Source organism: Leucopleurus acutus (assembly GCF_964270905.1).
Source record: "Leucopleurus acutus genome assembly, chromosome: 6".
Classification (NCBI taxonomy): Eukaryota; Metazoa; Chordata; class Mammalia; order Artiodactyla; family Delphinidae; genus Leucopleurus; species Leucopleurus acutus.
In genome coordinates this window covers 60,086,948-60,231,126 of record NC_139149.1, presented here as the reverse complement: position 1 = coordinate 60,231,126, position 144,179 = coordinate 60,086,948, and the positions used below count along the sequence as shown (strand labels likewise).

The following is a 144,179-nucleotide window of genomic DNA, read 5'->3' as shown; positions in this document are numbered from 1 at the left end:
AATATATAGTCTATACTCAAATTCTCTAACTGGTTCAGGAATGTCCTTTTATAGCTATTTTTGTTTTTTGATCCAGGATCTAACTGAGTTATCTTTTCTCTTTGCTCTTCTGTAACCTAAAACAGTTTGACTTTTTTTTTTCTTTTTCATGATACTGACATTTTGAAGTACAGAAAATTTTCTTGTAGAGTGTCCCACATTCTGGGTCTCTCTGTTTTTCCCTTGTATTTTTTCACCAAGAGTAGTACATAGTGTCATTGTGTATCTCCTGCTGTATTGTATCAGGAGGTATAGAATGTCAGTTTGTCCCATTATTGGTGATATTTATTATGTTTGATTACTTGGAGTGATGGGCAGCCTCTAAGATGGTTCCCAATAGTTCCTACTTCTTGGTATTCACATCCTGTGTGTCCCCCTCACCTTGACTGTGATCTGGATTTAGTGGCTCACTTCTAAAGACGAGACTATGGCAGGAGATATAGAATGTCCCTTCTGAAATTAGGTTATAGAAAGACCGTGGTTTTCATTTGGGGAGCTCTCTGTTTGCATCACTTGCCCTGGGGGAAGTTAGCTGCTGTGTGTGTGTGTGTGTGTGTGTGTGTGTGTGTGTGTGTGTGTGTGTTTTGAGGTGGCCATATGGAGAGACCCACAGGAGTGATCTTGGAAGTGAATCTTCAGAGGGCTGCCACCTGAGTGATATAATCGACTATCATAATTTCTTTCTGATAGCCAAACTGTCCCAAATTAGTAGAAGTTCCTTCAAGCTGAGGTCTGTATCCTTTTGACAGGTTTCCATCAGTCTTTGAGCACTTTCTTACTTTCTGGCTCACTTTTTATTTTCCCTGCCCCAGACCTGGAATCAGCCATCTCGCCAAGGTTTCTTTTAGTGGAGAATGGCATTCAGAAACCGGGCTCTGGTCCCTAGGTTTGCTCATTGTTACTAGGATATCATTGCTTATAGACCTTTTAGTGGACAGAGGTAGGAAATGCATTTTTTCTAAAATAAATGTCCTCCAATTCAAATCCAACTCTGTAGGGTTCTTCCTCACCTTCCCATTCCAAATTTGTGTCTCTCTTCCTCCACAGTGAGAACCCTGATTCAACAGCAGTATATTTAATCATTTGCTCTGTCCTACAACATACTCAAAATAGTTTCAGAATTACTATCCCAATACCATTTCCAACAAGAAGACTTTTAAGAAAAATTCAAGACTTTGCTGTTCTATTTGTTCTTAGAATGTATCCCACTAAAGGTATACAGAGGACAGTATTCACAAATCATTGAAATTGACTCTGTGTATGTGTGGGGCTCCATACTGATCTGATAGGCAGTTAGGTTTCTTTGTTTCTATTTGCATTTAGTTTCAGGATTTGCTTCTTCATATCTTCAAATCTTTTTTTGTTTGTTTGTTTTGTTTTATTTATTTATTTTTGGCTGCGTTGGGTCTTTGTTGCTGCACACGGGCTTTCTCTAGTTGCGGTGAGCAGGGGCTACTCTTCGTTGCGGTGCGCGGGCTTCCGTTGCAGTGGCTTCTCTTGTTGCAGAGCATGGGCTCTAGGCGCCCGGGTTTCAGGAGTTGTGGCTCGCGGGCTCTGGAACGCAGGCTCAGTAGTTGTGGTGCACGGACTTAGTTGCTCCACAGCATGTGGGATCTTCCTGCAGCAGGGCTCGGACCCGTGTCCCCTGCACTGGCAGGCGGATTCCTAACTGCTGCGCCACCAGGGAAGCCCTTCAAATCTTTTAAAATTTTATATTTTTTATAAAAGTTTATAAAACTTTTACATGGTTCAAAAGTCAAAACTCTCTATAAGTATACTCAGAAGTCTTGCTTCCATTTTTATTCCTTCCACTCCATTCCTATCCATCCACTGTAAGCAACCATTTTTATTAGTTTCTGATTTATTCTTCCTGTGTTTCTTTTTCTTATACAAAAAGTAACCTACTAAATCCACCCTCTAGCACCTTGATGTTTTTACTTAATATATCTTAGAAGTCACCACATGTTAATTCATCGAAATATTTCTCTTTTTCAGCTTTATATTACTCCACTGTGTGAATTCATCATAGTTTATTCAGTTAGTATCTACCTAAAAGATAAGCATTTAAGTTGTTTCTAATATTTTGTTATTATAAATAATGTCTCAGTGAATTTATAAATATATTGTTTTATATTTGGGGAAGTGTACTTTCAGGGTGAATTTCTGGAATTAGGATCGCTGGGTCAAAGGGTGAACGCATATGTAGTCTTCTAGATATTCCAGATTACCTCCATAGGAGCTGTACCATTTTGCAGTCCCACCAACCGTTATGAGAATCCCCTTTTTCTTACAGCCTCGACAACAGAGTGTATTACCAAACTTTTGAATTTTTGACAATTTGATAAAGGCTAGTATCTTATTATAGTTCAGATATGCATCTGTATCATTATGAGTGAAACTGAACATCTTTTCATATTTTGAGGTCCATTTACATATTTTTTATGTGTGTAAACTGTCTATCCACATTTTTGCCCAATTTTCTATCAAGTCTTAGCCTTTTTTTCCCAATATTTAAATGTTATTTATATTCCTAATATTACAGACTAGCCTGTATCTATGATAAATGTTACAGAGCTTTTCTCTCAGTTTGCTTTTTTTTGTTTTTGCCATGCAGCAGGGTTTTAAAAAATGTTGAATTTATTAATATTTTCTTTTTTTGTATCTGGATATTTTACTTTTCATTAGAAAGCGTTTATTTGGGAGTTCGGCTGGGCTTGGACTGGGTTTCCGTGCATGTCGGTATTGTGTCTCCCTTTTGTGAGTCACCATGGTGAGACCTCTTTCCCCTTTTGCTGAGAAGATGGGGTCTGTGAGCCTAGACAGTCTGATTAGTTTTTCATCTGTTTCTCTCTCAGGAGTTCCACATCCCTCCTTTACCCGAGGAGCCTGGGTTGGGGATAGTCGCTTAGCTCTCATTGGGAGGGATGGATGCTACGTGGGAGAGAAAGCTGCCTCACATTTTCTCTCTCAACTGGAGGTACCCATAGCTGCCCTTGGATTGCATGGGGTCTGAGTCAGAGAAAGACTTTTCCCACACCGAGGGTATAAATAAGTCCACCGTATTTTCTTCTAATACTTGTGTGGTTTCATCTTTTACATTTAGATTTCTGGTTCATTTGGCGTTTATCCTGGTGGTTGGTAAGAGGTATGGGTCCAATTTTCTAATCGACAAGGTGCCCCTGGAGAGCTGCGGGAGAGGGTGGCGGTGGCGGTGTGGGGAATAAGCGGCCATCCTTATGGTCTTGGCCACTAGATGGCGCTCCGCTAGACTCTTTTCTGCGGGACTGTAGGAGGGAAGGATGTAAGTCTTCAGAAGAAACAAGAAATGACTGGTTAGGTTTCATTGGCCAAGAGGAAGCCTCTAGTGGGAAGTTCCCCTCCATCCACACAACCTTGACTTCTATAGGCAGCTCCGTGCTTTTTTCCTCTTGTTAGAAAGTATCATTTCCTCCAAGTCTCTGTTTCCCAGCAGGAAGGCTATGTGGGCCAAGAGTGTGTGTGCATAAAGATTACCTCCTCGGTATCTTCAGGCCCTGGGGTGAGGCAGTGGGCAGAGAGGTCACGATGGCCCCTGCCCTGACCTGTACTTCTCTGGTAGCCTGGGCCTGGGAGTGACAAGACCTTGGTTCCTGCCCAAAGCCACTGCCAACTGGCCTTATTATCACAAGCATGCCACTTAGCCTCCTATTCCTCAGTGTCCTCATCTGTAAAATGGGACAACAACGCCTTCCCTACCTGTGTGCCAAGGATGTCAGTGGGATAAAATGATATAAGTGGAAATGGGTGTGCAAAGTAAAAAACACTGTACAAATGCATTTTTACTATCATCATGGTTATATCTTATCATATATGGATTTATCCCTCTGGAAGATATTATGGTCAAAAGAATTTGTAGTGATAGGCTACTTTGCTATATAAGGTGATTTTTCCACATATCCTCTCATGGAAGTGACACAGCCTTAATGAGAAAATGGACAAGGTCAGCTTAAAAAGAACCGCCGAAGTAGAAACCCTAGAAGAGGTCCACGATGAGCTTTCCTAAGGGTCCCTAAACCCCCTGAAATTGTGTACAGAATTGCATACCTGTGTATTTTTCACAGCTTGTATCAGATTGATAAAGGAATTCTTAGTCGAAAAATGGTTAAGGACCACCTGAAAAAAAGGAGCCACGCTGGCCCTAGGGCCCTCTCCCCATTTGGCTCTGAAAGGACTGAACTGGTTCTAGCTCCTTCCTCAGCCCCAGATTGGATCTTATAGCTACTGGTCTCACTTCCAAGTGGAGCTGGTCTGGAGAGAAGGAGAAAAGAGATGTAGGAAGGGTCTACAAGAGGTCTGAAGTGTCTAGAAAGCAAGGATGAAACCCTAAGGCAGTGTGGGTCCAGGGACAGCTCAGCAAATAGGTCAGAAAACAATTTTGTCTTGCAAAACTTGTCGTGCCACAACGGTCTTCCCTCTGTTCCTGAAATGAGCCAAGGTCATGCCCATCTTGGGGCCTTCTGCAGAGGCATTTTTGATTACCTAGAATGTTCTTTTTGCCCTGGGTCTTCTCCTGACTGGCTGCTTCATATCATCCAGGTCTCAGCTGGAATATCAATTCCTCAGAAAAGTCCTACCCAGTCACACAATTCCCCCAGCCCAAATTATCTTCCAAGAGCAACCATCACCATGTGGGGTCATCTTTTTTATTTGCTTACTTGTTTGTTGTCTGCACTGCCAGCCCCCCACCCAGCAGAGGGAAAATGTGATATGGGCAGAAACATATTATTCCCAGAGTCTGCAACAGTATCTGACATAGGGAAGCGCTCAACACACACTTGATAGGTGAGTGGATAAGTGGATGCGCGCTGTATTAAAGAACCGTGTTCTCATTAGCAAGGGCTGCATCAGCATCTTCCTCTTTCTTCCTCTTCCTCTTTCCTTGGTGCCAATGTCAAAGTCATCAGGTCCTGCCTGTGTGCTCTACTTCTGAGAAATGCCTCACAGCTGTCTGTCTGTCCTCTCCTACTCCCCAATCCCCCGTAGCCACTGCTTGCTTACCCTGTCTCTCTCTCCCTGCGGCCAGACTTTCCTGAAACACAGGTGTCCCTGTCCCAGCTCTGCATCCTCCTTCCTTGCTACTATTCACCCCCCAACTCCTGCGATAGCCAACCTCCTCGTGTATCCTCCATTTTGGGGGCTGTACTGAAGTGTCTTTCCCACAGTAACTCCAGGCCCTGCTTTTCTAGCCAACAGATCTTGCCTTTCTCATTAGTGGAGCCCAAGCATGGTGGTGTAGGCAGCACCTTGGTAATCCCTGGAGAAGACATAAGTGTCTGCCTCTGAGGTGTACAGGGCTTCTGAAGGTAGCAGGATGGGTGGGTGGGTGAGAAGGGGCGGGAGCTGGGGCAATAGCCAGAGAGAGATTTCTGAGGATGTCTCAGAAGCAGACAGAGAAGGGCCCCCCACAGGGCAGGCCTGGGGCCCCTAGACAGCTCTTGGGGAGCCTGTGGGCAGAGATGCTGGAGCTGGCCTTCCACAAATCAGTGAAGCCCTTGGAAGGCCTGGAATGGAGCTGCACCCAGGTGACGAGATGGCCTTGTCCCTGCCTGTTTTGCAGCTGTGGAGAGCCATCCAAGGGTGGGCAGGCGGTTGTGTAACACTTAAGAGGGGAGAAAGCAAACCCAGTGAGACAGGAGATCTTGGCTTTGGTGACGGAACAAACACTGACCGCAGTTGATGTGGTGGCCCTTCTCTCCATCTACAGCTATTGCTTGCCCCTCAGAAGAGCCCACACCGGAACTGAGGTGGGAAAACTTTACATAAGGTAGCACCGTTTAGAGACCTTTCTTATGAAAGACACTCTATTTCCTGTGAGTTACTGCCATGAAGAATATTTATTTTTAATATCAAGTATCTAAATCCATCTACCCTCTAGAGATCATTTCATCTTGTACTGTGTGCTATCTCAGCAGAAAAAATGCTTTCCCCAAATGTGTCAGTTCTATTTTTAAAAAGGTTCAGTGACCTATTTCTGTTATTCTCACAGACACCGAAAGAACAGTAGAGTCTATTTAGGCTCAGCTCTGTCACCGAAAAGTTACCCCTGCCAGGTGTTGCCTACAGAGACACCATCTTGCTTTGCAGTAAAGAAGCATAAATAAATAAGAGGAGTATTGTCAGAGTGAGATCATGGGAGCGTAAACACACACACATACACACACTTCTCCATTTTTGAACAATGTGATGATGACTACAGTCCAACCTCAGCCAAACTCACATTAGGAGATTGCTTAAGAGTCAACCATTTACTGGACAAAGAGCTTGAAAAGACAATTTACAAAAGAGGAACTACAGTTCATCAGCTAACACACGGAAAAATGGTTAACTCCTCTAGTCATCAAGGAAATGAAAATACTTAATAATGCCACTTTCCAACACTAACCTACGGTGTGAGAAGTCAGCATAGCAGTTACCCTTGGCTGGGGTAGAGGAGGGTGAACGGGGCACAGCAGGGGCTTCTGGGCTTCTGGTAATGTTCAGTTTCGTGATCGGGGTGCTGGTTACTTAGGGGGTGTTCACTTTGTGAACATTCACTCATGATTTGTATACTTCTCTGAATGTATGATAAACCACATTATAAAGTTTACATAAGAAATAAGCTCACTTTCTACCTATTAAGTTAGCAGAAGAAAAAAAATTAGCGATAATAGCCATGCCGTTGAAGCCATCAGGTAGCTGGAATTTTTATGTATTGCTAGAGGCAGTGTACATTAATACAGTCCTCTCTGGGGAACAATTCAGCAATATGGATTTGAACTCTTAGAAATATTCATATTTGTTAACTCAATAATTCCACTTCTGAGATCTATCTTAAGAAACAATCCTAAGTGTCAAAAAAGGTTTAAATTGCAATGTCACTGAAAATAACAAAAAAACATGTATAATAGCAAAACATTGAAAGCAATTTAAATGTTTGACTATAGGGCAATGGTTAAGAAAACTTTGATAAATCCCGTGATGACATTTTATGTACCCTTACTGTAAACTGAAGTGAGTAATGACAGAAGGAAACACAGTACAGTAAGTAGGAAAACCAGGATATGAAATAGTAGGCACAGTTACAACTACATTAAAAAAAAAAAAAAAAAAGGAACGACTCTTTGCAGAGAAAATCACCAGAAGATAAAAAAGTGAGCAATGCTTGTGTTTGGCTAACAGGTGCAGGTGGGATAAAATTTCTTTAATGTACTTTCCCATGTTATCCAAATTTTATTTAATGAGGCTGTATTACTTTGGTAAAGGAGGGAATGTTTTAAAAGTGAGCCTTGTGCCTTCCACTCAGTTTCAGAAGGTGCTGCCCTCTGTTTCCCCCGGGTCCCCTACACCCCTGCCAGTCTGTGTTTAGGTGCCTAATGTCACCATTCTGGGTGGAATGGAACCAGCACTGAAAACTGTCACCTCTGGGGAGAGCATAAAGTCAACTGTCCTTTCTGTCCTGGCTGTTGAGTTCTTGTCTCTGAGGACCCATGTATTCCCTAAGTTTATCACCAGGGCTACAAATGTGCCAAGGTCTTACTAAAACCCTTGAAATCTGGAGGAGCGGGGGTGGGGAAAGCATGGACTCAAAAAGATAAGAAGAAAAGTGCAAAATTAAAATTTACAGATTTTTATTGCAGTGGCTACTCTCCCTGAGAGTAGGGACCTCTTTGTAAAGATCTTTCTTAACCTCGTGAATGCTCCAGAGCGTTGAGGATTGAATGTAAATTATGTCAGCTCCTTTCATCGTTACCTTTGATTTCATAAAAATGTCATTAAATTTGAGATCAATTGTAGGTTAAATTTCTCTCCTATCCAAGAGTTTCGGACTATTCATGACCTTTGAGAGAAATTCACAGGTAATAAATGTTAAACTCTTTTTTTGGTAGCTATATAATTTTTAAAAGCAAAATGGTAAGAGATCTCTCAGCAACAGCAATATACTTGTTTCCTGTGGGATAGACATGTATTTAAATGCCTGTTCTAGGACTTCCCTGGCGGTTCAGTGGTTAGGACTCTGCACTTCCACTGCAGGGGGCGTGGGTTTGATCCCTGGTTGGGGAACTAAGATCCTGCATGCCATGGGGCACGACCAAAAATAATAAGAATAATAAATGCCTGTTCCGAAGTAGGACAGAGTCTCCTCAGGCGAGAGTGACGAGGGCCTGGAGGTCTCCTTATTTCTTCCCTCAGGTAATAAGCAATCGATTAAGAGGCCTTCCACCACACCCTTGCCCTGCTCCTAGATGAAAATTTATTCAAGTCTGTTCCTGCTGAGCACGCCCTCTTAAGAGACGTCAGCCCAGACCCCGGAGACTAGATAGGCCCCCTCCTGCCCTCTCTCCTAAGTCCTGTGCTTCCTTCTGTCAAACCTCTTTCTTCTTTGAATTGTAATTATGCCCCTGACCTGGGAGATCCCTGAGAGTGGGGACCACTTTGTAAAGATCTTTCTTAGCCTTGTGAATACTCCAGAGAGTTGAGGATTAAATGAATGAATGACAGGATGGGAGAGAGAGAGTGGAAAAGACAGACGGGGATTGGAGAAGGTGGGGGGTTGGTGGTGTGGAGTTGGAGGCGAGGGCAGTCTGAAACAGGTTTGGATTGAGTGGACTGCGAGACAGGTGCTTGGTCCACAGGAATACTCCAGTCTGGAGGGCAGGCGAGGGGCTGGGATAGAGAAATCAGGTGGTGGCCACCAACATATATGGGGAGGGAGGGAATTGAAGCCACTGCTATGGTTGTGAAGAGGCCACGTAGGAAGTTTGGGCAGAGAGAGCCTGGGAAACCTCAGCACTCATGGGGTGGGCAGGAACGTGATAAAGAGAGCAGGGGCTGTGAAGTCTGAGTGGTTCCAGCAGAAAGAGGAAGAAAGCTGTAACAGGAGGCATGAAGCCCAGGCGGGAGGCCGGTTACAGGGCTGAGCACTCGTGTGGGTCGACTGTGTGCCAGGCCCCAGCCCTGTGTTTTGTGTGGATTATCTCAAGTGAGCTGCAGGACAATGTTAGGATAAACCCCTTTTTATAGATGTGTGAACTGAGGCACAGATAGGCTGAGTTGCCCAAAGACATAGAGGAAGGAAGTGAAGACTCGGGGACTCCGCTCCAGACTCCATCACAACGCCGGATTACCTCCAAGTGCAAGTGGGGCTGGAAGAGTGTCCCTAGGAGAAGGTATTAGAAAGGCTCAGAGCAGTGTCTGTGATGAGGGCCCCGGCCAAACTGCAGGGGAACTAGTGAGTCAGCGAGGGATCAAGGAGACAGCAAGTGACTGTATAATGAAGGGTGGCTTGCAATTTCACGAATGTATTTGTTATCAAGAAGCGATTGCCAGTTAATACGTTTCTAATTTTAATGTCTTTTAAAACTTATCTTAGCTGGTTTTGGGTGGTGTGTAGGGTTTGAGAGCTGCTTCTGCTGCCAAAAACATGGAGACTTTGTCCTGAGTCCCATGCTTAGTACTCCGATGTCCCAACTTGAGCTAAAGAAGCCGCCCTGGGTTCCTGGCCACGGCGGCCTGCGCGCTGGTATTTTACGTCTCATCACCAGAGGATTAATTGATGACATCACTGTGGAACCTCCCAGTGTTGGCTCCGTGACTGATGAACATGGGCCTCGGAGGCCTGCCGGTTTCTTGGCCTACAGAGCAAATGGACGATATACTATGAAGGACCGCAGACAGCTTCCTGTTTACAATGGGAGGTTTAGGTTTCACAATCCTGGGCCGATCCAATGCAGCAAACGTTCCAAAACTCAATAGATTTCTTGTTCTATTCGTTGGATTTGTGTCCTATTGAGTTTTTCATGGCTAGAGTATTCATGAGAATGAAACTGCCGGGCTATCTGAATGTTAGCCTGCCTTTTGAGAAGAAATCAGTGGATAATGGATTTGCTCCTGTTAATGAAGTTTTAAAGGCTGTATCAATCCTCTAACATGAAATGTGGGAAAGAATGAAAAGCAGCAGAAAAAGAAGCATCTGTGAAAAGATAGGAAACATTAAAGCTTGGACTAGAATGCTTTCTGCGTATGGAAGAGATAAGCTTATCACAGTATTTTTGTCCTGCTGACCTATGGTGACATACTGACGATGTTAACTGGCATGTTCTTAGTTTTTCGTTTCTTAAAGAAAATATGCTCCATTTCTACAACTATGCTACTAAATACAATGATCTTTCTTACAACGCCCTTAACGTTTTTTGGAGATGCCATTTCTGATTTTCAGAAATTAAGGTAAAATCAGGAAGCAAGATCCCATATGCTGAGAACCCTGGATGGCTGATCAACTTTACCTATGGTGCTTTGCCTTTAAACAGTGGGTGGTAGTACGTGACTTCAGACGTGTATCTAAGACTCTTTCCTCAACAGTAAGAAAGGAGCAGAAATAAATAATTTTTTTCGAATTAAAAAAAAAATTACCTCTGAACATATCAATGAAAACTGAAGCACCTCTCCATTGCTTTGCTGTCTCCTTCCTTAATGCAGAATTGGTCACAAAAACACTGCGGGCCTTTCTGTTCAATATTTGACATTATGGATTTTCCTACATTTCCTTTGTCTACAGACACTCTTCCAGAGCCATATGGCCTGCAGAACCACCTAGAAAGTGAAGAGGAAGCAGGGGCCCTCCATCCCTCCTGGAGACTGGGTGGCCCTGCCTGAGGGCCTTCGTGCTAGATGTGCCCATTGCCTAGAACCCTCCCTTGTGGTATCTCCCTAGCTAACTTCTCTCCTCCCTCGAGTCTTCCACCATCACAGTAAGACCTACTGTGACCATCCTGTAATACTGCAGCTGGCCCCCTGCCCCCAAACTGCAGGGGCTCCTATCTCCCTTTCCCTGCTCTATTTTGTTCTTTTTTTCCATAGCAACTGTCACTAGCAACTGTCCATAGCAACTGTCATAGCCACTAAGCAAGTAATACTACTTATGCATTATCTTTAGTGTTTGCTGCACATTTCCCCCCTGACTACTATATGGCAAGCTCCTTGAAGGCAGGCATCTTTATTTTGTCCTCTGACTTATTCCAGGTGCCTAGAGCACTTGTGGGCATCTAGCAGGCCCTCCGTTCATATTTTTGGAATAAAAACAAGGGAGTTCTCCCAGGTGGCTGTGACTCCTTCATAAAACAGGAAGGGCTTTTGCCAAGCCTTGGAAGATGGGCAGGCTTTCCATAGGAGAAACAGGGGAGACAACCAGGTAGGGGAGCAACATGAGCAAAAATGCTGGAAGAGAGGAGGAAGGAAATCATTTGGGAAGCAGTGAGTAGACCGATTTGGTGGTACCCAGGGTGTGTGACATCAAATACCAGGATAAGAGGTGTGGATTTTCTTTCATAGACAATGGGAGGGAAGCGAAGGACTATGGAACAGGTTCTGAGCAGGGAAGGTACTTGATGCCCGTAATATTTTAGGAAGATGAATCTGGAGGTGGAGTGCCTTTGGGTGGGAGTGGCCCCTTCCGGGAGATTTTCCTAGATCCCCACCCCCTGTGTCCCCCACCTCATGAGACCTCTCCATCAGTCTGAGGATTTTCTGTGCCCCCATTTTCTTTGTGTTCTCACTGCTCCTTACTAAGCAGAATCAGAATCTGAAGGTGTGTTGCACAATCTTAGATTTGGAGAGAGGCAGCTTTAGCTCTGCCTACTCTCCTTTTTCTAGGTGAAACTGGGGGAGCCATTACCCATGGCCTCTGGTTAGAAATGGCATGCAGCACTTGGAATCCTTCCTCCTGCTTCTCCATCTTCAAATTCATGCCATGGTCCCCAAGAGGGATGAGTGAAGGCTTTGAGATTTCCCTAAGCAACACTGAAATTCCAAAGGAGGAAAGGCACAGAAGACCTTTGCCCGGTACCTCAAGAACGTGGACAAATTTAGAGCTGGAGCCTTGTGTTACAATTGCAAGTCAAACTCCAAGAGGGGTAACCAGCTTATTAGCGCAGGCACCTGGAAACTGACTTTTCTGCCATCTCTCCAAGCACACACACACATGCATGCATGCACACACATGTGTGCACGCTCTCACATACACACATCTACTGGGCCATAGAAAGATCAAGGCCAACTGCAAAGCACCCATTCCCCAAGACTCCTAATTTATATTGGGAACTAGCTGTAAAGCTCCTCCTGGCCCCCAGCCTTCCCTTGCAATGATAAAGAGCATGTCACATCACACTAAATGTGACACTTAATCAAAACCCATCTTCTTTAACAAATCCTTAACCTCCAGCACAGGAGAGTCACCAAGGCCAAGGGACGAAACAGGGAGCCGACTCAGGTGGCACACGCTTTGATCAAGATGATACAGATTTCCTTTTATTTCACTTTCATCAGAGTTGTAAAATTCCAGATCTGTCCCCTTTTTGATTTGACAACAGCACATTTCAGTAGAGGTTGACACCAAAAAAAGACCAGGACTTGTTCTCTCTTCAACTGGGAGTAGGCGATAATTTCTCTGAATCCTCTTCAGTAATGATCGCCAGAGCTTCTGATCTTCCCATAAGCAAGTTTTGCAGGGAATGTGGTTAAACTGAAGCGCAAACCTGGCTGGCATCTGGTTCCTTTCTTAAGTGGTATCTAAATACCCTTAATCTATCGGCCCTGGAAAAGACCTCCCCTTCTCTGCTTCCTTCCCTCGGTCTTTTTTTCTGAGACTTAAATCCTCGAGTGAATTCTTTCGCCAGATTTCTGGGGCAGGAAATTTACTTCCCTGGCACTCAGTACGTTAGAAACTTCTGGGGTTCCAGCAACCGTTCATTTCTATAGCATGGCCCATGGCTTTTCTCATGACCTATGTGGGATTTTGTTTTTAAATTATTTAATCACTAGCTAGTTCCCAATAGAACATATTTCCATCTGTTCAATAGACAGTTATTGAATCCTAATTATGGATGATGTAGGTGTTATGAATCAGAAAGATTTACTTCTGCTTCCGAGAAACTTTCCATCTTGAATTATGATGACATAATAGTAATAGTAATGGTAGCATGTGACAGGTGGCTACAAGAATTCCAAAGCACAGATCGTTCATGCATCCAGTAAGTATTAAGCATCTACCATGTGGCAGACCCTGTTCTAGATACTGGAATACTGCTCTGTACAAAATGGATAACATTCCTGCCTGCAAGATGCTTATATTCTAGTTGGGGCTGGGCTGAAAATGGGGCAACATTTTCAACTTTTGTATATTTGGCTTTGAATGGCTTACAACTTTATCCATTGACCTTCCCCAATCACCTTTTGTAGACTGAATTTGGACTTTCATGTACCCACCAACAAGTGAAATGTCTGAGCTATTGCGTGATGTCACACCAGCCCCATTTGTGTAGTGTCAGTACCCTTATTATTCACTAAAAATGAGCAGAAATTTGAAAAACGAAAGTGTATAAGTTCTTGTGAACTTATTATAATTGAGACAAAGATGGAAACCACTAGAAAGGAAAAAAGGAAAATGAGAGAACCTATTTAAAATGTTGTAGGAATATCACATATTGAGTCTCACAAAGTAGAATGTATTTTTTGTTTCTGTGAGAGTAGTCTTCCTTATAACATGCGTTAGAAACAGCTTGGGCAGGTTCTCGGCAACAGCACTCTCTAGGCACCACCTCTACACGGGCAGGCCTTTTTCTACTCAGGAGGGCTGGGTCTGGGCCGGGGACCCAGAAAGGACCAGGCATGGCCTGGCACCAGGAAAACGCACTTACCTTTTACTCAGGACTTAAAGGAAAATAGAATATCCAGCATATTTCAGAGCAGGAGGAAAAAGATGGTTTTCTAGAAAGGACTGCATTTCAGCCAGAAAGAGGAGATCAGAAACTAGCAAAGAATCATCTCCTTCCCAAGACCAGGTTAAGGCTAAAGATTGTAGACTAACCTGGAATGGGAAGGTAGAAGCTGGGAAGGTGGCAAGGGCCAGAGCTAGGAAGAGAGTAAGTGTCACACCTGCTTTGACTCCTCTAAGTAGAGGCCTCACCCGCTTTGCCCCTGGAGGAGAGGAGACAGGCAGAAGATTATTCCTGAATACAAGTCTGTGAGGGAGTCAGCGCAGGACGACAGTCAGCACACTGATGGGATGGTGTGGAATGTTGGGAGTGAGGGCAGCAAGAGCCATCTGAAGCTGGAACAACCAGAACTTTACTTTGTGGTTCCAGTGGCTTATGATCTGTGTCCTACTTTCCCTCCTGCAGGCCCCAAACTGCTCATGTAGCAATGCAGCACACACGGAAGGAAACCACAGCCCTAAAAGCCAGCAGGAGCTGGAGCAAAGGAGGCTGCATTTGTCCTGGGAGACAAGCTCCCTCCACTTCTGACCTGGCAGACGAGCTGGGAGGTATGCTACAACCCCTGGTCAAAGCTTATAAGGGTCATCTTCCACTGGCCCCTCTCTGTCATCTCCCCATTATACCTGAGACCTGACTCCTGGTTTGACCATCGGATTAAGAAACTTAGTGCAGAATTCAGCCACCATCAAGGTTGGTAAATAGGTGTTTGGTTCTGTGAGTTGTTGCGATAAAATAGTCTCTATTTTAAACTTTTTATTATAAGAAAATTTTCAACATACATAAAAGTAAAAAGAATCTCAAGTTGTACACCTTAAACTTACACAATGTAATATTTCAATTACATCTCAATTCTAAAAATTAATTTAAAAAATACAATTTAAAAAAACTCCTCTTCCACCATATGATAGACTACTATGCAGCCATTAAAAACTTAAAAATCATTTTACTAAAAAAAAAAAAAAAAAAGACTCCCATATACCCATCATCTAAATTTAAACATTAACACCTGCTATATGCTATAGACTGAATGTTTGTGTCCCATCCCAAGTCATGTGTTGAAACCTAATCCCCACTGTGATGATATTAGGAGGTGGGGCCTTTGGGAGGTTATTAGGTCATGAGGGGTGGAGCCCTCATGAATGGGATTAGTGCCCTTATAAAAGAGAACCCAGAGAACTCCCTCACCTCTTCCACAATGTGAGGTTAAGTGAGAGGACAGTCATTTATAAACCAGGAAGGGGGCTCTCATCAGACATCAAATCTGCCAGCACCTTGATCTTAGACTTTCAGCCTCCAGAACTATGAGATATAAATGCTTATAATCCATTTATATCTTATAAATGCTTACAATCCAATTTCAGCCTCCAGAACTATGAGGTAAAAACATTTATATGAGATATAAATGTTTATAATCCACCCAGTCTATGGTATTTGCTACAGCAGTCAAAATGGACTAAAATGCCAATTTGCTTCATCAGTTTTTTCTTTCCTTAAGTATTTTAAAATAAATCCCAGACATTGTATTTCACCCCTGAATATGCAGTATATGCTTTTGAAGAGACGAGGACATTTTCTTATAGAATAACCATAGCACCATTATCACACATATCAAAATTAACAATAAATTCTTAAATATTTTCTAATACCCAGTCCAGATTCAAGACCAGGCACATTCAAGGTGGTATGGCTGTAGACATACCCAATCCAAATGCAAATCTTCCTGATTATCCCCAATGTCTTCTTGTAATTGGTTTGTTTGAATCGGGATCCAAACCAGGTGCACAGTTGCATTTGGTTGTTATTTCTCTTCTGTTGCTTTAATTTAGAGGATCATTCTGCAGCACTAACCAGTGGGTTGTTCTTACCACCCACCCCTCTGTCCTAGGCTTCTGTGACTCTTTCCAAGTGTACTCTGAGGCCCCTCTGGAGCAGTTCAGTTGACCAGACCAGAGTGACCACAATTTGAAGGTATCAGCCCTGTCATGGAACCAGAATCGCAGATTTTCAAAATTCCAGGTATGAGACCATGAGATTTGGGGAAATGTATGATGCAGTTTCTGTCCCTGGCTCCAGACAAGATACAGCTTCCACCTAGAGGAGGAAGAGGAAGAAGCTGGAGGAGGGAGAGAGAAGAGGGACCCCAGGATAGAAGCAGAACTGAGGGGGGAGCGCTCCACACACTGAGGGTCCAGGCAGAGGGGCTCCCTCTGCAGCTTGTGCTGAGTGGCTAGGCAGCCACCCTCCTCGGGGTCCTCTGGTGAGCACTGCCCCTGACTCTCCTCTTGTGTGTTCAGTGGAAGGGACGCCCATAGCTGCCGGGAGAACTTTGCAGTCAAAGGCCCACAACACAGGGAAGCTCCTTCATGGGGTTCGGGGCCCTGGCTACCTATAGGGTTAGCGGTGCTTGGAAGGAAGCCCCTCACCCACCCCAAAACTGGCCAGCACCGAGTTGAGGTCATCCATGCAGCTGGGCCGGGTCACACAGGCCCTCTCTTACATCTTCGTACAGCTGCCTTGTCACTGGCATACTCTCGTGCTCCCTCTGAGAGTTCAGCCTTATGCTAGGCTGATTTCCCCTAGATGTGAAACTTTGATCCAAAGAATAGCATTTCTTACATGAGAGCAGGAAGTGCCTGGAGCCTGAGCTTTGTCCTCTAGTGCGGTATTGCAGCGTTAAGTGTGCCTCTGGACCTCTTGGACCAGAGCTAGACATGCTGGTGAACAGAGTGGAGAGGTGTGAGCCAACCCCCAGATGACAGCTGTGCCCCGGGCCTAGGCCATTCCAGAGCACTGGGCTGCCTCTCTGCTCGTGTCTGCGTGGAAATGTTCCTGCCGAGCGCATTTGGGGGACATTCATATCTTCTTCGATGACCCACTTAGCGCTCTTTGGGCTCTTGTCTTCCCTTTATTGGCTTTGGTGACCACGGCGCTGGGAGCACTCTGCTCTCAGACAGGCTCCCTGGGGGACCCCAGACATTCTGACTGTAACCAGGACAGTGGGAACTTTGGGGGGATGCTGCTCTGCCGGCCCCCACATGTAGCACAGAGATCCTGGCAGCTGGAATCTGGTCTGCATCTGATCCATTTTATCTGCGAAGTATTCAGAAAATTTCTCCCCCAAAGAACATGCTGACTCTCTGAAGGAGGGAGTGCAGGGTGGGTCGCTTGTTTGAAGACATTCTCGGTTTTGATGAGGCTTGTGCAGAGACCCAAGATAAGCCTCAGAACGTGAGCCAAGCGGGTGGGGAAAAGGCTCTCTAGTGACACTCAGCATCTTCCCCTGCCTTCCATTTTACATGTTTACCAATTGTGAAAGCAAATCCAGCTGTTGGGAGGGATTGCTTCCAGATGACATTATGGGAAAGGAAAACACACTTTATAAAAAAGCTGCAGAATAAAAAGCAGAACATGTACGCTCTGTGGGCCAGGATTTCATATGGACTATTTCCTGATATTGTGCAATAAGCCAGCTCCTGGGTAATAATCAGAACGGTGCAAATGTTCCCTGTACGAGAGTAGGGAGACCAGAATTGGGATCAAACGTGGCAGAACTTGGGGAAAATCACTTGACCTCGCTGGGCCACCATATTTGTCTCCTTTTGGAGAACTGCTTCCCACCTTCACCGGGGATCTTGTGAAAGCCTCGGAAAATATTTTCTGTATGCTGAATAATGTAAGAGAAACCATGGGAAAGCAAGGACATTTTGCTTCTGAATCCGGGATGGGTTTCTCAGCCCCCAGCACAGAAATTTGCTGTGTTGGCTTTCTCAAAGATTTTAGAAGCTCTCTAATGAGCTGGAATTAAAGTGTCCCTTTACTAATTTGGTTTTACAGGTCACTGGATAAAACCTACTTAGAGTGGTTTGGAAGAGGATTAGGACATTTGCATCTCTTCCAAGTTGACTTTCCAGGCAGGGTCAGTCAGCAGCTGGAGACTCCCTTGGCTAGGGGCCAGAGCTCTTTTGTAAGCTGCAAGTTTGCAAGGGCTTGTTGAGCACACTATAACTCTATTATCCAAGGAACAGAAAGTTTGCAAGGAAATAAAAATGTAAATATATAAAAGCAAGACCTACGTTCCCAAGTTTGCCAGCCTAGAGAGAACGCCGGAAAGCCCAGCGCTGCAGTTACCCAGGGCAAAGGAATCAGCCAAGGCCCTTGAGTTACTCTTGTTCAACCCCTGTTGGGGCAGAGTGGACCTCAGTAGTCAGACAATTGCCTTGAGCTCAGGAAGTCTCCTTAGACCAGCACTGTAGCCACTAGCCATGTGTGGCTGTTAGAATTAAATAAAATTTAAAATTGTTTTTCAGTCGCACCAGCCGCATTTCAAGGGCTCCGTAGCCACATGCAGCTTAGTAATTACAGTAAGGATAAAATGAACACTCACTCATTTACTCAACAAATATTTTCTTCACAGCAGTGAAGGAAGCATACAAAAATCTCTGCCCTCGTGGAGTTTCTGTTCTAAAGGGCAGGATAAACAATAGACAATAAACATATCAGTTGTGGTCTCAGCAGGAAACAGATGATGCATTCAATTGAGTAACTGAGAAGAGTTTAATAACGGGAGGATTTACCAAGATGTGGGCTGACTTCAAGGAAACCAGCAAGGAATGGTGCCGGACCCCGGAATTACCCACTGTGGGGAAGCACACCCACACCTAGGCTGGACGGGCCCCCAGTGAGAGCTGTGGGGAGGAGCTGTAACCTGGCCCAGAGAGGCCACAGGCGGGGAGTCCCCTGGGGCACAGAGCAGGGCGGAAAAGGGTGGAGAGGGAATCTGAAGGGGCAAACGGAGTATCTAGTAAAGGCAACAGGTGCAAGAGGAAGAGGAGCAGGTAAGAGGGATGAATTATGGGTCAGGGCAGCCACGTAAAACAGGTCCCCTGAAGCACAGGGTGTCCTTCATTTGCTCTCCCGCCAGCCCTCCTTTCCCTGTTTGCTCATGACTAATTGTGTCCCCTCCTCCACGTCCATCTATCATCTCTGTGGTTCTTCTGCCACTTGTCCCATCCTCTCTGTGGCACCGTCACAAGTCCTTGGAGCCAAAGCAGGGCAGCTCTGCTGAACCTTCGGTGAATCTTCATGCTCTGTTTACCTTAGGAGCACAGGCAGGGCAATTTTTAAGTTTTCATTTTAAATAGGCTCTATTTTTTGAGAATAGTTTTAATTTTCCAGAAAAATTGAGAAAATAGCACAGAGAGTTCCCATATTATCCTCACCGCCCCCCCCAACAACTACCCTTATTATTACTCTCTTCTGTTAGCATGGCACATTTGTTACAATTAATGAACCAATAATGATATATTATTAATTAAAGTCCATACTGTATTCTGATTTTCTTAGTTTTTGCCATCAACCCAAGCTGTCTCCATGCCCACTCTGTACTCCCTAATCTGGCTACCTGTTTCCACACATCTTCCTCCAAGCTTTCAAAAGCTAATAGAGAAAATCCTGAAACTGGGTGAGTTGTTCCAGTCTGAGGAGAGAACATCTAGAAGCACTAACAGTCACAAAGCAACCTACAGGTGCAAGGGATTATCGACAGCCTCGACCCAGTCCTCAACCTCTGGGCACTCCCCTCCCTGAAGCCATCACATAGGGGTCCCTTCAGCCCTTCATCCAACTTCCCCTACTGTTAATACCTTACATATCATGATATACTTATCAAAACTGAGAAAGTAGCATTGACAGGGGACTATTAACTAGACTTTGTTCAGATTTCACCAGTTTTCCTGCTAATATCTGACTTTTTCTATTCTAGAATCAAATCCAGGATACCACGTAGGATTTACTTGTCCTGTCTCAATTTTCTCCAATCTGTGACAGCTTCTCAGACTTCCCTTGTCTTTCACGACCTTGACACTTTTGAAGAGCACTGGTCAGGAGTTTTGTAGAATGTCTTTCAATTTGGGCTTGGGTTTGATGTTTTCTCATGACTAGACTGGGGTTATGAATATTTGGGAAGAAGACCCCAAAGGCAAAGTGCCTTTCTCATGACATCATATCGGGGGGCTCATGATATGAGCATGACATATTACAGATGATATGAACCTTGGTCACTTAGTTAAGGTGGTATCTGCCAGCTTTTGCCACTATAAAGTTACTAATTTTCTTTTCCATAACCTTGTTACCAGTATGTCACTAAATCCAGCCCACACTCAAGGGGAAAGAAATTAAGCTCCTTCTCTGGAGGAAGGAGTAGCAAACCTTTGTGGGTATATGTTAAACACACCACAGTAATTAATTAATATCTTCGGGTGCATGCGTTGAGGCTATACAAAGATCCTGTTTCTCCTTAAAGTTTCACCCACTACTTTTCACATTCCTCAGTGGATCCTGCCGACAGCAATTACTGCTATGGGGCTTGAAAGGTGATTTCTGATTTCCCTCATTCCTTTCACATTTATAATTTGGAATCCTTCTGTGAGGACAGTTTGTCTCTTCTACTCATTTATTAATGAATTCAATCATTTATTTATACCACTATGGACTCATGGATCTTTATATTTTCTTTGAGTTATAATCTAATAATATTATTATTAATTTTGCTGCTCAAATTGTTCCACTTTTGGACACTAGGAGCTCTTTCAGATTTGCTCTTGTGTCCTTTTGGCACGCCCTCATCCTTTTTTGTGTTTTGCTTTGTTTTAAGCAGTACTTTACTGTCTGTGCCCCACAGTCTCTTTGTATTTTCAGCCCCAGCTACTCCAGCTATAGAATCTGCCATTTTTCCAGAGGGTGTTCCAGGGCATTTTAAATTTCCCTGCTGATATGCTAGTGGCTTTATTTAGGGCCTGCTGCTTTGCCAGGATCAGAACCCTTTCCTTACAGGCAACTCTCACAATGGTAAAGAGTCTGACGGAATCATTGTCCCTACCCTGGCACGTAGTAGTTGGGCACACAACTATGTAATCCTCAGTGTTCTCTTCCACAAAATGGGGAATAATCGCACTTCCTTATGGGGTTTGTGTGAGAATTAAATGAGAGAATGCATGTGAAGCTGTTCACTTGCCTGTCATAAGTATTCAATAAATATTTTTTTATGATAATGAAGATGCTGCTGCTTCTGGTAGGGGCAATCGGTTTTAAGGGCATGGACTCATGGCAGATGCCCAGCTATGTAACCTTAATAAAACTCTCTGCACCTCAGTTTCTCATCTGTAAAATGGGGATAACAATAACCATCTCATAGAGTCTTTGTTGGATTAAATAATATACACAAAGCACTCAGAACTGGGCCTATAGTAAGTACTTGTTAACTGTTAGCTTTTTTTTTTTTTTTTTGCTGTATGCGGCCCTCTCACTGTTGTGGCCTCTCCCATTGCGGAGCACAGGCTCCGGACGCGCAGGCTCAGCGGCCATGGCTCACGGGCCCAGCCGCTCCGCGGCATGTGGGATCTTCCCAGACCGGGGCACAAACCCGTGTCCCCTGCATCAGCAGGTGGACTCTCAACCACTGCGCCACCAGGGAAGCCCTAACTGTTAGCTATTATTGTTTTTGTAATTATTATTATTATTGAGTAAATCTCTGGTTCCTTTGGTGTTATCTTACCCATAATTGGTAGGCCAAGAATTATGGTAGAAAAATTAAACTATGTACAAACTATGAAATGTAAAGGTAATAGGTGGTTAACATCATGCAGTTATAATCCTTAGAAGGAGTATAGCTGAATTTGAATTCATAACTATTTCAATCACAGTCATGTGCTGCTGACATTTTCTCCTCTGAGGTGTTCACAAATGGCTGAGACGGAATTACTCGATTCACACTCATCTCGCGATGATGCATTTGGCTCAAATGGCGTGCAGCTTTGGGGAAACTCTTTGTGACTCCATCAGAGTTGAACATTAAAAAATGATAACTACGATCAGCCAATGCTGAGGGACCCATCTTGTGGAAAAAAGAAATGGAACCAACACAGTTAGTGACACAATAATTAGGACACACGGGAGACCGCTGACAATTTGGAGATATTTTCTTGGAGAAAATATCGAATTACTGAATGACTTGTTTTGGGGAGGGGGAAGGTCTTTATTGATAAATAGGTTACAGTGAAATAGAGTGATAGTTTTTAGGAGACATTAGTAGATAATTAATTTGGCAATTTATTACTGCAGAGTGACAGTCGTGGCCCTCTCCTCTGAGCACGTGAAGTCAAATACCCAAAGGTACCTTCTGCTCTGTCTGTGGGATACAGTGTTATGAAAACACCTGCCCTCCTGCTGAAAACCCCTGCCCTCCTGCTGAAAACCCCAGTGAGTTTTCTCGTCAAGAACTGTTAGGCTTTTCTCACTATTAGTGTTACAGTGCAGCTGAAGCTCCGCTCAGGGAAGAGTGTGGAGGTGTGATGCTGTGAGGGAAGGCCCACTGGCTCAGGCTGGACACACAGGATTCCCTCCCCTTTCTCTCACCCGTCTCGGTCCCCCACTCCCATGCCCAGCCTCCCTCATACCCTCGGGGCACTCCTTGATGCCCGGTGAGTTATTCACTGGATGCCTGTTCCCTCAACTACAGCCATTTGTGAACAACCCTCATGATTCTGCTTTATCCACAAACCATATGGATTATGATTTATTTACTATTTTTCTTTTAGTAAAACGTAATGCCCAAGCTAGCCTCATCCTGACCAACAACATCTATGGAGCCACCAGTCTCTCATGACAATGAGGTCAGTGACCTCAGCCAATGGCTAGGTGGGGTCTCCCCTCTCAATGAGGAAAAATCCACCGTGGCCTGGCTGGGAACAGGAGCGGAATGCACAAGGGCCTAGAGGAGAAACCGGGCTCTCTTCCTGGAGGCAGTTTTCTCTAAATAAGAAGACACTGGCAGCAAGCCCTTCTAACACGAACGGGCACATGTCTGTTCACCATTGACAAACATTAGGGTTCCTGAGGTCCAAGAGGGTGAAAGGCGAGGTGACCGAGAAGAGTGAGGGTGAAGGTTGTTGAATGCGTCAGGGGTCTGCAGGGTGGAGGCAGGCACGTCGGGCCTATAAAGCCATCTCAGGGGCACTATGGTAGGAGCTCACTATATGAGGTGGTGGCCCCTAGAGTCTGTTCCCGTGATTCTGCACTGCACGACTCTCTGCTTTGGTTATTGCCCACTGTCAGGAAGATGGGGGTCTTTCTGGGTAAAGGCTTAAGGCTGACAAAGATGCCAAGCTGCAAACACTTGGATCCCATCAACATTAGCACAACTATTAGTAATAATTTTTTTTTTTTTTCTGGAGCATAACATACCAAAGGCTCTGAGGAATTCTGTAGTAAAACAACAAAGAAACAACGGGGTTTATTTGGCTTAACTGAATGTTTCCTAATCCTCAACTATATTTTCACTATCTTGACACCCAATCTTTGATTCATAACATTCCCTCTTCTCAGATGGTAAGCTTTTAAAAAATGATGGTGAAATACAAGTATCCCAGTTAAAGACAATTTTGCAAGAATTTTGTGACAGTCCCACAGGTCCCTGGAGTCTCCTCCAGGGTATTGCTAAAACAGTGTTGGGAAATATGGCTTTCACTGTGGTCTTGCTGGAAGTTGGGGTTAAGCTATCCTGTTTTCTTTTCTCCTTAGATTGGGCCATAAATCTCAGAAGATATAATAGCTTACATTTGTATGGAATTTTATAGTTTACATTATCACATACATTACCTCAGTTTCTCCTCACAACAACCTTGAGGGTAGGGATTATTATTCCATTTTATAGATGAAGAAATGGTCTCAAAGAGCTTCAGTAACTCATTCGAGGCCTAAAACTAGCCTGAGGCAATGCCAGGGCTTAAGTCAATCTTTTTACTTCAGATCTGGCGAACTTCCTGTATTTCTAATTTTTTTTTTTTTCCCTTGAGCACACCACTTTGTTTTTTGGTCACATCAGACTGTTGGCTCTAAATTCCTAGGATTTGGGGTTGTAATCCCCTCCCCCAATCTGAAATACTGTTTTCTAGTGAAGCCTTGAGGATCACCAGGGGAAGGCACTGACGATGGTTCTAGCACCTTGAGGGCCTGGAGGGCACCTGCAGGGACGTCAAGGGGCTCAAACCCCCTTGAAGAGGCCCAGGACACAGGTGAGCTGGGCCTGACCTGGGCCTTTTGCTCCTTCACCTAAAATCTTTCCCACTCTCCACCATGCCTCAGGGCCGAGAGCGTCCAAACATTTTCTCTAAGGAGCTGCAATGTTGCCTCTTACTTCCCTGACCCTAAGGGAGGAGCCATTTGCGTGAAAACTTGATTTACCCAGAGAGCCTCCTCGAAACACCTTTGCTCGCCTTTAACCCGTTTGGCGGGTGTCACTGGCTCAGTGTTTGCCGATTCCGGGTCCAGAAGCGCCGAAACACAGGCGGCCAGCGCGGCCAGGGCCTCAAGTGTCACGGCTTCTAGCTCCCTGGGGAGGGAAGGGGTCTTCAGCTCCGCCGGGTGCCCTGTTCCCTGCAGGGCGCGGGGGAGGGAAGAAGGAAGGAGGGAAGAGAAGGAGGGGGAGGGGACATGGCAAAGAGAGAGGGAGGGGAGGGTAAGAAGGGAGAGGGAGGGAGTAAGAGTGGGAAGAGAGTGGACGCTGGGAAAGAGGGAGAGCCGGAAGGGGAGGGAGAGGTGGAGGCGGAGCGGAGGTGGGGGGAGGGAACGCGAGCCACGGGGGGGCGGGGCTCGGGGCGGGGGTTCCTGGCCACGCCCTCCCGCTTGGGCCCCCGGAATTCTGGTCGGGCCCGCGGGAGTCGTACGAGGTGGCTGGTGATCGCTTGCGTACGTCGAGGGGAGCGCCAACTCCTGTTTCCCGGACGTCCCCGGGCGGCCTGGGGGACAGCTGGGGCGTCGCGGCCCGGGGAAGGGAGCGGAAGTCAGCGTCGAAGCCGCGGAAGGAGGGGCGGCTGGCGGAGGCCCCGCAGGCCTTGAGGCCGGTTCAGCTGCACTAATGACCGAACGCGGTGTGAGGCTGGAGTGTGGCCGCGCGGTGCTTTCTGTAGAAGGCATTGGCCAAGAGCGCACCTAGCTTCAGGTGCTCGTCTGAATGGCGGGAGCCTGATGGCCCGGGGTTCAGTGTGACTCCTCCGATTCCCCAACCAACCTCTCCAAGGGGCTCCCATATCTGAGAGTGAGGTCTGCATTTCTGTGGTCCTCATATGGGAAACTGTCAGAAGAAGTGAGGGGGAAACTTCCAGGTTAAGGTGTGTGAATGCGAGCATGTACCGAGGTATGTGAGCCGGAATGTGCATCCATGAAGAACAATGTTTTTGTTTCAGGAACCCCTCTCCCCAAACTTATACCGAGTGGTGGGGTGAAAGCGAGGCAGTGTGTCCGAAATCAAAAAGCCAGGAGGTCCCCTGGGAAGCCGTCTTCCAGTAGGACCGAAGTGCTGAGCATCTTTGAAGAATGGTCCAGACACCTTGTCTTCCTTCCTGTCCTGCCCATGGTGATCTCCTAGGAAGCCTATCATTGAATAGTCATGTTTATTGCATTTGTTTTCCTTTCTTGCCTATTACTCTCTCTTCCCGACCCCAGGTAACAAGCTCATACTTTACGTTTCTGCTAACACTTAATTGGATGTCTCCCCTTATTCTTTGACTCTCCTGGGCTTTTGGACACCTCATAGAAGGCAGTGCTGAGTCCAGCTCTGGAGAAAGACTTTGATTGAATCTCAGCTCCACCACTAACTAGCTCTATGCTTTGAGGCAAATTACTTAATCTCCCTACACTGCAGTTTCCACCACTGTGAAATGGAGATAATAATAATACTCACCTTACAAGATTGACTGGAGGATTCAATGAAATGATTCATGTAGAGTTTATCTAGTCTTATCTGTCAGAGCCATGAGCCCCCTTTCTCCTAAGCTACCCTGGGTATCCCCTCTTATGCACCCCATTATTTTGCCACCTAATCCATTAAGCAGGGGGTTGCTTGACATGTTTTCTTTGTGTACATATAGGTGGATTGTTTCCTCAACCTGCTTTTTAAGTTCTTTCAACATACTGTCATTTCTATGTATACTCTGACACCAATTTGATACATTTCACATAGCTTGTGTTCAATACATGTGGATTGAATAATTAATAAAGTTTATCTAGAGAGAGATTTTTCTAGAAAATTTGAAGTTATGAAAAAGGAAAGCTCTTCATGGGGCAGGGTAAATAGAAAAAACTTAATAGATGGTTATCTTGTTCATTATCTTGTTCATAAAAGGTATCATTATAGTAATTTCAATTATATAAAGAAAACTGTAAAAAAGACTTAGAAAACACCTTAAACCTTAAACTTCTTATTTTTACTTAAAGTGTATACATTCATTCCCTAGTCTTTAGGTGTTGGGCTCACTGTGGGTCCTCTGATTAAACTTACTCATAGTTTTGTCTTGCGTTAGTTCCACTTTTTTTGTTTTTGTTTTTTGTTTTTTTTTTTTTTTGCGGTACGCGGGCCTCTCACTGTTGTGGCCTCTCCCGTTGCGGAGCACAGGCTCCAGATGCGCAGGCTCAGCGGCCATGGCTCACGGGCCCAGCCGCTCCGTGGCATGTGGGATCTTCCCGGACCGGAGCATGAACCCGTGTCCCCTACATCGGCAGGCGGACTCTCAACCACTGCGCCACCAGGGAAGCCCCCACTTTTTTTTTTTTTAATAAATAAATAAATTTATTTATTTATTTTTGGGTGCATTGGGTCCTTGCTGCTGTGCGTGGGCTTTCTCTAGTTGCGGTGAGCGGGGGCTAATCTTCATTGCGGTGTGCAGGCTTTTCGTTGCAGTGGCTTCTCTTGTTGTGGAACATGGCCTCTAGGCTCACGAGCTTCAGTAGTTGTGGCTCACAGGCTCTGGAGCACAGGCTGAGTAGTTGTGCCTCATGGACTCTAGAGCGCAGGCTCAGTAGTTGTGGCCCACGGGCTTAGTTGCTCTGCAGCATGTGGGATCTTCCCTGGCCAGGGCTTGAACCCATGTCCCCTGAATTGGCAGGCAGATTCTTAACCACTGTGCCACCAGGGAAGCCCTAGTCCCACTGTTGAGTCATTATGTTTATGATTTCCAGCCTCTGTTTTTCTATAGTGGAGAGAGAACATAAAGACACTTGTAAAACAATTATAAGTGGGAAGTTTTTTAGGCTTTACAATTTTTTTCTTCATCTTTTACCGTTTTCTAGCTCACAACTAATTTGACATCAATTTTTATTATTTATTTTTTAGTGACCTGCCTTTATAGAGTCTTTTCAGAAATCATTCAACTTCATTTTTATATCATTTTTCATGTCCACTTTGAGTTTTTTTCTTTTGCACTCATTTCATTATTTTATGTAATAGACATCAACACATTTTAGAATAAATAACTGATTCTAAGGATGCAATTCAACTGTTCTGTAATGTTTCATTTAAAAAATGTTAGTCATGACCCAGTGCATTTATTTCAACCCAGTAAATTGATATGAAGACCTACAGTTTGAAAAATACTGTTTTAAAGAGTAGTCACCTAGCGTTCAGTGCACCTGGCATCAGTGGGGGTTAGAGAGGGATAGAGAGTGAAGGTTAATCCAGTTAGTTAGTTAAGCATTGTTTCATTAAGAGGGCTTCTACTATATTAAAATTTTGTTGGATTAAATTTCTGGGTCAACCACCAGGGTTTGGAAATCTCCTTGCACTCAAGTTTTGGATGTGTGGCTTGAGTTTTAAAGAAACCTGGCTTGGATCTAAAACTCTCAAGCTTAGAGTTAGTGCTAATGGCCCACAGAGTTCATGTTATATAGTTAACCAACCATAACTGAGCCATTTTAAGGCCATTTTTATTATATCCTTTTCTACGGATAGAACAAGGAAGTTAATTGATAAAATGTCTAAGCTAATATAAGAAAACAGTTTTCCTAGTTTGTGACAATATCTGGGCTTCTGAGAACCTCCATTTAAGTCCTGTATTCTTTCCAGGGACACAGCACTTGAAAGATATTTGGTGGTACCAGAAAAGGACATGGCAAGCAAGAATATTTAAGTTGAAGTCAAGACCTTCCTTCTTGGTGGAGCTTCCCAGATAAAAAAGGTATTGGGGGCTATCCTGCCAGAGAGCATAGTAAAGACAGATGGGTATTTTCCTGGGTTGATAAATGTATTTACCCTGATCTGCAGGACTAGCTCTCAGAAGTTTACCCCTTTTCAAAATGCCTGTTGTTCACGGAAGATGTGGCCAGGGAAGGATGGACCATCTTTGGCAAAATATCTGGGAATACCTGCCTGCAACTCAGGTACCTCTAACCCCTTTTAAATGAGGGCACACAGTGTGATGTTCTTCATTTTTGAGGATGTTAGGCCTGGAACCTTAGGTTTGGTGTGGAGATTGCTTGGAAATAGGGCTTGTAAGGGATATGCACTAGGCATATCTCCTGGCTTCACGAGCTGTTTTTCTAAATCCTGAGATGGAGCTCCCTCTTGTAGATATAGAGAGAACACGATAATATCAGAGAGAGAAGCCAACCAGTTCTGCAAACAGGCCTAATGAGAGGTAATCACAGTTGTGTAGTCCCCAAAACTCACATTGTCAATGCAACTAGAATGATGAGGTTCTCAGGGACTGATTCATGCTAGCCAGACTCACTGAAGTCTTTTGAACAGAATGCCAGTTCACAATGGGGAAATTCATCTCCAGTGATCAGGAGACTCCTGTTTGTTCTCCAGGACCCTCACTGCTAAATCCTGTGTACCTGGGGAACCAGAAAGTTGTTTGGTGATCTCAGAATCATATGAGAGAAGTGGATGGTTTTATGGGTTGAATTGTGTCCCCTCCAAATCCATATGTTGAAGTTCTAGCTCCTTGTACCTTGGAATGTGATCTTATTTGGAAATAGAGTCATTCATTGCAGATGTAATTGATTAAGATTAAGAGTAGGGTGGCCCATAATCCACTATAACTGGCATTCTTATAAATGGGGATGGCAGAAAACTTAAGTTGTTATCAACGTAAAATATACTGTTATAGATGTAAGTTGTTATATGTAAGCCACATGGTAACCACAAAGCAAAAACCTATAGTAAATACGCAAAAGAGAAAGAGAACGGAATATAGGCATACCACTAAAGCAAGTCATCAAACGACAAAGGAAGAGAGCAAGAGAAGAGGGGAACAGATAGGGACTACAAAAACAGCCAGAAAACAATTAACAAAATGGCAATAAGCACATACCTATCAGTAATTACTTTAAATATCTATATAACTGGACTATATTCTCCAATCAAAAGACGTAGAGTGGCTGAATGGATTAAAAAAAAAAAGACTGAGGGCTTCCCTGGTGGTGCAGTGGTTGAGAGTCTGCCTGCCAATGCAGGGAACACGGGTTTGTGCCCCGGTCCGGAAGGATCCCACGTGCCGCGGAGTGGCTGGGCCTGTGAGCCATGGCTGCTGAGCCTGCGCTTCCGGAGCCTGTGCTCCGCAACAGGAGAGGCCACAACAGTGAGAGGCCTGCGTACCGCAAAAAAAAAAAAAAAAAAAAAAAAAATACTGACCTATATGCTGTCTACAGAAGACTCACTTTAGATGTAAGGACACACAGACTGAAAGTGAAGAGATGGAATAGTCTGTGCAAATGGAAACCAAAAGAAAGCTGGAGTCGCTATACTTATATCAGACAAAATAGACTTTAAAACAAAGACTAAAAGAAAAAGAAGGGCATTACCTAATGATAAAAGAGTAAATCCAGCAAGAATTTATAACACTTGTAAATATTTATGCACCAGCATAGGAGAACCTAAATATATATAGCAAATATTAACAAATCTAAAAGGAGAAATAGATAGCAATACAATAATAGTAGGGGACTTTAATAACCCACTTAAATCAATGGATACATCATCCAGACAAAAAATCAATAAGGCAACATTGGTCTTAAATGACATGTTAGACCAAATGGACTTAACAGATATTTACAGAACATTCCATCCAAAAGCAACAGAATATATTCTTCTCATGTGCATATACATTCTTCTGTATCTATTTTTCAAGATAGAAAATATGTTAGGTCACAGAATAAGTCAATAAATTTAAGAGGATTGAAATCATATCAAGCATCTTTTCTGACCAAAATGGTATAAAACTAGAAATTGATTTTATGAAGAAAACTGGATAATTCACAAATATGTGGAGATTAAGCAACATGCTACTGAACAACAAATGGATCAAAGAAGAAATCTAAAGAATAATTTTAAAATCCCTGAGACAGATGAAAATTAGGAATGTAACATATCAAAATTTATAGGATGCAGCAAAAATAGTTCTAAGAGGGAAGTTCATAGCAATAAATACCTACCTCAAGAAACAATAAAAGTCTCAAATAAACAACCTAATTTTACACCTCAAGGAAATAGAATAAGAAGAACAAATGAAGCCCAAATCTAGTAGTAGGAAGAAAGTAAGATTAGAGTGAAAATAAATAAGAGACTAAAAAAAAAAGGAAAAAATAAAGTAGAAAAGATCCATGAAACTAAGACCTGGTTCTTTGAAAAGATAAACAATGTTGCCAAACATTTAGCTAGACTCACCAAGAAAAAAAGAGAGAGGACTCAAATAAATAAAATCATAAATGAAAGAAGAGATGTTAAACTGGTGCCACAGAAATGCAAAGGATCATAAGAGACTACTATGAACAATTATACACTAACAAATTGGACAGCCTAGAAGAAATGGGTAAATTCCTAGAAACATACAACCTACTAAGACTGAACCTTGATGAAATAAAAAGTCTGAACAGACCAATTACTGGTAAGGAGTAATCAAAATTCTCCCAACCAACAAAAGTCCAAGACTGGATAGCTTCATTGGTGAATTCTACCAAGCATTCAAAGAATTAATACCAATCCTTCTCAAATTCTTTCAAAAATAGAAGAGGAGGAACTCTTCCAAGCTCATCTTCAGAGGCCAGCATTACCCTGATACCAAAACCAGGGTTAAGGATGCCACAAGAAAGGAAAATTACCGGCCAATATACTTGATGAACATAGATGCAAAAATCCTCAACAAAATATTAGCAAACTGAATTCAATAATACATTAAAAGGATCATACGCCATGATAAAGGGGGATTTATTCCAGGGATCCACAAATCAGTCAATGTGATACACCACATTAACACAATGAAGGATAGAAATCATATGATCATCCCGCTGAAGGAAAGCATTTGACAAAGTTCAACATCCGTTTATGATAAAAACTCGCAACATAGTGGGTATAGAGGGAATGTACCTCAACATAGTAAAGGCCATATATGACAGGCCCACAGCTCACATCATACTTCATGGTGAAAAGCTGAAAGCTTCTCCTCTAAGATCAGGAACAAGACAAGTGTGTCCACTCTTGCCACTTTTTAGTCAACATAGTACTGGAAGTCCTAGCCAGAGCAATTAGGCAAACAAAACAAAACAAAACCCAAATTGGAAAGGAAGAAATAAAAATGTCACTATTTGCAGATGACATGATATTACATCTTCCTTCTTCTGTTTATACGTTCTTTTTTCTGATAGGTCAATGCCATGTATCATATCTCAATTTTCTTTGCCATACTCCAGGTATGTCTTACAGTACACCTGGGTTGCTCCTGCCAAGCATTTACACGTACTACCCAGACTATTCTGTTTTAGTTAATGAAAGAATCAGCTGCAGGCTGCTGATTAAAAGAGACACATGAACACACCAAAAAAAAAAAGCAGATTTGTGACCCCTGCCTCTCAAAATTTTGATTTGTAAGTTTATGGTGGGACCCAAGGATAATCATGTTAAATAAGCATCATAGGTGCTGTTAACCTCACTGATTATCTGTTGATTTGTGCTAGATTCTTTCTTAGAGCATAATCTAAATTCCAGGTTCTGGAGACACCCAGCTTGGTCCAACCTTGGTAGGTTGTACTCTTAGCTTTAAGGACTTAGGCATTCCCCAGCTAAGAGTTCAGAAGAAGAGTGGGTATCCAAGCCAGTCCAATTTGTTCATTCATTCATTCAACAAATTTTTGAGCATCTGCTATGAACTAAATACTGTTCTAGGGTCTGGAGATACATCAATAATACAAATAGATACAAATCCCTTACATTCTAGCTGGGAGTCAACAGTCAACAAATCAATAAATACACTAGGTGAGCAGTGCTATAGACAAATACAAGCAGTGTAGAAGGACTGTGAATGCAGAGGGTCTGCGGGCATTACAGTTTTCAAAGGCGTGTCCTGGGTAGGCCTCACTGACAACATGACTTAGGTGGGCCATGTGGTTCTCCAGAAGGAGACTGTCCCAAGCAGAGGGGACAGCCAGTACAAAGTCCCCGGCCAGAAGCTGAGCACACCTGGCCTGTTAACAGAAACAGGAGGCCAGTGTGCCTGGAGTGGAGTACGAAAGGGAGGGAGGTGGCAGAGGCTGAGGTCAGAGGTTACAGGGGAGTCAGATCATGTCCTTACAGGGCATTGCAAGGCCATCGGCTTTTACTCCAGTGAGACGGGAATCAATTGGAAGATTCTGAGCAGTGACATGATCTGACTTATATTTTTAAAGTATCGTTCAGGCTGCGGTAGGAGGGACAGGAGCAGAAGCAGGGAGGACCAGTTAGGAGATGACTCCAGAAATGCAGATGAAATGTTGATGATTGGCAATAGGGTAGTAGCAGCAGAGATGGTGAGAGGTGTTAGATGTTGGGCAAAATTTGAAGGTAGAACCATTTTCTGACAGATCGGATGTGAACGTTGGAGAAGACAGATGTCAAGGAGGACTCTAATCAGGGTGAACCTTACAATTCTTGCTTGGAATGCTGAACAGAAGCATGTCCAAATGAGGAAGCGCATGGCAGGCATCCTATGCCCATGAGGAGAGTCAAACTGTGGGTGGCAGGGCAGAGCGGCAGAAAGAAATGGTCCTGAGGGCAGTGCTGATCCTGAAGCCTGGTCCACCTCTGCACTTCCAGTTACAAGAGCCAATGAGTCCTTTGTTACTTGCCTCCGAAATAGGCTTATTGCTACTCCCACCCAGACTCTAAGGTGTCTCTGAGATGTGCTATTTGCCTAAAGACACTTATCACAGTTCCACCAGAGCTAGTCTTCAGACCTCAGGGATGACTCCCAAAATATTCCTTCTCATGCCTCCCTATCTCATTGGTCTCTTGGCAAATTGTAAGCCCCTTAGTGTACTGTGTCAGGAGCAGGGCCAGACAGACCCGGCACGGCAGAAAGTGTGAAATTATTAGCACAAGATCCCTGTTGTTGGTAGTAGTGGTGGTGCTAGTATCACCTGTATTTTACAAAATTGAGAGCAGAGATTTAGGGATTTACCGTGGATCAGAAAGTCTTCTATTTCAAATCTAAGATGGGTTTGTCTGATTAACCAATTACAATCCATCTATCACATAGAAGAGAGTAGAGCTTTTCAGGAGGAGATCATCTGGCTGGTTGCTTCACTGACTGGCAGTATACTGGTACAGATACCACAGATGTGTTCCTCAGCCTTACACATCAAATAACTACCGGGCCCCTTCACTCAGGGTGATTAGGCTGGAAAGGATTCATTCATATAGCCCGACTTATAAGAAACAGATGTATAGACCAGCTTGTCAGATTATTTAAAATAGGAAATATTTCTCAAACTTGAGAACTTGTAGACTCTTGAATATATCCCACTTTGAGAAACATTGTATTCGTACTTACATCATGAGACTTTATGTGATCACTTGATCAAAACAGTCAGAAATGCAAATCTAGTCTGAACATTGGCATTATTCTATGCAAAGGTGGCAATCCAGGTGATGCTTGTGTTAAAATTTTTATATTATCTTTAAAATGAAAACACAAAATTTAAAAATTATTCTAAAGAATTCCTGGACCTCTAAGAATATGATTGAAGACTCCAATGTGAAAAATAATGCAATAGAAGAAAGGCTTTGTTTGAAAACGGGAGCTAGTTATGTATACAGGATGCTCTAAAGCAAGTCCACTCAGGAAACCAGATTGCAGATCAGAAGGCAGATTGGTGGGTGTAGAATAAGAACAGAGGGAGTTGGCTGTTCTCGGGGAACACAGTCCTCAGACAAGGGTAGCTGGTTATCCTAACCTGCATTTGCTCTACAAATATTTTTGTTTAAGACTCTACCAGTCATGGAGAACAGAGCTCCATCTTTCTTGCCTTATGATAGAGAAGGCAAGAACAAATTATTGTTCACTAACTTTCCTTTTCCTAGACTTCATCATGAACCCATGAACCCTCCCTGCCAATGCATCATTTCTAGGTAAATAGGAATTGTGCTCTTCTCCTGACAAGGAAGGGACTTGGACCAGATTAGGAAACTCCAGAGACCACACTCTTTCCAATTAGCACGTAGCTAGTTTTTGTCATTCAACTAAAATTATGAGGGTCGCTTATATTCTATAGGAGACGGTAAAAACAACTTTTAACTCTCTTCCAATGTTGTCTACAGCAGACTCTGAGAAATCCATCATTCTTCTCAAATGACTTCTCCCCGTGTTGTCTGCCTACTCCTATTTTAAATCTGCCTTTGACCAACCCTCCCCTTTCCCACCTCCAGCCTCAGCTGAGTCAGTGCTAGGAAGTAGGGAGCACCCACCGCCCATTGCCACGTACTCTCTCCTGGCTCCCACACTGGATTGGACTGGAGCCAGGTTCAGCGCTGGGCTGCCTCCAAGCAGGCTGAGAGAATGCATCCTGTTCCTGGGCAGCGATTCCAGGGGCAACATTGAATCCTCGGAGCCAGGCAAGGGCATGTAATCCCTTAGGCCACTTGGCAAATGCCTATTTGTTCTCTAGTATTGTCAGAACGGGGAGGGGGTGTGGAGGGAGCGCCTGGCCAGTTTGGAAATGAGAGGGCCCTTAGGGAGCACGCGCTGAACCCCAGGGAGCCTTGATCCGAGCATGTGGTCCTTGCTGAGCCCCCTTACCTGGTCTGCCACACCACTCGGAGCAGATGCCTACACAGGCACCACCAGTGCCCTCCAGCGCCTTTCAGTCCAGCCACTGCTGACTTTCTCTACCCTACCATTTCTCAGGAATGTGTGCCGTTCATCTTCTTCCCGCAGTCTGGAATGTTCATCCCTTTTAGCTCCTCCTCGCTAAATCCTCCGCACCATTCATTCATTCATTCATTCATTCATTTCTTTTCCCTTCCAGTTTTATTGAGGTGTACTTGCCATACAGTGTAAGGTTAAGGTGTACAGCATAATGATTTGACTTACAGACATCATGAAATGATCGCCACAATAAGTTTAGTGAACATCCATCATGTCATATAGATACAAAATAAAGCAAAAAGGTTTTTCCTTGTGATGAGAACTCAGGATTTACTCTCTTGCCAGCTTTCATATATGTTAATTATATTTATCATGTTGTACGTTCTATCCCTACTACTTATAACTGGAAGTTTGTACCTTTTGACCACCTTCATCCAGTTCTCCCTCACTCTACCCCCTGCCTCTGGTAACCACAGATCTGATCTCTTTTTCTATGAGTTTGTTTGTTTGTTTTTGAAGTATACTGACCTACAGTGTTAGTTCCTGGTGCACAACATAGTGATTTAATATTTCTATATATTACGAAAATGATCATCACTCCTCCCCACCCTTTAAAAGCCACAGCTGTAATGAGCCCTCTAGAAGGCCTTCTATGATCTACAACCAGAAAGGATCTCTTCTTTGTTTGTCAACAGCCATACCCATTTTCCTGGACCTATCCTAAAACAGACAAAGTTCTGGTTTGTATTGTAGCTACTGAGATACGTTTCTTATCTATTCTACCAGGAAATAAGGTAGGACATGGGGGCATGTGTGACTGCCTTTGCTTTTCTCATAAGGTTCCTCACATTGTAGTTACTTAATATTTGTTGAATGAATAATAAATCGGAAGCATTGTGCACATGGTGCACAAATTACAGAAGACGGGATCCTTTACAAGTTTCCCTTCAGAAGCTGGCCCTAAGCAGGGCTTTCCTGGAGTCTCCTCTAATCTCCCCCCACACCTGCAGCTACAGGGGCCTATTGCAGGGGGAGGGTAGCCTCCAGGTCCTTGATCCAGCAGTAAGCCAGCATCCCTTCTGACTGGTCAGTGCCTAGGCCATACCAGTTGTAAAATATTTTGAATATCACCGCTGCATCTAAGACAGGCAGCACTCAACCAAATGACATAGAAGAGAGAGTGTATTCAAGTGCATGTTATAGCAGTAAGACATTCCCGTTGTGTGTGAGGCACAGGCTAGGTGTGTTGAGGGAGGCACTAGAGGGTAGGGGAGTTGGGTGTTGCTAGAAGCTGGAAAGCAGGGAATAATTGTACTTTTCGTTAATTACTTGTGTAACCTTGGGCAATAGAGCACCTCTGCAGTCTGGAGACCTGAGTTCTGGTGCTGACACCTGCGCTTGGATCTTGGGCAGATCACTTGACCTTGTCACAGTCAATTCATCTACACAATAGGGGGATAGTTGAGGTTATAGTGAGATACAGCGTTGCTCGATGCATGTGGAAAGTCATGAATGGAGCCTCAAGAATGGATAGGTCAAGGGGATAGTGCTTGAGCTTTCCTGTTGAGCCTTCCTGTGGAAGAATCTATTTCCTGCCTGTGCTTTAACAGGAAGTATTTATTGGTTCTAGACCAAGTCTTGGAATTGAACATCTGGCAAAAGATGGAGAAAATAAACAGGGGTGTTCAAACATCAGTCTGATAATGTGCCTAATAGTCTGAAGTTTTTTTGCTTGAAGCAGGAAGTGTTTCTCATCAGGTCAAATCACAATTAAACCATGCTTTCTTTTCTCTGTAAAGTTCTTTTAAGTTCTTTGTTATTTCTCCTCTGAAAGGGCTCACAACACATTGCCAGATGTCACCAGTGAGCATGGAGTAGGTTATGTAAATGTCTGGCATAGTTTAGTTTATTATCATTGTTTTTATTACTTGGTAAAAAGAAAAGTCACTTGTTGGTTATATTTTCCTGTGCAAATAGAATTGCTTAACAGAAGAGAAGGAAATAGAGCAACTGTTACTAAATGACCCAAAAGCAGAAGTTGAGTTCCTTTCACATGAGCATTCAAAAATGTTTCAGCCACGCACTCTGGTCTTGGCAGCCCAGAATCGGGGAAGACCTGAGCTGTGTTGAGCAAGGTCAGAGTGAAGATTTATACACCAGCAGAGGAATGCGGGCAGGAGGCAGGCATGTGGAGGTATTGGGGGTGAATCTTTGAGCAGAACCACTTAGTAGCGGTGAACACCACTCACAAACCCAGTTATAATCATGTAACAGAAACACATGTTGTGAATTTGCTAATTTCTCAGACACATTATGTTTCAGAATTCTTGAAAGTACCCCAGGGGAGCTCTCTCTAAACTGGTTTCATTCAAGGTCAACACCTTGGCTAGCTGACCAGTAAGATAATTTTCTAGATTTGGGAGCCATTTGAAATACGAAAGTCTTGAAAAGAAGCATATTACAATAGATTAGAATCTGGAAGAGAGATTACAAATTTAACAATATGCACTTAAACGTGAATTGTTATCATTGGTTAGACAGATATCAAATTTATTCAACCCATAATTCTCAACCTCTTTTTTTCCCCATAAAAGCCATAAATATAGTACCAAGTGGGAAATAAAGGCTGCTGGGTGATCAGTAAGACAGCTGATTGCTGTTTCTCTAGCAAAGGAAATTTTTGTAATTTGTTCATATGCTGCTGCATTAATGCTAAAACTTGCTGTCGGCTACTAATTATTCCCTACAAAAATTTGGTTTCTGTTTTTAATCTTGGTAAGAGAGCAGTTGTTATTGTAGTCTTCAGAGGAAGACTGGTACCTGAGAGAGAGCCCCACTGACAGGTGGGGCCAGTGTTTTGTTTTTTTTTTTTAAGGGAATTCTTTTATTTTTATTTTTTATTTATTTATTTTGGGCTGTGTTGGGTCTTCGTTTCTGTGCAAGGGCTTTCTCTAGTTGCGGCAAGCGGGGGCCACTCTTCATCGCGGTGTGAGGGCCTCTCACTATCGCGGCCTCTCCTGTTGCAGAGCAACAGGCTCCGGACGCGCAGGCTCAGCGGCCATGGCTCACGGGCCCAGCCGCTCCGCGGCATGTGGGATCTTCCCGGACCAGAGCTACGAACTCGTGTCCCCTGCATCGGCAGGCGGACTCCCAACCCCTGCGCCACCAGGGAAGCCCGGGGCCAGTGTTTTAACGAGGGGAGTTGTGTTACACAGAAAGATTTTGGAGATGGTATTTTAACACAGTTTCCCTTGGAAGATTAAGTTTTCTAATTGCTTTTGTTGTTAAAATGCAAGTGTATAAAATATGTGTCTGATTAGTTTCATAATAAGAAGGCCAGTCCCCAATTCTCCTTATACCAGATATAAGCTAATGTTTTATTTTTACCTTAAGTTTGAAGAAAGACTTTTAATTTAAGTATTATAACTAATGGACAACACGGACAGTTATCACTTTCAGGTCGCTTATCAATATCACCTTCTCAATGAAGCCAACTTTGACCACCTTATTTAAAATTGTGATACCACCCGCAACCATCATACTCTTTCTTTTCTCCATGGTACTTATCACTTTCCAATCTACTAATTTACTTTTTTATTATATTTATTGCTTATCATTTTTCTCCTTCTACTAGAAGGTAACCTTCATGAAGGCAGGATTACCCATGTTGTTTACTGATATATTTTTAGCGCCATAAACAGTGCCTGGCATATGTGTGTGTGTGTGTGTGTGTGTGTGTGTGTGTGTGTATGTGTGTGTGTGTGTATGTGTGTGTGTATATATATATATAAAAAAATATATAGCAGGCACACAGCAAATGTTTGTTGAATGATTGATGGACATCTATATATCTGTACTTTCAAAACGTCTTCTGTTCAGAGAATACTACTAATATCTAAGAACCCTAAGGTGCATTTCTTAAAGGCACAGCCCCTGTGGGTGCATGTGATCAAAGTGTAGTCAGAGAACTGATGTATAGTCAGAGAACTGATGTTGGACACAGGTGTTTGATGCTCCAGTTGCTCTTTGAGCATTTACCAGAAGCAGCTGAGTGCCAAGTCTGCATAGGCCATAAGGACAAATCTCTCTCAGTGACTAGAAAGTCAAGACAGTATGTATTTGTGAAGTGTTCATTTCTATGTACCCAGTGCTGAATCCACTGTGAGGTTCTCCTGAAAGGAGAAGGCCCCATCCTTGTTCTCAACAAGCTGGCCATCTGGCTGGGGAATTTTCTGTAGAAATGGCCACCTATGGTTCCTAACTCTTATTAGCAAGAGGATCCACCTAATTTAAACCAAAGAACTGCTTGAATTTGAGGACTTAAAAACTCAAGTCAATGAAGATCATTAAAAGTACATGTAGGGCTTCCCTGGTGGCGCAGTGGTTGAGAGTCCACCTGCCGATGCAGGGGGACACGGGTTCATGCCCCGGTCCGGGAAGATCCCACATGCTGCGGAGCGGCTAGGCCCGTGAGCCATGGCCGCTGAGCCTGCGCATCCGGAGCCTGTGCTCCGCAACGGGAGAGGCCACAACAGTGAGAGGCCCGTGTACCCAAAAAAAAAAAAAAAAAAAAGTACATGTAACCATTTGCTTAGACCAGTAGCCAATTCCTTTGACCTGGTATCCAAAGATTTTTAAAGGTAATTGTTTGTACAGTGAGGCTTAGCTGAATATTTTCAAAGTACCTCCATATCAGAGTGCCCTGGAGATGAAGAGAGATTGTATGTTTCCCTGCAGTCCTCTGCTTGCTGTAAACACCTCCGTCTCTTGTCTAACTAAGACACAAGTTTGTGCTTGCCTCTTACCCTAGCTCACCAATCAGAGCCCCCAGGTCCTCCTGAGTGAGTCCCCCAGTGTTCATCGTCTGCTGGTCTCACTGTCTCTGGTCCCTCCACCTCCAGTCCCTCCTGCTCACTAGAATCCTTCTAAATCATGGCTTTCACCTTATCGGGTCCCCCTTTAGGAATTAATTGTACAACATGCATAGGACTAAATCCAAACTCCTCACACCACAGTTTTCTCCCATCAGATAGTTCCACCTGGCTTAGATGACCTCAGCTCCCTGCCACAGTGAATACTGTGCTCCAGTCTGGTCTCTTTGTTCTTCTTTCCCCTCCACTTTCTCAGTTTCCCTTTCCCAGCCCTTGCTCTCCATACTTGGACCCATCTCTTTGTCTTTATTGGTACTGTTTCTCATTCATTCATTCTTTAAATAGATATTGAGCATATACCATACATGAAGCAGTGTTTTGTGTCCTGGGGATACAAACTCAGCGATTTGGATTATGCTGTCTTCCCTTCTTCCTTAATCCAAGGCAATCCAAACCATACACTGCCCTCAAGCGCCAATTCAAGCTTCACCTTCCTAAAGGTTTCCTGATTCACCCCTCCGGACAATGGTAGGCAGCTGAATATAATGGTAAAGAGAAAGGGCTTGGGAATCAGATAAATCTGGATTGGAATTTTTTGTCTGCCACCCAATATCTATTGACTATTAGGCAAGTTACTCAACCTTTCTAAGCCTCCTATTACCTCATCTATAAAATGGGAATCATAGTCCCTCATGGGTTTGTTGTGAGAGTAAAGAGAGATAGTAGTCAATGGTGATGTTGCTGTTATCTTTCTCTTCTCTGAAACTTTATAGCAGATGAATGATGCTTGGTCACTTAAGAATGAGTGAATATTACTTGTAGTGTTTTTGTGTTTCATGAAACGCCTTCCTCATTCAGCATCACTTAACAAGTGCACAGTGAATGTATGTACAGTAAGAGGACACTTGGCTGTCTCATTGCCTCTCTCCTATTACGTCCCCAGTTCCTCAGGGACACTGGCTTCTGGCTGTCCTTCCTATACCACCTCCTTGTCAAGATGAACCCTTTCCGTGGACTGAAAGCCATCAAGATAGAAATGGAGATGCCTCTATTTGATCTGGGGCTAATGGGAGAGGGAAACTTTTACAAACTGAAGGGTGCCTGAATTTCCAACTAGTGTTAAGTGACCATAGCAAAGTATAACCCATGGCTGCAATTTGCTCTGTCAAAGATGGAATTAAAGGTAAATTTGAAGTTTCACAACATAGTTCTCTCTATTATGGGTGCTGCTGTACTTTAAAATTGTCTGTGTGAGGCTCATTGGGATGGGCAGAGATTCAGTCACTGCTAATGCCTTAAGGAAATGGGGTGGTGAGAATTAGGGTCATTCATCCCAATTGGGGCAAGAAAGAGAATCAGGAAATGTGTTTTTCAATCTTGACATCTTGCCAGCTGGAGCTAGAGGGAAGTGTTTTTTTGAACTCATCGAGCAGCCTACTCACAAATCACAGAGATAGCTGCGCTCAACAAGAATAGAGAGAATTTTTATGTGGTCTAGTTAAAGATGTGCACCACCCATTCAGAGTTGTGCAGAGCACCCCTTAAGGACCCTTGAAACCAGACCACATCACTGGTAGAAGCCCACTTTAGCAAATGCTGTGATAACTGGTTTTACGCAATGAGGCTATTTACATATCCTCAGTCACAGTTGGGACTAGTATAAGAAAAATACAGTATAGCAGGTGTGCCCACCAAACTCTGCATATTTAGCCATCAACTGATAACTAAGATACTATCTAGTAGGTATAATATTTAGGTGTGGTTAAGTAGTCTTAAAAAGAATAAATATTCTAAACGGTTACAAATCAACTTTGCAGTTTTCAAAATAACTTTCGTATGATCTCAACTGGTTCTTATGACACCTTTGGGACAAGGGCAGCACAGATAATTATAACCATTTTACAGGTGAAAAAAGAGAGAGGTTAAATGATTGTCCAAGGTTACAAAGCCTCTAAGTAGCAGAACTAGGATAAGATGACTCATGGCCATTATTATTTTTGTTATTATTATCATGCTGGTTATTATATTGACTCCCTGATATACTTCTCTGTCTTTTCTGCTCTCTTTCCTATACACAGAGATTTCTGGAATGCACGTGCCCCTGAGCTGCTCTGTCTCCTCTGGGCTGGGGAGTAGGGTGTCCCTGACTGGGTTCTTGGCTTTTACAGGGGCAGATGGGGCTGGAAGCCTGGCCTGGCCCGGCTGGCTGGGTTTCTCATTTTGCCTGGGGCCAGGCCTGAGTGGGATGGTTAGAACTGGAGCCCTTTTTACATTTCATGTTTTTCTGGTTTCTAAAAACAAAACAGGGTAAGAAACCCCTCTAGCAGGAGTGCTTGTTCCAGGCAGGGTGTTCCTGCCAGCCTCCTCCTGTAGGAGGACCTGCCTTTGGGCATTCCTATTCCCTTTCCTTGGTATGTGATCACTCTGATAAGTTTTAAAGATACATCACATTCAGTGTCCAGGTCTGACTGTTAGATTAGAATGCAAATACAGTAGGTTACATGGTTTCATTTCATTAATGAAACACTATTCTTGAAGTTGGGAGGTACACATGTTTACTAATATTATGCTGAAGCTCTAAGAAGGGACCATCCCCCAGCCCCAGAGGAGTCAGCTGGACAGCTTGAGTCTGGAAGGAGTGGTGGTGACCAGCACAGGCTGACACATGCTGGTTTGGTGAGGCACAGCTCAGCCTGGCCTCTGGAGGTTCATTATCTGAAAGAGAGATCATTCACTCTCATTTGGTCATTGCTTGAACTTCTTTGGAGGAAAATAAAAAAAGAAAGAAACACACCCAGAATTTGAAGTAATGGAACTTCATTAAGTTGGAAGCACCAAGGTCGTGTAAATGGGGAGGGTTTTAATTGAACAAGAAAAGGTAAACCCCTGCTCCTTCCTAGCTGGAACCCATCCGTGTTGCACATCTGCATTAGTCCTGCTGCCCGTGCTTTTCACGATTGTTTCTGAGGGCAAGGACCTGAGTTTTGGACGCTCACTAATCAGAACCGTGCCAGGGGAAACCCAGAAACATTTAGCAACTCTACCCAGAGAATGCAAATAGTCACCCACTCCGGTTCAGTCCCCTTCACACAGCCTGGACACGGTTGACTCCAGAGGCTGCAGGGGAAGGCATGGCTTTGAAAGTCTCTTTCATAGCGGGTAAGCTCATGCTTTCCCACATAAACCCCGAGACAGCTGGGGAGAGAGAGATTGGAAGAAAGACAGGGAGAGGCAGGGAGACCTTGTCTGTATAGAAGAAGCCAAGAGCACAACAGCAGCCGTCAACGTGCCAGAGGGAGGCTGGCAGAGAGCCAAGAATCTCTGAGCGAGAGCTGAGCATCAGGGCAGGCCCCTCTCCCAGCACCGTTCCAACCAGGAGAATCAGACGGTGCCCACCAGTTGCCTCAGCAACCGGGGGGGGGGGTGCTTGGAAGCCCCGGGGGTTTGTTAGAACTCTGGGCTCCAAGGAGGGGCCTCCTTATTCTTTCCAAACTGTGTGGGGAGCAGCTGGAGGGTCTGAAGTGGCCATCGTGTTTGGGGGCTTCCGGAGCCGCTTTCCCCAGGCCAGCTGAGTCCTGTGACCAGGAGTGGCTGAGTCACGGCAGCAGCTGTGTGTCTCTCCAGCTACGATCTGCATGTAAAATCATACTCGTTATTGTATCCTAACCTTTTCAGCATAGATGTGACTTAATTTTTAAATTGCCCTTTTGCTGGCTGGGGATTGTATTCTCTTCCCAAGCCTCTGCATCACAGTTCCTGAGTCTCCAGCGTCCTCCATAACTTAGTTTTCCCCCTCTCCTACCCAGGCAAGAAAGAAACTGAGAATTATGACTCCTAAAGTATCTCATCCTCCAAGTCCTAAGAGAATCAGACCCTGGGGAGAGGAGGTGACCTCACGTACACCAGCTGTGTGCCGTCACATCCAGGGGGGCCCGGAGGACCACCAAGGCCAGCCTCCCCCCTGCCCTGGCACCTCCTCTCTTTTCACCCCCTTTCTCTTTGAAAACTAAACTGCATTCCCTAGGCTGTGGTACTCTATTTCCTGGCTCCCAGAAATCTTTGGTGTGAGAACAGGCAGAGGAATCTCCTGGGGTGTATTTGGAAGGAAGGGAGTAAGCTCAGGGTTGGATAGCTTCCACGAGCTAAATCTTAACGCTGCTGCACAATGGAATCATCTGGGAGCTGTTAAAAAATTGAGACTCTCAGGCCCAGGCCCAGATTCAGTGCATCAGACTTGCACAAAGTTTTTGTTTGTCTGTTTTCTGTTTTGTTTTTTGTTTGACAAAGGTACTTTTTGTAACCATTCCCAGGTGATTCTGAGATGCAACCAGGGTTGAGAACCACTGATGTAAAGGTGAATAGCCTGGGCATGAACACAGTCAAGGTTCCTGTGTGCTACATAATGGGTACAAACCTTATTTGTCTGCAGGAAGTCCCTCAGTCTGGGCCAGTCAGGCAGCTGTACTTGCTGGTGAAGACCTCTTTCTTTCTCTCTTTATCTACCAGATACCTCCTCTAACTTGTTCTAAGCTTGAGGGAGGTGGTCCTGGGTAAAAAGAACCCAGTTCTGTGGCACCATTATGGTAAGGGAGCTTTCGGAAAGTTAGCAGAGGAGGAATACAACTTCAGAGCACTGAGGGGAGAGGGGGTGGTTTGCTGATTTTTTCTTTACATCTAAAATAAAACCCAGAGGAGGGGTGGGCAAAGACAGAAGGAGGGAAGAAGCAGAAGTGAAACAGAAGATAGAGTCATGAACGAAAATGAGAGAATCCAGGAAGATTACCACCCCTACCCCTTACCCGCCCCCATACCTGTTCTTAGAGAATCTGAGAAGGTGGGACTTTTGACTCTAATAATTAAAATTGCAAATGGCCTTCCTTGAAATCTGTCCTCAAATTCTGAATAGCTTTAGCTCTGGCAGCTGCCTTGGGACAGTTATTTCAGTGTCCCAGAGGAAAGATATTTTGGGGTTTAGTCCTTGCCAGAAATAAGAAGCCAAGGGAAAAGGAGAAACATTACAGAATTTCCAAAAATATTTTGATAGCAATGCAAAACTTTGTGGAGGCTTAAAGAAAAGTTAGAGTACACTCATTTCAAGAATGCCTACTGGCTTTGTATTTTGGCTAGTAGATTAATCATGTTATCCTATGTTGTCATCTGGGGAAGGGCAAGTTCACAGATACACATGTGGGAGTGTGTGTGTAAACGTGTGTATGCCATATGCCTGTGTACACTTATTTATACATTTTTACTGTTATGATTTGTGTATATGAAATAGATAAGTTCTATTTAAGTTTTAAAATAACATATAAAATAACTTTTCCTATTTGGAAAAGTGAGGGAGGTGACATCAAGTTCTAAGTCTGGCAGGAAAATGAAATAGGGAAGGCTTCAGTTAGTGATGTAAAGTTGGACTACACATCTCAAGAAACCAAATATGACCTACCTACCTATGGTCCTCAGGGCAGATGTGGGCCAGTGCTGCCTGGGCCATATGTGGGGACCTTTGGTGGGCCTGCTGGGAAGTAATGTGCTCCAAATAAAGCTTGATGTTTTCCTCCTCCAGCCCTCTTCCCTCTACCTACTCCTGCTTCTCCTGCATTGCCTAAGCAAAGTCACTTCTTTCCAGTGCATCCCGGTGTTAGTGGTTAAAGGATTTTGGTCCTTCCCAGTGGCGCAGCAGTAAGGCTATTTTGTGGGTTCTTATTTTTAATGGGTTTAAGCTATTAGTTGTTCTGTAGTATTTTATTTCTTATAATGTGCTCATTTTCTCTACAAGTACCCAAGGGCTGTGTTGCACAGGGTGCAATTTTAAAAACAAAATAATTATGCCCTGGAGGTTGGCAGATTTGGGCTTAAGAATTATTGCATTGTAAGGGCATCCCTCAGTTATGTGCAGGCTCATAAATATCTGCCCATCAGTCGGCTTGTCTGGGCAGCCAGATCTGTAGAATCAGTTTGCGATCAAAAGTACTAAACATGGCAAAGCTTTGTTTGTCTCAGCAAAGAAGGTCTTCATGCAATTTGGGAGCACGTAACAAACGTTTCTATGCTGTAAAATGAAAGTAGAGGATCTGATGAGACAAGATTTTCCTGCAGTCAAAAGTGTGAGCCCTTTTGTTTTTGTTTTTTAAAATATTTATTTATTTGGTTGCATGGGGTGTTAGTTGCAGCAGGCGGGCTCCTTAGTTGCGCCTTGCTGGCTCCTTAGTTGCGGCATGTGGGCTCCTTAGTTGCGGCAGGCGGGCTACTTAGTTGCAGCTCCAGGGCTCCTTAGTTGTGGCTCGCTGGCTCCTTAGTTGCAAGCACATGGGCCCCTTAGTTGTGGCAGGCGGGCTCCTTAGTTGCGGCATGCAAACTCTTAGTTGCGGCATGCATGTGGGATCTAGTTCCCCGACCAGGGATCGAACCTGGGCCCCCTGTGTTGGGAACGCAGAGTCTTATCCGCTGCGCCACCAGGGAAGTCCCGTGTGAGCCCTTTTGAAGGATGGGCAGCTAATACTGATTCTTACTCTGCTCCAGCACTCAGCAATTGAGTAAATAATATCTTATCTGCTCCCTGAAGTGTATATTAGAAAATTCACCCCAGTGGCTCTTTTTTTAAAAAACTTTTCCTGACAAGGGAAAGAAATTGTATTTTTCATTTAAAAGAGAAAGAGAAGTAATCTTTATTTGTATGATTATACCTGTAGGAATTTGTTTTGTTTCTTTGAATTTTAAAATTTTGATGTTGGTAACATGCAACCATCGCTCCTGCCCCCACCCCCAAACAGAGTGTCAAGTTCATATTGTTGCTAAATTTAAGATTGAGTTTAATTAGGAAAATTTTCAAGTTGAATGTTAATTGACATTGATAATTAAAATCTTATAGTTCTTTACAGTTTATAAAAAGCATTCATATGCTTGCTCATTTAATTTTTGCAACAGAGAGAGTAAGATGAGGCAGGTTTTACTCTCTCTACTTTATGGCTGGAGAGGTCAAGTCTCAGGAAAGTTAAGGATCTTGTCCCAAGTCATAAAGCTGGCACATGAGGAATGTAAGTCTTCTGATCCCAACCCCATGCTCTTTAACTGCTAACTGATTAGTCTGGTAAGGACTGTTAAAAACTAATGAATTATGTATATGTGCCTTGAATCATATGGTTTCTTATTAAAGTTTTAAATTTTGTGAGGGTTCTTTAAAAGAAAATCTCAGCGGGTGGGCAAGCTCAAGCTTCCTATGGCTTCAGCTCCCTCTGTCCCATGGTCAGGTTTGTTGGCTCAAGCAACTGTTTTTCCTCATCCCAATATTGAATGAGATCTAGAAATATTCTCTTTCCTCTTAGCGGAGTCCAGCCCAGCTGTGACAACATTGGACCCTTTCAAAATTGGCTCACCCTAGTAAACTGAGAAAACAATTGTAAAAACACATACATGGATTAGTTTATGGAACACAGATTTTTAAATTCTAACTTACCTACAGTCTGGCCAATAGCTGCGTTAGCTTTCAGGACAGACACCCAACTCCAGGTCCTGGGCCTTGCTTTCATCCTGTCTGGGGTGCTGGAGAGGATGTGATGCCAAGGTACTCAAACACATAAGATAGGGTGGATTTCAGGTCTAACAAAATAGTCAGTCCTCCCTAGTATTATTCTTCAAGTGTGAGCTGTCTCTGAGTCTGTTCTGCTCCACCTCTGTTCTATAGTCACTTTTGGCTCTTTTGGCCTGTTTGATCCCAAGAATTATGTTATTTATCATATGATAGAAAAGCACTAGACTGGGAGGAAGGGGCCAAGGGATAAGACCAGGTCCCCGTGTGTGACACTGGCAAGTCACTTTGCCTTTCTGGGTCTCAGTTTCCACATCTGAGAAGTATGTGGGTTAGACTGGATATCTGTCGTATTTTCCCCAACCTTTGTCCTGGAAGTCTCTCTCAGTAATCACAGATTTCCACTGGTCAGGCTGAGGTGGTGAGGAAAACGGCATGTTTAAATGTGCATATGGGAGAGGGTCAGGTTGCACCTGGGACCCAGAAATGTAGAGAACCTGCTTCTCTAAAGACTTAGGGAGCTGAATACAAACTCATTTGGGGTCCAGAGATGCAAATGACAGAGACAAGCAAGATAATGACCCCTAGACCTAGAGAAGATGCAAAACTACTGCAAGGATTGACAGATGATGCCCAGATAAGACTCTTTGCTGCTGGGATGTAAACTTCACAAGGGCAGGGATTTTCGTTCTGTTTAATGATGGATCTCATACCTAGGCACTCAATATAAGCTATTGAATGACAAATGAATACTTTAAACTTGTGATAAGCTAAATAAGCAATGTGAGAGTATCTAATTTATCGAAATGCATTCACCCCAAAATACCCCCTGTGCCCTAGGGCCGATCTCTGGATAATTCTGAATCACTAGCTAAGCTACTATTCATGTAGCCACTAATTGGCTTGGCCTTTCCTCCTTCTACTTGCACTTTCTCTGGTGTGACCCTTGCCTGTGGAATGGTTGGTCTGACATTTATGGCTCTGCCCATCATCAGTTAATAAACTTCCCCAGAATAATCATACTGTATCAATTCAGTCATTAAGCTGAAATGGTTAGCAAGATCACACAATCCTCCAGACTTTGATTGTGGAGAACTAAGGGTATGGTAACGTGTGGGTGGATATGTAAGTAAGTAAATATTAAACTGAGACCAAGAGGAGAAAAAGAGGAGAGAGCTGCCCTGTCTTTGCGCGTGCCTCTCTCTGATACTCAGGGATGTGCTCAGAGCAGTTGAAAAATTCTCCGCTTGGCTTGTGTTCCACTCTGAAAACAGATTTAACTTCGTAAAACAATTTCATTAACATCATTGCACATATAATAATGGCAGTCAGGGTCTTTTGAACACAAGAAAAGCCCGACACAAATAGGGAACAATCCAAATAGGGTAACAGGGCTAGGAAAAACCTGGCAGCTCTTGCAAAACCTGCATGGAGCCAGGGCCAAAGCTATGAACTGCTGTCCAGCCACACCTCCTCTGAGGCAGGGCTGTTTCTGGTTCACACTCTTCTTCCTCAGGCAGGTTCAGGCTGTTCTCTTTGGTTTATCTCCTCTTTATAATTCAGTTCCACAACCTGATGAGTTTGCTCTTCTGCTTAGTTCCTGTTAAGAGTTGCTTTTTTCTTTTTTACCAACCTCTGTTCCATCTGAGTCTGTGTCTTCTTATGAAAGATTTCCTCTTGGGTGTGTTGGCCAAGGCACTGAACTCATTGGTTAGCCCCGTGTGTTCCTCCCAAGAGGCATGTGGGTTTACCTAGTTTGAGTTATACATAATCCTTGCCCTCTAAGCAATTTGCAACCAAGTAAACAGATAAAGCAGGTAAATATTGGATAAGGTGTAAAGAAGTAAATCAATTAACTACGACTATATAAATTACAAGGAATACGTTCAAGATGCATAATTTACAAGAAAATAGGTTAGTTGCTTTTAGTAGAGAGAGTAAAAAAGTCTGGCAGATAGGATGGATTTGTGATCTGTTCACTCCCTCATCCAGTAATAACTAAGTAAATATGCTATGTTGGACACAGTAAAAGAAAGAAGATGGGTAAGACATGATACCTACTCTCAAAGGTTATAGTTTGTAGAAGAGACATGACGTGTGCACATGCCTATCTAAAATACAAGGGGGAACGTGTTCAGTGTTTCGAGAGGTACACCAACAAGGCTCAGGCAAGGGAGCAACACTTTTTGGCTGGGGAGGAGGTGCGGGTATTTGAGGTGGGCTTGAAGCATAGGTGGGATTTCATATTTTCAATGTTTCACCAGGTCACTGATGCCTCAAGGTAAAAATAAGTCACGGTAACTGAAAAAACAGTATTTTTCTGGCTTTGGTCCAAATCTACTATAGTGGCGTTCTAAACCTTACCCAGTCTGCCTGCCCCAGTATTCTTTGGCACTTGCCAGTTCTTAACCATTTGAGAATCATATCCTCTTTTCAGCATCTGTGCAAGTTATAGAACCTATTTCCAGAGAAATAAACATACATACCCAGTTAGTTGCATGCAGTTTTCAAGAGTTCATGGACACTTGCAGCCTATTCTTGGACTCCCAGGAGTCCATGGTCTCCAGTTTAAGAATTCCTGATGCAGGGCTTCCCTGGTGGCGCAGTGGTTGAGAGTCCGCCTGCCGATGCAGGGGACACGGGTTCGTGCCCCGGTCCGGGAGGATCCCACATGCCGCGGAGCGGCTGGGCCCATGAGCCATGGCCGCTGAGCCTGTGCGTCTGGAGCCTGTGCTCCGCAACGGGAGAGGCCACAACAGTGAGAGGCCCGCGTACCGCAAAAAAAAAAAAAAGAATTCCTGATGCAGACAGTCCCTTAAGTGTGGAAGCCATCAGTGTTCAGAGCTACACAGCCGGGTCCTGCTGTCAATGCATTGGGAGCTGTCACATACGGAAGCCACGCTGTATTCTCTGGGGTCCTCAGTGCTCCTGGTGCAGGCTGACCTGTGTAACTCCGAGGGCCAATTTTGGTTCCAAAGCAGTGCTCCTTGCTAGTGTGCACCCATGTGTACACACGCACACGCTCACACACACACTATCAGAATGGGGAATGCATTTGTGCAGGGTGTACCCATTTTTAAAAGTTTCCCTGGTGATTCTGATACCTGTGATGTGTCCCTCCATGCTCACTGCCTTAGGATGCTATTATCTGTGAGCCTCGTGCATCCCTTGTGCTGAGAAACTCCTGCCTGGCAAGTGCATCAGACATGCCTAGACAGATCTGAATCCTGGCTCTGAGCCCAGCTTAGGCTCAAGCTGGGACATCCCTCCACTCCCCTTCCATGCTGAATTAATATTGCAGCTGGATGGCAAAATAAGGTCATCAACAAGGAAACTCTAGAAAGCAGGCAGTTTACAAGTGTTAAAATATTTATCACAACTTCCTTGAACAGGAGCTGGGCTGGAACCTTTTAGAATCAGGGATGTGACCTGGGGTTGTTGGCTGAATGGTGAGCTGTTCTGATCTGCAGCTTCAGAATTAGACTGGCTTCTGGGAGTAGTGAGCAGGTTGGGGTGAAAACCACATCCCCTTTCCTATTTTTAATACCACTGAACATCAGTGTGGTATCTCCCTCAGGACCAAGGCTGGATTACCTGATGGGCAGAGTAAGCATGTGCGTCAGGCACCAGCAGTGCCCTGTCCCAGTTCCTACTCCCACTTTAATCAAAGCTACATGGGCTGTTGTCCCCATCAGGATCCCCTTCTCAACTGGAAAGGGCAAATCAAGCAGAACTTTACTCTGGGGGTATAACGGTACCTCTTTATTCTGGAGGGCAATCTGTATCTCTGAAGACTTGAGGACAAACACCTAGTTCATATACTCCAGTACTTCCCAGGAATTTCTACGTTTCTAACAGTTACTCACAAACACCCACTCTATCTGGGTATTGGGTCAGGCACTTCAGAAAGGAACCATTGGCTTCCCTGGTGGCGCAGTGGTTGAGAGTCTGCCTGCCGATGCAGGGGACACGGGTTCGTGCCCCGGTCCGGGAAGATCCCACATGCCGTGGAGCGGCTGGGCCCGTGAGCCATGGCCGCTGAGCCTCCGCGTCCTGAGCCTGTGCTCTGTAATGGGAGAGGCCACAACAGTGAGAGGCCCACGTACCACCAAAAAAAAAAAAAAAAGAAAGGAACCATTTATGGTGAGTTTGTGGTAGGGAGATATTCTGGGGAATGTGTGAGGAGGAGGCCTTCCTGAGACCCCTTGATTCACAACACAAAAGCGACTATGTCTACTGTCTTGTGAACCAGGCCTTCTTCTTGCCTTATGTTTTTCTTTTCTATTTGTTTTTTCTTGGCTGAAATTTAATGTAAAACTTTTGCTGTCTTAAATGTTTTCATTAAAAAAAAAAAGGGAGGGGGAGAAGAAGGCTTTTAAATCTTTCCGGTTCTTTCTAATAACTTTCAGTTCTGACATTTGCCTTGAAATTGCCATGACTTTAGGCAAGAGGAAGGGGAAGCAGGAAGAGAACTCCTGGCCTCCCTGAGCCTGACTTCGAAGCCCAGGCTCTCCTCCCTGTGCAGAAGGAGCCAGGAGCCCCAGAAAAGGACTTGAAGGCGGGGGTGCTCACAAACAGTGGGCTGGGAAGCCTTACTCTGCACAACACTAAAGCTTCTAAAACAGATGATTTTGAGGTTTGGGAGCTGATTTGTCTTAAGAGGTGGGCTTTTTTTTTTTATTTTATTTTAACTGAGAGTTACTACTATCTTTGGAATTTATTTCCTTGGAGGTTGGTGGCAGCCTGAATTTGGCAGTGTTCAGGGCAGTGTGCTTTTGAATTTGCTTTCATTTCTTTTTTGTTTCTTTTTTTCCTCTCCTAAAGCTTGGGGTTGTGAGGACTCAGGGCATTGCTTCATTAGGAAAGGGAACATGTCAACCTTTGCTGAAACTGCTGTGCTACAGGATGCCTAGACTCGCATGATGTGCCCTGAATAGGGACAGGCAGGATTCAGGACTGAGCTCAATATTAAAACCAAAACAAAACCAAACCCAAACCCAAAAACAGCTATCAAAGGCAGAAAACAAATGAGAACATTTCACACCTCTGAATTTCAAAATTAAAAGACAAGTTAAAGACTGGGAAAAGTGTGGTTGAAACATATATAAGAGAAGTTTAATGTCCTTTGAAAGTGCACCTTCAGGACTTCCCTGATGGTCCAGTGGTTAGGACTCTGCGCTTCCACTGAAGGGGGCACGGGTTCGATCCCTGGTCGGGGAGCTAAGATCCTGCATGCTGCGTGGTGTGGCCCCCACCGCCCAAAAAGTGCACTTTCAAATCAAGAAGAAAATGGCGAATACCTCAACAAAGGGTATAATAATATAATAATGCACAGTATAAGAAATACAAATGGTACTAACTATATAAAAATGCTCACCCTCGCTAGTAATCAAAGAATTTCAACTTAAACAAAAAGCCATGTTTTTGATTATCAAATTGGCAAAGATTAAAAATAAAAATAGAAACTGAGGTGGTGAGTATGTGAGAAATGGGTACTTACTTTTATAAGTAGCTAGTGAGTGTATAAATTGGAGGGCAATTTGGCAGTGCATATCAGAAACCTTAAAATTGTGTGTACCCTTTGATACAGCAAATCCAATTAAAGGAATTTAACTTTAGGGAACTCCCTGTCAGTCCAGTGATTAGGATTCTGTGCTTCCACGAGTTAGATCCCTGGTCAGGGAACTAAGATCCCACAAGCTGCATGGCGCAGCCAAAAAAGAAAAGGAATTTAACTTTAAGGAATTATCATGGATCTGTGTAACTATTTAGCTACAAGGATGTTAAATAATATACCTATACTATGAAATACGCAGGTATTAAAATGATGTCATAGGTATTTAATTATATAAAAGGATATTCATAATATGTCAAATTTTAAAAGTTAATTAAAATTAGCATATAACGGGACTTCCCTGATGGTGCAGTTGTTAAGAATCCGCCTGCCAATGCAGGGGACACGGGTTCGAGCCCCGGTCCGGGAAGATCCACATGCCGCAGAGCAACTAAGCCCGTGCGCCACAACTACTGAGCCTGCACTCTAGAGTCTGTGGGCCACAACTACTGAGCCCACATGCCACAACTACTGAAGCACACGCGCCTAGAGCCTGTGCTACACAACAAGAGAAGTCACTGCAATGACAAGTCCGTGCACCGCAATGAAGAGTAGCCCCTGCTCACTGCAACTACAGAGAGCCCGCACGAAGCAACGAAGACCCAACACAGCGAAAAATAAATAAATAAATAATTTAAAAAATTAGCATATAACAGTATAATCCAATTTTTACAAAAGAAAATCTGATGGATAGAGAAAAAGACTAAAAGGATGGAAAAGAAAGTTAACAGTTATAACCAGTGGTTTTTCTAGGGTAGTGGAATTGCATTTAATTTTTCTTCATTTTCATCATCTCTGTTTTATAAATTTTCTACAGAGAATATATTTTCTTTTCATAAATAGAAAAATAAACCTTCATAGCATTATATATTTAGCCAAATGGTGGTATATTTTTATCCCCTGAGGATGGTGCCAGTGGAAGAAGTCTTATGGCTTCAAAGGTAACTTGGGCAATGAGCTCTATCATTTTCAAATTTTAAATAAGAATTTTTTGAATTTGAAGCAATTTGATTTTGCTCTTTGTGGAATAGTAATGTGAGGATTCTCTCTAGAATTAAAAATTCACTCTGACTCTTAGACAAGTGATTTAATCCCCTTTCAAAATTAAAATGATGTTCTGAGGAAATTAAAGTCCACAAGGACTAACGTAACCATGAAAATAAGCACTGACATTTGCAGAGTTTAAAAATAAATTAGGGCCCCAAAGCCCATTACACCAGTCTAAACATGAGAAAAACATCAGACAAACCCAAATTGAGAGTGGCATTCTACAAAATACAATTGCTCCTCAAAAGAGTCCAGGTTGTGAGAAGCAAGGAAAGACTGAGAAACTGTCACAGGTCAGAGGACACGAAGACAGGACAACTAAACACAACGTGGTATCCTGAGTTAGATCCAGGAACAGAAGAACATTAGTGGAAAAACAGGTGAAATCCAAATAAAGTCTGGAGTTTAGTTGGTAGTAACTCACCAATGCTGGTTTCTTAGTTTTGACGAATGTACCAGGGTAATATAAGATGTTAACATTGTATGGTGACTAACCATCCTGGTTTGCCTGGGAGAGGGACTTTCTACATATGATATATACACTACTCATCTTTTTATTATCTTGCCGTTTGTGTTTTCAGAGATACTTGTTTGCAGGTGGCCTTTTAAATGTATTCACTTTTAGTATACATTAAATAGACTTTTAAAAGTTTTTACTTCTTTCATTCTATTGCTTTATCCATGGATTTTACTTACTTTTGAAATATTCATTTCTAAGCCTTTGTTCATATGCTTTCATCTCCTCTCAAAAAAGGTTCCATGATTGGTTGAACCCCTTTATGCACAGGTCCCTATACTGTTCTTATAGAGTCTTTCACTCCAGTATTCTACTAGATTTTTAAAAGTGAAGATTCTAGTTAAGACATCCTTTTCAGGCACAATTCTATGGATTTTGGACTATACTAGATTTTTTACAATTGTAATTCAAATATTCTCTTCTTGATTCTTAATAGATGTTTGAATTCATCAATCAAGATAAAGATGACTTGAAATACTTACGGACTATGTCTATACCAGTTATAATAAATACACACTTCATTAAATTATTGTTCATTTCCTAAATATTCCTTTTCTCCTGAAGATTCAGAATTATTAAGTTTAAATTTCATGGAGGACAAGACGTTGGTAAATTCTGTAGGAAATCAATGATTGAAAGTATCAGAAAGTTATGATTTAATTTAAAAAGTCAGCATGAATTCACATCTTATCTGCCTCAGTTATGTGAAATAACCTCTGGGTCTAACAACAAATATCAGCTGAGGGAAGCCATGAACCAATTACTTGGGATAAACCACCATGAAAAGAATACTATACAAACAACTAATCTGGAAGTTAGAGAAGTAAGGTGTAAGGATGAACTACTTAAGTAGATTAAACACTGACTTTGATATCAAAGTGTGGAATAGTTTGGAATGGATGGATTACAAAGCTCTAGGGATCAATATTAGGACCAATTTTATTCATTTTATATGTCAATGACTTAGAAGAAGGAACATGCAGTTTTGTATGTTATACAAAACGAGAGGGAGGGACAGTCAATACAAAGAAGGAATGAAAAGACTTGAGTAGACTAGGAACAGAAGCAGGTAAGTGGCTTATTCAATTCAAGGTGGAGGAAATATGAAGAAGAAAGATCATCTCATAGTAATATGAAATCACAATGTTCAAAATAGAGTAAAAGAATGAAAACTCATTAGGTGAGTAAATAAGCATGCTAGAAATAAAATAATTCAAATGCTATGAGTAAGAAAGGAATATTAACTATAGAGTTTAAATATTAATATTCTAAGTAAAAACATTAAGTGTATTTTTAATGTAGTAGACTAAACTAATAACTCACTGGAATATATATAACTAGAGCAAATAATTATGCTTTGGGAATTCCCTGGCGGTCCAGTGGTTAGGACTCCGAGCTTTCACTGCCAAGGACCCAGGTTCAATCCCTGGTCAGGGAACTAAGATCCCACAAGACACGTGGTGCGGCCCAAAAAAAGAAAATAGTGACATTTGCTGTCAGGGATGAGAGAACACTTGTATTCTGGGTAGTCTATCAATACCAGAAATATCTTATTAGGTGGTAGAGTCACCTAAGTTATTATTTATTATGCTTTATAATTTACATATATATTGCACATATTTTATCTATATCAAACGATATATAATAAAGACATTTAAAGATTTCCTTACAAGTTTGTGATGATTTGTTCAGCTGGTGAATGCTAGTTTTGTGGCCCCTTTACAATCAGCAGGTCATATCACTAGCAGTTTTTCCATGAAAATAAGATGTCTGAGACTTTCATCTTAACAGAATACAAAATCGTGGTGTATTGAAATCAATGAACCATTTAATAGATGTTTGTTCATTATTTTCTCTTTGCTCAACAAATAGAATTGTTTCCTGAACTTATATCAAACATGTCTCTTTTGATAAAGCATAAAAAATCTAACATTTTCTTTTAATATTTGAAATTCAAATAAGTTAATGTCATAGCTTTAAAAAAAAAAGTCCCAGTGGGACAAATGAAGAGTTGTTTTCTTTTCAAATCATACTCCTCTCCTTCCTTGAGAATCACCACTTACAAGTCACAGAAAAAGGGTGAGACATCATGCTGGGGCACAAAACATGTAGGATTGAAACAGTGGTGACAACGTGGTCATGAATTAAGCGTAATATTAAGGGTATATACTCTATGTGTCTTGGAAAATTAAAAGCAAGGGAATTACTAATTGCTGGAAGTAATGGCTTTATGGAAGAGGTTAAGACTTGAACTGAGGCTTAAAAGCTTGTTTGAATTTGCAAGAGCACAGGGGAGAGGGCAGGACAAACCTGGTGGTAGAGTGAGTAAAGGTTCAGGGGTAGGAGTGATTACACACATAGGGCAGTGAGGGGTTTGTATGCATTAGATCATGAGAATCACTAACATTTTTTTTTTTTTGCGGTACGTGGGCCTCTCACTGTTGCGGCCTCTCCCGTTGCGGAGCACAGGCTCCGGACGCGAAGGCTCAGTGGCCATGGCTCACGGGCCTAGCCGCTCCGTGGCATGTGGGATCTTCCCGGACCGGGGCACGAACCCGTGTCCCCTGCATTGGCAGGCGGACTCTCAACCACTGTGGCACCAGGGAAGCCCTCACTAACATTTTTGAGGCAATGGAAGGTTAATTTGGTGGCAGATGCAGAAAAGAAGGGCACAGGAAAGTCTGGAGTACCATCTAGAGCTACAGAAGTCCAGACAGGGCAAAGCACCCTTTGATCTCTTTCAGAAGGAGCTGTCTAACCCTCAGTGATTTCTGAATTTGGAAGATACTCCTTTAGCAATGTATGTAGTGGACTTTAGACTTTGTTATTTCTCTTCTGTTTTATCTGGATTTGTGTATGTTTATCTTTTGTCTCTTAAATGGATTATCTGCTTCTTGGCAGTAGAGACCAAGCAGTATCTTATGGAATAGGGTTCAATAAATTTTGTGGTTTCAGAGGGTAGCTGAGAGAGATTCTGCAGGAAAACTTGTTAGCACCTCGTAACTGGCTGCCAGCAAGAGAAGAAAGAGAGAAATGTGTCAAAGGCAATTTCATGTATGGGCATCTGAGAAAACGAGAACCTTGCTGTCAGAGATAGGAAAGTCACAAGGGAGAGGGGAGCTGGTTCTGTAGAAAGTTATCAGTTTAGCTTTGAACATTCTGAGTTTGAGGTGAAAGTGAGACATTCCAGAGGAATTTACAGTGCTTGAGGTTATGGAACTGGAACTCAGGTGACAGGAGACAATTACAGAGATTTGGGATTGAATTTAGAGATGGCTGAAGTTGCAGGAATGGTCGAGCTTCCAGGGGATGAGCTTGTAAAGAAAAGCTCAGGGAATCAAAACCTGAGTCTGGAGTAATGTTCATCATTTAGGAGCTGGAAGGAGGGAAAGAAACACTAAACCTGCACTGTCCAGTATGGTGGTCACTAGCCACGTGTGGCCATCTAAATTTAAATTAATTAAAATTAAATACAATTAAAAACTCAGTTCCTGGGTCACAATAGCCACATTTCAAATGCTCACTAGCCACGTGTGATTAGTGGCTACTGTAATGGACAGTGCAAACAAAATGTTCCCCTCATCATAGTTTTATTGGACAGCATTGCAAAGATATAGAGAAATACCCATTTGAGAGAAAACCAGAAAGCCGATGACCTTTCAAGGGAGGAGAAAGTTTAAGGACGAAATGTTTACAGTGTCAAATGCCGAAAAAGAATGAAAATCTGCGTAGGGACAATCCATGGATTTGGCAATAAGGAAGTCATTGGAGACCTTTAAGAGCAATTTCAGGTAGCATGGTAGGGATAGAAACTGATGTAGCATTGCATTAGTAAGGCAGTAGGTAGAGAGCAAGTTATTGAGACCTTGGGCAAGCAAAGGAAAGAAAGAAGACAAAAATTAAAGAAAACTGCAGAGTCACATGGAGGGGTTTTAAAGATGGGAGACTTGTTCATGTTTGGAGAATGGACAGAGGCGTATGAAGATGTTAAGGGCTTTGTCTGGGGAAAACTCCTGGCTTCTCTTTTTACTGTCACAGTCATAATCCTCAGAACACTTCACTTCTAGTCACCAAATGTGTGTTTTCTTAAAAAAACTTACATATTTATTTATTTATTGGCTGTGTCGGGTCTTAGTTGCAGCACGCAGGATCTTTGTTGAGGCATGCGGGATCTTTCGTCGCAGTGTGTGGGCTCCTTGTTGCAGCACTTGGGCTTCTCTCTAGTTGTGGCCTTTGGGTTTTTCTCTTCTCTAGTTGTGGTGCACGGGCTCCAGGGTGCGTGGGCTCTGTAGCTGTGGCGCGTGGGTTCCAGAGCACGTGGGCTCCGTAGTTTGCGGCACACAGCCTCTCTAGCTGAGGTGCCCAAGCTCAGTAGTTGTGGTGCACCAGCTTAGTTGCCTCTTGGCATGTGGGATCTTGATTCCCTGACCAGGGATCGAACCTGCATCCCCTGCATTGGAAGGTGGATTCTTTACCACTGGACCACCAGGGAAGTCCCCAGATGCGTGTTTTTAATCCCGCACTAACCAGTTCTCCAACATCAGCTGGATGTCCTACAATTCAGTTCTGACACTGTCTGGAATTAGGGTCAGATCTCACAGGTTAAAGGCTCAGCCCCACAAGCCTGTCCCCACTTCAGACACCAGTTGCAAGTCTTAGATTGTTTCCAGTACTTCTGACCGACCAGCGATAAGTTGGGGTCCCTACAACATCATATTTGGGTTTGATGATTTGCTTGAATGTCCCACAGAACTCAGGAAGACACATTTACCGTAAGGGATATAGATGAGCAGACAGATGAAAAATACGTATGGTGAAGTTTGGGGAAGGGGTTAGGAGCTTCCATGCCCTCTCCTGGCATGCCACCTTCCTAGCATCTAGCAATCTGGAAGCTCTCTGAACTCCATACTTTAGGGATTTTTATGGAGGCGTCATCACATAGGCACGACCGATTATTGACTCATTTTCCAGCCCCTCTCCAGAGGATAGGGGGTGGGGCTGAAAGTTCCAAGTTTCTAATCGTGGCTTGGTCTTTATAGTAATTGGCCCCCATCCAGGAGCCCACTTGAAGTCAGCTCATTAGAACAAAAGATACTCCTATCATCCAGGAAATTCCAAGGGATTTAGGAGCTCTGTGTCAAGATCCAGGGTCAAAGCCAAATATTTGAACAAAAGATCCTCCTAGTGCTACTATCACTTAGGAAATCACAAGAGTGACAGGAGCTGTGTGCCAGGAACAGGGCTGGGGGTGTGGGGAGGGGGCAGAGAGCAATACATGTATTTTCTGTTATTTCACAGGCACCCAAATCCCTGCCCTGCATTTGCTTCTCTTTTTAGCTATGAGTTCAAGTTTACAATAGTCTGTAAACTTGGATAGCTCATGAATATCCTGCTAGCACCTCCAACTCAACACATCTAAAATCACACTCATGATTGTCTGTCCCATACCCATTCCATTTTTTATATTCTTTATTCCCAGCTCATCTTTCCAGTTACTAAAGCTGGAAAACTTAGTCATATGTGAATCATTCTCTCCCTCCCCTCCACTCCTTCAGTCAGTCAGCTGCCTGGGCATGCTTATTTTTAATACCTCTGCCATAGACTCATGTATTAATTTATTCTTTTTGTTTGTTTGTTTAAAATAATGATTATGAAATTTTTCAGGCAAACAGGGCAGTAATAGAGAAAAATATCATAATGATAGTATACTCAGCCTAGCTTAAGAAAAACTTGAAATATGAAATCTGTTCAGATCCCATCCTTCTCTCCATACCAAGGGTAATCAACATTTAAAATTTAGTATTTATCATTCCCATGCAAGATTTATAGTTTTACTCCACATGTATCCATATATAGTATAGAATATAAGTCGGTATGTTTTTAAACTTTATATAAATGGTGGTATACTGTTTATTCTACTATAATTTTTTTTCACTCACTATTATTTTTGAGATTTATCCATGATGAATCATCTTTCATTTATTTTAAATGTTATTTAATGAATATACCATAATTTATTAATCATTGTGCATTTTACTGTATATAATGTGTATATATGTACACCGATATTTCTATATATAATAAATATATGTGTGTGTATAATTGCTTTTATTTTTTTACTCGACTCTAGAGTTGAAATGGAGTGATGACATGGTGCAGCATTTCAGCCATTGTTTGGGTAATTGGAAAAATTCTATTCCTCAAGGAAGGTAAAAACTCTTTTCAATATTTTCTACAGTTCTATCCAGCTTGCTCTCTGCCACCTCATTCTTTATTTTTTCCTCTTTCTCTTACCTCATCTAACTAGGCCTTGGGCATTGTTGGCTCTTTTTGAGAATAGTTGGTAGATCTGTCTGGCTTATAGAATTAAAGGATAGAAAAATGGAATTCCCTGGCAGTCCAGTGGTTAGGACTTGGCACCTCGGCCGTGGCCCGGGGTTTGATCCCTGGTCAGGGAACTAAGATCCCACAAGCCACACCGTGTGGCCAAAAACAAACAAACAAAAACAAAAAATTCCATTATAAGATAGAGATTTAATCATGAAATAAATTTGAATACACTTCATGTTGAAGGTTATTGTTCATCATTGAGAGACACCACAACTTAATGGCATCAGGTTTATTTATTTTTAAGTATTATTAAAGTATATATATATACTTTTTTATAATAATCTTTTTTTAAAAAATAAGTTTATTTTTGGCTGCATTGGGTCTTCGTTGCTGTGCACGGGCCTTCTCTAGTTGCGGCGAGCAGGGGCTACTCTTCGTTGCGGTGCGCGGGCTTCTCATTGCGGTGGCTTCTCTTGTTGTAGAGCACGGGCTCTTAGGCACGTGGGCTTCAGTAGTTGCCGCACGTGGGCTCAGTAGTTGTGATTCGCGGGTTCTAGAGCACAGGCTCAGTAGTTGTGGCGCACGGGCTTAGTTGCTCCGCGGCATGTGGAATCTTCCCAGACCAGGGATTGAACCCGTGTCTCTTGCATTGGCAGGCGGATTCTTAACCACTGCACCACCAGGGAAGTCCCTTAAGTATATTTTTAAGTGTTAATATTTTTAAGTAAAGCTACCTCATAAGTTTGCTAACTTATAACCAAGAGAATTTCTAGCATTTTTATATTATTCAAAGAAAGATAATTCACAAGATACTTTCTAGCACTGTATATTCTTCTAAGACAGATTATTAACAAGGTAGAAATGCATAATCCACCTTTTCTTAGAAAATTGCAACAACTCAGAAATATGGCAGTAGACTAAGCTTCCTGGACTGACATGAAGATGACTTCAGAAGTGTTACGGATACTTAGAAAATTTAGAATACCCAGGGACATCAATAGCCTGAATGAAAAGAATGGGATTTCTTGAATTGTAAAAATATCAGTCCTTTTGTACCATGGTGATATCATTGGTGTGGAACTTGAATGAAAATAAGGGTCTAACTCACTTGGGAAAGTTGATCTTGAAAGAGGTGAACTATTATAAGGTCAAAGAAATTTTATCATACAGTATGTATTGCTTAATTGTAATTTTTTAATTCATCATTCATTTTCCCACAAGATAATTGTCTTGACAGTCTTTCTGCTTAGTATTAATTAAACATCCACAACGTGTTCAGTATTGGTTAGAGCATTCAAAATATATGACCCCTAACACAAGGAGTTCACATTCTAAGAAGACTTGCTTTAAAAATGATCTTCCTGGGCTTCCCTGGTGGCGCAGTGGTTGGGGGTCCGCCTGCCGATGCAGGAGGCGTGGGTTCGTGCCCCGGTCCGGGAGGATCCCGCGTGCCGCGGAGCGGCTGGGCCTGCGCGTCCAGAGCCTGTGCTCCGCAATGGGAGAAGGCCGCGGCAGTGAGAGGCCCTAGTACTGAAAAAAAAAAAAATGATCTTCCTTATAAATATGTATGTTTGATCTACTTTATTGTGTTTATCTTTTCTCTTTTCTTTATTTTTTACATAACGGGTAAGTGAGTCTTTTCAGTTGATCATTTAAGAAGACTTGATATGTTGATTGGTGAGACTGACGCGTGGGTTTGAAGCCTGACTCTGCCATTTATTTGAAAATGACACTGAGCAAGTCTGAAAACCTTGCTAGCCTCAGTTTCCTTATCTATACAATGATGAACCTATGATACTTACCTATTAGGGCTGTGAGGATTAAAGATGCAAAGGAGTTGGCACATAGCAAAACCTCAAAAAGCTCTCTTTTTGGTAGACTAAGTAAAAATAAGACAGGAGACACGGCTTTTGAGGTATATATATATATATATATATATATATATATTTTTTTTTTTTTTTTTTTTTTTTCGGTACGCGGGCCTCTCACTGTTGCGGCCTCTCCCGTTGCGGAGCACAGGCTCCGGACGCGCAGGCTCAGCGGCCATGGCTCACGGGCCCAGCCGCTCCGCGGCATGTGGGATCTTCCCGGTCCGGGGCACGAACCCGTGTCCCCTGCATCGGCAGGCGGACTCTCAACTACTGCGCCACCAGGGAAGCCCTTTTGAGGTATATTTTTGAGAAAGTAGGGAAGATATGAAATATGAAGGAGGTTAAGTACACCTAGTCAATGTCAACTAGAATACTTCTGAAATATGATAGTGATTAAGTAGAACAAACTTGAAGATTCTTGAAATCCAGTGTACACAAGCTGAAGAGATTCAGAGGTGGGTAAAAGGAGGGTCACAATCATAGCAACAAATTCAACAAATTTTATGTTAAATAGACATTGACTTAGGTGGAACTATACAAAATTGCCACCTTTTTAGGCAAAAAATGGGTGAATATTGGCAATTTAATACTGTTCACTTAATAGATGTTCAGAAGGGAAGAAAGGCAGTAGGGGCTGTGAAGGAAAGGGCAGAGCCCTTTAGCTGTGGTGCAGTTAACCAGGGCTGTCGCTGTTTTTAATACAGAATGGCTAGGCTCCTGCAGATGTGAACCAAGTATTATTTAGTGCCCTCTTCTCTTTGTAGAGAAAAAGGGGATTGAAGATGCATGAAGATGTCATGCCAGTGGGTCTGTAGGTCTTTGAGGCCCTTTGACATTCATCACGGTTTCCAAAGGATTTAACTTACAAAAACACAAATAAGATTTAAAAAAGTAAGTGAGGAAATTGAGAAAAAGGGAAAATAAAGTGACATTCAGATCTCCTGCTGTGATGTAAACAGTGACCAGCATAGAGCTTCCTCAAATCATCTTTGGAAAGGAGAAAGTATAAATAATATCCAGCACAGCGCTTCCCTTCTTGATAAGCAACTGCAATTTCTGAGTTCGTATGTAATGTAGCAGTAAGTGCCATTGAGAGGCCGTCTTCTACCGAAAAACAAATATCTTTTAATTAACACAAATTGTATTTCAAGATTTGACTACAGTACTGGAATAGCTAAGAAAAGATGTTCTTTCCAGAGACTACCTTCATTTCCAGTCTTCTTAAGATATTCCATGACAATAACTCTTTTCAGTGTGGTCTGAGCAGGTCCTCTGAATCTGATTATGTAGTAGTGATACTTTTGGTATATGTGTCTCTTAAAAGCAGAATAGTTAGCTCTGGTAGGTTATTATTTCTCCAGTTAGATTAGATGAACTGTTTTCGCATCTTGTCAGAATGGTATATGGACCAAAAATGTTTGAAAATGATTTTTTATTTCCATTTGTCAATTGGTATCAGTGAGGAAATGAACTGAATTTCTGTGGCCAAGTACTTTGCTTTCTATGGGTGGCTAGACTAAGACTTTGTGAAAGGGGCATGGAGGTAGTATGCTTAGACTCATAAAACACATCCCCACTCCTAGAAAAACACCTGAAAATGTCTGAAGTATCTCTTCTAGGGAAAGAGCTATTCTCTATCCACTACATCCATGTCAGTAGAAAGAGTGACAATACTGTGACTTCCCTCCCTCTCTCCCACTCCACTTGTTTTCACTTGTCCTCCCCTGAAGCCTCCCATCCCTCTTTTTCTTCTTCAAAAATCAGCTTATTCTATAACACTTTAATTTTCCTTTAGAATTTAAGTGTAAAATGGTACAGGGAGAGTTTATACAATTTACTTTAAAAAGTGATTCTTCTACTTATGAGACAAAAGTTCTCACTGTTAGAAGACATCAACTTCATTCTTAGATTTAAAATTTCAAGTCTTGTTTTTGCATGTTTGTGGTTTTTAGGTCATTTCCCTGGAAATTCCGTCTTTTGTACAATTAAGTGCCCATTAACCATGCAATGTTTCTGATCCTATGGGAAGATGAAAATATAAAAACTGAGATGCAAGCTCTGTCTCTCATAAAAGAATTCTTAAATTCTTTTCAGTTAGCGCACACAAAATCTAGTTCAAGTGCTTGGGCTTTACAACTCCAGCCCCCAGCACAACTTTATTTACGAAACAAATATAATAATCACAGTTGGAACACTAATTCTTGGAGTCAGATTTTTAACAAAAAGCGTATGGTGGACAGCATTTCTACCTCTTGAGCTTAACCTCTCTCTTGGCAATTAGATCTAAAGGTAATAGGCAGAGATGTCTCTTAGTTGGCAACATACAGACACACCCACACAACTTGAGTATTTCTCCCACCCAGGATGACATCAAGATGTCAAGCATGCCAAAGAGCAAAGGAGTGTTAACCTAATCCAGTAAGCGAAACGGGATTTTTAATTAAAGTGTAACTAAAATGTTCCAAGAAAAAAAATCTTCGCTGAGATTCACTATTTTAAAAATGCTGGCAATTATTGATGGGCTTTTTCAGATATTTCACTCGTTACCAAGACGATTAAGAAGCAGGGAATAATTTATGTTTGTGCAACAAAATGATTATGTGGCCGAAAAAACCATTTTTTTTAAAGGATTGTGTCCCTTTGAATATACGCACTACGTATTAAATGAAATATATTTGTCTGCTTTGGTGCCACTGGCCAGAATGAAAGCTCTCCTATCTGTGAGGTGAATTGAGATTTCTTTTCTGCTTAAAATGCCTGCTTCCAGGGTACGTAAAAGTGGGAGACTGGTTGGGAAACCAAGGGCTAAGGGGGATGGGAACGAGATGGCTCAGACTGAATCTAAGAGCTGAACGTGTGCGAGAGAAAATCCTCCTCCAGCCTCGGAGGGGGTGTCTCCCCCAATACCAGCTCCCTCCTCCCGGGCTCGCGGGGCGGGCCCGGTTTGCTCAGTAGCAGCAGCGGTCGCAGCAGCAGCCCCGGGGCTGAGCGGCGGCGGCCTCCTGGCAGCGCAGGGAAGCAGAGGCTCCGAGAGCGCCCTGGGGAGATCCGGCTGCCGCCGGGATGGAGGAAGCGTCGAGTGGAGCCGGATCCTCCGGGGACGGATTTCCTCCCCAGCTCAGCCCCCCTACAGCTTGCTGGGGCCTGCTCCGAGCGCCTGCAAGGTGGAAGAGGCCTTCGCCTCGGCCTGGCAGCGGCAGCCGGCGAACTAGGCGGCCACAGCGGGGTAACAGGCGAGCCGTGGCCGCTCTCGGGAACCTTCGCCGCCACGACCGCTCATTGTCTCTCCCCTTCCACCCGGGGGGCAAACAGGAAGCGCGCCGCCTGGGCGAGTGACGGACGGGCATCCGGGCCAATGAGCACTGCCTACGAAGAGCGTGGTGGCGAATGAGCGCGGAGAAGAGGGGCGGAACTTCCGGGCGGGCTGTCACCCTCTTCCCCCCTTTTGGGCTGGAGGCTCCACCTTTTGTGTTTCCCGCACAGTCAATCAAAATAGGAAAAAAAAATCCCCGGACCGCTCCGGCCGTGTCCGCCGCCGCTTCCCGCATCCTCTCCCGCCGCCGCCGCCTTCGCTCCTCACCATGTGTAAGGCGGCGGGGAGCCCCGCCTGAGGTGCCCTAAACACACTATGACCGGTACGTAAAGCCGAGAGAGAGCAACCCTTGCTGCTGCCGCCGCCGCCGCTACCGCCGACCACAGCCAGCCGGGGGCCACCGCCGCCGGCTCCCGGCCCCCTGTGTGCGACCGAGTGTCTGTGAGAGGCAGAAAGCCGCAATCCCCTCCGCCTCCCTCCCCTCCCCGCCAGCTACCGTCCACCCCTCAAGCCCCAGCAACGCAGTGTCCCCGCCGGGCCCGGGGCTGGCGGCCCGGGCCGCCGGGAGCGTATCCCTCCGTGTGCGGGCGCGGGCGGCGGGCGAGCGTGTGAGTGACTGACGGTGCGAGAGGAGCGAGCGCGAGTGAGAGCGAGCGGCGCGAAGGGAAAGGGGAGGAGAGGAGAGGGGGCAGGGGCAGCGCGGGGAGGAGGAGGAGGAGGGAAAGAGGAGGAGGAGGGTTACAGGCAGCGGCGGGCGGGGGCAGCAGCGGGAGGGGAGGAGGGAGCAGCCGCCGCCGCCGCCGGGGGGCGGGTGGGGGAGGGGAAGGGGACTCGGTCCGGGCTTTCGGAGTAATTTCGCCTCGGCCCGCGGGCCCCCTCCCTCTCCTCCACCCGCCTTCCTCCCCACCCCCCCCCCCCGCGCTGTGCCTGCAGCTCCCGAAAAGCCCGTGAAACAAGAGGAAATGGCTGCCTTGGACGTGGACAGCGGCGGCGGCGGCCACGGCGAGTATCTGCAGCAGCAGCAGCACGGAAACGGCGCGGTGGCGGCGGCGGCGGCCCAGGTGAGGAGCGGCTTAGCCCCGGCCCGGCTCCCCCCTCGCGCCGCTTTCTCCTCCCCTCGCCTCTCCCCTCCCTCCGCGCTTCTCTCCTCCCCTCCCCCCGCCCCGGGAGCTGCCCGCCCGAGGCGCCAACGCTCCGACCCCGCCCGCGCTCCCCCGCCCGCCGTCTTTTTGTGTGTGTGTGTGTGTGTGTGAGAGTGAGAGAGAGTGTGAGTGTGTGTGAGCTTGCGCCCTCCCGGGGCTGGATTCCGGGCGGAAGGTGGAGGCCCGGCGCGCGGCCCGCCGCCCGCCTTCCCGCGGACGGTGGAGCCCGTGTGCGTGCGAGCCGGAGGCGAGGAGGAGGAGGAGGAGGAGAGCGCGGGCTGGCGCTCGCCCGGGTGCAGCCTGCGAGGCCCGAGTCGCACTTCCTGTGCGAGCGCGGCCCGGCCCTAACCGCCACCCCCTCCCCCTGTCTCCCTCTCTGAACCCGCCCATCGGGGGTAGGACACTCAGCCGTCACCGCTCGCTCTGCTGGCCGCTACCTGCAGCAAGATAGGGCCACCATCGCCGGGCGACGACGAGGAGGAGGCGGCCGCCGCAGCCGGGGCCCCCGCCGCCGCCGGAGCGGTAAGTCTCGCGCGCGGCCCGCCCCCGCCGAGGCCCTGCGCCCGCCATCCCGGGCCCGCGGCGCGCCCGCCATCCCGCCCGAAAGGCCTCCCCGGCGCCCGCGCCTTCCCGGAGAGGGACGGTCGCGCGGCCGGGGCGCCCTTTCCTGCTCTTTCGCATGCTTGTTCGGATTAGAAGCCAGACCAGGCTTTTTCTACATTGTCACTGCGGCACCTCCATCCAAATTCACTACAAAATGAAGTCTGAGAGGGTGGGGGTAGAGGACTCCAAAATGGATGTTAGAGCAATTCGTATCAGTGCTGAAAACTCCTTCGCCGAGCGCTACGGAAATTTCAGGCACAGCCTATCGGCCATAGATAGTATCAGCTACGGAGGCAGTGTCTTCAGTTTCTAGTATTTTTTGAACTCGGGGCTTTTCCTGCTGGAAGTTACTAGATCTTACCGATTTAAGTGTTAAATCGTTTTTTTACAAAAAGGAACAAAGGTTTACTCTTTGAATTACTCTTGTATACAAGAATGAACACTTGAATACTTTTTGAGTGCTTTTTTGATGGCCATTCTAAATTGTCGAATTTTAGTTTTTGCAGACTACTTAAATTTACAGTAATTTTTCATAAATGGAGTTTAAGTGACCGTTGAAATCGGCGAAGTTACGTAGTACTTTGGCTCTTGAAATTGAATAGGTATACCAGTGTTAGAAACAAAAGTACGTGTATGGAATTATATCAGTATTTACATTAATGCTAATGCATACCATACTTAGTTGAATTTGGTTGGCAAAGCTATATTTTCATTTTATTGTGATTGCCAGTCTGATAAGATGTGGTGGGATTCTCTTTATAGGATTTTTAGTTTGTCGGGGGCAGGGGGAGGAGCTGGCCAGTGTTACAGGAGGGCTTCATACCAATTAGCTATAAACTGTTTCTAAGATTTTTGTGAATTTTATATTCGTTTGTATCTTTGTTGTTGCGTTAGTTTAACATGTAGATGTGTTCACTTATTAAAATAATTGGAACTTCTCTCATCATTTTTGCGTGTTTGTTTTTTTTTTAATGTGGATTATGGGAATCGGTTTGTTTTGTGATATTTTGAATTGTCACTGTGGACAAAAAAGTTTGATATTTGGTATAGTCTGCAGGAAATTCTTAGTATTCCAAGGCATTAAAAGTGAAGCTAATGTTAAGCTATATTAAATATTGTATTTTTAATTTTAGTGTTTGAAATTATACTGTAGAGGGATGTGAGTAGATTTAATGACTTAAAAGTATGACTTTAGGTTTTATCCTCTTGTAAGCAGATTAAAATGTAAAGGCTTAAAATCATGTATGTGAGAGGCATTGTTACTTTTTAAACAAATTTATGGACTGGTAAACCTCTTTTATGAACTATATCTCGTTAGGCCCACAATGCCACACACACACAAAAAAAGTTTATCTTAAAAATCATTGCATGAGTAAAATTGCAAAGCAGATTGCTTCTACTTATCTTTTTTAATCTTTCAAATAGAACAAAAAACTTTTTGTAACTGCAACTTACCAAGTTTTTAGATACCAGTTCAGTGATTGGGGGAGGAGAGAAGTGAAGGAGGAAGTTACAGGTAAAAAATATGTGTATGTACAGGAGTCTCACCCAAAGAATAGAATACTGTCTCCAACCTTACCCTGCTGTGGCCATATATTTGTAGGGAAGTTGTTTCCATGCCTCTTCAGCTCCTCTGAACTGCCAAATCTCTACTGACATCACATTTCCCGCCAGATGAACATGACCAGAATCAGTCTGAGCATTTTTTCTTTGTATGTTTGGTACCTGTGCATAACATTTTTCACTGAGTAAAAATTAGTAAGACTGCTTGAGTATGTTTGCCTTAGCGAATGGGAAAATTATTTTTCCAGTTCAAAGATGAATTTTAGACATGGACATCTCAGAAAATGAAAGAATTTAAGTGATTTCATAGTAGTTTTCCCCACTTAAAAATTTGCTTGGATAATGTTACTTTATTCAAATTGCTGGGAATTATGAGAGGTTTAGGGAGAGATTTTTTGGAGCTGTGCTTTTTAAAAATTTTATTTTGGGTTTATTTCATATTTACACAAAAGTTTCAAAGATAGAACTGAGAGGTACCTTTTACCTTTCACCCAGCTTCCTCTAATGTTAGTATAACCATGGTACATTTGTCAAAACTAGGAGATTAACAATGATACAGTGTTATTAGCTAAACTATAGATTTTGTTCTGATATCACCATTTTTCCACTAATGCCCATTTTCTGTTTCAGAATCCAGTTCAGGATACCACATTGCATATAGTATTGTTGTGTTTAAAACCAAGGGGAAATATACACATAAAATGCAACTTTATACTAGTTTAGTTTGGCATTTTAAAAACATTTTTTATTTATTTATTATTTTTGGCTGCGTTGGGTCTTTGTTGCTGCGCGCAGGCTTTCTCTAGTTGCGGCGAGCAGGGGCCACTCTTCGTTGTGGTGCGAGGCCTTCTCATTGCGGTGGCTTCTCTTGTTGTGGAGCATAGGCTCTAGGCGCGTGGGCTTCAGTAGTTGTGGTGCGTGGGCTCAGTAGTTGTGGCTCGTGGGCTCCAGAGTGCAGGCTCAGTAGTTGTGGCGCACAGGCTTAGGAGCTCCGCGGTATGTGGCATCTTCCCGGACCAGGGCTCGAACCTGTGTTCCCTGCATTGGCAGGCGGATTCCCAACCACTGCACCACCAGGGAAGCCCTAGTTTGGTATTTTAAGATTAAAAGGGCATTGAAAAGCCAATAGCTGTACTGCAGATTTGCTTTACATATTTTCAATTTAGAATTTGTTAGAGTATGTTATGTGTTCATCCTGGATCCTGGCCAAGAGTGTTTGGTTACCCTCAGTACAGAGCTGAATAGGTCTAATCACAAAGCAATCTCACCTGTAATGTCCCACAGTGTGGACTCTCAAAATTGGTTTGATGGCAAGGCTTTTATACTTATTATTAAGAGTTGTGTAGTTTTAGTAATAGATCAAGGTATAGAAAAAGTAGACCTTGGGCCTCCCTGGTGGCGCAGTGGTTAAGAATCCACCTGCCAATGCAGGGGACACGGGTTCGAGCCCTGGTCCGGGAAGATCCCACATGCCGTGGAGCAACTAAGCCCGTGAGCCACAAGTACTGAGCCTGCGCTCTGGAGCCCGCAAGCCACAGCTGCTGAGCCCGCGTGCCACAACTACTGAAGCCCGCATGCCTAGAGCCCGTGAGCCACAACCAGAGAGGCCACTGCGATGAGAGGCCTGCGCACCGCAACAAAGAGTGGCCCCTGCTCGCCGCAACTAGAGAAAGCCTGCACGCAGCAACGAAGACCCAACGCAGCCAAAAATAAAATAAATAAATTTATAGAAAAAAGAAAAGAAAAAGTAGACCTTTATGAGATATTAACTTGTCCAATCTACATTTGTGTGAACCTGTGAATTACTAATTTGTTTATTTCGTTTGTAATTCAGTGTAATAAATTGAACAAGTAAATATTATGAAAGGCATAGCCTGAATTTCAGTTTAACTTGTAAATTTAGTGTTCATTTACTACGTAAATGTTGGTGAACTACAAAGTGAATAATAGCTTATTTCAAAAAAAGGTTATTTTGGCTGTTATTTCAAATAAGACTTACACTGTCATTGTAAGGAATTCATTAGGTAATTGTTTTTGTATCTGCAGTCTGTGTTCTTTACCATTCCTTTGAAGATTTTAAGAAACTTTAGTACTTGCCTAAGAGTGGTTCTTAAGTTTGTTTTCACCTTAGCTTCACACTTGTTTCCAGTTATATTCTTTCCTTGCCCATTTCTGGCTTTCATAAAGCCATTAACTGAGAGGTTAATAATCCTTTCTAAATGTGATGTAACAAGTTGGTATGAAGTTTATTTTTTTCCTTTACACAGCTGTTATGGAGAAGATATCCTTGGGTGGGTGTGTGTGTGTGTGTGTGTGTGTGTGTGTGTGTGTCCCCATTTTATGCCTGGTTGTAGTGGAGAATGCCCTTGTAATGAATGAATTTGCTATAGCAGTGTCCCAGGGCTACTCTTGGATGTGGTCTTATTTACCATGTGATTATGTGTTTGTATACAGATGGAAACTCGGATTACCTTCAGTTACAACCTTTTACAGTAATGCCAGTGTCCATGTTAATAGGTGTTTTGTTTGTCAATAAGAATATTAGAATTACTGAGAGAAACACTGGTGGATTTTTCTTTTAATGTGTAGACTTAATGAAGAGGGTTATCTTGAATCCAAACCAAATACTAATTCTTGCTTGGGATATGTGTTTTTATGTCTCCCTCCCTTTGTAGTGTTTCCAGTAGCCTAACATCACACATTTAAAAATAATTAATTAATTAATTTATGGCTGTGTTGGGTGTTCGTTGCTGTGTGTGGGCTTTCTCCAGTTGCGGTGAGCAGGGGCTACTGTTCGTTGTGGTGCATGGGCTTCTCATTGCGGTGGCTTCTCTTGTTTTGGAGCAAGGGCTCTAGGCACGCGGGCTTCAGTAGTTGTGGCTCATGGGCTCTAGAGCACAGGCTCAGTAGTTGTGGCGCACGAGCTTAGTTGCTCCATGTCATGTGGGATCTTCCTGGACCAGGGCTTGAACCTGTGTCTCCTGCATTGGCAGGCAGATTCTTAACCATTGTGCCACCAGGGAAGCCCCATCACACATTCTTACAACTGTTTTTTGGTCTCAGATTCTAATTTACCTATTTTTTTGGTATGCTGCTGACGAAATTTCTCTTACAAATGAATGGTTTTAGTAGGCTTTGTAGTTTTGAAATATTGGGGGGTTATTGTGGAATTGGTTTAAAATTGGTGTAGAGTTTTTCATTGAAGACTGTAATATCTCAAGGTCAGTTTTATTCATTTTTCCTATCATTTCCTTTGCAATAATTTTAAAATACTTTTATTCATTCAGTAAGTATTTATTGCTCATTATGCTAAGCTCAATTGGATGTTTTTCAAATCTGTCTTCATAATCTTAGTTATCATAAGGATAATATAGGATTATATAGTGCTTTACAGTTTATGACGCTTAACACTTTCTTTAGGATCTTATGACCCTGCAAGGTAATACTTTTCCCATAAGGTCCTGCTCTAAATCACACATGATTCCACAGTTCTAGCTAGGCTAGAACCCAGTTATGAATTTTTTCCTTTCTAGTGCAATGTACTCCCTTCTTCTAAGCATTTATAGTCTTAGCTTATATTATGAAAGTCTAGTATTCTTGTTTCAGTGTTCATAAATAGTTTTTATGTATGCTTTTAACCTTAGGTTTACTGAAAAAAGTTCAAGTATATCATTTTGTCCTAGGTTTGGAGATTTCCCTTCAATTAATGGCCTGCATTGTTGGGAAAAGTGGTACTGTAGTTTATTTTTATTTAGCTTCTGGAGAAGGGGGTTCTAGTATTTATTCAGACTTGTCATTTGAGTAGTTGTATGTATTTTCAAGGAATTTCTTGAACTAGAAAGCTGTTCACTTATGGTTGAATATCTGCTCTTATTAAGATTTTGTTAAAAAAAATACTCAGATGCCATAAATTTGACTTTTTATTTTAAGGATGAAAAAGAGACAAAATGCCAGTACGGTTGTCTCTCTATATCTGTGGGTTCTGCATCCTTGGAGGTCTGCCTGTAGTATACATTTTATGTAAGGGAATTGAGCATGGGGGATTTTGGTATCTGCAGGGTCCTGGAACCAATATCCTGGGGATACCTACGAATGACTGCATTGTAAAATTAATTTGTATGTAAGATACTATATTTGGTATAAGTTGAAAAATTGTATATTTAATGCCGGTCAGAAAAAATTCAAGGTTGGTTCTCCATAGGTGAACAATAACCTTAAGAAGATAAGAATTGGATTTGAAGCACTATACTTTAGTGTAGATTTCAGTATAAAGGATAGATTTAAATATCTTTAGTTTATTTAAAATGCCAAGCGACTGGGCTTCCCTGGTGGCGCAGTGGTTAAGAGTCCGCCTGCCGATGCAGGGGACACGGGTTCGTGCCCTGGTCCGGGAAGATCCCACATGCTGTGGAGCGGCTGGGCCCGTGAGCCATGGCCGCTGGGCCTGCGCATCTGGAGCCTGTGCTCTGCAACAGGAGAGGCCACAACAGTGAGAGGCCCACATACTGCAAAAAAAAAAAAAAAAAAAGCCAAGAGACTGAAGTGAAACATGAATTGTTACTCTAATATAGGGAAAGATTACTTAAGCTTGTAATTTTTATACCAGGTAGAATTTGAAGAATGTAGGCTACTTTTAAAGTCTGGTGCTTCATTTTAACAATTTAAGTTTGATAAGTTTAAATGTTTGTGTTTAAAAGATAGATCACTATTTTAGTTCAGGCCTGGACATTTGTACTGGGTCCTACGGTTTCTCTGCCTTTATTGTCTTCAGCCTTTCAGTCTCCTTCACTAGGTCTTAGTTTATCTTTATAAAGCACAGATCTGATTGCGCCACTCACTTGCCTCAAAACCTTTTATAGCTTTCATTCACTATCTGTAGGATAAAGTCCAAACTCGTTAGTAGGACCTGTGAAACCATTTACTACAGGCCCTGATAAAAATGTCTAGTCCTGTTCTCCGTTACTCTTTTCTATGAATATGAATGTTTTCTGGATCCTCTCGAACTCCAAACTACACATTATTTTTTTAGAGTCTCTTAAAAGTCTGTGACTTTATTTCTATACCTTGTTAATGCCTGTATTTCTGCTTCCTAACCACACACAGTGAAATCTTAAATTTTATCCACAATTACTTAAAAATCTCTTATGTGAAATCTTTTTATTTTCATTTTTCTATGTTCCCCCAAAGTGTTCTGATTATATGCCTAGTGTACACCACTATTCACATAGTAGTAGCTTGTATGTGTATGTCTGCTTGGATAGATTGTGAACCACTTGAAGATGACCTTATATATCTCATGGGCTTATTCATCCTTATTTCATCTTGGCAGATAGGCTCAAATGTCTTGAATGGAGTCATTACACTGGTTCATCTATTGAAATATATACTCTTCAACTGTGTGTGTACATGAAAATTAGGTAGTGAGTCTTCTTAAATTTTTAGGTTCATCTCGTTGTACAATATTTGTATTAAATTTTGTGGAATGGTTTATGTTGAGAGAACAGTATTTGTCTTAACCTTTTTTTTTTTTATGGTCACAAGACCCCCCTGTGAGAATATGAAGAAACTCTAGATACCATTGCCCCCATCCCCACCCCAGGCCCTCTATCAAAAAGTTGGTATGCTATTTTAGAGGATTTAAAGATCCCTTGAATCCCAGGCATGGATCCTAGGTTGAGAATTCTGGGCTAGATATGCTCATGTTCTCATTGTCTAGTGGTGTGTGGAGTTATGGGAAATCATATACAGATCTAGAAGGAAATGGGTTAGGGATGGCATTATTTTGATGGTGATTAATTCATATAGGGTCTCATTCCCCACATCTTTACCCCTGGTCTTAGTGGGAGACAAGTATGGTATAGTATTTAAGAGCCTGGCTTCTGGAGTTAGACTGGCTTAGTTTTAAATCCTGTTTTGGCCATTTGATAGCTGTGTGATTTTTGTCTGTCAATTTTGTCATCTGTGATATGGGGATAGTCATAATACCTCATAGGATAGTTGTAAGCAACAGGTGATATAATCTTATAAATCCCTATCATGGTTCTTGGCATATAAAAGTGGTTTTTGGCATATAAAAGAACGGTTCAAATGTTAGATGTTACTGTTATTATTCCTTAAAAAATTTACCCTTTGAATGTCAATGTCAAAAAAAAATTGACATTGATTTGTTGGGTTTTATTGCTTTCTACTTTCCTCCATTGGTATTTTTCTAGTCTTGTCTAATCCATAAAATATGGAGATGATATCTGAGATTCTAGCAGGTCACAGAATACAAAATGTATATGTCTAGCATTCTTCTGCAGACTTAGGTAGAAATAGTAGGTAAAGCAAGTCTATATCCTCCAGCTTTTAGATTCTAGAAAAACCTTTCAGATGGGCTGACTTTGCAGTGGTGGTCACAGGGCAATAACCTTTCCTCATTAAAATTTTTTAAGGTCTCATATTTTTTTAGTTGTTCATGGGAAAAAGAATTTGATGGCTCACTAAAGGAATCGCCCTCACCCTGAGTTTACTCTGGAGTACCTTAATACATGCCATGAAAGAGTAGCTTTAATTGTTTGATTTAAGGTTGCTATCAATTACATTGATAGCAGTAATATACAAATCTTAACTTTTTCTAACTCAGGGAACTGATGACACTGCTCTGATATTTCTTTTTCATATGCGTATGTAATGTACCTGATTTAGTGGTATGTTTTTAGTGAGTTTTATACGTTTTGAACTCTTTTCAGTGAGGTATGTTTGGTTTGAGCTGTCCGTAATCTTTTCTCTAGCTACTTCTACTTTTATTTATTTATTTTTAACTGTAGATCATAGGTGAGGGATTAGAAAATCCGTTGGTAGTCATAAAACAAATAATATTCTAATTGAACTTTTTTCCTGCTCAGATAGCATGGCTTATCTTTGCAATAACTAACAAAATTGGAAATGATGATTATTGTAGTTTATATAGTACTTCTGTATTTGAGCTGTGTTGTGTTACTAAGAGAACTTTTATTTTCAGGTGGTAGGATTTATATCAGTTTTTTGAGGATTGGATTAAATGTACCACAAATACATATCACATAACATTTTTTGTTTTCTTTATCCAGACAGGTGATTTGGCTTCTGCACAGTTAGGAGGAGCACCAAACCGATGGGAGGTTTTGTCAGCCACACCTACAACTATAAAAGATGAAGCTGGTAATCTAGTACAGATTCCAAGTGCTGCTACTTCCAGTGGGCAGTATGTCCTTCCCCTTCAGAATTTGCAGAATCAGCAAATATTTTCAGTTGCACCAGGATCAGATTCATCAAATGGTACAGTGTCCAATGTTCAGTATCAAGTAATACCACAGATTCAGTCATCAGATGGTCAGCAGGTTCAGATTGGTTTCACAGGCTCTTCAGATAATGGGGGTATAAATCAAGAAAGTGGTCAAATTCAGATCATTCCTGGCTCTAATCAAACCTTGCTTGCCTCTGGAACACCTCCTGCTAATATCCAGAATCTCATACCACAGACTGGTCAAGTCCAGGTTCAGGGAGTTGCAATTGGTGGTTCATCCTTTCCTGGCCAAACCCAAGTAGTTGCTAATGTGCCTCTTGGTCTTCCAGGAAATATTACCTTTGTACCAATCAATAGTGTCGATCTAGATTCTTTGGGACTCTCGGGCAGTTCTCAGACAATGACCGCAGGCATTAATGCTGATGGACATTTGATAAACACAGGACAAGCTATGGATAGTTCAGACAATTCAGAAAGGACTGGTGAGCGGGTTTCTCCTGATATTAATGAAACTAATACTGAGACAGATTTATTTGTGCCAACATCCTCTTCATCACAGTTGCCTGTTACTATAGATAGTACAGGTATATTACAACAAAATACAAATAGCTTGACTACTACTAGTGGGCAAGTCCATTCTTCAGATCTTCAGGGAAATTATATCCAGTCGCCTGTTTCTGAAGAGACACAGGCTCAGAATATTCAGGTTTCTACAGCACAGCCTGTTGTACAACATCTGCAACTTCAAGAGTCTCAGCAGTCAACCAGTCAAGCCCAAATTGTGCAAGGTATTACACCACAGACAATCCATGGTGTGCAAGCCAGTGGTCAGAATATATCACAACAGGCTTTGCAAAATCTTCAGTTGCAGCTGAATCCTGGAACCTTTTTAATTCAGGCACAGACAGTGACCCCTTCTGGACAGATAACTTGGCAAACATTTCAAGTACAAGGGGTTCAGAACTTGCAGAATTTGCAAATACAGAATACTGCTGCCCAACAAATAACTTTGACGCCTGTTCAGACACTCACGCTTGGTCAAGTTGCAGCAGGTGGAGCCTTGACTTCAACTCCAGTTAGTCTAAGCACTGGTCAGTTGCCAAATCTACAGACAGTTACAGTAAACTCTATAGATTCTACTGGTATACAACTACACCCCGGAGAGAATGCTGACAGTCCTGCAGGTGAGTTTTCCAAGTCATGTCATGCTATAGATAAGTTCAGTGAGGTGTTCATCAGTATCTGGCTGTCTTTAAAGGTGATGATACATTTCCCTGTGTCTTTGTGAAAAGTCAACACCAAAACGTGTTTCAAATTGTTCTTCATTGAAAGATTGTAGTTTTTGAAGTCAAAGATTCATTTCTCTGTTATGCCAATTACATTTGTTTTTCGTCACTTAGTTTTGTACATTTTTCACATCTGATTGGTACTCTCAAGCATCACAAAATTTTTATTTGGCATGTAAGGTGTCTTGGCTGTTCTTGGTGTGATGTAAATTAAATGTTCTATGCATTTTATTTGGTTGGGCAATCAGGTTGGTATAGTGAAAACATGGTACTGGGAGTAGGTACTGTTTATGCTGTCTCGCCCATTAGCTAGCCTGTGTGGTTTTGGCTAAGTTACTTTTTCTCTTGCAAACTCAGTTTTCTCAGCATGTAAAATGCAGCTGTTGGCCTAGGTAACTATATCTAGGGTACCTTCTAGACCTAAAATTCTTCAGTTCTGTGATAGTTTATTCTTACAAGTGTGAAGTACTTAAACCTAGCTGTGTTAGATATGTTATTATTGATAGCATGGGTAGAAATTTTGGAAGTCTACTCTTTGTTGTGTTAAGAATTAAGTAGTACATAATTATTTAATAATAAAAATATAAATCTCTTTTAAAAGATAGTATCCTCATTACCTTAGTGCTGTTATTTATTTAGATAGTGTTTTATTGAATCCTTTGTTGTACACTAAATTCTTACTTTTACTCTTTTACGTCATTATTTGGGTTTTTGTGGAGATTGTGCTGTTATAACCTTCCACTGAGTCAGTGATTCTAAACTCTTAAATTGGGACACTTGGATTTAATTTTTTGAAGTAATAGTATTTTTTCTTTTGAGGAATTTGTGATATATACTTAGAAAATAGGAATTGTCTGTGCTTAGAAAGCCTTTAATTGCATTTGAGCCTTCTGAAGCTATGGTTTAGAGCAGCATTCTCAAAGTGTGGTCTGTGGATCTCTGAGGATCCCTGAGACCCTGTCAGAGGTCCTTGATATCAAACTACTTTTCATAATAATAGTACAGTTTATTTGCCTTTTTTCTTGTATAGACATTTTCACTGATGGTGGCTAAAACTGCTGTGTTTTAGCGCAAATCAAAGCTGTGATGCTAAACTGTACTAGTAGTTGTATTCTTTATGACCATCCACTTGCAGTTAAAGAAAAATGCTAGCTAGCTTCACTGAGCAATGACCTTGATGAACAAGTCAAAAGAGTTATTTTTACTAAACCTTGACCCTTGAATGCTGCATGTCCTTTTTAAAATAATAGCTTTATTGAAATATAATTCACATACTATAAAACTCACCCTTTAAAGTATATAGTTTAGTGGTTTTTAATATAGGCACAGACTGATGCACCCATCACCACTCTCTATTTTTAGAACATTTTCAGCACCTCCCCCAAACCCCGTACCCATTAGCAGTCACTCCACATTCCCTGCCCTGTCCCCTGAGCCCCCCAGCAACCACTAATCTACTTTCTGTCTCTTTAGATTTGCCTATTATATCTTATCAGTGGAATCATACAGTATGTGGCTCACTGTGTCTGACTTTTAATTTACCATAATATTTTTAGGGTTTATCTGTCTTGTAGCCTTTAAACATACTTTGTTCTTTTTTGTGGTTGAATAATATTCCATTGTATAGATATACCACATTTTATTCCTTTATCCATTGATGAACAACATTTCCATTTTTTAGCTATTAAGAATAATGCTGCTATGAACGTTCATGTACAGTTTTTTGGTGTGGACATGTTTTTGTTTCTTTTGGGTATATACTTAGCAGTGGAATTGCTGGGTTGTATGTTTAACATTTTGAGGAACTGCCAAACTGTTTTTCCAAAGTGACTGTACCATTTTACATTCTCACCAGCAAAAGGGTTCCGGTTTTTCTATATCCCCACCAACATTTATCATTGTCCTCCTTTTTGATTTTAGATATACTAAGAATGGGTGTGAAGTGGTATCTCATTGTGTTTCTGATTTGTAGTTTCTGCTGCATGTCTTTGTAATATTCTTTATGACAAAATGGGAAGTATACTTTAATAAAGCACTTCTGCATACCAAAATAAGATGATTATCTTTGAAAATATATATATTGTTTTCAATTGAGCAATTGTATGAGTTGCAACCTGAACTAGGTGCTATTTTTTGGAAACACATTTTACTTGAAAGACTGACAAACTATGGTTATTGAGAGACTCATGTACTTAAGTGACAGATATTTTCTAAAAAGTATAATGAATTAAGTGAGCCTGTCCTTAAAAGGAAAAAAACTTGACTGTTTGCTACCAATGATAAAATTTGGGCTTTCCAGTGAAAATTAGAATTTTGGAAAACTTGAATCTACTACTATGAACTTGGTAACTTGTTAATAATTACATACTTTTATGATGAAATGGACAGTGATATTAATATTAATAAATAGCATTTTGGGGGATACTGTATTATAATGAAATATGCCATCATTTGGAAGATCTTTATGATAACTGAGTGAACCAGTAGTTTTCAGATGATCAGCTCATGTTACAAAATCCTGCATGGGTAAAAGATCCATCTGTTCAGAGTTCAAGATAGGCCAACAACAAGCATGTGGAAAGTTTACCAATATAGTTTCAGATTCTACATTACAACTGACCTTTAAGAAATTTAGCACTTGTCAGATTTGGTATAGTATCCAAGAAGAATAACCACAATTGGCTGAAAGACTATCAGATTACTTCTTTTTCCAGCCACATATCTTTGTGAAACTAGATATTCTTCATATGCTTCAGCCCAAACCACGTATTGCAACACACTGCAAAAGCAAATATGAAACTCCAGTTGTCTTCTTTTAACCTAGATATTAAAGAGATTTGCAAAAATGTGAAACATGACCTCTCTCCTCATTAAACTTTTATGTATGTTTTTGGAAAATAGTTGTTTTTCATAAAATCTTAATTTGTGTTAACATTTAATGGATTTATTGTTTTCAAATGAATCAAAACATTAAAAATTTCTCTTCTAATTCCTAATACAGTAAATATCAAAATAAATACCCTACATTAACAAAAGCTTTTTGGAGACCTCAGTAATATTTAAGAGTTTAGAAGGAGTCCTGAGACCAAAAAGTTTGAGAATACTGGTAGATGACAGACTTCTGAGGACATAGGAGATAGTTTTTAGAAACCAGTTTTTAAAGCTTCCACAAAGTTAAAGTTATGGAGATCTATACATGTTAGAAAAACACCTCTAGAGAATTTATTTGTAATTTTGTGGATTTATGTTGGTCATGAAATTAGATTGATATAAAGCACTAAATGCTCAGTACAATAATTTATTTCCAAAATACTATCAAAATAGCAACAGTGTTTGAATTAAATACAAAATCGAATTTTTAGGATGATAATTTAGTTTATTGTATGTTGGCAAGGGAGGGTAAAATAAGCACTCCAGAAGGCCATTAAATTTGAATTTTTTTCCAAATTTTAAAGGAATGGGGAAAGAACTTGAGAAAATAAAAGTTAAAGAGAATCAGAATAAAAATGCTGCATAGTACATAACAGCATATTTAGAAATAAAAACCAGGAAGTTGTAATTTGGGGATAATTTGGTAATAGGAAAACTACCCCTTGGTGTACTGTCTTTTTAATTGGCAAGAAGGAAGAAATTATTTTAGGATGTGTTTTCTTACATGAAAAATCAGTAAAAAAAAACCTTTATCGGTGTTAGAGCATAGTATGCACAGATGAACTGCTTAAAATTTTGACACCATTGGTTTGCATTTTGCTTTTTGGTGAGTATGGAAACAATGTAACACATTTCCCAAATAAATGAGACCACACCATTTTTTTTACTAGGACTCTGCAATTTCTTTGACCTTTTTTCTAAGCTCCCCTTTCACAAAAATGACCTCTATTCCAACCTGTTTTAAGAAGTGAATCTGATTCAGGGTCTCTCCTCATGAGGGGTATGTTTAGTGCCTCTTATCCCTTAGAAACCAAACCCCCATCTTCCTTGGAACATAGAGCTCATTGGGCCCCAAGCTGCAACCCCACTCACTCCCTTTATTTCTTTTCCTTGCCCACTGAGAAATGCATGCTGTTTTTGAAATTTAATTTTTACTCTACCATTTGCTGTGTATTTGAAGCTAGGCGATCTTTCTGACATCTTTTCGAGTGAGAAAATTTCTCCCAAATTCAAGCCAAGACTTAGCCAGTTTCTCAAATTTTAGTTCTCTACCCGATTTTGGCTTATCCTCTAAGATTGGGTATATGTAAAGCTTGGTGTCATGCACATTTTAAAATATTGTCATAACTATACTGCTTGTACAGTTTTTTTTTATCCTGCTTAATTTTTAGTTACTTTTTTTGGTAGGGTGACCATACCTGTTAAGTATTTAGGTCAGGAATTATATTCTATTTAATTATCTGTTAATATAGTTAAAAAGACCCCACATGAGAAAGAGCTAAGAGTCAAATTCACTGCCTAAAACCAGGGCCTGGCGTAGGATTCCTTTTTGTAGAGGTGAGCTTAAAAAAAAAAAAAAAAGTTTGTTGCTGTCTGTTACTCTAAGGTACAGCTTAAATGAGGCTGTACACTTACAGAAATGAGAAGAGGACATGGGGAAATAGGAGGACATCAACAATCTTGTGATCAGATTCTGAACCAGTCTGAACCATTGAGCGATTAACTTGGTGTCTAGATTTATGACATCTCCAGTATTAGCTCTGAAGCCAATAAAAGACCTAGGTCTACATTAGGGCCAGACAGACTTGGTGGAAACACTTGGAAAAATGCCAGGCATGGAGGTATAATGCAGAGAGAAAAATTATACTCAGTATAAGCCTGAAAACCAAAATTGCAAAATACATGATGAAGGGAAAATCTATGAAAGATAGCCAGTAAAATCAACAATCAAGAGATGAATTCATGTCCAATTAAAGAAAGATAATTTAAAAATCTGTGAAAGACTTTAAAATCAGTATGTTTATACCTGTCAATGAGATAAAGGAAGCTGTAGCATCTTTAGAAAAGAAGTTGTGAAACAAAAAAGGTAGATGTGTAAAAGAAACAACCAGAAATCCTAGAAAGGAGAAGCATATTTCATTGATTCAAAGACACGAATTGTTTAACATTTTAACATTTCTTCTGAGATATGAGTATATCTTACCGACCATGGCATGTCAGTGTTTAATTTACAGTGCTTTTTCTTTTTTACTAGTAGTGGTATGTCTTGATAGCATTGTTTAGATGAAATAGGAAAATTTGGCAGGACAAACAGGAGAATCTTTAGGCTGGACATAGAAAAAAATGAGTGAATAGTAATATACTTAGAAATTTACCCAGAATATAGTTTAGAGATAATGAACAGGTAGAGACTTGAAAGATTGAGAGTCACCAACATAAGATTTTCAGAAAAAGAGAATAGAGTGAATGGCAAGAGAAGCAGTGTTGGATGAGATAATGGCTGAGAATTTTCTGGTGTTGGAGATACATAGTTTACAGATGAAAATTTTGCTTCAAGTATTAAGAAAGATAAAAATAAGTCCACCCCTGTCTTAAACTAAAATTTTGGAGAAAGATAATCTTAAATTTTAACAGAAAAGTCATATTGGTAACAAATTACAGACCTCCAAACTTCTCATCAGCCACACACATACCAGAAGATCATGTAGTAGTATCTTTATAGCACTGAGAGAAAGTAACCAGCAGGCAAGAATTCTGTATGCAATTAAAAATCCTACTTAAGAGTTAGAATATAATGAAGATATTTAAAATAATCAAGGACTGAAAGTTTATTATTCAAAGACCCTTATGAAACTAACTACTGAAGTGTTAAGTAGAAAAATGGATCCAGAGGAAATGAGGACATAGTAGTGATTACAGTGGGTAAAAAATTAATAATTTAACTGACCGTAAAACACTAGTAACTTTGTTACAGAAAATTTCAGAGATACACCAAAGCAGATAAATGTATGATGAACCTTAAGGTAACCACCTCGCAGCTTCAACAGTTATCAACATTCTGCCTTTCTTCTTTTCCCACTGTTTGAAATTTTACTCTTGCTGGAGTATTTTAAAGTAAATTCCAGAGAGTGTATAACTTTACCCAGTAATACTAATGGAGTGATTTGCACGGTGTGGTCTAGGAGTCCCAGACCCTTTTCATAGGTGTCTGTGAGGTCCAAGTTATTTTCATAATAATACCAAGATGCTATTTGCTTATTTCATTTTTGCCTCACAAGTGGTGTACAGTGGAGTTTTTCAGAGGCTATATGATATATGATAACACAGCAGATTGAACACAGAAGCAGATATAAAGATCTAGCTGTTTTTGTTTTTTTTTTTAAATTGAAGTATTGTTAATTTACAATGTTGTGTTAGTTTCAGGTGTACAGCAAAGCAGTAAAGTTATATATATGTATATATCTATTCTTTTGCAGATTTTTTTCCATTATAGGTTATTATAAGATATTGAATATAGTTCCCTGTGCTATACAGTAGGTCCTTGTTATCTGTTTTATATAGAGTAGTGTGTATCTGTTAATTCCAAACTCCTAATTTATTCCTTCCCTCTCCTTTCCTATTTTGTAACCATAAGTTTGTTTTCTATGTCTGTGATTACATTTCTGTTTTGTAAATGTTAATTTGTATCAGTGATAGCATATATTTGTCTGTGTCTGACTTATTTAACTTAGTATGATCTAGCTATTTTCTAAGAAGCCAGATATTAAAGATATTTGCAAAAATGTCAAACTATTCTAATTTTTAAAAATATATATTTTTCATAAGAGGATGTTACTTATGTTAACATTTATGAGTTTGTTACTTTGAAATTAATAAATCAACCTTTAAAATGTTCCCAGTTTTGATTCTTAATATGGAAAATATTGATATATAAGCAGAGGACAACTGAAATCTTCATTCAGATTTTTTAAAAATGGATTTTTTTCTATTTTTTTAAACAACATAATTTACATACAGTAAAATTCCTTCTAAAATTTTAGTGAACCATTCTGCACTTTCAGTAACTGAACACAGTTGTATAATCACCACCATAATTAAGATATAGTATCATTTTACCACCTCTCTCCATTCCCATATGCAACTTCATAGTCAGCCATTCTCCTTTACCCTTGTTCTCTGGCAAATAGGTGTTACTCACATAAACAAAAACTCTTTGAAGTCCTCAGTAATTTTTAAAACTTAAAGTGATTCTGATATCGAGAAGTTTGAAAACTGCTGCGCTAATGTTAAGGATTTTAAGAAACATAACCAAAGTACCATTATTTACAATACCCTAAATTTATAGTTATCCTTTAGTATTATTTAATAGCCTTGTAATGTTTAGTTTTCCCCAAATGATTAAAAATACCTTTTTAGAATTGATCAAGTTAGGATTCAAACAAGCACTGTGTCTTTTATTGGTTCATGTGCCTCCAAGTCTCAGCTTTTCAAATAATAGTTTTAGCAGCTTTTCATTGTTGTAACTTGGATTCATTATTTCATTAAGATTTGCAAAATGGTGATTTTTCTAATTTTCTCAGTCCTTTTGTGTTAAGCTGTGATTTTTTTCTGAAAAGATCCTTCCCTTTTTAGCTATTTGGTTACCCCCGAAGCACAGTTTGTACAAGAAAGGCAGGATAAGCTATTAAATCCATTCCTTTTATTTATCTGTTTTCAGAATGAGTTGGTGTCTTAGCTGCCATCAGAGGTTCTCTCTCTCTTTTTTTTTTCCTTTGGTGTATCATGGTGAACTCATTTTTTATCAGTTGTATTTTAATACATGGTATTCATTATTCTTGGAAATTAATATTTATATTGTTAAGAAATGGAATACTAAGCCTAAAAAAGAAATAGCGGTGTGGGACTTGTGGGGATTGGTTCCTGGGTAGAGGTTCTTGTCATTTTTAGGAGGATCAGCTTTATAGAAAATAGTTTTAGCCATTTTACATCAATTTATAATTTGGATATAAGTAATTAAGAGAACAAAAGTGTGATTTTATATATATATATATTTTTAAATTAAGACTGTTTTTTTAGAGCAGTTTTAGGTTCACAGCAACATTGAAGAGGAGGTACAGAGATTTTCCATCTACCTTCTGCCCCTACACATGCATAGCATCCCCCATCATGACGTCTCTCACCATAGTGATACATTTGTTAAAACTGATGAACCTACGTTAATACATCATAATTACACAAAGTCCATAGTTTACATAATGGTTCACTCTTGGTGTTGTACATTATTTGAGTTTGGACAAGTGTATAATAACATATCCATCATTATGGTATAGTAAGAGTATTTTTACTACCCTGGAGACCCTCTGTGTTCTGTCTATTGCAAAAGTGCAATTTTTAACTTCTAAACTGGGGCAGGAGGTAGAAAATTATCAATCCAACAGAAAATAGGAAAGGAGAAGAAGTATAGCAAAGAAAAAGACTAATATCAGATGTAGAAATTCAGGACAGTCCTGAGAAGAAAAAAAATTAGTAATCCTACAACCAATAAAGTTGGTAAATTGCCTGTATAATCTTCTGGTCTTTTCTTGGTGCATATTGCATACTGTGTCTTTACACTTTGGGGTCACTTTAAAATTGAGGTCATATACACAACTTTATCTTTTTTTTCCAAATAATATATTGTGTGCATTTCCCAGACCATTAGTTTTCCACAACATGATTATTTAGTTTCATTACTAAGTATTTTGGTGAGGATATTTCATGATTTAACTAATCCTCTCTTGTTAGGTGTTTAGGTTATTTTTCATTTTTTTCCCGTTACATAGAAATCTTTGCTCACACTTCTGATTATTTCCTTATGCAGAAGAATTTAAGGCTTTTATATATACTGCAGAAACGCTCTTTCACCCCCATTGTATGCGAGGATGGGGTTTTTTGTACTGGGATGTCATTTTATCAAATGGCAGTTTTGGGGTGGTAAAAATAGACTCTAATACATTCATTTATTATTGGGGAACTTGAACATTTTTGCATGTTTATTGTCTATTTGTGTTTGGTCATTATCCTTTCATGTTTTTTGCTTGTTTTTCCCTCACTACTGATTTGTAAGACATTTTTAAAAGACATCTTTATGTTAAGGACATCAGTCTTTTGTCACACACCACAGATATTTTCTCCATTTGTTTGCCATTAAGTTTGTTTAGTGGTGAGTTTTAGTACATGTAAGTTCTTACTAGACTTTTTTTTTTTTTTTTTTTTTTTTGCGGTACGTGGGCCTCTCACTGTTGTGGCCTCTCCCGTTGCGGAGCACAGGCTCCGGACGCACAGGCTCAGCGGCCATGGCTCACGGGCCCAGCCACTCCGCGGCACGTGGGATCTTCTTGGACCGGGGCACGAACCCGTGTCCCCTGCATCGGCAGGTGGACTCTCAACCACTGCACCACCAGGGAAGCCCTAGACTTTTTTTTTGAGTAAAATAATTTAGAAACTTTGAACCATAGTTTTTGAACTCAGTTTGTATTGATTTACAAGTCATCTGATGCAATTCAAGAATTTGTGCAAGAAGTTGGGAATTTCAAATTATAATACCTATGCCTAGAAAAATATCTAGAGTACACTGTCTTTTAAAATAAATCATTTTAATGTATGTTTTTGGTCACACTTGTTATTTTCTTAGTATCCTGTGGAAAATTAGTGTTCACAGATCCATGAGTAATCCATTGACAATGATACTTCTAGAGGTCTCAAATATCTTAGGTATAATATTGAATAGTAGTATTATTATATGGTATATATAGTAACATTGGAATATATATTAACAGTATTATGTATCTCTGTTATTTAAACCATGGAATCTTAGAGAGGTCAACTAGTTTAACTCATCAGATGCATCTTCAACAAATGGCTGCTTGGTGTCTGTTTTTAAATACATTTCTCTTTGTTTTCTGAAATAGTATAATTTATGATTAAACGAATTTACCTCATAATGTAATAGTAATAATGCAGATTAGAATTCTTGATGGACACAACAGAATGGAAAGCACATAATTAATGTGTGGTTTTCATTATATGCCTTCTTCGATACATTGTTCTGTAGTTCCATATTATTTTTAATTAGGAGAATAACTTTATTAAAGCTAGTCTTTAAACTACTTTGTCCATTTTAGTGGTTCTTGGGGACAGATTTTGTATCCAGCTTTATTTTATGTGAGGGTACTTGACATGTGACACTTCATAAATCTCATAAATTCTCTGATGAATGGTACCATCTTACTGGCAACTAAGATTAGGGAAGTCAGTCATCATTCATTCAGTCCACAAATATTTGAGTCTATACTACAGTTCTCCAGGTAATGTTTTTTAGATTCTTTGCAACAGTAAAAGAGAAAAAGTCCCCACTCTCATAAATTTTGTGTTTTAGTGGATGAAGACAAATAAGCAAACATGGTAATTTTACATGACTAGTGTTTGAAGAAAATAAAGTTAGGGTTATGGAATAGTAGGTAATAGGGAAAACCATGGAGCTTGGTTGTTATTTTAGGTAGGGTGGTTAGGAAATAACCTTATAACGAGGTGAAAAAGAATTTCAGATCTGAACATTGAGGAGCCTGTCTTACTGACATCTGGAGGAAAAGTAATGAGCAAAGGTGGCTGGGATTTAGTGAATGGGTGGAGTCAGAATATGAGATTGGAAGTAGGCAGGGATAATAAAAGCCATGGTAAGGAACTTGGGGTTTTTTTTTTTAATATGAAAACATTGGAGGTTTTTATGTTTTAAGAAGATCAGTCTGGCAGATCCCTGTGGCAGGTGGTGATGGGGGTTGGGGGTTCGAATAACAAGAGTAAGGATAAGGCTAGTGCAGTAATACAGGCAAAAGGAGATAGTGAGTCTGGCTAGGCCTAGTAGTAAGGAAAGCCTGGAGAAGGGAGGGGTAAAGGGAGAAGTAACACTTGTGGCTTTGTTAAATTTGAAATGTCTATTAGATAGCCAAGTGGATGGTTCAAGTAAAGAGTTGTATATCAGAATCTGGAGCTCAGGTCGAGCAAGAGATAAAATTTTGGGAGGCTTTAATGTAGATAGAAGTGACCAGATGAAAAAATTTGGGTCATAGCTGTTTTGGCTGTATAGTAGAATCTCACAGGGAACTTGTTTGTTTGTTTGTTTCAATTTAATTTTTGAATTTTATTCAATTTTTTATATAGCAGGTTCTTATTAGTTATCTGTTTTATACATACTAGTATATATATGTCAATCCCAGTCTCCCAATTCATACCACCACAACCACCCCCCACCACTTTCCCCCCTTGGTGTCCATACGTTTGTTCTGTACATCAGTATCTCTATTTTGCCTTGCAAACTGGTTCATCTGTACCATTTTTCTAGGTATTAATTTCTAGGTATTAATTAATTAATTAATTAATTTTCTAGGTATTAATATGATATTCGTTTTTCTGATTCATTTCACTCTGTATGACAGTCTTTAGATCCATCCACGTCTCTACAAATGACCCAATTTCGTTCCTTTTTATGGCTGAGTAATATTCCATTGTATATATGTACCAGATCTTCTTTTTTTTTTTTCTTTTCTTTTTTTGCGGTACGCGGGCCTCTCACTGTTGTGGCCTCTCCCGTTGCGGAGCACAGGCTTAGGACGCGCAGGCTCAGCGGCCATGGCTCACGGGCCCAGCCGCTCTGCGGCATGTGGGATCTTCCCGGACCAGGGCATGAACCCGTGTCCCCTGCATCGGCAGGTGGACTCTCAACCACTGTGCCACCAGGAAAGCCCCCACATCTTCTTTATCCATTCGTCTGTCGATGGGCATTTAGGTTGCTTCCATGACCTGGCTGTTGTAAATAGTGCTGCAATGAACATTGGGGGTGCATGTCTCTTTTTGAATTATGGTTTTCTCTGGGTATATGCCCAGTAGTGGGATTGCTGGATCATATGGTAATTCTATTTTTAATTTTTTAAGGAACCTCCATACTGTTCTCCATAGTGGCTGTATCAATTTACATTCCCACCAACAGTGCAAGAGGGTTCCCTTTTCTCCACACTGTCTCCAGCGTTTGTTGTTTGTAGATTTTCTGATGATGCCCATTCTAACTGGTGTGAGGTGATACCTCATTGTAGTTTTGATTTGCATTTCTCTAATAATTAGTGATGTTGAGTAGCTTTTCATGTGCTTCTTGGCTATCTGTATGTCTTCTTTGGAGAAATGTCTATTTAGGTGTTCTGCCCATTTTTGGATTGGGTTTTTTTTTTTTTTTTAATATTGAGCTGCATGAGCTGTTTATATATTTTGGAGATTAATCCTTTGTCCATTGATGCGTTTGCAAATATTTTCTCCCATTTTGAGGGCTGTCTTTTCGTCTTGTTTATGGTTTCCTTTGCTGTGCAAAGGCTTTGAAGTTTCATTAGGTCCCCGTTGTTTATTTTTGTTTTTATTTCCATTACTCTAGGAGGTGGATCAAAAAAGATCTTGCTGTGATTTATGTCAAAGAGTGTTCTTCCTATGTTTTCCTCTAAGAGTTTTATAGTGTCCAGTCTTACATTTAGGTCTCGAATCCATTTTGAGTTTATTTTTGTGTATGGTGTTAGGGAGTGTTCTAATTTCATTCTTTTACATGTAGCTGTCCAGTTTTCCCAGCACCGCTTATTGAAGAGATTGTCTTTTCTCCATTGTATATCCTTGCCTCCTTTGTCATAGATGAGTTGACCATAGGTGCGTGGGTTTATCTCTGGGCTATCTTGTTCCATTGATCTGTGTTTCTGTTTTTGTGCAAGTACCGTATTGTCTTGATTACTATAGCTTTGTAGTACAGTCTGAAGTCAGGGAGTCTGATTCCTCCAGCTCCGTTTTTTTCCCTCAGGACTGCTTTGGCTATTCGGGGTCTTTTGTGTCTCCATACAGATTTTAAGATTTTCTGTTCTAGTTCCGTAAAAAATGCCATTGGTAATTTGATAGGGATTGCATTGAATCTGTAGATTGCTTTGGGTAGTATAGTCATTTTCACAATATTGATTCTTCCAATCCAAGAACATGGTATATCTCTCCTTCTGTTGGTATAATCTTTAATTTCTTTCATCAGTGTCTTATAGTTTTCTGCATACAGGTCTTTTGTCTCCCTAGGTAGGTTTATTCCTAGGTATTTTATTCTTTTTGTTGCAATGGTAGATGGGAGTGTTTCCTTAATTTCTCTTTCAGATTTTTCATCATTCGTGTATAAATGCAAGAGATTTCTGTGAATTAATTTTGTATCCTGCAACTTTACCAAATTCATTGACTAGCTGTAGTAGTTTTCTGGTGGTATCTTTAGGATTCTCTATGTATGGTATCATGTCGTCTGCAAACGGTGACAGTTTTACTTCTTCTTTTCCAATTTGTATTCCTTTTCTTTTTCTTCTTCGATTGCCGTGGCTAGGACTTCCAAAACTGTGTTGAATAATAGTGGTGAGAGTGGACATCTTTGTCTTGTTCCTGATCTTAGAGGAAATGCTTTCAGTTTTTCACCATTGAGAATGATGTTTGCTGTGGGTTTGTCATATATGGCCTTTATTATGTTGAGGTAGGTTCCCTCTTTCTTTTTCTTCTTTTTTTTTTTTTTTTTTTTTTTTGCGGTACGTGAGCCTCTCACTGTTGTGGCCTCTCCCGTTGCGGAGCACAGGCTCCGGACGTGCAGGCTCAGCGGCCATGGCTCACGGGCCCAGCCACTCCGCGGCATGTGGGATCTTCCCGGACCGGGGCACAAACCCCTGTCCCCTGCATCGGCAGGCATACTCTCAACCACTGCGCCACCAGGGAAGCCCGAGGTAGGTTCCCTCTGTGCCCACTTTCTGTAGAGTTTTTATCATAAATGGGTATTGAATTTTGTCAAAAGCTTTTTCTGCATCTATTGAGATGATCATATGGTTTTTATTCTTCAATTTGTTAATATGGTGTATCACATTGATTTGCGTATACTGAAGAATCCTTGCATCCCTGGGATAAATCCCACTTGATCATGGTGTATGATCCTTTTACTGTGTTGTTGGATTCTGTTTGCTAGTATTTTGTTGAGGATTTTTGCATCTATTCATCAGTGATATTGGTCTGTAAATTTTCTTTCTTTGTAGTATCTTCCTCTGGTTTTGGTATCAGGGTGATTTGATGGTGGCCTCATAGAATGAGTTTGGGAGTGTTCCTTCCTCTGCAATTTTTTGGAAGAGTTTGAGAAGGATGGGTGTTAGCTCGTCTCTAAATGTTTGATAGAATTCACCTGTGAAGCCATCTGGTCCTGCCTGGACTTTTGTTTGTTGGAAGATTTTTAATCACTGTTTCAATTTCATTATTTGTGATTGGTCTGTTTATATTTTCTATTTCTTCCTGGTTCATTGTTGGAAAGTTATACCTTTCTACAAATCTGCCCATTTCTGCCAGGTTGTCCGTTTTATTGGCATAGAGTTGCTTGTAGTAGTCTCTTAGGATGCTTTGTCTTTCTGCTGTGTCTGTTGTAACTCCTCCTTTTTCACTTCTAATTTTATTGATTTGAGTCCTCTCCCTCATTTTCTTGATGAATCTGGCTAATGGTTTATCAATTTTGTTTACCTTCTCAAAGAACCAGATTTTAGTTTTAGTGATCTTTGTTATTTTCTTTGTTTCGAATTCATTTATTTGTGCTCTGATCTTTATGATTTCTTTCCTTTTGCTAACTTTGGCGTTTTTTTGTTCTTCTTTCTCTAGTTCCTTTAGGTGTAAGGTTAGATTGTATATTTGAGATTTTTCTTGTTCTTGAGGTAGGCTTGTATAGCTATAAACTTCCCTCTTAGAACTGCTTTTGCTGCATCCTATAGGTTTTGGATGGTCGTGTTTTCATTGTCATTTGTCTCTGGGTATTTTTTGATCTCCTCTTTGATTTCTTCAGTGATCTCTTGGTTATTTAGTAACATATTGTTTAGCCTCCATGTGTTTGTGGTTTTTACGGTTTTTTTTTTCCCCTGTAATTCATTTCTAATCTCACAGAGTTGTGGTCAGAAAAGGTGCTTGATATGACTTCAGTTTTCTTAAATTTACTGAGGCTTGATTTGTGACCCAAGATGTGATCTATCCTGGAGAACGTTCTGTGCGCACTTGAGAAGTGTAATCTGCTGTTTTTGGATGGAATGTCCTATAAATATCAGTTAGATCTATCTGGTCTATTGTGTCATTTAAAGCTTGTGTTTCCTTATTTATTTGCATTTTGGATGATCTGTCCATTGGTGTAAGTGAGGTGTTAAAGTCCCCCACTATTATTGTGTTACTGTCGATTTCCTCTTTTATAGCTGTTAGCAGTTGCCTTATGTATTGAGGTGCTCCTATGTTGGGTGCATATATAATCGTTATATCTTTTTCTTGGATTGATCCCTTGATCATTTTGTAGTGTCCATCCTTGTCTCTTGTAACATTCTTTATTTTAAAGTCTTTTATCTAATATATGAGTATTGCTACTCCAGCTTTCTTTTGATTTCCATTTGCATGGAATATCTTTTTCCATCCCCTCACTTTCAGTCTGTATGTGTCCCTAGGTCTGAAGTGGGTGTCTTGTAGACAGCATATATATGGGTCTTGTTTTTGTATTCATTCAGTGAGCCTGTGTCTTTTGGTTGGAGCATTTAATCCATTCACGTTTAAGGTAATTATCGATATGTATGTTCCTGTGATCATTTTCTTAATTGTTTTGGGTTTGTTTTTGTAGGTCCTTTTCTTCTCTTGTGTTTTCCACTTAGAGAAGTTCCTTTAGCATTTGTTGTAGAGCTGGTTTGGTGGTGCTGAATTCTCTTAGCTTTTGCTTATCTGTAAAAGTTTTGATTTCTCCATTGAATCTGAATGAGATTCTTGCTGGGTAGAGTAATTTTGGTTGTAGGTTCTTCCCTTTCATCACTTCAAATATGTCATGCCATTCCCTTCTGGCTTGTAGAGTTTTTGTTGAGAAATCAGCTCTTAACCTTATGGGAGTTCCCTTGTATGTTATTTGTCATTTTTCCCTTGCTGCTTTCGATATTATTCTTTGTCTTTAATTTTTATTGATTTGATTACTATGTGTCTTGGCTTGTTTCTTCTTGGGTTTATCCTGCATGGGACTCTCTGTGCTTCCTGGACTTGGGTGGGTTTTTCCTTTCCCATGTTAGGGAAGTTTTCGACTATAATCTCTTCATATATTTTCTCTGGTCCTTTATCTCTCTCTTCTCCTTCTGGGACCCCTGTAATGCAAATGTTGTTGTGTTTAATGTTGTCCCAGAGGTCTCTTATGCTGTCTTTATTTCTTTTCATCCTTTTTCCTTTATTCTGTTCTGCAGCGGTGAATTCCACCATTCTGTCTTCCAGGTCACTTATCTGGTCTTCTGCCTCAGTTATTCTGCTATTGATTCCTTCTAGTGTATTTTTCATTTCAGTTGTCGTATTGTTCATTGCTGTTTGTTTGTTCTTTAATTCTTCTAGGTGTTTTTTCTTTAATTCTTCTAGGTCTTTGTTAAACATTTCTTATGTCTTCTTAGTTTTTGCCTCCATTCTTTTTCTGAGGTCCTGGATCATCTTCACTATCATTCTAAATTCTTTTTCTGGAAGGTTGCTTATCTCCATTTAGCTTTTCTGGGGTTTTATGTGTTGTTCCTTCATCTGGTACAGAGTCCTCTGGCTTTTCATTTTGTCTGTGTATCTGTGAATGTGGTTTTCCTTCCACAGGCTGCAGAATTGTAGTTCTTGCTTCTGCTGTCTGCTCTCTCTCACAGGGAACTTTTTAAAAATGCCAACAATTTGTGTTGAGCATCCTCCCAATTCTAATTTAATTGCTGCATTAGGCCTAGGAAAGATGTATTTTAAAAGCCCCCAAGAGATTTTGAAGTACAACTGGTTTGAAAATTAGTAGCTTAATACAGAAAGAATATAGATAAAGAAGAGATTGGAAAATAGTATCTTGAGCCTCAGATTATTTTCCTTGATTTTTCAAATGCAGTGTCTAGCACAGAATCAGAGGTAGTTGGGCGTATGAGGAGACGACATGCCATGAGTGAGAACCAGCAGAAACATCAGACAATAGAAGTAAGACTTACTGGGACTTTATATACCACATATGGATTTAAACAATTGTTTTACTATGGTCTGGAAGGAAAAAGCCAAGGTTGAAAATTTTTAACAGAGAGTTGGGGATTGTTATGAAAATGACATGGCAGATTGTAAAAGGACCAAATACAAATTCAGGAACTGAAACTTAAAATGACCAAAATTGAGGGAAATCCTTGGCTGAATCTGAGGACATTTTCAACATTTAGAGGGCAAGAAGTAGAGAAGCAACCAGTAAAGGAAATGGAAGGCACTTCCAGCAGAGAGGAATATCCTGGAAGCCAAGTGAATGAACCACTTAAAGGAAGAGTTCTCAACTTTTCAGATATTGTGGAGGGTACATAAGATGGTAAAGAATGGGAATCCAGTTGTTGTGGTTTCAGTGGAGTGTTGGGGAGAAAAGTCTGAATAGAGTGATTTAAAAGGAGATGAAGGGAAGAGGGAGTAGCAACAGTAATTACAGACAAATAATTTAAGGGTTTTTTTCTGTTAAGAAGAAGAATGTTGAAATAAGACATGGTAGTTGGAGGTAAGCTTGAGGTCAGGGTGGATTTTCCTGGGAATGTCTCAAAAAAAGGGAAGAAATTGATGATGCAGGAAGAAGGTATAATGGAGGAAAGTTATTACGAAGGCAAGCAAGATGAAATACAGGACACAGGTATAGAGGTTGGCCACAGAGAAGAGTGGGAATAATCATGTTTTAATGGGAAGGGCATGGGATAGGGCTTTGCGGGTACAGATGTGTTGGTAGGAAGATAAGGTCATTCTTGTCAGGTTGCTTCTGATTTCCTTTTGTTATAAGCTGAGATGGGTGAGGAGGACAGGTTTTAGAAATTTAAGAAGGAAAAAGGCATGAAATGGTCATCTGAGACAATTGCAAAGTGAAATTATTGGTGAGACAGTTGCAGGTGTTACTGGGTGCTCAGTTGAATAATTAGTACAATTGTGTTTTTTCTCCAGTTACCTTTAGTTGCTTGCGTGCAGGTGCAGGGTTAACTCTTTTCTGTTTCCTGGTAGAAAGTTCCAAGTCCTTTTGGTTTTATCTCTGCCATGTTTTTGTGATCTGTTCTTCCTTTCCATTCTCATTTTATTAGTCTGGCTTTTACTGTTCTCCTAGGCTGTTGTTACAATAATTTGGTTTCCATGCCTCTAATCTTTCCTCTTTATAGTGCATTTAAAATTCTCTTTCAAAAAATTTTTTCTTGAATAATAAGTAATACCTGCACAAGGCATGCATTCAGAAAATATATTAAAGGGTAATCATTAAAGAGTTAGTCTCTTTCCCTCCTTATCTTAACCCCCCAGTTTCTCTCCCTAGAGATAGCCATTGTCACCAGTTTTTTGGTTTTTTTTTTAACTGTATGGAATATCTCTGGTGGAAGGATACATTTACAAACACTACCATACCTATGTATTCTCTACCATTCCCTGAAATTGTACCATTCTTCTGCATAAAAAATTTTTATGTTGGATCTCTTAATATTACAGGTAGAGAGCTATCTCATTCTTAGCAGTGACAGTAACAGTGTTCTATTGAACAAGTATCTTGTCATTTAGTAAGATCCTTATTGGTGGGTATTTATTTTCTATCTTCAAATTATACTGCAGTGAATATCCTTATACACATATTTTTTTTCACTTATGGAAAATATGTGTATCTGAAGAATAGATATATATCTAGAGATTATATACATCTTTAATTTTGGAAGATACTGGAAGTTGTTCCAGTATATCCTTTACATCAGTGAACACAGGTCATGTTGTTGCCTTCTTTAAAATCTTCACTGGCTCTTCCATTGTTTTATTTTTTATTTCATTTGTATTGAGGTATAATTGACATGTAAAATTGTATTCCATTGCCTTTAAATTGAGGTTTACTTACCACTGTATAGAGTTCCTGCTGTGTCCAGTGCTGGGCATACAAAGGTGAATAAGATACTTCTTGCACCAGAATTGTTGATAATCTAAAGATTAGACTGGGTATTCTCAGTCTCCACGTTACTGATATTTTCGACCTGATAATTCTTTGTTGTGGGGACTGTCCTTTCCATTGTAGGATGTTTAGCAGCATCCCTCACTAGATGCCAGTCGCACCCCTTAATCCTTCATTCATGACAATAAAAAAAGGGCTTTAGACATTGCCACATGTCCACTGGAGGGCCAAATTTCCCCCCTTTTCTTTGAGAACCATTGGGTTAGGCAGTCAGGTAGAAGATTCTGATGTAATGTGGTAAATGGTACACTAACATTGAACCACAGTTGGGAACAGGGAGGAGTAGAGGAGTAACCTTTGAGTGGACATCTTCCAAGGCTTAGCTCAGATACTACCTCATCCCATAGCCTTTCCTGACTCCTGCCTCCTTTATTTTTAATAGCATGTTTCTGTATTACAGTTAACATGTTTGTCTTCTTTTGGAAATCAGCAATTATTTCTTATTCATCTTTTGATCTCTGCATTTTTTGAGAGTGAATGAATGAAATGTCAGTAATAGGTACAGGATAAACATAGGTTTGTGTGGTAACATATAATGTAAATTTTACCTGCTTGCTTCTGAAATGATTAACTTTGTTCAGTTGTGTGAGATTCCTGGTACTTGTTTATTTTATACTGCTTCCAGTTGTGTAATTGTGTTAAATGTGTAGCTTTTTAAAGACTCTTGGCATTGAGAATTATGTTTCAGAAAGCAATCTATAAATCTGTGGGGGGAAAAAAACAAGAGAAGCAAAAGGAATTTAGATTTAGTCTTGTCTGCATATGAGGAAATTTAGAAGAATTAAAGTTCAGAGAAGTCTTAGATCAAAGAGGGTTCCAGCTGTCAGGGAAGATTTTATGGAAAAGAGAGAACTTCAGTAGAGGAGTATAGATTTGTATAGGTAGATGAGGGGAAGGTATGTTCTAACAAGGCAAAAAGCCGTATAAGTGAGAATAGAGACAGTCTATCCAGAAGACAGTTTAATAGCCCAGCATTTCCCAAAAAATGGATTGTAAGATATTAATGGGTATTATTAAATAGGTTATGAAAAATTCTCATTAGCTTATTAAAGTCTGAGAAATCCTGTGGAAAATAAACCTGACTGTTTAAGGAAAGGAAGCAGCATCCTTTTTCTTTTTTAGACTATACATCTCTGGAGATAAGTATTTCATTGGGTTAATTGTGAGAAACGCTTTGGGAAATGCAGTAACAGCATAAATAGAAGGCTTTGATGTTGTCTGGGGACCAGAGACTGTTAGGACATGTTTGGGTAAGAGTAGACAGCACTAAGTACTATTGGTGAGGATTTTAATATTTTTAACGTAGGTCCTTGAAGGTTTTTGAACAAATGAATAACATGAATAAGTCAACTCTTTGTACTTTAAGAATATATTGGAATGGGAAGAAACTGGCACTGTAGATGATAGGAAGCTATTTCAATTATACAGGGATAAAGTAAGGAAGTAAAAATGCTCGACATTTCAAAAGATAAATCTACAGGATTTAGTGATAAGCTATCTGGAATAAAAGATGAGTCCTTTAGGGCTTCCCTGGTGGCGCAGTGGTTGAGAGTCCGCCTGCTGATGCAGGGGACACAGGTTCGTGCCCTGGTCCGGGAGGATCCCACATGCCGTGGAGCGGCTGGGCCCGTGAGCCATGGCCACCGAGCCTGCGCGTCCGGAGCCTGTGCTCCGCAACGGGAGAGGCCACAACAGTGAGAGGCCCGCATACCACAAACAAACAAAAAAGATGAGTCCATTATTTTAAAAAGATCATACCATGGGCAGAGTTCGGAAGGGAAACTGATCTGGGGGAAGTAAAGGGATACCAGTTTTAATGGATTGAATTTGTGGTGCTAGGTTGCAATGACTGTTGGTGGTAGAGATAGAGGACTGAGCTCAAGACAGAGGACTGGAATTCTGTAGAAGAGAGGTGATAACATGAAGTCATAAGTAGGTAAACTGAATGAGAAAGTTGTAAGTAGGTAAACTGAATGAGAAAGTTATAAAAAAGATTTGGGGGAGATTTTTGGGGATGGGAACTATAAATTAATTAGGTACTCTGTTAGCATTAATAAAAATGCATGAAAATGTGTATATTTGGTACCATTTCTAAGATATTCTTTCAGGATTATAAAGTTTTAGTGGGTAGTAGATTTCTTTGGGTAGCAGAAAAACAGGTATTTCTCTTCGATGTCTGGCATCAGAAAGTTTAGTTTGGATTCAGTATAGTTTTGGTTTTGTTTGTTTGTTTGGGGTTTGGCTTTGTCTTACTATTCTCTCTCAGAAAGTCGTCTACATTGATTGCTTATTAGTTCGAGATATTATCACTTATTCTTTATTTAAGAGTTTATTTTACCCTGATTCATAATTAAGGTAGAATACCCGGCTTCAAAACAAGGATTTTATAGGGCGGTATTAATGGTTATATGAAACCAATCCCCATATATACCAGCACACATGTATTCCCTAAGCAAAATTTGCTGTTTTATTTACATTAGTCCCTCCTTGTGATGCTTTTTTTTAATTAATTTTGGCTGCGTTGGGTCTTCGTTGCTGTGAGCAGGCTTTCTCTAGTTGTGGCGAGCAGGGGCTACTCTTGTTGCGGAGCATGGGCTCTAGGCACGGGCTTCAGTAGTTGTGGCCTGTGGGCTCTAGAGTGCAGGCTCAGTAGTTGTGGCACATGGGCTTAGTTGCTCCATGGCATGTGGGATCTTCCTGGCCCAGGGCTCGAACCCGTGTCCGCTGCATTGGCAGGTGGATTCTTAACCACTGTGCCGTCAGGAAAGTCATGATGCTCTTTTATTGCCTACCACTTATACCTCACTGAGATACCGTTTAATACCTAAAACTTCATGTAATCCAACCAGTATCTTGGGTCCTCTAATAGGGTAAAATTCTTTCTTTGGATGCTTAAGTGAAGGTGGAATAGAGTGTAAGCGTTTATTTTTCAGAAGAAAAGGGTTTCAGCCTTAGACCTGTGAAAGTAGAACTTTAGGCTTTGAAGTAATACCTTTATTTGGGATGAATAAATAGGCAATTGGTTTTTTTTTTTTTTGGCGGTACGTGGGCCTTTCACTGTTGTGGCCTCTCCCGTTGCGGAGCACACGCTCTGTACGCGCAGGCTCAGCGGCCGTGGCTCACGGGCCTAGCCGCTCCGCAGCATGTGGGATCTTCCCGGACCGGGGCATGAACCCGTGTCCCCCTGCATCGGCAGGTGAACTCTCAACCACTGCGCCACCAGTGAAGCCCAGGCAATTGGTTTTTATGTTACAGTGTTAAATGGCGGAATGTTAACTTCTAAAGGAGATAAGGAAATCTTTTAGAAAAAAGTAGTAGAAGTATCTTTAGTTTTGATTAATGTTATTTTCCTCTCTTTTGTCCACTTTTGAGGAATAAATGTGGCTTTTCCTCTGCCATTTAATTTTTCTTCAGCCTTGTTTCAGTGGCAGTAGTCCCTTGGAAAGGCTTGATAAGAAAAGTTAAAGAGGATTTGAAGTACTTGTTTGCCAAAATGAAGTAAAAGGAATAGTATTTGAGATCTAGTCACACTTTTTCAATTGCTTTTACTGACTCTTCAGAAACTTTATTGAAAAAGTTACGTTTCATAGCAAAGAAAATGCATTTGTCCTAGAGTTCTAACTATCTAGTAGTAGCTTACTACTTCATTGCTTTATTTGCTTTTTGAAGTAGGTGTCTATTGGGAAAAAAGGAAAATTTAAAAGATATAGTTCTTTGAAGACATAATTTGGAAGTTTTTAATTGCAGTTTAAAAATTGGGTGTGATGATCATTAGAGCTATCTACCTGTATTTCCGGATTTCTTTCCGGGCACAACCAAGTTGGATGCAGCTGTGTAGCTTGCTTTGGCCAGTGAACTATGTATGCTCTACTGACTGTTCTACCAGGCTGGATCTGTAAGTGAGGAAAGCATACAGAACATTCTTGGCTACGGTGGACATGAATAAAAAATAAGCCTTCGTTTTAAGCCTCTGAGATTTCAGGGGCTGTTAGCTACTGCAATTTTATTTTGCCCTGCATGGTCTAATATGGTAGCCACTCGCTCCATGATGCTGTTAATAAGCACTTGAAATGTGGCTAGACTGAATTGAGATGTGATTAAGTATAAAAATATAAACTGGATTTTAAAGATTTGGTATGAACAAAATAATGTAAAATAACTCAATAATTTCTACATTGCTTGCAGGTTGAAATGTAATTATTTTGGGTATATTGGGTTAAATGAAATATATTAATTTCACTGTTTCTTTTTACCCTTTAAATGTGGCTACTAGAAACTTTACAATTGCATATGTGACTTGAATTATATTTCTATTGGGCAGCATTTATGTAACCTATCCTGACTAAAATCAAAGTTGGTACAAGCAGTAGGGTACTCTAACAGAACCCCTCAAATGTTGCGTTGGTCAGGGGTCAGGTAGCAAGGAAACTGATATTAGAGGCTGGGAAGATGCGATGCAGAGAAGCATTTGGTAAAACTTGCCTGCAATAACTTGGAAGGCCAGTAATGTACCTAATGCATTTATAGCTTTAGGGACGAGGCTGGAAAACAAATTGTATTTTAGCTGTTGTTGGCTCCATTTGACAAGATGGAAGAAAAAAAAATGAGCTAGAACATGATTGGCTAGTTTGCAAGTGGGAATGAAGAGCAATAAAGAGAGGCCAGAAATTTGGGGAATTGTAGGATTGGAAGAAGCAATTGTTTCTCACTGTCAGTCAGTAAGAGATGAAACTAAGAAGCCTTTTGAGCAGATAATTAAAACTTTTCTGGCAATCAGCGTTATGACCATCACTCATTGTTAAAAAGTCTGAATGGATTAAGGTGATTCAGAGTAAAGGTCTACTTAAGGGGGTGGTGCCTTTCTGTTGGGTTAGGGAAAAGAGATTTTTTTTTAAAGGTATGGATTCCCTACTAAAGCCAGGTAGTTCCAGGGCACCCACAATTAAATAGAGAGAAATAGATAGCACACAGTCTCTTGGGGCAAGAAAGCAAAGAAATGTAGAAAGTCTAAAAGACATATCTAGAAAAAAGCTATGGTTCTAGACATTGGCACTTGGCAATGGCTAGAACAGATAAGAAGCGTCTAAGTTTTTCAGGGAGTTGTACAGCCCAAGAAACCAGCATGGAAAGTGTGAAGAAAGTGTGATTGCATGAGTTGGTCACCACCCCCTAACCTTCTACCAGCAGGCTGAAAATTCCTCTTAGCTAAGGATGTACACTCCCTGTGTTCACTTCACTTGTGGTAGAGGAGGATAGCAGGCAAGAAAAAAAATCTCCTGGAAGGTAGAGCCAAAAGGCTCAGAGAATACTAGACTGAGAAATTCCTCCCAGTGATCAGTCAGAGAATTCTCTCCCCCAGAACAGAGAGCACTTACACTATCTGTTCAGTGGGGTATGTGAATTGCTATGAACTATTGACTATTTTATCTCCTGTTCCTCCTCTTTTGAACAGGAGTGTTTTTTATGGTTATACTTAGCTTTTTCTATCATTGTATGTTGTGTCTGTGAAGGGAGGTAGGTAACTTGATTTAGTAAACAGGTCTTTGTGAACAAGGGCCACGTCTGGACCTGAGAGCTTTGAGCTTGGTGCTATAACTAGGTGGGATTTTTGGGTTATCTTCTGCATGAAAGGGGACAGGTGTATCCAAATGTGGGAGGAAAAGTAAATTGAATATTTGATCAGCACAGGGACTTGGGAATCATGCTTCTTCATAAATAGACCACTTCTCTTCTAAGCACATGATAGGATTGCCCTTTCATGCCATTATTGAAATCAGGCATGGCTCTCTGACTTACTATGGCCAATAAAATGTGAATGAAAGTTTAAGAGCAGGATGTGATTTACCACATTACCTTTTACCTTCCTTGGCAAGACAATCTTGGAAGCATGTGTCAAGTGGAGGGACTGTGATAAGCAGATCTCTCCTGCCAACCAGAGTTGGACATGTAAAATTAATGAGACATAAACTTATGTCAAGCCACTGAGATTTGGGGATTGTTTGTTACTGTACCACCACCTCACTAGTTCCGATTGATGTGTTAGGTTATAATTTTAGTCACAGTAGGTGCTCAATAAATGTTTGAATTGAATACATTGAAATTTGAGGGCAGAAGAAAATGTACAAATTCTGAAACTGCCAAAATACAGCTTTTTGGCTTATATTCCTTATAATAGCCAAGCCCACACATGGACTAAGTGCTCTCTTTTATGTAGAGGTAATATGGCAGAGAGATTGTAGAAGACACAGGAAAAATTAGAGAACAATGAAACCTGTAACATTTTAACTAGAAATAATTGTTCAAAGCTATACGTAGCATCATTATGGTTTACTGGATCATTTAAAGCATTGTTTCCTCTTTCTGGTGGTAAAAGCTCAAATTAAGATTGTTGAATCTATAGAAAGTGTAGTGAATAATCCTTAGAAAAAGTAATATGCATTTTAAACACAGGATTGAGGAAATCAAGGGACTGTTTTGTTTAAAGGGAATATTTTTTTAAATGAGGTGAGTAGGGGAAAAACCCTAAACCATTATCTTTTTTTAACCCTAGTGTCAGTGGCAGCAACATCAGTTTTAGTTCAGTGCTAGAGCAGAACCTAACCTCAAGTGAAGCCTTAGGTAGAACTCCAGTGTATAACACTGATCTTATGGGGTTGCTCTGATTTATATGAGGATCTGAGACTTTATACATAGTCATCTTTTCTGCTGACACCTGTAGTGTCTTTTAAGAAACTATAGTTTGAAAATCCCTTTGCTGGAGCAGGTATAGCCACTGTGGCCATCTTCATTTTTTTTTTTTTAACATTAAAAAAAATATATTTATTTGTTTGTTTGGGTTGCGTTGGGTCTTTGTTGCTGCACGGGCTTTCTCTAGTTGCGGTGAGTGGGGGCTACTCTTCATTGCGGTGTGCGGGCTTCTCATTGTGGTGGCTTCTCTTGTTGCAGAGCACAGGCTCTAGGTGCATGGGCTTCAGTAGTTGTGGCTCGCGGGCTCTAGAGCGCCGGCTCAGTAGTTATGGCGCACAGGCTTAGTTGCTCTGTGGCATGTGGGATCTTTTCGGACCAGGGGTCAAACCCATGTCCCCTGCATTGGCAGGCAGATTCTTAACCACTGTGCCACCAGGTAAGTCCCCATCTTCATTGTTTTCAGTTTGGGTTTCTTAGGAAAAGCTTTAGGTTCTTTCTGTAGACCTAATTTATCCAATATTTATACACAGTTTTAACAATCCTGGTTGATTTCCAAGTTTAAAACTGGCTTGGAAGATAAACATTAGAATGGACAGTGGATGTGTAGCCTGAGAGATGGAGGATGGAAGAGTTGGGAAGAAGGCAAAAAAAAAACCCCCAAAAAACCCACAAGTAGATACAAGAAATAAAAAGCCAGAATTCTGTATATGTTTTTAGTACAATGTTCTAGGGCTTGTTTACTACCATAAATTATTTTTAATAATGAATTTGAGTCATTAGACTGAGCTTCCCACTAAAGAAGGTAGGTAAATGTATAATGAATTCTGGAGAGATTTCCATTCAAAATATGGTAACCTGTAGTTATCTGGTAAACTACCATCCTAAACAACTCATGCCCTGAAGGTTTAAAATTTTAGACGTTTTCTATGTATTTTTAAAGTGATATACAAATAATTAAACATTGAAGTAGTAGATCATACTCTTTTCTTTTTTTTTTTTTTTTGAGACTTCCCACGACTGGCTTTAATTTCAAAAAAACTGGTTGGGGTCTTTTCCCACATCAGGGAAAGAGTATACCAAGCTGTGCCTCCAGGGATTCAGCACTGGGCCTGGTCCAGTCACATTCCAGCCACCAGGCCCTGTCATTTCATCACACGGGCCAATTCCAGTCTACCCCCATCAGCCAGAGACGAGAGGACGGAGGTGAAGTTGCCCAGGACTGGATTCTTTCTCTCCAAAGCCCCTCTCTAGGGAAGCCAGCTGTGTCTTTCAAAGGAGAGTTGGTCCAGCCACCAGGCTCAGTTTGGACACCAGATCAACATCCCAGCTCTGGGGGAATCAGCACCCTGGCCCTGGTGGCCGCTCCAGTGCCTGTGTGCCCACCAGCATGTCCATGAGGTAGTCCAGTTCGGCCTCATCCAGCTCTGGAGCTTCTTCCTTGCCTGGCCCATCCTCAGGGCTGGATTTGTGGCCCTCAGAGGCTGGTGCCCAAAGTTCACTGTCATACATTGTGTCAGTGTCCTCAAACAGGCCCTCAAGCCCATCGACCAGCAGACATCCAGTGGCTGGGCCGAGCAGGTCCAAGGCACCCAAGCTGGGTGCGGCTCCCCCAGTGGGGTGGCCTGGTGGCCCCTCATCTACCAGGGGCTGGGGAGCCTGGCTCAGGCCCTCAATATGGCTGAGGTCCTCCAGAAGGCTGGCCATGGAGGCTGAGAGGGAGGCATCAGAGCTGGCCAGCAGGTTGTCAGCTATGCCTGGGGCTGTAGGCAGGCTGGGCATAGGTGGCAGGGCAGCTGTGGGTGCCATGCACGCCTGAATTCGCTGCAGTGTGTTCACTACCAGCACCAGGTGCTGCAGGTCCGGTTCACTCTGCTGCAGGCTGTGGTGGAGCTTGAGCACCGAAAGGTCAAAGAGGGAACGGGAGGCCACGGCTGGGGGTGCGTGTGCCACTGCTGGGTGGCCGGGATCCAGCCACCAGGTGTCGACTGCCAGGGCTTCTTTCCCCTCCTCCTCCTCCTCTCGCTTTTGCTTCAGGCCCTTGCTCAGCATCATCCAGCTCACCAGCTGCCAATCAGAACGAAGAGGGAGCCACCCGCAGCCAATCAGGAAGCGGTGGCGGCAGCACTGCTCGCCCGGTCCCCTTCAGCAACTGGCGCCTGAGTTGAGAGACAAGACGCAGTTCTCCATACTCTTTTCCAACGTTTAATTTTTTAAAGAGTTTTGTTTGTTTTTGGCTGCGTTGGGTCTTCCTTGCTATGCATGGGCTTTCTCTAGTTGCGGTGAGTGGGGTCTTCTCTTGTTGTGGAGCACGGGCTCTAGGCACACGGGCTTCAGTAGTTGTGGCTCGCAGGCTCTAGAGCGCAGGCTCAGTAGTTGTGGCGCACGGGCTTAGTTGCTCCGCGGCATGTGGGATCTTCCCGGACCAGGGCTCGAACCCGTGTCCCTGCATTAGCAGGTTGATTCTCAACCACTGTGCCACCAGGAAAGTCCTTTTAAAGAGTTTTTAATAATTAAAACTTACAAAAGAAACCCAGGTTATATAAATTTGAGATGAGCATATAGTATACTATATGCTATTGCCATTGTATTTCAACAAATTATGATAATACATAGTATTCAAACAACTATCTGTTCTTCCATAGCTATTTTTTAAAATAGTGTTTTAACAGATGACTGCAAACCAATTTTTTTTTTGACTGTGCTGCGAGGCTTGCAGGATCTTAGTTCCCCAACCAGGAATTGAACTTGGGCCCCTGACAGTGAAAGCGCCGAGTCCTAACCACTGACCCTCCAGGGAATTCCTGACTGCAAACCAGTTTGGAAGAGAATTTTCTTGCAACATGAAATTAGAATGGATTAGTAGTAGAATTAATGTAGAGCTATATTTTGCACCCTTGGTGAGTAACATAAACATAGCTTTGTGAACATGGGAGAAGATATGTTTATCTACCGGATGGATGATATAAAAACTGAGAATAGGATTGTGAGAGGTGAGGTTAAAAAACAAAATCATGTATAACTTACTACGTTTTTGTATATTTCCCCTCTTGGCCTTCCTAAGAAGACTTAAAAAAAAAATTGGTCCTGAATTGCTTAGGCTGAGGAGGTGTTCTGCTTATTCCAATGATGATTAGGTGCTAGGGAGGTAAACTACTGTAGGGATCCAATTTATATTGTGGTCACGGTTTGTTTTGAATGAAGAGCAAAATTATATCTTCCAGTTTAAATACTAGTATTCATAACATGTGACTTCTGGTTATCATCTTGTCTCTAAAAATTGAATCTACTCTTAGTATGAATGTTTGGTACTGTTAGGATTTGAATAGTGAGAGTTGTGAGAGCTGCTGGTGACAAATCACTTTCTTATTGTTTCTTAGAGGGCAATCAGGACTTTGTGAGAACTATCTTTTTGGTATTAGTTTAACCTGGGGGAGTGTTGGAGGAAAACAGCTTTTACTTTTTAAAAAACTTCGGAATAGTTTTAAAGTAGTCTTTATAAATCTGAAATTAGAGAGGAAAACTAGTCTCTGCAGCTAATGGAGGAAGGGATGAATCTTAGCAAAGAGTACTGTTTGCAGTAATATCTTATATTGATGTGTATCCTTCGTAGTTAATTTGAACTTCTTATCTGTGACACTGAAGATTTCATCTGTAAGATTCCTAACATAAGTCATCTCTGAGAGTGGGAAGTAACGGGAGATTTTCCCAGATTTTTAAAAATTATAGTAAAAAACACATAACATTAAATTTACCATTTTAAGTGTATAGTTCAGTAGTGTTAAATATATTCACACTGCTGTGCAACAGGCTGTAGAACTTTACATAATGAAAAACTGAAAATCTGTATCCATTCCCCTTCTTTCCTCTTCCTAGCCCTTGGCAACCACCATTCTACATTCTGTTTCTATGATTTTGTCTACTTTTGATACTTCATATTAGTAGACTCATACAGCATTTGTCCTTTTGTGATTGGCTTATTTCACTTAGTGTAATGTTCTCAAGGTTCATCCATATTGTAGCACATGACAAGATTTCCTTTTTAAGGCTGCACAATATTTCATTGTATGTCTATACATTTTCTTTATCGTCCCCAGATTTTTTAAGTCGCACTGGTTTGAACAAACTACAATTAAAACTACATATTCATATGTAAGGAGGCTAGACTGCTATTCCTGGGAACTAGCCCTGGGAGGGAACTGATTTTTATTTTTTTGGCGGTACGCGGGCCTCTTACTGCTGCGGCCTCTCCCACCGCGGAGCACAGGCTCTGGACGCGCAGGCCCAGTGGCCATGGCTCACGGGCCCAGCCGCTCTGCGGCACGTGGGATCTTCCAGGACAGGGGCACAAACCCGTGTCTCCTGCATCGGCAGGCGGACTCTCAACCACTGCGCCACCAGGGAAGCCCCCTGGTTTTTTTATTGAAGTATAGTTGATTCACAGTGTTGTGTTAATTTCTGCTGTACAGCAAAGTGATTCAGTTATATATATATACACATTCTTTTAAAAATTATTTTCCATTATGGTGTATTACAGGATATTGAATACCGTTCCTGTGCTATACAGTAGGACCTTGTTGTTTATCCATTCTGTATATAATGCATCTGCTAACCCCAGACTCCCAATCCATCCCTCCCCCGTACCCCCTCCCTCTCGGCAATCACAAATCTGTTGTCTAAGGACATGGATTCTTTGAATAAGATGTTGTTGGGCCCTTGACATCTGCCCTCCATTGTGCTCTACTCTACATTGTGCTCTACCTCAGAGGTCTCAGACTTTGCAAAGTTACACACAGGTAATGTTTCCCATCCCAGTTTTCCCCAAATTATTATAGTGACCACCGTAGGGTTGCCAGTATTTGGATGGAGGGGCGGTGCTAGGTACGGACATTTTTAAAAGCGCGGGAACTGATTTTTAGCAATGTTTATAATACGGTTTTGCATAATTCTTTGTCTTATGTCCCGTCCACCACTTTTTAGCTGTGTGACTTCAGGCAAGTAACTTAACCTCTTTGTTTTCTCATCTAGAAAGTTGGGAGAAAAGTATGACTAAAACCTTAGGGTAGTTGGGAGTACGAAGTAAGTCAGTGTATGTTAAGTGCTTGTAATAGTGTCCAACAAGTAGTAAATCTTATATGTTATCGTCATCATAGAGTAGAACACTGTTCCTTTTTTTTTTTCACACCTTTATTGGAGTATAAATGCTTTACAATGCTGTGTTAGTTGCTGCTGTACAACAAAGTGAATCAGCTATATGTATACATATATCCCCATATCCCCTCCCTCTTAAGCCTCCCTATCCCATCCCTCTAGGTTGTCACAAAGCATCAAGTTGATCTCCTTGTGCTGTGAAGCATCTTCCCACTAGCCATCCATTTTACATTTGGTAGTGTATATATGTCAGTGCTACTCTCTCACTTCATCCCAGCTTCCTCCCCCCGCCACCATGCCCTCAAGTCCGTTCTCTACCTCTACGTCTTTATTCCTGCCTTGCCACTAGGTTCACGAGTACAGCTTTTAAAAATTCCATATATATGCGTTAGCATATGGTATTGAACACTTCCTTTAACAGTAACTTATTTAGTACTTCAGATTAAAGTGAAGTTAGTATTTCACTGTTCACAGTGTATTAATTGCAGGTCATAGTCTCTCTCATATATTTGTGGTATGTCTGTAAAATGAGGTCTTCTGTAAGGCATATTAGAAAATCAGTCATTTCCAGTTATGTTTATATCTATGTGTGTGTATCTTACAAAAGCTTGTATTGTTTAGATTTACTAGGAAGAATACTCCTATTAATGTATAATCTCCAGTTGGGTAGAAAAGGTTTGAAAATAATTTGGGAAACTGCTGTAAAAAAAAACAATAGAAGGGGGTTGGATTTGAAAAAGATTAGTAGAGATGAAATAAAAGATTAAATTTAAGTGGGGGAGGGGGAAGGGAGCAGTCATAGAAGAGTAATGATCCAAATCTAAGGAGATAGGGTTTATGGGAAAGAGATTGCTTCATGTTAAAGCAGAGATGTTATATATATAAAGTTTATATTTGTTAAAGAAAATTTGGTTTTAAAACCTTCCCCTAAAGTGTTAACCTCTTTTGATCAGATTAGTGAACTTATATTTTTAGGAATCCATGTCTATAGTTTAGAACTATCCCATTGAAAGAAAAACTAGAAAAAAAGACTTGGTAGCTCTGAAATGCCCATAGGAATCTAAATAGTTATGAACGTGAAAATGTAATTAAACAATATACGAGATCTTGGAGGATTATCCTGTAATTCTGTTTAGGTGATTTTTGTAGCAGGTGAAACTGATTAAAGAAAAATGTAAGGAAAATAAACTTTCAGAATCAAATGAAGTAATTTCATCAGTACTTTAAAAATTGAAGGCAGAGAACATGAAAGCCTTTGATAAGAACAAAATCCTAATGATACGCTATTGATAAAGGAGAATGTCTCATTTTATCAATAGTACTGTAATTCATATTTATCTGGTATTATTTAAATATGCATGTTTCAGACTTGATAAACCAGTAAATAATTTATCTTAAATATTCAATTAGCTCTATTGACAAATAAGTAGCAAATAGTCTCAGGAGGAGGCATTTAACATTTTCTTGTAATATTTTTAATAGAAATCTAAACATACTCTTGTTATTAATGCTTAACTAATATTGATTATACAGATTGCCATTGGTGCCTTCACTAATTCCATGTCATTTGTGTTTGTGTTACATATGATAAGCCTGCTCACTTACCCACTTTTTGTTGCTTTTAGCACGCTGCTGCATATTGCTGTTTATATGTACTTGGATATGCTTGGATTAAATGGAATTGTATTTTTTGGTTTTAACTGAATGTCCTTCAGAGTGGACAAGTGGCTTTAATATTCATGTAAAGAAACCATGGATTGAATAGAAAAGAAATGCAAGTATCATTGAAAATGGTAGAGTTTCCATCTGCTATTGATAACACTGAATCTTACCTAAATATTGTTGTGACATCTAATATTGAGCTATCGCAGTTAACAATACATTTGTTTATCTTATATAACTATTTGTGTTTTATACTGTTTAATAATCAGTTAGAATAGTATTACTTGTATATACTTAATAAACACATTTACGGGGTGCATGTTCACAACTTTACTAATAGTGTCGAGCAATCAAGATTTGGAGACCACTGGCTTCATCCTCTTCCTAATCCACAAAAACAGCCAAACTCTTTGAAGTCATCAGTGCTATATAGTGGTGTCTGTGGGAAGTTGGATCCATCTACACCCTCACCACCACACTTCCGTACGCCAGTCTCTACTTTTTTGGTATTCCTCTACTTAAAGTGTATTAATGACATGTTAAAATAATACCTTTCTGTTATTTTGTGTTTGTCCATTGGCTATACAAGAAAATTAGTCTTATCTTTGTAACCATACTGTGTTGTGTGTGTGTGTATTTTTTCATCATTTAAAGTCTCTGTTTCTCTCTCTTTTCCTTTAGCTCTTACCGAGGTGTGCAGGAAATTGGAAAAAAATTTTTTTTCATTTATATATCCCTTTCACAAACTTATTTTATTGGGGTAGGCCTTGAAAACAACTATAACTATGGCACAAAGATACTGTCAGTCATATACCAGGCCAGGTGAAGTGGACATTTAAGCATTTTGAGGTAGAGAATAGATATAATCAAAAACCAGTGCTGTTAGTTTATAAAGTTCTTAAATGTATACTCAAATGTCCTTGAGAATTTGTTTCCATTGCTTACATTTTTTTCTTGCGTTTAAAACTTGTTATTCCTTAAGTACCAAAAGTCAAGTTTAAATAAGCATGTTCATTTTTATATTACTAGTGTATATTATATAGGTAGTGCTACTGAAAATAAAGGTGAGTTTACACTATCTCAGGTAGTGTTATGTGTTAAATCTACCCTTGTGGGCTAGTTTAGGACCTTCAGTGCCCTTTTTATAATGCTTACTTTCCCTGCAGAACTCTTGGAAAGACTTGTATATACTTGTTTCTAGTTCATTTCCTTCCATTTTCTTGAATGTACTCTGGGCAGGGTTGTATTCCCACTTCTCTATTGGAACAGCTCTTGTCAAGATATTACCACATTGTTACATCCAAAAGTCATTTCTCAATCCTCATTTTACTTGACTGACAAGCATTTGACATCTTTGATTATTTTCTTCTTTTCTTTTTTTTTTTTGTGGTACATGGGCCTCTCACTCTTGTGGCCTCTCCCGTTGCGGAGCACAGGCTCCGGACGCGCAGGCTCAGCGGCCATGGCTCACGGGCCTAGCCGCTCCGCGGCATGTGGGATCCTCCTGGACCGGGGCACGAACCTGTGTCCCCTGCATCGGCAGGTGGACTCTCAACCACTGCGCTACCAGGGAAGCCCCTGATTATTTTCTTCTTGAAATGATTTCTTCACTTGGCTTTTGGATACCAGCTTCCTCCTGTCTCACTGGCTTTTTTTCTTTCTTTCTTTTTTTTTTTTAATCGCTGCTTGTCAGCTTTGAAGTGCCTAGGGTTTCTTCCTATAAATATATATATATACTACATTCCAGGTGACTCTCAGTAACCAACTGTAAATGTTGATGATGCCCAAATTTATATCTGTGGGCCATACTTCTGTTTGAACTCCAGATCCGTCAGCGCCTAATCAACATGATCATTTGGGTATTTCATAGGTACTTCAAAACTTTCATATCCAAAAATGGACCCCTGAATGGCACCCCTCTCCCGTAATTTTTTCTACCCCCACTCTACTCTGTTTCAGTTAATGGCAACTCCATCTTTTTAGTTGCTCAGGACTAAAACCTTGGAGTTATATTTAACTCCTTGTTCTCACACCTCACATAAAACCCTGTTAGCAAATGTCTTTGACTCTACCTACAAAGTATTTCCTGATTCTGACCATTCCTTACCACTTACTCATTAACAACTAGTTTTACGCCACTGTATCACCCCTCTACTCTCAGTGGCTTCACTCACTGAATAAAATGTAAACTTTTAATTTTTTTTTGCGGTACGCGGGCCTCTCACTGCTGTGGCCTCTCCCGCTGCAGAGCACAGGCTCCGGACGCGCAGACCCAGCAGCCATGGCTCACGGGCCCGGCTGCTCCGCAGCATGTGGGATCCTCCCAGACTGGGGCACAAACCCACGTCCCCTGCATCGGCAGGTGGACTCTCAACCACTGCGCCACCAGGGAAGCCCTAAAATGGAAACTTTTAGTGGCCTACAAGGTAGTACACAATGTATAACATCATATATAATCTTATCCCACCTTTACATTTTTATCTCTGCTATCTTGTTACTTAGTATTCTTCTTTCACAGTCATTTCTTTCTAGCCACACAGGCCTCCTTGCATTTCTCTGAACACACCAAGCATACATCCACCTTGCTCTTCCTTCTACCTGGAATACTTTCCCCCACCTTCTTGCTCCTTTGCCTCCTTCAGGGTCAAATGTCACCGTATTAGCAAAACCTTTTCTGGCCACTTATTTAAAACAGCAAGTACTTCTCTCCTTTCACTCTCTGTCTATCCTTACCTCACTTTATTCCCATAACAGTTCACCATCACACAAAATGCTGTGTACAGTTGACCCTTGAACATGGGTTTGAACTGCTCAAATCCATTTACACGCAGAGTTTTTTCAATAGAAAATACAACAGTATTACACGATCTGCAGTTGGTTGAATAGGCAGATGTATACGGAAGGAGAACTATAAGTTACACAATGGCACTCCTAACTCTGCATTGTTCAAGGGTCAGCCATATTTACTCGATTATTTGTTCTGTCTTTTCCCACTAAAAAGGAAACTTGATAAAGACATGAGCTTAACTGTTGTTCACTTTTATCCTTAGAACCTAGAACAGTGACTGGCATATTGTAATCACTCACATATTTGTAGAGAATAACATTATGTCCTAAACTTCAAATTGACTTAATTTTTGGAGCACAGTCATCTTTTTTTTTCTTTTGATTATGACTTTATTCTTTTACAATAAAATCCCTTAGACATTTTTTTTCTTTTTCTCTTTTTTCCCTTTAATTCTTTGTCCCATAGCACAGTGTCTGATATCCAGTAGATTCTTAATAATTACTTACTGAATATGGAAGTGTATTATCATGCGTTTAAGACACTGGAAATTCAAATGCGAAATAAAATGTGATTAATTTCTTGGTCTTGCTACTGCGTTATCTTAACGAGGGGTTTATTAATTTCGTATGGACTAGTGCTTAATAGTGCAGGCTCCGAAATTCAAATGCCTGGGTTCAGATCCAGTGCAATACTTTGCTGGGAGCCCAGTCATCTTAAGGTTTTGTTTGTTTATTTATGTTTTTGTTTTTAATTCCAGTGGTGGGAGAAGGGGCTAGTTGGTTATACAGGAACTAGAGATGAAACCACAACAAACATTGATTGACTGTCTTTAACAAATTCCCTAAGTCATCTCCTATAGATTACTTTAAATTTTTTTATTTAGAATGATCTTTCAAAGTATAGTATACACTCAGAAAAATGTACAAATCATAGGTGTGTAACGATGATTTTTTATAAAACAAACACATAGGAAAAATTACCACCTGGATCAAGAAATAAGATATTGCCAGCAGTTCCTCAATCTCCCTGTACCCAGTCATTACGCCTCGTAAAGGTAGGCAGTCACTGTATAGTAGTGTTTCCTGTTGCTTTGAGCTTTATTTAAATGGTATATCTGTCTCTCTATAGATAGAGGTATTATATGTAAGAGAGAGTGTGTATGTGCCTTCTTTTGTTTAAAATTATGTCTGTGGTGTTCCTGTTGCATGTAAGTTGTTAATTTTCATTGTTTTAACATATTACACTGTATGAATGAATATATTATGATTTTTCTATTCCAACACTAGTGGATATATGAGTTACTTCCAGTTTAGGATGAATTTCTGTACTTTAGGTGTCATGTGTATATGCCTTTCCGTTGGAGTGAAATTGCTTCCGTTATAGGGTATACATAGGTTCATCTTTAAAATATACGGTCAAAAGATTTCCAAAGTTGTTATACTGATTTACACACCCACCAGCAGTGTGGGAGAGTTTCAGTTGCTCTATTACTTTGCTAACAGGTGACCTGTTAAAAAGTTTTAGCCATCTTGGTGGATGTGTAGGATATTTCACTATGATTTTAATTTTAATTTTCCTGATATCTAATAATATTGAGTACCTTTTCATACTTCTGTGGGCCATTTTGATGGGTATCACTTCCCCTTCTCCTGAGCTTTATAAACAGTAGATTTCTGAGGATAACTAGGTACCATGCAGGACACTAATGCAGCATGGTAGAAAATATTTTGTTATTATCTACACTAAGATATAGAGGAAGATACAAACTTGACTGCGTAGTACTGAAGACCTATTTTTTTGTTTTTTTGGTTTTTTTTGCGGTACGCGGGCCTCTCCCTGCTGTGGCCTCTCCTGTTGCGGAGCACAGGCTCTGGACGTGCAGGCTCAGCAGCCATGGCTCATGGGCCCAGCCGCTCTGCGGCATGTGGGATCTTCCCGGAACGGGCACGAACCCGTGTCCCCTGCATCGGCAGCGGACTCTCAACCACTGCGCCACCAGGGAAGCCCTGAAGACCTGTTTTTAAAGGTGTCTGTATTAAGTTGATAATGCAGGTTGGCAAAGAGGAATTATTTAAGATTTACTAGATGGGTGAAATTTATGATTAAGATTCTAAAATACCCCAGATGTGTATGAGCAAGAAAAATGATTAAAAATTGGGTATAACACTTCTTGGGCAAATAATTTATTGTCTTTAATGAGCACTTTGTGGTCCTGTCCATATGAACTGACTCTTTTTTTGTTTTCAGTAAGTAATGCTAGAAAATTAAGTATCCATTTGAGATAAAATTAAATTTTTAAATCTTCTCTATGTATTATTTGCAGATAGAAGGAGCATAGAGAAGTAGAGGGCAGAGTTTTCCAGGTAGATTATTACCTAGACTGGAAGTTCCTCCTTAAGGAAGGGTTTGTTCATTTAGTCAGATTGTATTTTCTGAGCACTTTTGAGTGAAGCATTTATTATCTGAAGGGATGTATGAGCCAGTAAGTGGAACTAATTCTACCATAAGCATGTATAAGGGAGATGACATTTGAACTAATATTGAAGGATAAGTAGATGTTAGTTACATGAAAAAGGAAAAGAGCTAGAAAACAGTCCAGGCAAGAGAGGCATATACTTATGGGTATGACATTGAGAAAGGACATGGGTTCTGACAGTGATGAGAATTTCAGTATTTTAATACTGAAGTTGGAAGAGCAGTTGCGGCCAGATTGAGAAGGTTCTTGAGTACCAAATTAACAAGTTAGTACTTAATACTGTAGAAAATAGAGAATTAGTGCAGGTAATGAATCAGGAAAGTGATGCCATTAGATTTTGTATTTAGGAAGAAGATTCTGGAAGCTCTGTAGAAGTTGGATTGGCAGAAGCGAGACATGAGAGGCTGGGAATGGACTGACAGGACTCACCTGAAATTGATGGTTTGAGCCATTAGGTGGCTTGCAATTATCAATAAAGGGGGAAGCAGGAGAAGGTTTGGTGAGTGGACAAGATGTGTTCAGTTTGGACATGTTATGTTCTATGTGCCTTTGTTTTATTGGAATTCAATAGGAAAGAGAACTAAGTTATAAGTATCCATGGCCATGACACACTCTTTAAAGATATTTTGTAGGTTCCAGTTAAGAGAATTAGCAATAGGAGTAGGAATGACCTGTAATATCGTTATCCCCTCAGTCAGGTTGTATTTCATTCTTGCCCTCTCTCATCAGTTGCTTTATTTGTTCTCTGCGATTTCTTTAAATCTTCTCTCTCTCTAGACTCCTTTATCTGCTCTTAATATTATTCTGTCGTCCTTTTTCCTTGTTGTCTTGTCACAAATAATGTAAGATGAGTAGCTTTAAAAACATCTGACAAAATTCCTCGTTTTATGGACTTAAAATTTATCCAACTCTGGATATGTGCTATCCATATGCTGTCTTTTATTTAACTTGTAAAAAAGCTAATACTATGCGGTATTTGTGCATATATTTAAATGTCTTGTCATAATGATGCAGGTGGACACCTGATTATAAAGGAACAGAGGTCAGTACTCATTTATGTTGTGTGTTTGGATGAATTTTATACATATCTAATTCTTCATGCTTTCACTGAGGAAATAGAAACCATTTCCCCTTAATTTCTAGGCATCAAATTCTCTCTGCCTCTGGGGTCTAGCACAGTTCATGGCACATAGTAGCTAATCACTTATTGAATGAATGTGCCTATATCTTTTCTTCCCTCATGTAATAGAGGAGGTGGCTGTGCTCCAGCAGTTAAGCCTGTAAGTGCTATGGCTCATCATCTCCTCCTGACTTCTTAGGGACTTTATTCTTGTGTTTTCAGTCTCTCCCTCTATAGTGGATCTTTCTCATGAACATTTACACATGTTCAAGTCTTCCCTGTCTTCAAACATAGAACAAAACACTTCTTCCCCCAGACTCTCTTTTTTGGTCCCCTTTAGCCTGTAGTGTCATGTTTCTGTCTCCCTCTCAAGCCAGACATATCTGTACTTGTTATTAAACACTTTTTCACTTCTTGCCCATTTTCTTAGTTTCCTTCTTGAATTTTCTGCAGTATTTGATGTTGACCACTTTTCCTTTCTTTAATGTAGCACATTTTTCTGGGTACGCCTTTCCTGCACAGGTTCATCCTCTTCTGCCTGTTCCTTAAATGTCTGCATTCCTCATAGGCTACTTTCTCTTCTCATTCTACTTATAGTCCTTGAATGATCTAACCTACTACTTTGGATGCACTCCATCTGTGTAGATCCAGCTTTTTTACTGTTTTGTCTCACAAGCTGTTCAGACTCTGTGACCAGCAACCTTGAATTAACTGTCCTTCTTTACCTCCACCTGAACCTTCTCCAGTGTTTCCTATTGCAGTGAATGGCACCACCATCTACCCTGTTGCCCAGGCCAGAGTGCCCTCTCTTCCCATTTCCCCCCTTGATTCTTAGTTGTAGTTTTTCTGATAAAATAAATTAATTTTAAACTGTTAGAGGCATTTTTCTTGGTTGCACATTCTAGTTTTCATTAGTATAAATTCAGGAGCTATTAGGGCACATTTGATTTCTTTCGGCTATTTTTGGCTCCAATTATTAGTGACTGGTGTAAATCTAAAATAAATGTCCATTAAGATTTTTAGTTTACATAAATCAAAATTAAAATGTGTAGGAATTTATGTTTTATCAAAGATGATTATATTCAGTGTTCGTTCTAAATCATGTATTGTGGGGGTTTTTGTTTTCATTTTAATTTTTTTTAATTGGGGAATAGTTGCTTTACAATGTTGTGTTAGTTTCTGCTGTACAATGAAGTGAATCAGCTATATGTGTATATATATCCCCTCCCTCTTGGACCTCCCTCCCCCGCCCCCAATCACGCCCATCTAGGTCACCACAGAGCACCGAGCTGAGCTCCCTGCGCTATACACCGGTTCCCATTAGCTCTCTGTTTTACACATGGTAATGTGTATGTATATGTCAGTCCCGATCTCCCAGTTCATCCCACCCTCCCTTACCACTCACCCACCGTGTCCACACGTTTGTTCTCTATGTCTGCATCTCTATTCCTGACCTGCAAATAGGTTCATCTGTACCATTTTTCTAGATTCCACATATATGTGTTAATATACAGTATTTGTTTTTCTCTTTCTGACTTACTTCAGTCTGTATGACAGACTCTAGGTCCATCCACACCTCTACAAATGATCCAATTTTATTCCTTTTTATGGCTGAGTAATATTCCATTGTATATATGTGCTGCATCTTCTTTATCCATTTGTCTGTCGATGGGCATTTAGGTTGCTTCCATGTCCTGACTATTGTAAATAGTGCTGCAGTGAACATTGGGGTGCATGTGTCTTTTTGAATTATGGTTTTCTCTGGGTATATTCCCAGTAGTGGGATTGCTAGGTCATATGGTAGTTCTATTTTTAGTTTTTTAAGGAACCTCCATACTGTTCTCCATAGTGCTGTATCAGTTTACATTCCCACCAAACAGTGCAAGAGAGTTCCCTTTTCTCCACACCCTGTCCAGTATTTATTGTTTGTAGAGTTTTTGATGATGGCCTTTCTGACCAGTTTTGATCTGCATTTCTCTAATAATTAGTAATGTTGAGCATCTTTTCTTGTGCCTCTTGGCCACCTGTATGTCTTCTTTGGAGAAATGTCTATTTAGGTTTTCTGCCCTTTTTTTTTTGCGTTACGCGGGCCTCTCACTGCTGTGGCCTCTCCCGCTGCGGAGCGCAGGCTCCGGACGCGCAGGCCCAGCGGCCATGGCTCACGGGCCCAGCTGCCCCGCGGCATGCGGGATCCCCCCAGACCGGGGCACGAACCCGCGTCCCCTGCATCGGCAGGCGGACTCTTAACCACTGCGCCACCAGGGAAGCCCTCTGCCCATTTTTTGATTGGGTTGTTTGTTTTTTTGATATTGAGTGCATGAGCTGTTTGTATATTATGGAGACTAATCCCTTGTTGGTTGCTTCATTTGCAAAACATTTTCTCCCATTCTGAGGGGTGTCTTTTCATCTCGTTTATGGTTTTCTTTGCTGTGCAAAAGCTTTTAAGTTTCATTAGGTCCCATTTGTTTATTTCTGTTTTTATTTTCAGTACTCTAGGAGGTGAGCCAAAGAAGATCTTGCTGTGATTTATGTTAAAGATTGTTTTTCCTATGTTTTCCTCTAAGAGTTTTATAGTGTCTGGTCTTATATTTAGGTCTTTAATCCATTTTGAGTTTATTTTTGTGTATGGTGTTAGGGAGTGTTCTAATTTCATTCTTTTACAAGTAGCTGTCCAGTTTTCCCAGTGCCACTTATTGAAGAGACTGTCTTTTCTCCATTGTATATTCTTGCCTTCTTTGTCATAGATGAGTTGACCATAGGTGTGTGGGTTTATCTCTGGGCTTTCTGTCTTGTTCCATTGATCTATATTTCTGTTTTTGTGCCAGTACCATTACTGTCTTTATTACTGTACCTTTGTAGTATAGTCTGAAGTCAGGGAGCCTGATTCCTCCAGCTCCGTTTTTCTTTCTCAAGATTGTTTTGGCTCCTCGGGGTCTTTTGTGTTGCCATACAAATTGTAAAAGTATGGAATGCTTCATGAATTTGTGTGTCATCCTTGCACAGGGGCCATGCTAATTTTTTCTCTATCCTTCCAATTTTAGTATATGTGCTGCCAAAGCTAGCACTCATGTATTGTTTTCTTTTTTTTTCTTTTAATTAGTTTTCTGAGTTGAAAAAACCTCTTAGTTTCACATAAGGAAATGATGTTATATCATTATCGATACAAAGAAAGATGTTTGGCTATGCTGACAGAAGAATGTAACTTCCTGCCATATCCACTCTTCCTCACCATTGCATGCTCATTTTGTTTCCCAGTCTGCTTTATAATAAAACTCATTGAAAATAGAAACTCTCTCTTACTTATGCACCTCCTTCCACAATGATATTGTGGTTGTGGCCATTATAGATTTTTAGTAAGGATTGACTTTAAAACTTAAGTTTATGAGTAATAATTTCATTGTACCTACAGATAGGCATAATTTCATTCCCATAGGACCTACATTTTGCATTCCCATAGTATCTACAAATATGCGTAATTGATACACGCTGTAAAAAAGAGGTTTAACAGGCATTAGAATTTGTTCTATTCTGAGTTGACCATTGATTTATTGACTATTTGAACAATTATAACTGAAGTTTCAGATTGTTTTATGACTCAGCTTGCTCAAAAGAAATTGGCTTTCTTAATGAATTTTTAAAAGCAAGCTCTCATGGTGGCTTTATTCTCTTTTTGGCTTAATCTCTGATATTTAGAATAAAATAGATTGTTTTAAAAGAATAATCCACAACAAGGAGCAATGATTATGTTCCACAAACAGATGATTTTTTACTTTTACATAGTATTTATTCATTTTACCTTAGAGAGGCTCAGATCTCATGCTATCTTTTTGGGCCAGTGGGCTGCTTCTCATCTGTATTTGTTTTCTTCTTTAGATATTAGGATCAAGGAAGAAGAACCTGATCCTGAAGAGTGGCAGCTCAGTGGTGATTCTACATTGAATACCAATGATCTAACACATTTAAGAGTACAGGTGGTAGATGAAGAAGGGGACCAACAACATCAAGAAGGAAAAAGACTTCGAAGGGTAGCTTGCACCTGTCCCAACTGTAAAGAAGGTGGTGGGAGGTATGCACACACGAAACATACTTTTCTTTTTAGACTGTTAATATCATCACCCTAATTTTTGAAATGCTGCATGCCATGTCACTTAACTAAGGGAAATTATTCATTACATGATCATCTTATGTGTTTGTCTGTATGAGTGTGGCAGAAAAAGTTAGAGAACAAATTATATGAAATCAAATTTTCAGTTCTAAATGCCTGTTTTAAAAAAACTAAAATTACTTAGTTTACTTAAAAAAAAAAAGTATAGTAAGATGCCATTTAACAGGCCCATATTGGATATTAGTCTGTTTGCAAACCAGCAATGGATTTGCCTAAATACTGATTAAAAAGCTGATTCTTCTGTACAATAAAAACTAACACAACATTGTAAAGCAACTATACTCCAATAAAAATAAATTTTTATAAAAAGTTGATTCTTAGCTTGAGAATAGCAGTTATATAATATAAAATAAGTTCAGAAATTGTTAATAAAGCATAAGTATTTTCAATAGAAATGAATAATAAGCCTTAATGATGGAATTTTTTAAAAAGTGGAACTGTAATATCTCCATTCGGTGTTTTCAGAAATATTAAGAAATAATAACATGACAGGAATAAAGTCAAAACAGATCAGTAATTATATTAAATGTGGATGGATTAAGCTTAATAATTGAGAGATTGACTCTCAGATCATATTTAAAAGACATAAAACCCAGCCTTATATTGATTATAAGGAACATCTCAAATTGGTGCAGGAATGTTGAAAGTAAAGGAATGGAAAAGACTTATTAGGCAAATGTTAACAAAAAGGAATCTTGGACATGGTAAGATTAAGGTGAAAATATCAAATGGATAGATAGGGATATATTTCTTTTTTTTTCTTTTTTTTTTTTTTTTTGCATTATGCAGGCCTCTCACTGTTGTGGTCTCTCCCGTTGCGGAGCACAGGCTCCGGACGCGCAGGCTCAGCAGCCATGGCTCACGGGCCCAGCCGCTCCGCGGCATGTGGGATCTTCCCGGACCGGGGCATGAACCCGTGTCCCCTGCATCGGCAGGTGGACTCTCAACCACTGCGCCACCAGGGAAGCCCAGTGATATATTTCTTAATAATATGAAGTTTTCACCAAGAAGATTTAATAGCCATGGTACCTTTTCCCCACAAGTTTGAAATACATAGAGCAAAAACTGATAGAACTCTAAAGACATTATAACCATATCCTCTAGTCATAGTGAAAGACCTTAATATAACTCTCTCAGAAATGAACTATTTAAATAGACCAGAAAAAAAAAACAAACAACCCTGTTAATGAACTTGACCTAGTAGAGCCTCTCTGCCTTTTGAGTTGTTTTGTACATTGGCCAGCCCATTCACAATGATAGTAATGACTAGTAACTGTTAATACTGAGAGCTTACTGTGTTCTAGATTGTCTTATAAGTGAGGCATGGAGAAGTTGAATGATTCTTTACAGCATACACAGCTGGGATTTGGACCCAGTTTCTTATCAAGGCCTTAACCACTGCACTGTACTGCCTCCCAGGTGAATTTGCTTCTTCTCCATCTGATCCTTAGGCATTTGTATTTCCTACTGGTAGTTATTCACTTGTTTGAAGTTTTACTTATTCTTTGAAATGTTTTGGTCAATTTAAATAAGTTAGTGTGGAATTCTGGTTAGACAACTTTTCTGAAATTTACTCTCATTTTTACGGGAACTTTCAAGATAAATTTTCATGAAAGTCAAATGTAACTGAGGGTCGAGGCCTTGCCTGTGTTTTGCTTATTCTTTTCTTTAAATTGAAAATCTTTTAAAATTATTTTTATTAAATTAATACATGTTCATAAAAATTCAGAAATATAGAGAAGTTTTAAAAGAATACCAAACTTCTACCCTACTTCAGGATGACTATTGTAACATTTTTGTATATATCCTTCCAGACTTTACTCTCACTGTTTTATGTGTCTGTTTTTCTTTTGAAAATTTTTGTGATCATATTTCCAAGTGTACATAGAGTTTGTATCCGTTTTTTATGACTGTATGGTATTCTATGGTATGGATGTGTAAGAATTTAACAACTTTTGGGAGTTTATTGTTGAAATTCTAATTCTTACACATATATCTTTGCACATCTGATTATTTCATCATTATAAGTTGGCAGTGGTGGAATTGTTTTATCAAAGGGAATTGTCTGCTAGAAAGGTTGTATCAATTTATACTCCCATCAGTGGTGTATGAGAGTATGTTTTCCCACACCCTTGCCAACAATGGATTTTATAATTTTTAAAAACCTTTTAAAGTCTGAGAGATGAAAAGTAATTCCTCACTATTGTTTTATTCAGTATATTTTTGTTACTTTATTTGAACATTTTTTGTTGTGTTATTTTACCATTTCAAAATTTCTTTTGTGAATTATTTCTTTGTCTTTTGTGAATCTGTTAATTTGTCTGTCATATGTGCACATATTTTTTTCCAGTTTTACATTGTCTTTCAACTTTGTCAGTGGTTTGCAAAATGCATTTATTTACACAAGTAAAGAAAGTTCTCACTTAAAGCTTGCAAACCTTTTTTTAAGCACAAAATTTTTAGTTGAGATGCATTATTATCATGCTATTAAAAGTCTTCCTTAAACTGAGGATTATAAAAATACTCATATTTTTCCAGAACTTTTGTGAGTTCATTTTTTAATAACTTATTCTAGCAATTAAAATTGAAGTTCTTAAGAAAAACAACTGTTGTTTCTTAGAGCTCATTTGAACAAAATTCAACTAATATACTCATGATAGGCACAATTGTATCATTGACAGTTGCTGCATCTAATTAATAGAAGCACAACATATAGTAAATCCTGTTCTGCAAAGGTGAGGTAGGTGGCACTTTATACATTTTAGAATATTAGCCTTTCCGCAACAGTATTCTTTTAAAAAAATAATAGTACGTATAAAGTGGCATCTTTAGAGAACTAAATTTTATTTTTTTACCTTTTTGAGCAAGGTGTAAAATATAATTAAATATTTAAAAACTGTATTCATTTGGGCATTTAGCCAATATTTATTAAGCAGAACCAGACTTCAGAAACTTTATACTCTAGTGGAAGAGACAATTTTATAAAGTAAAATAAATTCTGAAGGCGTTATTGTTACATAGGTTTTGTGTGGTTTAGACAACCTCAATCCAGTTTTAAAAAATTTAAGTTAATTTGTAAAATCTGTTTTCTTCCCTGTTAGCCTTTCAGTTTGTGTTCCGTTTCTCCTGTCCCAAGCAAAAGACTCGATTTACTTAACTTTTCTTAATCCCTCTACTCAGAATTTAGCTTTATTTATTGTGTCACTCTGTCTTTGCATTATTAAAATTTTGGGAGCAAGTTTAAGCAGTCAAGAAAATGAACTTAAAATTGTTAGTTTTGTAAGATCATGTAATAGGTATTAGTGGTGTAACTATATAAATCAAGAGGAAAACTTACGGTAATCTTTTACTACTTGAAGTTTGTTGATAAATTCACTTCAGTTCTCTTCCTTCACATCACATGCCATAAATCCATATCTGGCATATCTAGATCTTATCTTGAGTAAAAACATTTTTTTAAAATAAAAACTTGGACCTCGGTATTGGACTTTTTCCCTTATATTGTATATTTTTGTGTGCCCCGTCTCCATTTTTTTTTCTTAGTTGCCTGTCCCATTTTCAGACAACGAGTATGTCTTGTTACCTTATAATTCAGTTGATGAAAACATCTTTCCCTGGATTTTTGGTTCTTTGGGAACTCATATTTGTTGCTGTAATTTGTTATAGTCTTGTGCTTTGTTTGTGCTCTCAAAGCTAAATTTTGCTAAGTTAGTAAAATAGCACTTTTGAATTTATAAAAGCACATTGATTCACTTGAGTGGTAGGATTAGAAGAGAGGCAAGAAGTTAAGAGTGTAGAGTGAACTGAATTGGGTTCTCTGTGAAATTGCTATGGTGAACACAATATGTAAAATCAGTTTGTACACCAATAGCCACAGACATTGCTCTTTTTCTTAGGGCCATTTAAGAATAAAACAAATTTAAAAGCTAAATTAAATGGAAATATTATTGGCTTTGGTTAAGACTTTGGCATTGCAGGTGAGCCAGCAAAACCTGTTTCACTCAACTCAGCTCTTTGAAGAGAGTAGAAATTGGGGGTGGACTGGAGCAGAAACTAGAATTGTGTTAGATTATGACATCCTTGCCCTTGAGACAACAGCATGACTCCTCCTTGTCTTTACTTATGCTATTCCTCTGCCTGGAATGCCTTCCCTCCTTTCTATCTAAATCCTACCCACCTCCTCCACGAAGCCTTCTCTAACTACTGGAGCCCACATTGATGTCTCCCTGTTCAGAACACCTATGGCATCTAACAGCCAGCACTGCACCGTTTAGCACTGTTTGTCCTATGGCAATTTCACATGCTACTGAGTGTGAGTACATTAAAATATAAATGTGGGGAAATATGCATTTTTCCAGTAAAATTTGAAAAACGATAGGTATATTATATACAGGAGGATTTGCAGGCTTATGGAAGGTTTACAGGCTATACCTAGACTGTGAGATTGTGGGAGGAGGGGAAGTTGGGGGGGGGTCTTAAATGTACCTTTTTGTAATCAGAGAAACTGCAAAGTTTATATAATATGATTTTGACAGTTGATGAGTCTAAAATGTCATTTTTTTATAAACTCATTTGTTTTTATTCAGTAACTAGCCTTTTTCTTTTTTTTTGAGGTTGAGTAATAACATTTTCTATAGTGTTTAATATGATTTGAATATCAGTTCTGGAATCAAAAACGTCTTCTTCTTGCTTAGGCTAAGATACCTGTGTTCACCCATCTAATAAGCACATATCTTCTAAACCCTGTTCTTGGTATCAAATACTGAAATGTAACAGATGTCAAATTTTGCAATGTGGAGAAACTGCATTTTATTATTTCTCTGATTTATAATTTTGGGTATCTTTGCATGGTTAATAGGGAATTTTAACTGTAAAGATAATTTTAATTTATTTCATGTAGTTCTAGGGATCTAAGACAATAGCTTTGTCTAGATTTTTTTCTCTGATTTTCTCCAAGTCAGTGTATATTCAGGGTGTGGCCATACAAATATGTGAATAAATAATGCTTATATCATCTTAATTTAAAGTCTTCTTAAGGTGCCTTAATTGTACCTATGATTAGTTATGCATTTATTGTTGGTTTATTTACTTTTTAAATTAGCTGACATCATGACTTTGAATAGGCCATTTAGTTTCTGGTACAACTAATTTAATCGGATTGGGCCTATGCATAGAATTTGGGAATGGTTCTGACCGAATAATAAATAACTTTACTATACTCTTTATGTATGAAGTGTTCTTTTAAATTATATATTTCTTGAGCATATTTACATTTGGACAACACTCACATTAGTTGTGGAGTAAAATGAATATGTAAAACTTATTAATTTTTCTTTAAATTGATTTTAAATGGTCTTGGTTTCTGATTGACCTCACAGTGATAATGTCTTCTATTTGAAATTCAACATGGGGAGTATGATATGAGTGATAATGTCCATTTGAATATTTTCATATAAGTGTATATTATTCTGTGTGTGTTTTTTAGAGGTACCAATCTTGGGAAAAAGAAGCAACACATTTGTCATATACCAGGATGTGGTAAAGTCTATGGGAAGACCTCACATCTGAGAGCTCATCTGCGTTGGCATTCTGGGGAGCGCCCTTTTATTTGTAACTGGATGTTCTGTGGTAAAAGATTTACTCGAAGTGATGAATTACAGAGGCACAGAAGAACACATACAGGTTACTAATATTTACTTTTAACAGATAAAAATTAACTGTAAGGCTACATACTACCTTGAAATTTTTTTTTAAGCGTACTTACTGAACTGACTCTTTAAAAATATGACCAGTTACATCATATTTCTATCTTCAGTAACACCAATTTAAAAACACTAATTCCAGACAAGTCAGTATGGCTTATTTTATAAAATAATGTTTCATTTTATGCAGACTTTGGTTAGCTTTTGTTTTCATATTATTCAGTGTCTTAAGCCACATTTATCTCATCATTGTTAATTATGTTAATGTTTTAAATTAGTTATGTGTTTTTACTCTTGATCATTATCTTCTTCTTCCTCCTTAACACTGTAATAAATAATAATTCCTTTTCCTCTGATAAATTCAGGCATTTCACCCTTTCTCGTTTTAATATGTGTGAGGTAAGCAAAAGATATTTCACTGAGGAATAACCAAGGCATTGTTGATGTGAAGACTCTTTCATTTAGTTGTTTTAACACATAGTGTTGTGTGGTTGTTACATGAAATGGACCTAGGAATGACCCAAATTGAATTCTAACTTAATATAACATATACAGATATTTTTCTTCTACTGCCATTAATGATCAAGGTGTTCATCAGTCTATGCTCAATACTGAAGAATTGAAAAATATATAATGCATTTACAAAGTTTAGAGAGCTTAGAAGAAAGAACTATGGTGAAACGGTGGACGATATGGATTTTGAAGTCTCTTAGATCTAAATATATAAAATAACCCATGAAGTATGTAGTATTATGTTACATGCTCTCCTCGTTTTAATTTCTGTCTCATCAGGTAGGTAGACAGATGAGCTTAACCTGTTTGAAACTGCAACGGACAATATAAGAAAGTAGATAAAGTGTGCTTGGAGGCAGAGATCATTATTGTTGGGATAGTAAGGCATTTTTGAGCATGGCCCTATAATAGAATTTTCCTCAGTGGAATTTGATCAGCAGGATATAAAAAGAAATAAGGTAAAAGGGAAAAAAGGTCTATGATCAAATAAGTGTAGGAAACACTGTGTTAAAGAGGGTTACTATACAAGTACCTTCAAGGAATGCCTCTTAGGACCTTTAATAGAATGTTAATGAGCACTGTACATCTCCCAAGTCGCGGGAGGTAGTGGCAACCTCTTATTGTGCCATTTTGCCATGGAGTATGTCTCAGGACTAATGTTCCAAGAGAAGCTTTGGGAAATACCTTCCCAGAAGAATAGAATAGTATATGAATAGAAGAAGTGAGATCATTTGTCACGAGTGAAGATGAGATTTTATTTAACACATTTCTGTTACGTAGGATTGAACCACGTTATAGAAGTCATTGGAAGTTAGGTAATGGAGAGTCTGAACTGTTTAGTTATTTGCAGGTTACTCTTGCATTCCCATACCACTTAGTACAGTGGTGAAGTTTTGTACTGTAATAAAATTTGGTATTTAAGGAAGATTTGTCAGGCATTGATTTGTTGGATTGGAAAGGGAGAGACTAGTGTGCCATTGTAATATAGTTCAGGCATGAGGTCTGATGAGGACCTGCTGAGAGGAGAGGTGCTGGAACAAGAGATACGTAAGAAAGACATTTTGAAGAAAATAAATTAAGAAAATACTGGATTTGTTTATTGATTGAGTTCTCCCTAGATTCCTTGTAGGTTGGCCTTTTGCCTTATCTTCTACTAATTGTCTTACATAGTAGGTCTTCAACATAATAGAAGTTCTGTCTTTTGTATTTAAAAAAAGTATTTAAGCTGGGAAATAAATTTAGGCATCATAGAGTCTTATTAACTTTTAACATCATGATTTATTAGGCTTGCTCTTGATTATTCCAGCTGAAATCAGGTCATCTGGCCATCTCCATTATTCTTGGGACTACTCAGTCTTTATTAGACTTCAAGCTTGTGTCTTGGCTTTAATCTAGAAGTACTCTGTAGTTACTTAAATTCGCATTTAAGAGTTGAAGGTTGAGTATCAGGGATCTGACATGTTAATGATACCTTAAATATAGCTTAAAACAGTGTATTTTTCTTTAGAGAAGTATGCTACAGATAGTCGTTTTTAAGCTGGTATTTTGTAACAGATGTTTCAAAACTATTAGCATAGTTGAGGTATTAAATTCTTACCTGAATATCAGTGTATAATAAGTTTGAAGATTGCTTTTCATCCAGAAATAAAGGTGACACGTTTATTTTGGGGAAAAGTATTCTATGAGAGAAATCTTGCAGGGACAGCTCATGAAACTAATATAGTTCTAATTGAACTCTGCTCCCTGTCCCTAACTGTCAGTGTTGGCTTATTTTCTTTCTCAGGGAATGATGAGTCTATTAATGTTAAATTTAAAAGACTAAGTAACGTAATTTCTTCAACAGGTGAGAAGAAATTTGTTTGTCCAGAATGTTCAAAACGCTTTATGAGAAGTGATCACCTTGCCAAACATATTAAAACACATCAGAATAAAAAAGGTATTCACTCTAGCAGTACAGTGCTGGCATCTGTGGAAGCTGCACGAGATGATACTTTGATTACTGCAGGAGGAACAACACTTATCCTTGCAAATATTCAACAAGGTTCTGTTTCAGGGATAGGAACTGTTAATACTTCCACCACCAGCAATCAAGATATCCTTACCAACACTGAAATACCTTTACAGCTTGTCACAGTTTCTGGAAATGAGACAATGGAGTAAATATTACACAAATACTTATTCATCGTGGTATTTTTATACAGTAGTGAGAAGAACATTGTTCCTAAGTTCTTAGATATCTTTTTATTGATGTGCAAAAATTTTTGGATTGACAGTAACTTGGTTATACATGACACTGAAATGCCTTACTTTGTATGATATTCCATAGTATATTAAAAATGGTAAAATTGCATGGGTTTTGTAGGTACTTTTGGAATCTAGAAGAAATGAAATTTTACCAAGTTATATAAAGAGAAAATTGAATTTAACAATGCGAATGGTAGTCTAACCAAATGCATCAATCCTGTGTGGTTTAGTGTAAAAATGAGAACATGTTGGTATTTATCTATTGTAAGATAAAAAAAAAAGTTGGTGGGTGAAAGAAATCATGTTATGATAAAAAAAATTTTTTGTAATTTTCTTGATGACTGGAATTTTTATTATGCATAACTGACAAATCAAGTTTCCAAGCAAATGTTACATAGTGTAGGCTTTACTTAGCTTATCAATTTGTCATTTTGAAGCTAATTATTTTAATTAGGTTAACTATGTACAATATTTTAAGCATTACTCTTGTAAGATTTTGAAAACTACATTTTAACATGGAACTCTAGGGATAGTCACCTTTTAAATCCTGTTGAAAAGCCATGTTTAAGATTTAATTTGCCAAAATAATGTCTTGTTAATATTCTTTCAATAACGAAGTTGGGCAATATAACCAATGTTTAAAAAAGTTTAAAACGTATAGGTTGAGGCATTTGGGTGGTAAGAAAATGTTATAGTGAATTATCCCTTTTCTTGAGTATTGGAGGACCAAAAAAATAAGGTGTTATTGCGTCTTAGCAGTGGTTTTTTTTTTTTTTGAATCCAATCTTGTTTCCAAAAACCACATGTCTGCCAGGGCCTTAAAAGCCATCATGTAAATTACCAGTAAAGTATAACATATGCAAACATAACAAAATCACTTCCATAGTGACGATACTCCAACCATATGGATATTAGTCATAGAGAACTAGAGGTTTTATGATATTTTTTTAAGTCTTTTTTTTTGTTTGTTTTGTTTTTGGTCTAGGTAGTCAGTCTGCACTTAAATATCAACCATTTTCCTTTTTTGCTTTTTCCCTTAAAATTTATATGTATCCAGTACATTTAATTGAGAAATGTATGTTTTTTATTATGCTGTATTTTCTTTTTATTTTTTAATTATTGTTTATATTTTCAATTATTAAAAAATGTACAAAATAAAGTTTCATTGCTGGTCTTGTAAGAGCTATACAATTTTCCAAAATGTATACCTATAACTGCAGCAGTTCACTTATTTCAAAAATTTGGGATTCTGTTCATTTGTTATTCTTAAGACCACCTCAAATTTAAAGGCTACCTTATTGTACGTTTAAAGTGTATTATAACAGTGTGGTAGTTAATAAAACACTATTTTTTTTTTCTTTTGAGTTTGTTGTATTCCTATGCATTTAAAATAATTGCAGTGGTATGGGGTAAGAAAATCAGTGTGGTTTATTTTTCTTAGCATTTTATTTGCAGATTCTTGATTTCAGATCCTGAGATTATTGTAAACAGGTATATTAAAAAGGGAAGAGTAGAGGCTCTAGCAGATTACTATTTTTTTTGCCTAAAAATGAACTTATTAAATAGAACTTTTGAAAAAAATCTTTTAGCCCACATTGATTTATTAGAATTTTATCAATCCATTTTGCAAACCTTATTTTTCCTTTGTTTGTTTCCCCTGTTAAAGCAATGCAGGATATTGATTTATCAAAAACTTGAGTTTACATGAAGATTCTTGAAAATGATAGCATAAGACAAGCTTTGGTAACCATGGCAAGAGTTATTTGAAAGGGTTATGTTTTTGAATTTATATATGTCTAATCATAAAAGCAGGGTAAGAGGGAAGGAAAAATTAACAGGATATTAATACGACTATTTTAGATATTTTAAAATAAAAAATCCAATTACTTTCTACGTGTATACAGTGGGGTTAAAGATTTCCATTGTCTGTTTTCCAGGCCCAATCTGATACTGTCAGTAATATCTTTGAACGCATAGGACAATGCTAGATACACATAAAAACACAAAGTTTTTTCTCATGTGAGACTTAAGCTTGTGATGTGAAATAGGAAGTATTACTTGGAATCATAGAAATTAATGAATGTACATTTATTTTGAAGTTACATGGTTAGAATTTGAGTCTTCAAACTCCTGTAAATAATTTCTAGAATTTAAAAAATTAGGTTGTGTGAAGAGGATTATGTGAGGAGGTTGCTCACTTGAGCAAAAACACCTATTAAGTCAGGAAATTAAAAAACTTTTTAGAGTGCGATAGTAGAGCTGTTTTTAATATTGAAAATTTATAGTAAGCTTATAGAGAGTTTTTGATCCATGAGTTTCCAAGCAAATTTTATCAGTTCTTAGAACATGAATGCAATGAAGATAGTAAGTAGTCTTAAATATTATTTAAATAAGTTTTTAGATTTTTTTGAGTGCCCACCTGGAATATACCTGTGAATTTTGGATCTTTACCTAACAAAGAAATGAAAGTTACTGTTCAACCTCAACCAAGGTGATTTTAAATACTTCTTGATTTTTATTGAAAAAATGTTGAATATACTCTGGAAACTTAATATTTGAAGAATTACCCTGAAGTAATTTTTTTCCAGTTATAAAATCTATTAGTATTGTGTATGGGTATAATATTTCTTAGTGTAAGTATATTCTTCAATAAGGTGTTTTTGGCAATTGCTTTATTTTTGTAAAGGCTAGAGTTAGTGCATATTCAGTATATTTACATACAAATAATTCCTGTTTATCAGAACATACTCATCTAGTGGACTAGGTGTCTATACTCTATACCTCAATTTAAAGAAAATAAACACTTAAGAAAATTTTATTTTCTGTTGAGACTTAATGCCTTTGAAAAGTAATTCAATTACTTTATTAAATTAAAAGTAATTATTAAATTACTTTAATAAAGTTTTAAAGACATACACCTATTGCAAAAGGCCGGGTGCCCTGTAAGTAACTTTGGGCAAAATAATGAAGATGCTTAAGTTATTTCGGAATAGTGAAAACGCTTAAATAGTAAAACTACATGTACATGTAATTTGAAAGCATGTCAAACATATTTCATAGAAAATAGTTCTTAGCCAGTATTGTTCATCAGAAAACGCTGGGACCATTTAAAAATGTCCACAGGCCTAGCTTCGTTCTTGACCTAAATCTACATTTCTGGAGATGGAGAATATACACACGTGACCCGTGAGTGCCGGTGGGTTTGAACTGTGGGGTGTCTGCTTAAACGCGGCTGTTTTTCAGGAGTAAATACTGCAGTGCTGTACAGTCTGGTTGGTTGAGTTAACAGATGTGGATGAATCAGGCATAGTGAGGGCCATAAGTTATATGTGGATTAACCCCCTTGTTTTTCAGGGGTCAACTGTATGTATTTTTAACAGGTCCTCAAGTGGCTCTGATAAACACTCCTGGGTTAGAATCACTTTAAATAGAGCAAGCATCCCTTTAGTATCTTAATTGTAGTAAGGATCCTATTACTGACTTACTCATGATTCCAGAGTTTTTGTTCTATTAAAATTTTTATTGTATTCAATATTGTTTGAAATGTGGGGTTATTAGTAATAACATTTGGTTTTAAAATATTGTTGGTCATGCTCCCCTAGTAGACGATTTGGTTTTCAGTTTTAATTATGTTAAGTAGAAAAGAATTGTTTTCAGTGTAAGAGAACAATTTGTTTTACTAAACAGTATTTTTAAAACTTTTTGCCATGAGTGAGCAGTAAGTCTTTTGTAGTCTGATAATCAGCACAGAACAAAATTGGTCAATATTTTGGGAACAAGATTTGATACTTTAGTGAAATCATGTTTTTTATTTAGTGTTGGAGACACAAAGATAATACTGACTTGGCCCCTTGTCTTGTTCAGGCAGATTTGTGTATAATCAAATATATTGTGGTAAATACATGCTAGTGGCAGATAAAAAGCGCTCTAGAAACTTAAAAGAGGGAGAACTCTGCATGGAGAAGTTGGGAAATTCAGGCAGAGGAGATGGCTCTAGCAAAGGAACAGTGCGATTTTGCTATGGATGATAGGGGAAATTGTGAGAGATGGAGTGGGGACGTTTTGGAGGAGGGGCTGTCAAATTGAGAAGGGGATCAGATTTTAATCTTTACCAGTGGTTCCTAATCTTTTTGGAATCATAGGTCTTCGTTGTAGTCTAATGTTAAAACTGTTCAAACACTACATGGGGATTCATTTGAGCAAAGGCCTGAACCTTGGAAAATAGCCACGTTAAAGGAACTGGTGGAGAAAGAGGAGTCCTCAAGGAGACTGACATAGAAACTGAGTGTCAAGATGGTGATGAACATCAAATGCAGTAGAGAGGTCAAGTTAGATGAAAACAGAAAAGATTTTGGCAATAAGGAGTTGCCAACTGATCTTTGTTAGCAGTCGATGGGTCAAAAACTGAGGACACAGGAAAAGAGGTTATGGAGACAGGAAGCATAGGATATTCTAAATTAAGTGGTGAAGAGAAGAAAGATGGGCAGATGTGTGGCTCAGTCAGGATTAAGAAAATTGTTGGAAAAATTTCTGATTATATAAGTGATACTTACATTGATAAATATTAAGAAAATAAGAGTATGAAGGAATTTAAATAACCTCTGAGCTACTCAGAGATAACTATTATTTCCTTTGAAAATGCATATCGAAGTTGGAGTTGAAATTTAGAAAAAGCTGCATGATTTGCTGTCATGTAACATGGTTTATATCGGTTTTTAAAATTATATATTTTAAGATATATGATGTGCTGAAAAAGGAGTCTATTGCCTTTAGCCTTCCTCTCCGCACCCCCCAGCTTTTTAACAGCCTTGCTTCTCTCCTAAATCCATATTAAGCTACATACTATATGGTGTGATATTGGGTAGGTTTCTTATCTTCTTAAAACCTCATTTTCATCATCCATAAAAAGGGGATAACTAACAGTAGTATCCCTCATAGGATTGTTGCGAGGATTAAAATGTAAGCATTTAGCATAGTTCCTGGCTTACAGTAGGGACTCAATAAATGATATCTTCCCCTGTCCCCTACACGTTTATTAACTGGAGATTTCACTTTTCCGTAGTGAAGGGACCAGTGTTTTGGGGCATCCATTGTTTAAATATGGTTCATGCATTGATTTTCACCTTCAGAATGAGGGGGAGTTTTCAAAGCAGAAATCTGAAAAGAGAGCTATAGAATCTAAATTGATAGTGGACAATGTGTCTGAAGTGACTGCCTCATCAGAAAGGATGGAATAAGAAGAAAAGAAGGAAACAGAAATTACACCCTGATAGACAATTCTAGTTTAACATTTCTAGGAACCAGCCAAAGAATCTTTAGGTTCATTTTGATTGAAAGGTAACATTTACAGTTTAGTGGTCCCAACCTTAAAATTGGAAGAGATCGTCAAAGAAATGCAGCTTATTTCTCCAAAAGATGTCTAAGCCTCCAATTAATAGGCAACAGTGAAATAACAGGAAGTGTTAGGGTAGATACTTTTTAGGATATCTGCCCAACTTATGTCCCATTTTCTGAATATTACTTCCTGCCACCTTCAGGGGCGAGCTGTTTAGATGATTGGACAAGGAGTGGACATCTGGTCAAATTTGAGCCAATTAGATGATTTCTCCCAGGAGTTCGGAGTCGGAAAACTGATGTCTTGGGAAGTTGCATTTGGAACCTGCGTGTGAAGCAGAAAGTGAATAAATCAAAGATGAGAGACCATACAATCCCAGAAGAAAAAGATGAAGAGAGAATGGCTGCCTTGATTCCTGATAACTTTGGTTTTTGTTCCAATGTTTTGTGCCTGTGCATTTCCTGTTCCTGGGTTCCATGAGATACCCTCAAAACCTTCCAGAGACTTCCCCACTTCTATCTTCAGGTTTTTCTTAAGTTTGAGAGGCTGTTACTTGCTACCAAATAGTGCCAACTAAAACATCTTTGAGATACAATTCCTTCTTGAATAAAATACACTGGTTGAAATGGTTGATGACTTGGTGCTGTAGAAAATACCAACGAAAAGTCATGGTTAGTGCCAGATCAGTTAGGTTTAGATGAGGGAAAACTCAGCATAGAGCCTGAATGAGTCAGAAAGGGTGAGCTTCGGAGGGCCAATAAGGTGTGCCCAGGAGAACTGATTAAAAGCCCTGTAAGTCCATCTACAGTCTGAGGATACTTATCAGAGGGCTGTGTCTATGTTTGTGTCTGTGTTTGGTCTTAACGGAGCACTGACTTTTTTGCCAGCATTAGCTTTATGGTTAGTATCTTCCACCACATGGTCTTATATTTTCATGATGTCTTCTGACTCAGGTGCAGTTTGGTTCACTTTTAATTGTGTGTACCCAATTACTTAGCTTCCTCTCATCCAGATCCTTTAAGAATTCTTAGTTAATTGCATCTTTCCCATTTTTACTGTTGGTAACTTTGTGTGGCTTTTTCATCTTGAATCATTTAGTAAAGGTGAAAACTTTTCACAGTATAACATAGTGCATAGATTTTGGACTTGGGCACACGTGGGTTTATGTCCTGGCTCTGCTGCTTACTAGCTGTGTGACCATGGACTCTACCTTTCCACCCTGGGCCTCAGTTTTTAAAAATGTAAAATGGGGGTAATAGTAGCGTCATCTTCATAAGGGTGATGGAGGAGATTAAATAGGTTAGTGCATGTAAACCACTTCCCACAGTGCCTGGCACATAGCTAAGTAGTAGTAAATGTTAGCCTTAGAGAAATCAATAATCTTCCTACACTTGGAAATAATTATCCCCATCTTGTATTAATGTGTTCATTCACTTAGATCCCCCTAGTTTTCTGTCAGCAGACATTAACAAAATTGCTAGTATTCATATTGTGCCTTTTTGATGAAGCATTTCAAATATATAGAAAAAATATGGAAAACAATATAACAAATACCTGTGTATCCACCATCCAGCTTTTACAGTCTTAATCATTTTACACATATTTGCTTGTTTCTTTTAAAGAGAAACAATTATAGCTATAGTTGAAATCTACATAGTCCTGTCTCATTGCACTTCTTTCCTTTTACATGCAGGGGTAACTGCTGGTCTGAATTTGATGTTTATCAGAATGATACCATGAATGGTTTTAAATGCTTACTATATGTGTGCATATATAGGGTTGTTTTCATGTTTTTGAAACTTTATATAAATGGTATCATACTGTACATAATCTTTGGGCGCTTGTTTTTGCACTCATGTTTTTGAGATGTATCCATGTTAACACATGTTCCTCTAAACTATTCATTTTAAATGCTGTAGTTCGTTGAGTATATCACAGTTTATCCATTTTCTTGTTGATGCACATTTCAGTTATTTCCAATTTTTGTCTATTATAAACAATGCTGCAATGAAATACTTGACATGTTTCCTTGTGCATGTGTGTGAGTGTTTCTCTGAGGTATGTATCTAGAACATCAGTCACTGGTCAATAAGATATTCTTATCTTCAAATTTACCAGATATTGCCAGATTGATCTCCACGGTGTATGTGCCAAATACCACTGCTAGAACAGTACATAGGAGTTCACATTTTCCCACACTCTCCCCAAATCCTTGGACTTGGCAGGTATTTCTTTCCAGTGAAAAAACCAATGCAATTTTATTTTGGAGTCTGACAAAGTGCTTTAAAATCCATCTGGGAGAAAAACAAGCAGGTGTAAAAAGTTAAAAAGGAATCAGAAAAACAAAGCCACGTATATATAAAGATATTGATACCAGTAGGCATAACCAAACAATGTTAACTATAGCAGAAACAATGCATGTTTTTCTTACTGGTTCTACCATTTAACTCTCATTCAACCCATGCCTTGGTGTGGTACTCCCCACAGCCTCTCACTGTAGGGGTTTCTTCACACAGTATACAGCCCTCTTGGATTGAATATTGGAAAGAAGGCTCAGGCCTAGCTAGCTGTTTTCCATGATGTTCACTTTTCCCAGGGGCTGGGAGTATAGTCTGTGCTGTGGCCTCTTGCCCTGTTTTCTCCCAATTCTTCCCCCTCCATCTCCACCCATAGTCCAGCTCAAGTAGTCATAGATCAGCCCATCAGCTGCAGAAACCCACTTCAAACTGGGGAAATCCTTTCTTGCAGAGACCCCAGTGTTGCCACTTAAATATATATTTATATATATATCTAAAAATTTTTTATATATATCTCCATTGCTACATGAATGATACGAAATAATTCATGATTTTGATTCTGATTTCTCTGTATTCTGGTGAGGTCGAGCATATTTTTGTTATGTTTATAACCCATGTTTCCTCTGAAAGGAATTATCTATTTGAATTCTTTGCCCATTTGCTTTTATGGTTATTTTTATTTTACATTGATTTTTAAGCATTCTTAATAATAATATTCCAGATACATATTATTTTAGATATCTACGGGCAGATAATATCTTTTCCCAGTCTGGCTTATCTTTTAACTTTGTTTATGGCGTTTTGTATGTGTGGTAGTGTTCTACAAAAGTTTTATTGAATCTATGTCTTGTAGCTTTTCTGTCTTAAATTCTCTGGTGTCATAAAAGTATTTTTCTCTAAAAATTTTCTTATTTTGTCTTTCAGTTTGGCTTATTAATCCACTTTGAAATGATTTTTGTTCATGGTGTGAAGTTCCTGACACTTTTCATGTGGATTACCAGTTGTCTCAGCACAGCTTATTGAATGGCCCAACTTTTCCCCACTAATTGTAATGCTACCTCTCATTTATCAAGTTTCCATTTGCGTGTGGGTCTATTCCTTGATTTCTTTCTGCCTTTCCTGTGCTGAGACCATACAATCAATACCATGGGTTTCACTTTTTTTTTTCAGTTGGAGTATAATCGCTTTACAATGTTGTGTTTCTGTAGAACAAAGTGAATCAGCTATATGTATACATATATCCCCCCACCTTGAGCTTCCCTCCCACCCCACACCCCACCCCAATGCCAGCCCTCTAGGTCATCACAGAGCAGAGAGCTGAGCTCCCTGTGCTATACAGCAGCTTCCCACTAGCTATCTATTTTACACATAGTAGTGTATATATGTCAGCACTACTCTCAACTCGTCCCACCCTCCCCTTCCCCCTGTGTCCACAGCATGGCTTTCACATCTTGATGTCTGGTAGGGCAGGTCTCCTCTGCCCACCCCTTACCTGTCCTTCAAAATAGTTCTGACTGTTCCTACCCACGGACCTTCTTTATCTCCACTTATTCAAGTCCACTTTAATGTCCTTTATTGTTTTCTCTTGTCTTAACACATCTTATTTTTACATTTATTCCTATGTAATTTTTTTTTCTGGGGAATAGGCTTTTTTTTAAGTTAATTTGTAAATTGATCAGTGTTGGTCTTTATAAAAGCTATTGATTTTTATAAATCGATTTTGTCTATTCTACATCTTTTGCTAGTTCTAATATTTTGCCTATAGATTCTATAAGATTTTCTATGTAGACAGTCAAATGGGCCTCAAATAAGAAAAGGTTTGTCTCCATTTCCAATTCTGATACCTTTATTTAAACAAAAAGTATCTTACTGCATTGGCAGCTTAATATTAACTAGAAGTGGTGGTAACAGACATCTCTGTCCTGTTTCTGACTACCGTTTACCTTTCTTTTCCACACGTAACCCTGTTAGAGTCTTCTGATACATACTCGGCACTTGGGATAAAAGAATTATCAATCCATAGTTCCTGTCCTGAAGGATATAGTTAGAGAGGCTGATGACATTCTGACTATAATTACCTTTCTGACTTAAAAAATTCTACCTGGTTTCTCTAGTTTCATGTACTCTTTCCATTATAGCAACATATTCCTTCTATTTCAAAGTTAGGGGAAGATTAACTTTTTTTTTTTTTTTTTTTAATACACATGATCCTCTAAGAGCTACAGCATAAACCTGCTAACTGTCCACAGATGTGACATCTGGAACATCATACACCAAGCATGCAAGAGCCTGATGTGGGCCCTGTGTCTGTTTGGCACGGGTTTATGTACATGAGGGTGCCTAATAAAGCTTCTGTGACATTCAAAGAAAGAACATAGCGGCTGACTTGCTCAGGCTCTACTGTTGAGCTCAAGGCTTACTTGATAGGCCAAGTTTCAGGGTAGGAAAAAAACAAAGTAAGAAAAGTTGCTGATGGGGTCTGTCTTTCTGGCCAAAGTCTTTTCAAATCTATTCTACTACTGGAGACAGTCAGCCCTGAAGTGGAAACTGGAGACTACAAGGCAGCAACATAGGCGCACAACCAACTTTCTCATCACAGTGGGTGAAGAAGGAAAAAAATAATAATCCCGCCCTGTAAAATCATTGCTCTGATGACAAGATGGAAGGGGCAGTAGGTGTAAACACCACCCAGAAAGCCCAGGGGCTTGTATCTGGCTCCTCTCTGCTGGCCTGCTTCCTTCTTCAACTGGTAAAAAGATAAAGGGACAGCTTTTGAGATATTTTTTGTGTCCCAAAATTTAAGATTGGGACACAGGGAGGAGAGGCTTGGAGAAAGGAAGTGAGCAGTTAAGAGCCGCTGATGTGGAGGAATGTGCAGGAGAATCATGGGGCAGGGCTCAGCCTTCAGCCCTGGTGCTGGGCATGCTCTTAACCATCTATACGGAAAGAACGTCTGAATTTATTCACAGGAGCCAACTTCTTGCTGCTGGTACAGAGTTTTAACATTATTTGAAGATGGCTCTTGGGATTCTGCCCCAGAGTCTTTGTTCCTGAGGCTCTCCCTCTCAACTTGAAAGCTGCTGGGGGGCAAGCTGCAAACTTTTATTCCTCTGGCTTTGCTTTGCAAGGGCAGAGAAGACTGTCCCTTTCCAAACAGACATAAAACCAGCAGGATCCCAGGGTGGCTACTATCAAGTTGCCAGACAGGCCTCCGGCTGCAGAAGGGCCTTGTTCGTGCTTATCACGGATCTCTAAGAATCAGCAGCGCCAGGTTGCTAGCTCGTTTATTTTTGGCCAAGTTTCTTCTGCCTTCATTTCTCTCTTGCCAGATGGACAGGCAGCGAAGGTGAGTGAAGTCAGCTTCTTGAAAGAGTGGTCCACACTCTCTACCTACCTTCCTTTCACTCTTTTCAGTTTCCTCTCAGTTTCTTCTGCCCCATCACTCCACTGACAACGCTCTTGACAAGTCTTGAATGACCTCCATGTCACTAAATCCTGTGACACAAACATTCACATCCTGCTTGACAAGAGCGTTCGGGTCAGTTGGCTATTCTCCCCTTCTTGATACAGTCGCTTTCCTTGACATCCACGGTCCTCCTGGGTTTCCTTCTGCTGCTTTCCACGTCTCCTCTTCTCTGCTGGCTTTTCTTCTCTTTCTACCTGACACTTAAATGTTAGGTGTTCTCCAGGCTTAGATCCTGAGCTGATTTCTCTTCTCACATTACACTCTTACTGGATGACCTCATTCATTCTGGGGATCTCCTTTTACTTCAGACATGGACAACTCCCAGAGTTCTGTCTCTACTCCTCACTTGAGTTGCAGCTAAGATATTGAACTATCTGTTTAGGCTCCTCTGTTGGCAGTTTTGAAGGTACCTCAAACTTTATGTATTCAAAACTCAGTTTCTGCGTGTCTTCCCCTAAACTTGGACTTTCAGGATTTATCTGAATGACTAGCATCATCATATGCATCTAGATGCTCATGCCAGAAAAGTGAAAGTTAGCCTGGACAGCCCCCTTCTCATCCCCCATATGGGTCCCGTTGATATTCCAGGTGTCTCAAAGGCGTGGATCGCTCTACATCTCCTCCGCCAGTATCCTGGCCAACAGCCATCATTTTTGCCTGGATTATGACAATATCCCCTAATTTGGGCTCCCCATAACCACTCTTCTTGAACCCCTACTAATCTACTCTCCAAGTAGCAGGCCAGAATGATTTTTTAAAAAAATATATCGGTCTCATTAAAACTCTTTATTGGCACTTCAAATAGCATCCTGAGTCTTTGCCGTGGCCTGGTTGGTCCTCCTCAGATGAGTCTGTACCTCACTTGCTGTGCTCCGGCCACAATCCATCTCTCACTTCCTCGGATACCTCATGTTCCTTCCGGCTTGCCTCTGGGATCGTGTATTCTGTCAGGGATGCATTATGACTTCCGTGGGCTCTAGGCACTTTTGCCTTTAAGGGCTCCTTCATAAGTAATAATAAAAAACCATATATTTTATGACTACATTGGTACCAAGATGAATATAATCCAGGTTGGATTTTTTTTCTTTTTCTTTTTTCTATCGAGATTAAAATCACATAACATAACCATTTAAAAATGTCCAATTCAGTGGCATTTAATATAGTCACAATGTTGTGCAACCACCCCCTCTGTCTAGTTCCAAAACATTACTGCAAAGAGAAACTCTGTACCCATTAAGCAGTTACTCTCCTCCCAGTCTCTGAGAACCACTATTCTGCTTTCTGTCTCCATGGATTTACTTATCCTGGATATTTCATATAAGTGGAATCATACAACACACGGCCACTTGTATCTGGCTTCTTTCACTTGGCATAATGTCTTGGAGGTTCATCTGTGTTGTAGCATGTATCAGTACTTGATTCTTTTTCACAGCTGAATAATATTCCATTGTATGGATTTACCACATTCTGTTTATCCTTTCATCCACTGATGGGCGTTTGGGTTGTTAACCTTTTTGCTATTGTGAATAGTGCTGCTGTGAACATCTGTGTGCAAGTATTTATTTGAATGCCTGTTTCAACTTTTGGGGGTCAGTATATACCTAGGAGCATAATTGCTGGGTTCATTATTCTCCTGATTTTAAAAGAAATTGAAAACATTTTCGTGGACCCCTAAACATATTGTGAGCCTAGGCACTACTGTGCCTACCGTGCCTGACATTAATTGCACCCTGAATTCTTTTCCTTCTGTCTGAGATGCTTCTATTGCATCTTTGCTGCACCAGGAGAGGGGCAGCTCCAGTTTGTGAAATGTCCACTGGGAAGACCTCCTGTGCCTTGTAGAGCAGATGGGGCTCACTGAGTAGGGTAGAGAGTGGATTTATTTTCAGCTTCCATTCCAGTGAGAAATGTGAATTGATGGCAATGGTCAGTCTGAGCTCAAAGCAGAGAACTGCTCTGCATATCTGTATCATCAGCTCACCTTCTGGCTCCCTCAGCTGGAGCCTATCCAGGTCCCCAGCTCCTGGCACCAGGGTCCTCTTGGTTCTCATGCTTTCACCCTATTTCACTACTTCCCCTTGGGGAACCTGACCTTAACAAAAGAAAAAATGACCAATCTCTCTAGTCCTGAGGATGGCACTGATGGTGTTAGATAGTAAAATATAACCATGTGATGCTGCCCTAAATATTTTTTTCAAGACCTTGTGCTTTTTGGAAAGTCTCAGGTAAAATTGGAACTTTATGAAGAAAGAAATTCCAAGTATCAATAGAATAATGTATAACAGAGAGTGTGGTGATTTCCCTAGCATTATATCATATATCTCCTCTGGCATTTTTGCAGCAACCTGCTGGCAGCAGAAGGGGGTGGGCAGGGATAGCCATGTTTTGTCGAAATACGTCTTTCTCTTTTTATGTTAACCTCCAGGTTCTTTGTTTTCCTTCTCTGGACTTCTTTTTCTTACATGTTAGTTCAGCAAAAGACTGAAAGGGGGCTGGTACAGGGCTTTTATCGGAGGGGATGAAGTATCTGAATTTACCAGCTTTACCATTTAGAGTTATCTCTGTCTTTCTCACTATTTGTCTGCGTACCAGGTGGTTAAGAGGAAGAGCCTGGACAGATCTACCATCGTTTCATGTTCTTTGCATCCATACTTCCTTATGCTGACATTTGTAACAAGAGACAATTTTAGTCAGGAAAAGTCCCTATCCAGTTTTTTTTAAGTCAAACCCACAATATTTTCCATTCCCCCTTTTAATTACATTTGCTCTGTGGTTTGGGAAAGCAGACCACATTGCTTGCTGCCTAAATTATTTTCTAACTACCAAATTGCTCCGTCCCTAAACACATGCCCAAATCATCTCCTACATGTTTTCAGGCAAGCTGGCTTTTAGGACATTGAATTATATATATCCTTTATTATGATATATAATTACAGCATCAGTGTCTGTACACCTTTGGTACAAATATATGTTAATGACTTTTTTCCTGTTTCAAAAATCTTAAAGCAGTTCTTAGGCATTAAGAGGTATTGTCAACAGAGTAAATATTGAACAGAAGATTGTGGGCAGGGAGACTCCAGAGAAATCAAAGTTTCTGTAGATTAACCTAATAACTTTACTCTTGCCATGATACCTCTTAATATATTTTGACAGTAACTGGTACATTTCCCTTCCTCCCTTTGAATTATTTTTGTGAAATCAAATGGGTCATCACGAATAATAAGATTATTATGACTAAAGATTACTCTGTAATCTTTTATTTTATCACATCGAAAGTAGCTCCTCTTGGAGATGTTTAAATAGTATTTGTCAGTACTTAGCAAATGTTTCACCATGACGGAGAATTGCCTCTGCTTTTGTCAAGAGCTCAAGATGTTGATAAACACCATGGTAATACAGAATGGCTAGTGGGTCTGGAAAACCTAAGAACATAGGCCAAGATTAAAAAGAAAAATGCAAAGAGGAGAAAGAGTAAAAAAGGGCTGGGGACCCCAGATGACCACGGGTCCAAAGTGAGCCTCAGCTTCTGCTATTGGCCAGAGAAAAAGCTGTAGAAAAAAGTTTGGGCAAAACTAGAATGAACATTTGCTGTTTATCTTCATCAGGTAAGATACTCTAAGGCCAGACAAGATTTTCTCTGAGCCTCTTGGCGCTGCTCAAAAGAAATAATGAGCTAATTGGCCACTTCTTCCTTGTCAAAATATGATAGAAGCAACCCTGCAAACTAACGTCCTGAAAGTGTTGGGAGAGATAACTTACAGGGCACAGGGATCTCCCTAACGTTGATTCTAGTTGTTGTTGTTTTTTCCAGTAAATAACGTAGCAGAAATGAGAGAAGATAAAAATGTTCCATTTT

General features: G+C 40.3%; 2 protein-coding genes across 3 annotated transcripts; one reads left to right on the top strand and one right to left on the bottom strand.

Moving 5' to 3' along the window:
- The first annotated feature begins 66,030 nt into the window (after positions 1-66,030).
- SP3 (Sp3 transcription factor) lies at positions 66,031-130,589 on the top strand. 2 transcript variants are annotated; one of them, XM_082841276.1, is made up of 7 exons: positions 66,031-66,184; positions 66,796-66,923; positions 67,404-67,526; positions 76,262-77,621; positions 120,475-120,667; positions 126,252-126,448; positions 128,825-130,589. In XM_082841276.1, exons 1-7 carry the CDS (start codon positions 66,178-66,180, stop codon positions 129,139-129,141), a joined length of 2,325 nt encoding a protein of 774 aa, XP_082697402.1. In that variant the 5' UTR covers positions 66,031-66,177; the 3' UTR covers positions 129,142-130,589. The 2 variants fall into 2 exon arrangements, with proteins under 2 accessions (XP_082697402.1, XP_082697403.1); XM_082841277.1 differs by lacking the exon at positions 67,404-67,526.
- On the bottom strand, positions 103,712-105,459 carry LOC309963499 (SERTA domain-containing protein 1-like; the record flags this gene model as incomplete). The annotated part of the gene is made up of 1 exon (XM_082841926.1): positions 103,712-105,459. One exon carries the CDS (start codon positions 105,457-105,459, stop codon positions 104,746-104,748), a length of 714 nt encoding a protein of 237 aa, XP_082698052.1. The 3' UTR covers positions 103,712-104,745.
- Positions 130,590-144,179: the final 13,590 nt, after the last annotated feature.

Bases quoted from the DNA above. Each gene is read 5' to 3' on its own strand.
- SP3 (XM_082841276.1), top strand. The intron at 67,527-76,261 runs GTAAGTCTCGCG...TTCTTTATCCAG, and splicing joins CCCCCGCCGCCGCCGGAGCG to ACAGGTGATTTGGCTTCTGC. The intron at 77,622-120,474 runs GTGAGTTTTCCA...TTTCTTCTTTAG, and splicing joins GAATGCTGACAGTCCTGCAG to ATATTAGGATCAAGGAAGAA.